This window comes from Talpa europaea (genome assembly GCF_964194135.1).
Source record: "Talpa europaea genome assembly, chromosome: 3".
Lineage (NCBI taxonomy): Eukaryota > Metazoa > Chordata > Mammalia > Eulipotyphla > Talpidae > Talpa > Talpa europaea.
In genome coordinates, this window is record NC_140069.1 from 106,272,468 (window position 1) to 106,416,646 (window position 144,179).

General features: G+C 37.2%; 1 protein-coding gene across 1 annotated transcript; it reads left to right on the forward strand.

Moving 5' to 3' along the window:
• Nucleotides 1-38,228: 38,228 nt before the first annotated feature.
• SEPTIN7 (septin 7) lies at nt 38,229-118,601 on the forward strand (the record flags this gene model as incomplete). The annotated part of the gene is given in 14 exon segments (XM_084229908.1): nt 38,229-38,287; nt 38,289; nt 59,453-59,555; nt 79,924-80,030; nt 93,909-94,009; nt 94,904-95,038; nt 98,874-98,991; nt 100,398-100,490; nt 101,482-101,578; nt 102,954-103,005; nt 105,748-105,873; nt 113,371-113,506; nt 117,127-117,266; nt 118,562-118,601. Coding segments are annotated over 14 exon segments (1,308 nt in total).
• Nucleotides 118,602-144,179: the final 25,578 nt, after the last annotated feature.

Consider the following 144,179-nt stretch of genomic DNA (forward strand, 5'->3'; position numbering starts at 1 on the left):
TTTTTGTCATTTAGAATGATTTCTCATTCACCTGCCAGTTAACAGGAAGGGGGTCTCACCTGCTCAGTGAAAACTGAGGAGTGAGCTTTGTAAAAGGCAGAGAAAAGTTGCAGGAGACAGCTGCAGATTTATATAAGTTTCTGGAGTCCTACCGATGTGCTTTGTGGCTATATGAAAGTGGAAATCTACCACTGAGAAAAAATAAAATGTTATTGAAATAAATTTGGTTCTCACCAGTAAAAGCAAAGGGCTGCCATTTTGTCTGGAATCCTGATCAGGTGTATTTGGTGTCTATTATTAGCCATTTCTCCTGGGAAAGAAAGAGAGGCAAAAGAGAGGGCCTCCTTAGCTTGAAATACATTATTTTAGCTCAGGAATCTTTAAATATTTTGCACACATAAACCCCAAAAGATTGTTTTAACTATTTAAGTCAAGTATCCAGACCATGTAAAAATTTGTCACATGCCCTCCCCTAGCCCAAAGGCCATTTATGGCTGATTTGTCCATTCTAGGATCTATCTAATTCTGGGCCATACACTGCATGTGGTTGTCATATCCTTTATATCTCTTTTGACTAGAACATGCATTCCTAATGGGGTAATATTGTTTCCAAGAAGTGAAAATTGTTTCTTTGGGATCATAAAAATCTTACTATTTTTATATACAAAGCACAGATACACCAAGTATATAAACATATACATGGTATACCTGTGATGTTACATTTTAATAGGAGGGAGCAGTAATAACTAAAAAGTTTCCTGAGATGGGGTAGGGAGACAGATGTGCAATAAAAGAAAAAAGTTGAGAAATATCGATGAAGAGTAATTTCTCATTCATGACACTGATGGAATTATGAGGTCCTCCAATCAATATTTCAATGTATTCCCTTATTTGCTTCCTAAGCAAGTTTTTCACAGCCCAGAGCAATGCTCATTATAAGACTTAGGATGAGAGGGATGAAGACTTCAAATGTGCTGCCCAGCTGTGAAGAGTGTGGTTAGCTAAGTTTCCTCTAGGTCTCCCTTCAGCTTTCCAGCACAGTTCACACACTTCGCAAAATGCTTCTTACCAATGAGTAAGTGAGACTGGGGTGCAAGAGTCTGGCAATTTCCATCCAACATAAGGACTTGTAAGGGGACACCTTGGCTCTGGGCTCCCACAAGAGCTGATCATGTCAAATGACTACAACTGCCCGACACTGCCTTCTCCCTTTTCATGTCTGTCACTCCCTACACTTTTTCAGCATCTTTCTCCTGAAAAACCAAACTGAGCTATTCTTCAGAGATCATATTTAAGGACGGGTAAGCAAGGCCTCCATGGTGACGCAAGGGGTTAAGCACAGCTCTATGAAGCTATTGGCAGCCACTGCAGCACAAGTTTGATCCCTAGGCAGGGAAGTGACTCACATGGCACAGCAGACCTCTCCTGTCTTGCCGCTGCTCCCCTTAGCAGTGTATTTCAGTAGATCTGCCTGTTCTGCTCCCCACTCTGTGTCTGGTGAATCTTCTCACCCCCTGCATCTCTGGCCTGAACCCTAGCTCTTGTATGCATAAATAAATCCTTAAAAAAAAATAGGTAGGCAGGGAAATGATTGCCTTAGAACTATTTGTAACCTCTAAGTCTTCATTACATAGGTGGAAGGAACCAATCAGGGTTGAATTTGAGAAGCAGAATACCAGGAAATATATATTTAATGAAGAATATGTTATAGGGATTTGGTTGTACTCAACTGGAGGAGCTGGTTGCACCCCTATGTGAGGCTCTTGCTTCTTTACTATGTTTGGTGCTAAAGCCTGAAATTCTCAGAGAAGGTACTTGGGAACAAAATATTGTTATAAGACAGATGGGGTCTAGGCATGGGTGGTTTGGTGAAGGGAAAAAAAATTTTAAATATGTTTTTAAAAGTATTAAAAATATATGTATAAAAGGAAAACTTCACTTGCATTAATGCAAGATGTAAAAATAAAGCTGCTTTGTTTACATTAGTAAAAAAACAAATAAACAAAAATACTGGCTGTGAAGGGGGGAGCTAAGGAGCAAATTGGAGCCCACCAGGATGGATTGGGATCTATAATATCTTACTGCTCTAAGCCCCCAGTTTCAATGGTACAGTTATCTGTAGGAGAAGCTGGTATCCTTTCAGCATAGCTAAACACATATCTGGTTCAGAGTCAGAGAGATTGGAGAAAAAGGAGACCCAGCCTCTGTTCTACTCACAGCAATATGAGTCAGCAGTAAACATCAATATTGATGAATTACGATAGCATCTGTATCCTGCACCAATCTTCCAAGTGCAAAGAGAATAAAGTTGCCACTTTACTGTTTTGCTTTTCTCTTCCAATCTTGCACAAAATGCTTCTTGAAACCAGAGTTACGCAGACAAGGTAATTCTGGGTGCTGTAGTTTCCACTTAACTGAGCTGATATACAAGTCCACCCAGTAGGGGTCTTCATACCCAGTTTAAGATCCACTGATTTAACCAAGGACAAACCAGGCCAGAGAATATTTTTATAAGTTGTACTTGGGAGTTTAGAATTATATTTTGAGCCTTGATACATATCCTAAGAGTAAACATGTTCAACCTAAATTCTGAAATTCAGCCATGAAGCAGGGAGTAGAGTATGTGTGAGAGCCGGGGGAGGTGAGGGGAAGGCATAGGAGAAGCATTTGGTCTTACAGGTCTGGGGTTGAGGAATGACTATTGGCTTTTAATCTCCTTGAATTCAATTTCATCATTTGTAAAAGGGACTGATAATACATAATTGCAAGGTTCAGCAAAAACTGCATTCCACAGGCCTCCCTGGTGGCACAGGCGGTTGAGCGCAGCCTCTGCAGTGCCGGTTCGAACCCCACCGGCCAAGGAGATACCCACATGGCGGGACAGACCTCTCTTGTCTCGCCTGCTGCTCCCCTCAGCAGTGTATTTCAGTCAATCTGCCTGTTCTGTTCCCTGTCTGTCTCTGGTGAATCCTCTCACCCTCCCGCACATCTGACCTATACCCCGGTTCTTGTATAAATAAACAAATCTTAAAAAAAAAAAAAAAACTACATTACACAAATAGATAATGCACACAGAGCCCAAAGGAAGAATGCCAGGATATAGAAAGTGCTTAATAAATGGCATCTGTGATTTTAAGGATGTTTTATAGCTTCCAGATTAATACAAGCATGTTGAGATCTTAGATATGCTGAATCTTTGGAGGATCACACAAGGCAAAGACTGTTTATGCCAGAGTTTAGGCCTCAAAGAACAATCAATTCATGTCCCCTAAAAACAGTTCTCCATGTCCTTGACTTGCAAGAATAGAAGGAAAAAACCTGATGGTCCCTATTGGTTAGCTTCCTATTGTCATCCACAGCCGCAGCAGATAGCAGTCACTAGGAAACCATGTTCCAGGTTACTATTGCAATTCAGTGTTTCCTGGAGGCAGTTGCCTCCTTCATGCCTCAGAGAGTTGGAATCGATTTGGGAATCATGCAGGCAAATAAAGTTGTGAAGGATGGGGAAAAGGTCACCCCTGTCCTGTCATAATTGGAATCTCTCCATCCCTGGTTCTCTCTCTCTCTCATTTTTAAGATGTATTTATTTATGCATACAAGAACTGGAATGTATGCAGTTCTTGAGGTGCAGGGGTGTGGGGGGAGTGATAGGATTCACCAGAGAGAGTGGGGAGCAGAACAGGCAGATCTACTGAAATACACTGCTGAGTGGAGCAGCAGGCAAGATAGGAAAGGTCTGCTGCACCACTGGGTCAGCTCCCTGGCCTGGCGGCTAGGGATTGCACTCATGCTGCAGTGGCTGGTGATAGCTTGATAGCTCTGTCTTTAACCCCTGCACCACCAGGGAGGCCCTTGATCTCTGGTTCTCTTACACCAATAAATAACTTAGAGACACACACAAATATTTGGTTAGAATGTACTTAGTCCTGAATTAGTCAAGACTCTGTGATTGCAAGAAACAGAAGCCCAAGTCAAACCAGCTATAAACAAATAAACAAGTAAACAAGGATGAAGAAAGTAAGGGGGGAGCATGGAGTAAGGTTGTTGCCTATTGGTTTATTGTTTATTTGGCTATTGCAATGGGAGATAGGCCTCAGGATTCCAGGGATTTAACAATGAGGTTAAATATCTAGCTACTTCTTTATCTCTATCTCTGTTCTATTTCTATGCTGCCTTCTTTACTACTATAGGTGGGCTAGCTCTACCTTAGAGTGGAAAAGAAATAAACATGATTCAGACAATTCCTGGTTATTTCATCTCAATCTAGTGACACAGCTTCCTTCTCCCATAGTCCATATATAAAATCCCAGGGAAAGGCTCTGATTGGCTTATTTTCATCCATAAACACATTTCTAAACAATCACTGCGACCAAGTGATTGGATGAATCTATGGAGACTATAGTTGGCCAAGTCTGGATCTAATGTTCATCTTGATTGTGAAGACTGGTTTGGCAGCCTACTGAAGCCACAAAGAGAAGAAGTGAATCATTTCCCCCAGATGAAATAGTATTGTACCAGAAGAGTTTCTGAACAGACACAACTGACAGGTATCCATTAAAGATCTTTATTGTATTAAGGTCTTGTTTTGTATTCTAGCAAATGTCTCTGAAAACAGAAAGGAATGGAAAAACTCTGTGTTGGCAGGAAGAGGAAAAAGTATACAGAAGATTGGAGCTAACTGAATATGATTGTCATTAAAATTCTTTTGGAGGTATTTAATCTCTGCAAATGTGATTCTCATGTTTACTTCTACTAGCATCTTATCCTCAGGGGATGAGAGTAGCACCTACCAAACAAAGCTTCCATGAGGATTACATGAGCTAATGCAGGCAGTATAAAGGTTGATGCACAGAAATCTATTTTTATAAATAACCTGCGTAGTTTCACTTAGCATCCATATCCCCAACATACACAGTGGGGGCTCTTTACTGCAAATACCTATGACTTTCTGCCTAAGGTTATTTTTCTGACCAGGGAAACTCATTCAGAGAGTTAATGCCCTCAACTGACAGGAGTTAGTGAATAAACAATACAGTTCCTCATCTCTCAGTGAGGCAACTGAGCTCCCCAGTATGACAGGTTCTAATTGACTCATTTGAGAACATGCCTTTTGGGGGAAATTTCTTTCCTGTCTGCCTTACTACTCCCACTCCCCAACCAGTATTTCCTGAAATAACCTCATAAATAAACTACTTGCTCTTGAATCCTTGACTCAGGATCTGCCTTTGGGAACCTAAAGTAAGACAATAAGTTTGTAAAGAAAATATGTGGGAGAATATGCACTGGAATGTTCACCATTGTTACTCTACAACTGGGGCGATTATAAATGATTTTATTTTTTTAATCTATATTTAAATATTTTCCACAAATAGGAACATGAATAGCAATCAATTGATTATTCAAGCAGTGTAAAATTGTAGACCTGGTTTTTAGACTCTGCAGGGCCTGAGCACCTTTCTCTGCTGCCTGCTTCTAACTCTATGTACCTAGGAAACAAGTCTTGTTACTTCTGCACACACTAAATCCATTCCTAGCACCACACCTTCATTTAGACCTAAGTCAGCACTTTCTAGTAATCCAACTTCATCCATAAGGCCTCGCATGATTCATTCAGCCCATGATGATTTTATGTCCTTTTCTCCTAAAAATTTTTTGCTATTATCAGTCTCCTATGCCCTACATCATTTTAAAGAAATGAGTAAAATATTACTTTGGTATGTGTCTCTCAACTTTCTAGAAAATTTGGATCAGTAGCAGAACTTCTTACAATACAAAAAATGGTGGTGGGTCAATTCAAGATAAACTACTGTCCCTAACCCCTAGTTTTTTAAGATAATATTTGAGCTGTATCTGCTGTTTTAGTCTTTAACAAAAGATCTCTTTCACAGGATAGTAGCAATGGGGGAAGAAAAGGAAAGAAACAGAAGCTGACTCTGATGCACTCATTCCACCATCCATAAATGATCTTTTCATGAGGACACAGCAGATAAGGAGGGAAGGAAGACAAAAGGCATTCTTGACTTGGGAATAAAATAGCAGCTTCCCCCCCTGTGTCTGATTCAGTTACTCAGAATGGCTTTCTTATGGCTGTGACTCTTGTGAATTATGTGTATCTCTCTTTCTCTTTGCCCCAGGCTTCATACTAAAGACAAGACGCAGCTGCCAGGGCCTCCAGGGATTTCCCAGCAGTCTACTATGGTGAAATAAAATACCATGTTATGCTGGAAAACTAGCTGGTCCTTTCTTCACATGGGCTGTGCTATCTCATGACCAGGATAAAGGATCCCAGACTTGGACATAAGTGCTTCTTCTAAGATTTGTGGCATGGTCTTCCAGACAGTACTGTCCTCTTCCCTGCATGATATTGATAATCATCTTCTAAAAGAATCATATATGTTTATATAATACATGTATACACCACCTTCTTGAAATACTGTCCAGCAGGAGGGTATTTGGTTACCATTAAAGTAACTATTATACTTCCAAGGAAAGAGAGAGTCTGTGGCCCTGTTGCCACAGATGACTTGGGACTTTGACAGGGTTGTGATCCTCCCTGTTTGCATCTCTGGTGTCATTACTACCAGAAGGATCGCATTATATAAATGGGCTGAGGTTTATACATAATGATTGGTTGAACTGTATCTGATGTTGCAATCTCAGCTTTATCTGCTCCAAAGGAAAATGGAGCCAGCTAAAATAGATCTATAGCCCTGCAGAGAAACTTGGAGCATACTGGTGTAATGTTGGAAAGGTATCAAACTGGAGGCACTCTGAAGGTAAACAGACTAAATCTTATTAGAGACTGAGGCTGAAGCTAAACATCATGTCTCATCTTTAGAACCTGATTTCAGTCTTTACATAATATTCTAGGCTTCAAAGCCCAGTGAAGGGTTGGGTGAGCCTATAGTACAGAAGAGGGAATCATCTAAGAAATTACTGAGTTGTTCTTCTGATGACATAGTTCTCCAAGTGTTGACAGACAGCCCTCCTTACACATTCCTTCTTTCTTCTCCCATTTCACCCCTATTAGCCAGCTGAAAGAATAAATAAAGGTCCCCCTTCTTGTTGGTTATAGTATGTATTCTGCTCTTTATTAGACTAAATTCATCAGATGCTAAGATTCTAATTTCTTTCTGATCTCTCTGTGGGGTGTATATTAGAGAATAGGTAAGGATCAAATTGGTGACACAAATGTTAATTTATATACAATCAAAAAAATAGGTCCTTCTGGGAGCACACAAGTAAAATTTGAAAGTAGTTCAATTTACAAGTGAGGGGCAAAGGTGAAGTTATTTATTTTTTTTGTAATAGGTGTGCACAGTAGAGTTTTTTGTAATAGGTGCACAATAATGCAGGGATAGGTGCTGCATTATTTTTTTTTGTTTTTTTTTAATTATAAATTTTATTTTTATATTCCCCATACAATTGCGACCCCCTTATTTTGACCCCAATCCCCCCCCTCCCCGCCCCCCACCCCCCATAGTTTCTCTGGTTCATAGTTGTTTGTTGATTTTGATTTTTTCTTTCTTATAGTTATTCTTTTTCCTGGTCCCTTATTTAGGTTTTCTAGATTCCTGCTATGAGTGAGACCATCCGGTATTTTCCTTTTTCTTTCTGGCTTATTTCGCTGAGCATGATCCCTTCCAGCGCCGTCCATGTTGCTGCAAATTGTATGTGTTTATCTTTTTTGAATGCTAAGTAATATGCCATGGTGTATATGTACCATATCTTCTTGATCCAGTCATCTATTTTTGAGCATTTGGGTTGTTTCCAAAGCTTAGCTAGTGTAAACAGTGCTGCTATAAACATAGGGGTGCAGGTGCTCTTTGGAATTGATGTTTCTGTGTCCTTTAGGTAAATACCTAGTAGTGGAATTGCTGGATCAGATGGAAGCTCTATGTTTAGTAGGTTCAGAAATCTCCACACAGCTCTCCATAGTGGTTGGACCAGTTTGCACTCCCACCAACAGTGCAGGAGAGTTCCTTTTTCTCCACAACCTCGCAGGTGCTGCATTATTAAATTGAAAACATCCATGTCCATGTTGAAGGACATAATAGAAAGGAAATTACCAAATACAGCAAACATATAAACTATACCTTGTTACATAAACTATACTCATTGTTCAATTGTGACGTTAAAATGCTTTCCAAGTATTTTAATTTTTTAAGATTTCCAAATATAGTTAATGTTTGCAAGTTATATCAGTCCCCAAAAGAAGGGAAGTGAGAATAACCATCTTTTCATTTTATAGATGTGAAAACTAAAACTAAAAACACCCAACCCAACATGAGTCAGCTGGACTGATCAGAATAGAATGATGTAAAGTTGGACTAGAGGGAACAGAAATAGTACCCAGAAATCTGCTTTTTATATATCCTTGACCCCTCTGACTATATAACATCTTAGGAAGCCCTGGTATTATCCCCTGATACAACAGGAGAAATTTTTCCCTGCCCATCAGAGGAGAAGACAAAGAAGAGACAAATCACTTGTCTTGGTTAAAGCAGGGACTCTGTTTTGTCCCCACTATGTGTATGCCCACCTTACCCTGCATGCTCTATGCCTACCTAACTCGGTACTTGACTTGGCTGTACTGAACTCTGAAAGAAAGAAAAAAAGCAAAGAAGGAGAGAGGAAGAGAGAGAGGGAGGGAAGATTTTGTGACTCCCATTTTGGCTTTGGAACCATTAAATCAATATTTCATCAAATGGTAGTGTCAGCCCCTTCAGAAGAGAAAAAAATAAACAAACAAAAACCAAACCAACCAAACAAACAAAACCTTAGCAACAACAATCTGTAATTGTCCCTGAATAAAACAGCAATAATCTTAGTCTCTCCAGATTGACCAGGGACCATATGCATTTGTTTCTAGTAAAGTCCCTTTCTAATACCTAGGTAAATAAATAAACAAGCAAACACAGGTATCATATATGAGCAAGGGTCTTCAACTACAATGAACAGAGAAAGTAAAACAGCACATCCACTGGGCTACATGTTCTTAAAGGCATTGTTTCATTTGATCCTCGCTAAAACTCTGAGGTGAGTGTTGTTTTTTGTTCCCTTTTATATAGATAAGGAAACTGAGATTATAGATATGGAAACTGAGAGGTTAAGTAACTTGTCTAGGATCACAGTTTGCAAATGAGAATTTTAAACCAAGTCTGTTTGAATTCAGCTCCTTGAACGTCACGGCCTCTCTGTGTGTGATTCCTGTTCCCACTCTGATTTTTGACTCCTTTCCCCCTTTTCCTTCTCTTTTCTCTCAATTTCTGTATAGACAGTCCCAAATGATAATGATTCGATTTACAATGTGGGGCTTTAACTATAGTGGAAAGTAGTATGGATTCAGTAGAAGCTGTGCTTCAAATTTGGAATTCGGGCATTCTACTTTTCCATTTCAGTATTGTATTCAAAAAATTACATGAGATAATTAGTACTTCATTATAAAACAAATGTTATTTTCAATGATTTTGCCCAACTGTAGATTAATATAAGTATTCCGATCAGGTGTAAAGTGAACTAGGTTAAGCTTTGCTGTTTGGTAGGTTAGGTGTATTAAATGCATTTCAACTTACCATATTATCAATTTACAATGTGTTCATTGGTACGTAATCCCATCGTGTGTCAACCCTCTGCTTCTTCTTTCCTCTCTCTCTCCCTTTCCTCCCTCTTCACATGTTTTATCTATGCACCTCTTTCTTCACATGCTCCAAGGGGGCCCATGATTTAGAACAATTTATCCTCAGAGAGCCTTGCCAATCCCAAATTCAAAGGCCAGGCAGGTATCCGACATCCCAGTCACCTAGTTACTGCCCAAAGTCACCACCTAATTGCTGAGCACATTACAGACTCACAGATTCTTCTGAGGCTGGGGCCATCCATGCATTTTGTCACATGGATTTCAAAACAGCAATTATTAATTTAAAAACCAGTGTTTAATAAAGGGTGCCTTTTAGATTTCATTAATTATTTTGTATAAATATGTGCTATCAATATACATAATTCACATGGGTTTTTCTATGGAAATACTCTGGCCATCAAGATAATCCAGGCAGTAGTTGCACTTCCTCAATCCAGCAAGTATAGACATACTTCTAATAACTAACACTTTAATAATGACTCTGTGCAAACATGTATTCAGTGGTTTACATACATTATCTTATTTAACCAAGGCTTATAAGGGTTAAATAATAACCTAGTTGTTACTTACTAGTAGGTGGCAGGGCCAGGCCTTCAATACAGGTGTGTTCAGTCATGAGGGCCTAAGTTCTCAACCCTTCTTCTCTCAGTGGCAAGCTTTGAGTCATCCCTGCAGAAGACAAATATGAAAACAGCCCAGTAAGGATTTGGAACCCAGTAGCAAAGATTTTGTAAATATTCACAAATATAATAATAAAGGGCAGAATACAACCTAATAATATTACTCTTTTGGCCCATCCAAAAAGGAGTAGTAATGATTTATTTTAAAGAGCAAACTTTTAATTTGTGTGTGATTTAAAAAAAAAAAAAACAAAAAAACTTGGAGGAAAGAAGAAACCACAGAGCATATTCTGAAGTGGGCAGCCTTCCAAACATCACAATTACTTCTGTGGAAAAGCAGAGCTAAGCCTGAAAGGGTAAAAGTCCAGAATGGCAATGGCTGGGTGTGGGTTTAAAACATGTCTTGTGCTTCTAGAGAAAAAGGAGCCAGAGGGCCAAGGAAAGACTAGGGTTAATGACCCACAAGGTAGTGAACCCCTTGATACCAGAAAGGGCAGCTGTTATGTAGAGACAGCAGAAATTGTAGGCCTAAGTGAAGTGTTCATGGAAGATTCGTGAGAGAGAAAGGCAAACATATACCAAGTAGATACTTCTCATAAGGACATGCTTTGTAATTTGAGCATTTTTGAGCCAGCAAAGACTCTGAGAATTTAAGAGTTAACCAATAACAGTGGAAGGCCGAGACCTTTCTTGGTTTATTTGCTTTTTCTATAAATCATTTACTTAATACATTGTAGTTCTTAGGATAGTACAGGCTGTATTTATTTATGATCATTAGTGGATTGAGAGAGAAAACACAAGTTTATATACAAAAAGAAAAAAAATCCTCCCAAATCATCTTCTTTAGATACATGATGACGTGTGGGAAATCAATGCCAAGACTCATTTTTTAAGGATTGTCTAAACTCCAAAAGTTTTTAAATGACTCCAAACCCCACCAGAAATCTACATTTCATAAATGTGTATCCATCTGTACTTTTAAAAAAGTGTTCAAAAGTCTTGGAAGCATGCAGAACTAGGGAATTCTGTAGCTTGGTGGGAGAGCCATAAGAATTTGACTCTTTTCAAAATACATTCATCAAAGACCATTTTTTCAAAATGAGGATATTTTCTGCCAATTCATTTTCTGTCTGCAATCTTATCTCATAGTGTAAATGGAAAAAATACTATAGTACAAACATTTCTCAGAACAAGAAGTTTATTCATACTATATGTGCCCCTTTAGGGTTAACTGATTGCAATTATGCTTCTCAAAAAAATCTTGCTAGAACTTGCAAAGTTCTACCAGAAATTGGTGTGGAGTAGTCAGGCAAAGGCAAGTGAAATCAACGAATGCTGATTTTGATAACTATTTACATAGATTCCAGCACATTCGATACAAAGAATAAACTTAGGAAAAGTCATTCCATGCCCAAATTAAATCTTGGAAACTGGGACCTAGGTAAAAGAAATATGTTATGTTACTACTATATGTAGAGACAGCAGAAATTGTAGGCCTAAGTGAAGTTTCATGGAAGATTCGTGAGAGAGAAAGGCAAACATACACCAAGTAGATACTTCTCATAAGGACATGCTTTGCACTTTGAGCATTTTTGAGCTTGCAATGGAATTTTAAAGCCATCCAGAAACAACAGATGTTTGAACCCAAATGATCCAACTTCTTGATGCCAAAATTAGGACTCTGAAGAGGAACGTTAGAGTTGTAACATATGAAGAACAACGTCAGGAACTCCTCCCCAGGGGAACAGTTGAAAGAGATTTATTCTGTGACTGGCTGACCTATCCTTTTATTCATGCCCATTTATATTCTGAGTGATAAAAATTTCTGTCAAGTGGAAATATTAATAACTAAAATGCAATTCTCTTTTCTAGGCCTGACTTTAATCTCCTCTCCCTTTGAGCACTCTATCTCGAAAATTCAATTATGATACCAGGAGCAGGACCCTTCTGAACATTATTTATTCCCAAACTTTCACATATGAACACCAGTCATAGATTATGGTTGTACCTACACAGCACAGAATTATCAGTTCATTTAAATGTTGTAAGCAGCTAAGTCAGATATTTCAAGCAAGCAAATAAAAACCAGCCATTACCAACTCCCTCTAACAATAAGTAAGCAAACTCCACTTTGCAGACTACAGTTTTTCTAGATTAGATGGGTAACAGATAAAAGCCACCTCTCTGTCTTACCTGGTTTAGAAGATATGGCAAGGTTGTTGTTTAATTCTAAAACAAGGTGGTGGTTTTTTAACTAGCTTGTTGGATTAACTCCTACTCCCAACCCCTATGCCTTCACCTTCACCCTAACCTTGTCTCTGTTAAAGAAATGAATGCAACTTAGATGTCAAATCACTTCATTCAGTTTTCAAAGAAAATTCTTGTACATCTCATTTACCAAATGAACTTCCCACCCAGCAAGGTAGCAAGACTTCTTGGTTCTCGGGAGAATGTTAGCATAAAGATGTTTCTTATTTCAGTCACAAAAGACAGCAAAATAGCACTGGGTGAGAAAAAGTGACAGTATGGTCATGGTTCTCAAAGGGAGCCAGGAACTCAAAGTGTAACTGCATTTTAAAAATAGCACAGCAACTATGATTTTAATTTAGCTCCACAGCATGTAAGCGTGGTATGAACAGGAAAGGGGAGTACATCTTCTGCGTCTGATAAGATTCTCTAATGTAAGACATATGCTCGGTTTCTTTACTGGAGAGGTAGACCTAGCCAGAAAGAAGAAAAGCCTATATGTTTATTTTTAATCCAAAGATCAAATTAAGGGATTAAGTCAAGAAATACTCAGCGTAGGTTCAACTGTGAAAAGAATACCTTTATTAGAAATAAAGAGATTTGAAGAAATTTTCAGAAAAGAATCAATTAAGTGAACTATGCACTGCAAACCTGTGTTACCTCAGGGCCATCTTCACAGGGCAGAGCAGCCCCTTTGAGAAATCAGTGCTGATCAAGGGGACATGCCTGACAAAAGAATCTTCATTATCTATAAAAGACCAAAGTTGAATTCACTAGGGATCACATGTCTTAAGAACATTAAGAATTCGGGCCTCCCCTGGTGGCGCAGCGGTTGAGCGCTGGGCTGCGAAGCTGCCCACAGCCTCTGCAGCGCCCGTTTGATCCCCAGCCACCGGCAAGGGTCCCACATGATGCGACAGACCTCTCCTGTCTCTCCCGCTGCTCCCCTCAGCAGTGTATTTCGTCGATCTGCCTGTTCTGTTCCCTATTCTGTCTCTGGTGAATTCTCTCACCCTCCCGCACTTCTGACTATACCCAGTGCTTGTATAAATAAATAAATCAATCTTTTAAAAAATTAAGAATTATTCATAATATAATTATTCATAATTCATATTCTCATGACAAATCAAAATGTGACACAACGCCCTTGAGATTACTTTTATATTCTGGGAGAAAAAAGCTGCTCCTAGACCTTGCTTACCCAACCTTCCTGTTATTGAGCCTGCAGGCTGATTGGAATTCCACAAAACTCTGAGCAGTCACCAGTGAGAAACGGACCTTCCGCCTTTCAGAGGCTTCCTAATTTCAGACAAAGTTCCAGAACCAGCTGAAACCTGATGACCGCATAGACGAAGGTGGCAGAAGATATGACCTAAAAGTGATCAAGGGCTCATTAGCACATTAAATTGTGTGATCCCCAACAAGTGTTCTTCCCTTGAAATCTATTATTAGCTTAGGTCTTCAAAATCTGTGGGGGCTTAATTTGTAGAAGCCAGACAAAGACCCATCAGAATGTGTAACATTCCAGATTAGTGTGTTAGAGAAAAAAGGAGACTAACGTGACTCAGCAATGGAATTATGACAGTACATCAGAGTAGACAGACTCACATTACCCAGTATTGTGGTCCACATGAGGGGCAATGAGAAAGAGCTGATACTAGTGTTTATCATCAAAATACAAATTGGATTTATTATCCTTTGACATGGATCATAGCAAAGAAAATTTCTAACATCTGGAAAAGAAACCAGAAAAGTAGTTAGGTTTCTAGGCTTTAGTCCTCTACAAACAAACAGAGCGCTAGGGAGATTTTTCTGGTTATTCAGAATATGAATAAATTCATTCATTCAACAAATACTTATTAAGTGCCTCCTATGCATGTGGTGCTGTTGTAATTGCCAAACATAGGGCAGTAGGAAAGAGACAAGGAACTTACATCCTGGTAAGAGAAAGTTAGTCAGTAAATACATAAGCAAGAGAACTTCATCGGTAATTAGTGCTATTAAGGGAAAAAAAGGGGGATGAGTAGAGAAAAACAGAATAGGAGGGATTATTTTAATAAGCTGTGCAAGAAAAGTCTTGCTTGACTTGAGATCTCAATAATGAGAAGATGAATGGTTAAACAGAAGAAGTTCTAGGGGTAGAGGTAAGAGTTACAGCAAAGGTCCTGAGATTGAAACAAGTTTGACTTCTTCAAAGAACAGAAAAAAAGTCAGTGAAATCAGAACATGGTAACAGATGGAGAGAAAGAAAGATGATATTAGAGAGACAAGGAGAGTCCAGATCACACAAGACCTTAATCATGCTTGATCACACAGGAAAGTACCTCAGTAAGAGGTTTGGAATTTTTTTAAGAGCAATAGGAAATCACTGGAGAATTTTATGTGACTTTGACTTGATTCATAGGTTTCTTTAAGTATAAAATATTTCAGGCATTCAAAAACTACAGATAATGAAAGAATACCACAAGAAATTAGATTCAATTGAAATCCTGTGATACTCTTCTCAATCCTATTTCCTTCTCTAATTTAATGGTAGAATTTTCTAAATTTTATGCTTATATTCTTATGCATATTTTTTGCTTGTACCACACATACACACAATACATATCTATCAAATATATATATACACACACATATATAGCATGTTTTACATATTTTGAAACTTTATACAAATAGTACCATACTGTACATATCTCTCTACAGCTTGCCTTTATTCTCTCTTGAATATTTTGAAGCTGAGTGACGGGCATAGAAGGTACACTTTCGTGAGTGTTTGAAAATTTCCATGATAAACAGCTTAAAAAGAGATAAGAAAAAAATGTAGCTCTCTTCCCATCAAGAAAATTGCCCCCATATGTCTCTTCAAATAAACATCCAAATAATAACCACTCCAAGTAAGTAGCTTGTCAGAGAATTCAGGAAATTCAGCCAAAGTTCTTAAACCTCCTGGGGTTTGCAAACTCCTTAGAAAATCCAATGAAACATATGGGCACATTTCCCAGATAAAATGCACATATATCCAATTTTGAAAAAATTTATCAGGGTGCTTTTAATCCTTTTTAAAGCTGGTACCATAGAGCAGGTTAATAAATCCAGTTAGGGTCAGTTAAAGACCTTGTTGAAGTTCTGACATTAGTACTAAAAGTTCCCAGGTAATTTGTTAACATAGGTTTTTGTCAATTCATTTTTTTGATATTCTGCTCCCTACAGTTACTTCTCCCATTCCTATCTAGAATTTGCAAGAAGGTGATTGGTGTTTGATGCTTGTATTTGTCATTTTTAAACTATGTCATCTTGGAAGTTACTTAACCCTTCTAAGCCTAAGCTTCCTTATCTGTAAGTTTGAAATAGTAATACATCAAGTGCTATTAGTGATAAAAATGAGTTCATATAATTGAAAGCTCTGTGTAAGATTTAAAGATCACTACAAATTGGTAGTAAAATTTTATATTACGTGCTAAGCACTCTTCTGAACTTTTTTAAAAGATTTATTTATTTATTTATACAAGAACCAGGGTACAGTCAGAAGCGCGGGAGGGTAAGAGAATTCACCAGAGCCAGAGCAGGGAACAGAACAGACAGACCGACGAAATACACTGCTGAGGGGAGCAGCGGGCGCAGCAGGAGAGGTCTCCGTGCCTCTTCTGAACTTTTAAGTACCAGTAATCTCATTTATACACATGAAGAAACTGAAGCACAGAGAAGTTAAGTAACTTGCCTAATGTCTCACAGCTAGTAAGTGGTTGAGTTAGAATCTGAGCCTACCCAATCTGTTTCGAGAGTGTAGGTTCTTAATTTTTATGCTTAAATGGTATTTTTATTCACTGCTCCATAAAACTATGTTGTGATCACTTAATGAATACTATCAACCTATCTGAAAGGAAAACTATAATTCAAGAGCCAAATTCCAAGGAAAAAAGTACACCACCTTCATCTATGTTCAACCTTGTCTTATTTTTTCAATTTTTTTCAATTGCCTATGTTTAATATTTATTTATGCTCTAAGATTTTATTTTGTTTCAATTCCTTTTGGAGAAGCCACTAACTCTGAGGCTGGGTGAGGAAAATATAAGGTGAGTCTGGCACATCTTGTGACTCTAAAAAAGTAAGGAAGTGTTCAATAAATGATGGCAGCACATGAAAAAGATACAGGGGCAGCCAGAAAAAAGAACTCTCCCGTGGCCAGAGTTGGACCAATTTGAGCAAGAAATAACAATGCCCCAAATTATAAGTAGGTATCCATGAATCACACTGATGTTAACAAATAGTTGAATTTTTAAAATAAATGGGGGAGAAGAAAGATCTCTTACACAAAATTCCAGTTAATGTGGAAGAAATTCCAGTTAATGTGGAAGAAATTAGGAAATAGAAAATTGAAACAGAACATCACAGTAATATTCGTTGCAGACAAGATCCACCAATGGATGCTAAAATCAGTGGAATAGAAACTGGATATTTTCATAATTTCAAAGTGTCTCCCCCAAGAAATTTAATCATTATAGAGGTAAAAACAGCAACTGTATAGTGGAGAAACCTGGTAAATAGCACCTCAACCAAGAAGTGAAAGTACACATCACTAGTAATGACATCAACGTCATGAACTCCTGGAGTATGAGGTCCAGAAGGGCACATCACTTCTGTATGTTCTGGTAAAAAACAAAAACAAAAAACACAAAAACTCAATTAATCATGAGGAAATAGCAGATATAGGATAACTAAGGCACAATCTATAATAAACTGAACAGTCCTTTTCAAAAGTGCCAAAGTTATAAAAGACAAAGAGACTGAGGAATGGCCTAAGTTGTGAGAGACAAGGCAACCTGACAACTAAATGCAGTGTGAACTCCTGAATAGAATCAGAGAAAAGGAAAATGATGTTAGGAAAACAGGGTAAACCAAATAAAGTCTGTGGGTTAGCTAATAATAGTAATGTACCAATGTTAATTTCTTAGTTTTGATCATTATATTACAAACTTACAATGCTGATGTTAAGGGTAGCTGGGTGAAGGGTACTCAGGAACTCTCATTCTATTTTTGTGGTTTTCCTTTATATTTAAAATTATTTCAAAATAGAAAGTTAAAAACAAAGTGTAAGCCCGGCATCCCTACATTGTTTTAAACAATCATTCAAATGATCTACTCCAAAATTTTCCCAGACTTAGTCATTGAATATCAACTTGAGGAATTTTTTTTTGCTGATTTAATCAACATTTACTGATTTCTCACACTATTTCACAATGGAGGAAAATGAGACAGTTATAACCATGGCATTTAGGAATAATGCACTCAACAAGTGCATACAAGACCTAAGAGGGAGAGAAATGGCAAGCATCTCAGTGATAAGGAACTGAAATAACATCTACTTTATGAAATTATTAAATAGAAATCAATAACTTCCACATACCTAAAAAAACATGCAGGAAATGTATTGGAAAAACAATCTAATCAAAATAATTGGGTTATTCATGAAAAACTAATAATTTGAAGAGTAAAATTCATTTTGTTTTATTTCAAAGGAATATTAGAAACACACTTCAAATGGAAGGGCATTTAATTTTAAGAGTTTCACAAAAGCATTATTTTCAAATCAGGCCCACCTCCTAACATTTGAGAGGGTCCAGGTCAAAAGTGCATGTGGGAGTCAATGTCCCGTGTATATATAAATATTTTAAAGTTATAAATCAAGCTAAGCAATTGTTAAACATTTAAATCCTTATACACTGACATCTTCAGAGAAACCTAAAAGATTATGTTTGAATTTAGAATTCTCAGATATTTAGAGTTCATACCAGAAAATAGCAGGAAGGCAGAGGAGAGCTGGTCACTAGCCCCAAGTCCTTGGCCTATACATCTTTGTGAGGACAGAGATGGGGAAGAAGACATTTAAGATCCTTGGACCATGTGAGCTAGGAATCCTCTGTCCAGATTACCCCAAATGTGGCCTAATAGAGGGCACACAGACGTTCAGTGGGTATGTCCTTCTGTCCACACACCACCCCCTCATCTCATGGTTGGGGGCAGGACAAAAGAGGGCAGGATTGGGGCCCTCAAGTGTTTGGGGCCCAGGGTCACAAAACTTTTTCAATATATTTAAGGGTAATACTGCTTCAGTGGCTTTTGATGATCAATCCCAGATGAGGAAATAGAGAGTAAAACTTCCATTCTTGTGGGTCCTTTGGAATATCACTTTGAAACTGAGATTTTTTTTTTTATTACAATGGTATTAATTGAATGGTTGAGAAAAAGTAAAAAGATGTAATGATTTGTCTTTAGGTATCATGCAACATAGGGATTTTCAGAAATTCAGGGTCACATAGTAAAAAAAGTAGAGTTAGCTGACTATTGTTATTTAGTACAGTTTTTATCTAGTGTGTGATTCCAAAGACAATCTTGAGGAAGAAAGAATGTGGGTAGAAAGAGTGGAGAAGAATTTTACTGTTCAGTTGATACTATTCTTGACTTGATTTTTAATTTTGATCATGTAGATATATTGCACTTCCATTAAATTTTTTAAAAATTAAAGATCTTCCAACAGTCCTTTCAGCAAATATAGAAGTAAAGAAGTCTGAATGTTGAATTTAATTATCAGGAATAGGTCTTTTAGTTTCCAGATGAAGCACTGCCAACACAACATATTAGGTAATGTGATAAATACAGAAATTCTATTTTTTCTTAATGGCAACATTCACATTTGAAGCAAGCTGTCAGTAGCAAACAGCTTTGCTTGAGTTGCCTGGTTTAGCAGATGTCTTTGTTGGGAATGTGACAATTATCACCATTATTTATTTCACTGAATATCAAGTGGTACAAGGGAAGCCAAGTCATCATCAATAGTGCACGTGGTTAATTACATCATGTTATCTCCTCACATGCATTATTATTCTTTGTTACTTGCTTTTGAAATTATCATAAAAGACATATCTTTGACTTAATAAATAACTGACTACAGCTCAAAATTAATATCAGCTGCCACACACAATTAAGCAGATTACATAGGGAAAAGGAAATTATTTTTTTAGCTGCTTTATTTGCTGAGTAATAGTAATAGTTATAAACACTACCAAATAATGAGTAAGCACTTTACATACATTATTTCTTTTAATTATATTAGAAACTCCCCTGATATTTGCATATATTCTTAAACCTGTACTTACTTTTGTCATGCTATTTTTAAATTAGACCGTGAATTACTTTGATATGATGAATATCATGAATTTTTGTTCATTAAATAATTCCTATTATAAAAGTTCTATTGTTAATAGAAAATTTATAAAACAGTAAAGACCAAATATCGAGGAAAACAACATAAAAATTTTGCTTTCCCAAGTAAACAAATTTTTATTCTTAATTCTTTAAAATAAATCATATGGAACTTAATAATTCAATGAGCAATGAAGTAAATCCTATGGGAGCGCTTCACTTTCACTAGGTTGGATACAAAAATGAATTAGATGGCCTCTCTCTTCCAAGTGTATGGTCTAACGGAGAAGAGGAACAAATAATTTGATGCCAAGACAGATTGTGGAGAATTCTGTTTGTTGCATTATAAACCAAGTATTGAATAATATGAGGAGGTTCTTGCTCTGACCTTGATGATAGTGCATGAACTTTTTGGAGAAGAATGACTTGAGTTAGGCTTTGAAGGCTAACTCACAAACACTAATCTTGAAAGAAGAGCACCTGTCAGAGACAAGAGTTTAAGAAAAGGCAACTGAATATAAAGCCTTTTGAGGAGAATTTGTTACAGACCAGGCCACAAGCATGAATAGAAGATAAGACTAGAATGATGGATTTGAACAAAATCATGGAGGATTTTGACTCTAGAAGGCAATGGGTAGAAAAGGAGAGTCTGAGTTTGAAGTGATATGCTCAGATCTGAACCTTTGGAAGAGGACTTCAGCAGTAATACCAAGTGAATATTCAAGATATTGGTGAAGAAAGACAATTAAATGAGTCAAAGAATGGGGAAAGGGTGTTTTTTTTAATGCTAAAGCATTTCACATGTGAATAGTATGATTGATTTGCTATTATTTTACTAAATGGAGGGAAAAATATACTGAAAGCAGGAAGAACATTTCAAGGGTCCAGGGAAGAGTGAGTTTCTGAAGAAGGGCAATGAACAAGAGAGACCCCATTGATTGATTACTCAAGCTCAAAGACACAGCGGTAAAAAGTGATGAGGAAAATTGAAATGAGACTTCAAGGTGTCTGCAGTACGTCAGTGTGGGATGCTCAATACACAGTTCAGAATAGTTTTGACTAGAGGAATATAGATGAGGGCTAGAGAGACAGAGCTGGGAGTGTTTCTATAAAGGGGACAGCTAGATAGATTGAGTCATAAGATAGAATGAGACTACCAAGGGGCTGTCAAGAGTTCAAACAAAGAGGACTTAGCACTGACTCTTCAGAAAGCTTATATTTAAAGGGTATGTTTTAAGGGTGTGAGTGGGTGGAGAGGAAACCTAGAAGGAAACTAGACAGAAGCAGTTCATGAGGCAGGAGAGAGAGAAGAAGAAAACAAAGAGAGTATGGTCAGTGTTGTCAAATTTCTGCAGAGAACAGAGTTGGATCACAAAGCATAAGATGAAAATTTTGGCTTTAGAATTTTCCATAGGCTGTTGGTGTTGAAGATCAAGGGGGGGGGGGTGGAGAATCCAAGTCAAATGAAGCTTGTAAGTGATGATGAAGGAAACAGAAATACCATGAACAGAAATTTAGAATCAAGGGAGAGTCTTTAGCTGGGAGAAGAAAGGTTTGTAGGTAACAAGGGAGGGATGAAAAGGGAGAAAGACCCAGAAAATACTCAGGGAGTAGATGACTGACAACAGAGAAAATAAAGAAAGATATGAGAGGGAAAGAAAGGGTAGATGGAAACACTGGCATGAGAAGAAAATCAAGAAAATCCCTGAAAGACCAGAGAGAAGATAAAAGGAAAGTATGGCAAAGTGGACAAAATGAAATTTATGTATTATATTCAGAGCAGATGACCTACAGTTTCTCATGAAGTAGATAGCAAAAGAGTGTGGAGGTAGGTGTAGAAATCGAATGAGACTGCAGAGGGCTGAAACAACAGCTGTGTGTATTTTAAGAGTGAACTGATGAGAGGTGAGAAAAAGAATTCCCAGTGTTGTTGAATTCCCAGACAAATTGGAAGGAATATCTTTCAGAACATCCAATTAACCTGGTTATCCTTTCTCCAGAAATGTTCAGCTGACTAAAAAAGGAAAAAAAGAAACAGATGGTTGCCTTAACCAGAGCTGAAGTTTAGCAGGATAGCTGCAACAGTGAGATAAGTGTCATTAGGATGCAGATGTGAGCAGAGTGGGAACAATTAGTGATTTGGGATGTCCTGAAAGCCCAGGAAGGGTGGCAGATTGGAAAAGAACAAATGGACTGGGCCTACACACGTGAAGAGTGTGTAGGTCAGGAGTGGGATAACAGGAAAGACAGACAGATAGTGATCAAAGGAAACTTAAAAGTTGGAGACATCGATAGTGGTGAAAACTAAGATGTGGCTATGGAAAGGAGACTCTGAGGCACAATGACATGGAAGTTGCAGAGATCAAGATAGGGAATTGATAGGCCAGATAGTTAGAAAGATTATCAACATTGATTTTTGAATCCTGAAAAACACATTGGTTATAGCCACAATTTTTTATATTACCAAAGTTACAATAATATATGGTATTAAAACATTTGGGCAGCTAGAAATGTATTTTGAAGGATATTCAAATTTGTTCATTCAACAAATATATATCAAGCCATGTGTTTAACATATAACTATAAATTTATTTAATAAGCATGCTATGGTAAATTCCCCTGAAACAGTGGCTTTATTAACATTAACATTTCCTTTACTTAGCTTAGCACCCAATAACTTTGTACTAAAAGTAGAAAATACAGGCTGATTACACTGAAGGAAAAAACATTATAGGAAGTCTAAACCTAGTAATTGGGAAACATCACCATATACTTATATAAATGGCTAGGCCAAGTAAATAATAGTGATTCCCAAGAAATTGCTTATATTAAACATGAAACTACTAATCATCCCCTAATGTTTTGCCTTGGAGTACAAACTTTCACACCCAGAGTCTCATTCTACAATCTGTCAATGGACCCTGAGCTGTAGCCTGTCCCCTCAAATCTCTTGGATTGTCATGAGACTAGCTTGGTGGTGGCACATCTGGAGTCATCAAATGCAACTACAGCAAACTGGGCTCACTGGTCCTTTGTACCCCAGATGGGGACACAGCCACAATTTTCTAAAGTTCTAAAAATAAATACGTTGTTTTTTTAGCGACAAGTACACTGACTCCATTATGTACACTCATTAGGCGATTGCAGAGTTTGGGATGTTGTAATCCAACTCAAAGAAGAATTGTTAGCCAGATGTTGAAAATATATGCAAATGGGCTCTGGAAGAACATGCTATCTCTAAATCTTCCCAAAGAATGTTGACCTAGTTCTAGAGTATGTATTTATATGTTCTTTTAAAACAATCTTTAAGCTCAGAAACCCTATTTTGCATCACTCAGGTCAGTCCAATATAGATAACATTGGTAATTGTTAAAGCTATGTGATGAACATAGAGGAATATATGAGGGTTTATTTCTCTCTTAGTCCTACTTTTATATATATATTTGAATTTTTAATAGTAAAAAGTAAAAAACGGGGAAAAAAGAAAAGGTAAATTTCTTCATTGTGCGAGGACTGCTGGAAGTAATGAGACCCTTGCTTCTGTTTCAGACACAATGTCACCTTTGGAGAAGTTGCTTGCCACAGTTCCTTTTCTCCAGAACAAAATGAATCTATTAACACTAAGATCTGGATGGTAAACATCATTATGATTCCACATATTCCTTCCCACCTTTAAAAACTCTTCCACGTGCTGTCATTTCATTCACTTCTATGGAACTTATGTGCTCACTGGTCTCCTCCCAAAAAGTTGTCCTCCCAAAATCCATCCAAAAGAAAACAGACCGAACAGACTTTAATCATTCACATACCAATCTTTATTGAACAACCAGCATGTGTTTTTTTAAACACTATTTTAAAATTTGCATTTAAATATCTATACAATAACACCTAACAGAAAGTCTTTACTCAATAAATATTATGTACCTACTACCTGTAAAATAGTTGCCCAGGTCTTGCCACAGAGGTTATAAACAACTGCATGGACAGAAGAATGGGTGCAGATGAAGGTCCCTGCAATGGGGAGAGGGGAGCTTTTTTCAAAATGCAGATTCCAACTCTATGCACAGAGGAATTTAGGACTGGGGTGGTTCCAGGGAATATTGAAAACCACTGTCTAAATTACCAAGTCTAAGGGGGGACCAGCAGACTCCAGTCTGACTGAAGCTGGAGTTGCCATCATAGTGGTCGGTGGGTTTTAAAACAAGCAGGATATGGTATTTGAAGCTGTATCCTGATGCTGGAAGGAATACAAAAAACAGGGTACAAACCTAAAGAAAGCATTTAGCAAGATTTGGGCAAGTGGTCAGGATTTAGTGGCTTAGTTAGGTTCAAGACTGGGTTTTGGTCCTGGTGAAGTTCTCACATGGATCCAGAAAGGATTGAATATATATAAGGTTCCTTTGGTGGAGCAGACACCGTGCAGAGCTCTGTGCTTATGTAGTCTCATCTGTCCTCATGATAGCCCTGTGAGATACATTGATTTACACAAAGTCACATGGCCAGTAAGTGATGAGCTACATTTGAATGTGACTCTTTTTGCTGCAAAGCCTATGCCCTTTTTTGCCCCTACATGGTGCCTGCAGAGGGGCACAGGGCAGAAGCCTATCAGGTTCACCCAGGGATGATACCTAGGGGGACCATTTGAGCATAAGGGGCTGTGCTCACAAGAGGCATCAGAGGACTATTTCCACACCTCACTCCATGAGTTAAATAAACTCCCAGTGACTTCTAACAGGGTTCTCATCATTTTCACTGTAATGTCCTAGGCAACATATAAAATTGTTTGTCTTTGTGGCCCCTAGTCTCCCTGGTATTGCTTGTTTCTTCTCGAACCCCTGAGGATGGTCTTCACCTCCATTCACACAAAGTAATATGTGTCTAGGGACCTCCTTGGTAGTGCAGGGGGTAAAATCTCAGGGCTATTAAGCTATTCCCAGCCACTGTGGCATGAATTTGATCCCTGGCCAGGGAGCTAACCCACATGGAGCAGCAGACATCTCCTGTCTCACCTGCTGCTCCCCTCAGCAGTGTATTTCAGTCAGTCGACCTGTTCTGCTCCCCCCTCAGTTTCTGCACTTCTGGCCTATAATCCAGTTCTTGTATGCATAAATAAAAATAAATCTTAAAAAAAAGTAACACATATCTAAAGCTGTCATGAAAGCATTGTGCTTTGGGAACCTACTGCTTTTGAACAAATAGCAGCTACTTAGAGGAATGAAGCTGATATGAGAAGCAGGAGCCAGGAAGAAGTTGGAAGACAGGCTGAATTCCCTGACATCACATTTGTAGACAGGCCACACATTCACACTGATCCCATGGCTATCTGAAGAGAGATGATAAAAATTTCAGGAGATGGGATGATCAAGAGTCCTGCTGCTTCAGCAATTCCCTTGGAGTGCTTTCCACACCATGTAGAAGCCTGTCTGTACAAAGCCTTCATTTTCACAGAAACCAATATGTATGTGTGAGCCTCTCACAGATAGTAATCAGTGGGCACAATCTATCAAGGCCTCTCTCTTTTGATAACTGAAATTATAGGCTCAGACATTGCTTTTTTAGTATTCCAAATACTAGTACCACCCCACCCTATAATAAACAGAGTAAACAATAATGGTTCTCCTAGAAATCCCCCTCCCCTATCCCCAATCATTATTCAATGAGAGCATAACATCATGGAATTTTCCTTTACTAACCCAAATCCCTTGTTAATTCAAAATCATTCTGGCAAAAATTTCGATTAGTGGCTATAAAATATGTATGTATGTATGTATGTATGTGTGCATATGTATGTAAAGATGTATGGATGGACAGATAGATTCAGACATGTTTTATTTGCTGTGAGAATAATGACCTGCAAATATGAGTCTAAGATAGATACCTTTTGGTACATATGCCAGTTATTTTCCTCAGATAAAGTTTTCTACAAGAGGAATTGCCAAGCAAAGGGTATACACATTAGACACTAGCAATTTTCAGAGAAAGTATTGTAAATAGAATTGTGTCTCCATGAAATTTATGTTAGAGCCCAAACTTTTATTTATTTATTTTTTAAAGATTCATTTATGCATATAAGAACTGGGGTACAGGCCAGAGGTGTGGGGGGTGGGAGGATTCACCAGAGACAGAGTGGGGAAGAGAACGGGTAGACTGACTCAAATACACTGCTGAGGGGAACAACAGGCGAGACAGGAGAGGTCTGCTGTGCCATGTGGATAGCTCCCTGGCTGGCAGGGGAGAGGCTGCAAATAGCTTCATAGAGCTGTGCTTAGCCCCTTGTGCCACCTGGGAGGCCCATAAAGCCCGAACTTTTAGCATCTCAGAATGTGATAATATTTATAGAGAGAACCGGATCGGGGCCTCCCTGTTGCGCAAGGGGTTAAGCACCGCACTAGGAAGCAATCTGCAGCCTCTGCAGCCGGCCGGGGTTGATCCTCATATGTAAGGACATATGACAAGGCAGTCATCTGAAAAGCAAGGAGAGAGATCTGAGAAGAAACCAAGCCTGCCGAAACTTTGATTTTGGATTGCTAGCTTCAGAACTGTGGGAAAATAAATTTCTGTTGTTTAAGCTACACAGACTATGGCATTGTTATGGCAGTCCCAGCAAACTATTACAGAGGGGTTATTCTCAAAGCTGATGGCCCTTCTGCTTTGAGCTGAGGTCCATGTGGTGTGGGTAAGCTATTTGAGCTGATTGCTCTCCTTTGCTGCTCCCATGCTCTCTGCCCCATCAATGTCCTTATCTTCCTTGCTTGTTGCCGCTTATTAAATTAGGGGTGTTTATTTGAACCTTGAGGGAATTCCAACGATTTTTTGATGTTTGTAAACAATTTGATTTCTTTAAGTACCTCATTCTGACATGGCATTAAGATAAAAGGAAGAAGTTGCTAAGGTACTTTCCCAACAAAGTATCCTTTATTTTCACTATATGAATTATGAAACAAGAAGAAAATCTTTCCCACATAAGTTCTCACACATTTCTTCCACTGATTGGAGGGAATAAGTAGCTCATCCCTGAAGATTATTTTAAATTTATTAGATAAATATTTAGATTATGATAATTAAATCACCCTAAATCAACCTAGAGGTTAGGTAGAGTTAATGTACCTCTTGAAACTTCATTTTAAATCCGCCTTCATTATATTTGGTGTTGTGTTTCTGTGAGAAAGAGATAGGAAGGAAACTTGAAATTGCTTGGGAATCTAATTTCTGCTCTGTGGCCATCCTCAGTAACCACATATTTGACATTCTTTCAATTTCCTAAAGAAGAGTGACTCACACAGAATTACATAGCACAATAGTTGGGATAGTTGATCTTAAGGACTCCTAATATTTTTTTCTTCCTTCAGCAATTTCTTGTACATATAAAGTGAAAGAATGTTTTGTTGGAGACTACTACTTGATGACAAAAGAAAAAGAAGAGTAAGAATATCTGCTACTGAATGAAAAGAGGGTTTTACTTTTCTGATCTGCTTCTTCTCTTTTCTTTTCAGACTTCATTTTGATTACTTAAGCACCGCGGATCTGGGAAAGCTTGTGCTTACTTTCCCCAAACAGGTTAAGAGTTGGGCATGTCTCATTTTGAATTGATCAGGAGGGGAAAAGGGGAGAAGCAGCTGTACTGGAAAGAGAAGTGAAGGTGGACCAATCTGACCAATGGTGGTCCACTGAGTCATTTGCCTGTGAAGAGGATGCTAAAAGAGATGGAGAGGAAAAGGGAGAGGGATCAGGATAGGGAGGCAGCCAGAGAGGTGGGGAGAGATCTTATGGAGATATTTAAAAATAACCCCAGAAACCCCAGCCATTTGAAATCCGCGGAGAAATTATGTAGGAGGGTTTTTTTCCCCCTGACTTTTTTTTCTCAGTGTGTTTGTGTGTAATGGCAGTTGAGAATAAATTAAGGTATAAATAGGACGGTAATCACCTCTTCCTATTTACAGTACTTAAGTTCCATTAATTTCTACCCCTTTTTTGGTATTGCTTTTTTAAAACTCTATCCAATTTCCTAAGTTACATATGAACCCTAAAAGCATATGCAGCTATTTCCAGTTAACATTTGTTTGGGGCCTACTATGTGCAAAGCATTATGCTGCTTGCCTGAGATGAAGAGACTGCTAAACTTTAGTCTATCCTCAGGGTCTACAATCAGATAGAAAGTAATTCACGGTCATAACATGTTAAATTTTACAAGAAAAAATATTTTAGAGGTCTAGTGTTCACTGATAGCATCTAAATATCACAGACACTTAGCTCAAACCAAAAACATTTTGAAATACTAAGCAAGTGGTGATAACATAGTGTGATAACACTATGTGCCATAATGTGCATTGTATGATAAACGTGCTCATGTTGGTGTGAGCCTACATCCCTAAAACATATAAGTGGTGTATTTCAACATTACCTCAATAAACATAATTGAAAAAAAATTAAAGGGAGAAAGCAAGAAGGAAATAATAAGCAATTAAAAGAACATTTCTATGAGAAATAAGGATTTCAGAAGTTTATTCATTTGTGTATCATAAATTGGAAAGAGAAAACTGCACTCAAGCCATATGTGAACCATAGGGATATAGAGTGATATAATCTCATCTGCAATATGTCTTTCATTTAAATTTGAATTTATATACATCACAAGAAAAATATTTGAGGATGTTATTGAATTTGTTAGGTAAGCTGGTTTAGAGTTAAAAGGTCTGTTCCAACCCTTAAGATATTAGATTTTTGTTAGGACACAAATGCAACCGTCTGAGACAATAACTCTAAGGGGAAATGTCTATAGTTCAACATCAGTGTTTTCATGCTGTATTGTTACAATTTTGGATAATAAAGATGGCTGTTATTTTGGCTTCATAAAAATCTGTTTTAATTTTCAGAGTGGTTGATTGGCACAATGTTATAATTTATTGCCAAATCTCTGGAAGCAAATCCAGGAAAAAAAGACTATCAACTGAAAACCAAAAATAAATCTTAATCATAATTCTTTCCATGAAATCTATAACATCAAGGATAACATTCACAACACCATTATTTGCTTTTATTTTTTATGATATATTTAAGTACCTCCTTAAAATAGGATCTAATCACTGTCAAATGATTAGAGGCACATTAAAAGGAGTCTGTGTGTTGTTGGGAGCCTCACAAAGTGACTGTGTAATGACAGACTATTTTAACTATTACTAAGTACTTGTCCTCTTGTCAGTCAGTCCCCATGGTAATTCCATGCAATTGAATAAAGCAAGCACATTAATCTGGCACAGGCACTTATTTCCTCTCTGAATTTCCTGTTTTCCTGGATATGAGGTCTTTGAGGTGTGCCTTCAGGAAATAGTCACTCATCATAGGTCTGCTAAGAAAAGTGATTTGGAGAGGGTAGTTTCCATTGTTTTCTAAAATGACAGTCTTGTTCTAACCTACTATGGGCCATCTACATAAACTTAGTTCAGTTCAATTCAGTTCAGTTCACTTTCACTAGCCTCTTAAATAGCAGGAGACATTCAGTCATTGCCAAAGTCAATATATTAAGTCTGTTTGTTGAAGACAGCTGGTTTCCTACAGCACCACGTGTCCCTATTTCCTATTTCAGTCAATTTCTGATTCAGGGGAAGAAAATGCCAAAGGGAGTTGGCAACAATGGCCTTTTCCACTTATTTTATGTACTTTGGATTTTTCTCCAGTATTGTGCTCAAGTGGTATTTCTATTGTATAATCAGACTGGATGGCTCTATGAACAAGGTGCTTATTGGCAAGAGAACCCTGAGGTAAAGGGCTTCCTCTCTTCCCTCCGTCCAGAGGCTACTGTGCTCAGTCTATTACCAGGGACACGGAGTCTTCAAAGGGAAATGGGGGTTCTCATCTGCATTAGAGCTAAGTTTCCAGGAGAGTCCTGGAATTTGAAAATTCCTTGAGTCTCCAGTGATAAGTTGAGATAAATCTGGCTTACGGGGGTTGTCTGGATCCAGACATCCTATTTCTGCACTGCTTTCTCCCCCACGCCCTCCCTGGCTGGTGGGAAAAAGAAAAAACCCTCCTTCTAAGGCAAAGAATGTAAGGATGGGAGTTATTTGCTGTTTCAACAGCCAATTTGCTGTTTGTTTAAATCTCTGGGCTTCAAGTTCCATGCTTTCAAAAAAATTTTTTTTAATTACTTCTATGTCTTTTGGCTTCTCTTCCTTTGTGGGGTGAATTTTGACCTTTACAAAGGAAGAGGAAGTACAAGGCTCTATTTTTTTCTAAGTTTTGTTGATTAGCAGTCTAAACTTGAAAGTGTTACTTGACTTCCTGTACCATATAGGTTCTTAACCGATAAAAGGGCATGGCAATATCTATGCAACATTACCACTGTCAATTATTTTACACTTTTGATCTCAATAGAACTTTCTTCTTCTAATAACTATGTTAATCATGAATTTAATAATAGAATACACTATTAGTTTTTAAATATTTAGAAATTAAATATAAAAAAATTTAAAATATTCTTATCTTGACCCCCCTGTGCTTTATTTCATGGCACTTAAAAAAGATTTTGTAAATAGTAGAATACGACTCTTTAGGAATATCTTGAATTATGAGGCTTCATATTCTAAATTTACTTTGAATAAAATATACTTTTGTGTTCAGTAATATGGAACTAAACTAGTTTCTGCTTTTGTGAATAAAGTTATATGACTTTATTTTCACAAGAAAAAAGTTTTAGTTGGCAAATGGCTCTTGATTTTTTTCATATCATTTCTTACTCCTACTATTCTTCAAAGGAGGAATAAAAAGCACTCAAGCCCTTTTTTTTATATTTAGATATTACTATTAACAGGTATATATTGCAGATTGCCTAATATCTTCATAAAATACACTTCTGAAATCATAAGCTCCACCCCCCCCCACTACCAATCTAACCAGAATGCTAAATTTTGGTAATGTACAAAACAGGACAGACTTGTTCTATGAGGAGTACTATCTATTTATACTGTCACATTCCAAGTTTGCCCTCAAGGAAAACCTTCACATAGACCTAATACCAGTTACATGTCTGTCTTCTTGCACTAAAGGAAGAAGTACCTGAAAATTGTAACAATCTTCTTACCCTTTATCAGAGTAAATGTCAAACAAGTGAGGATAAGATTCATTACAACAGAGGAAAATATCTCTTCACCTGACATCTCTGAAACTTGTCTCAGGCTCTTACTAATTCTGGTACCTTGAGTAAGTCACTCCCTTTCTCTGAACATTGTTTTTTTCATTTAAAATATGAGAATAATATCTATTTTACAAAATTGGTATATGAGTTAAGTTAGATTGAGGTGAAATGGCTGGTTATAAAAATTATTACCTTTAAGTCAACTATAGTCTGGGTTCCACTATCAAAGCTAGAATGTTGGTCCACATTTACCATAATTACCAAAAAAAACAGTATTTGTAAAACATTCCATAGCTAACTGTAGGGTAAGTGAAAGAGTGTCAGGCTTTCCTGCCCTCCCACCATTAGGATTGATGATGAATCCCTGTGGTCCTGAATACATGCTTGATGGCGGGCCCCTGGAGTGGGGTGTGGGCATGCGTAAGTGGATACACCTGGGCTGAGAGACTGAGCTTATTATAAGGGCAGCGTCACAGGGATGCCAGAAGAATGAACAGAGCAGAACCATGAGAAAGAACCATGAGAGAAGCAGAGAGAACACAAGAGAACATGGGAGAGCCCAGAAAGAGTGAAGACTTGCTGGGGGGTGGGAGGCCTGGTAAATCCCAATAAAAGCCTGAAAAGCCACTGAGGACTCTCTCTTCTCCTTACCCCATCTGCTCTGATCATAGAGATCCTGCTCAGTGCCCATTCCTGCCCCCTACACTAACAAAGCACATTCACATAAAAAATACTTTCACTTTTGCTTATTCAGATACTATACCTGGATATTTTTTTTCAATTCAGGTATTAATTCTGGGCATTTTTGGCAGCGGTTTTGATTAAGAAATGTTCAGCAGTTGTGTGCCAGCATTTTTATTTAATACATACATCTACACTGAACACACATAATATGGGATAGTGCAGCCATTCTCAAACTTTTGGACTCAGAATGCCTTACATTCTTACAACTTATTGAGAGCCCCAAAAAGTTTTTATGTGGGCTATGTAAATTGATAATTACTATACTAGAAATTAAAACTGAAGTCAAAATGTTACTTATTCATAAAAACCAATGACTCCATTCTATGTTAAATATACATAACATTTTTATGAAAAATAACCATATATCTTAAACAAAAGAAGTTTTACATTCTGCATATCCCCTTAATGTCTTAGTATTAGTAGACTATGTTTTTTGCATTCAATTGATGTCAGTGATCATACTTCATGTAGTCTCTGGAAAACTCCACTATTTGCTCATAAGAGAATGACAATGAAAAGGTGTAAAATAAAGTCTGAGTATGTGCTTAATTTTGACTTTATGGATTTCCAAAATTTCAGAGACTCCCCTCCAAGGATTCCCAATATCACACATTAACCATTAGCTACTTGCCTACTACCTAGTTATGATTAGGAAATACTTGCCAAATGAAATAATGAATACCATACCCTGTGCTAGGTGCTGGGATACACAGGTGAATAAGATGAGTCCCTTCCCTTAAGGAGCTTATACTACAATAGAATAGACAAGTATTTGCTACTAGCACCATCATTGACTACAATATGCGTGTGTGTGTGTGTGTGTATAACATGGACTATTAGACCTCTCATGGAGAAAGTTTCATAGGATATTATGATCTCATTACCTTTAACTCTCCATGTAATTTTCAATGGAAAGGAGTGAAGATATTATTGTGTTGGGTGGAGTTTATAAGGTCAGCATGAACAAATCTCTAGAAAAAACATGTTCTATTAGTACCATCATGGAAGTAAGAGGACACCTTGCTCAATCTGGGGAGATCAAGAAGGTTTTTAGAAACAAAGAGACACCCCACCGACTGGGAGAACATTTTTGCACACAACACTAATGATAAAGGACTGATCACAAAAATCTACAAAGAGCTGATGAGACTCAACAATAACAAAGAAAATAATCCTGTCAAAAAATGGGCAGTAGAGCTAAAAAGAAACTTCTCTGAAGAGGAAATGCAAATGGCCAACAGGCATATGAAAAAATGTTCAACATCAGGCCTCCCCGGTGGCGCAGCGGTCGAGCGCTGGGTTGGGAAGCTGCCCGCAGCCTCTACAGTACCAGTTCGATCCCCGGCTGCTCCCCGGCCACCAGAGGAGGGTCCCACATGGTGCGCAGACTTCTCCTGCCACCCACTGCTCCCCTCAGCAGTGTGCTTCCGTCCTTCTGCCTGCTCTGCTCCCGGCTCTGGCTCTGGTGAATTCTCTCACCTCCCGTGCTTCTGACTGTACCCAGTGCTTGTATAAATAAATAAATAAATAAATAAATCTTAAAAAAAAATGTTCAACATCACTTGTAATCAGGGAAATGCAAATCAAAACTACCATGAGATACCATCTTACACCAGTGAGAATGGCACATATTAAAAAAACTAGCAACAACAAATGTTGGCGAAGGTGTGGAGAAAAAGGAACTCTGCACTGTTGGTGGGAGTGCAAACTGGTCCAACCACTATGGAGAACTGTGTGGAGATTTCTTGACCTACTAAACATAGAGCTTCCATATGATCCAGCAATTCCATTACTAGGTATTTACCCAAAGGACACAGAAACATCCACTCCAAAGAGCACCTGCACCCCTATGTTTATAGCAGTACTATTTATAATAGCAAGCTTTGGAAACAACCCAAATGCCAAAAAATAGATGACTGGATCAAGAAGATGTGGTACACATACACCATGGAATATTACTCAGCATTCAAAAAAGATAAACATATGCAATTTGCAGCAACATGGATGGAGCTGGAAGGGATCATGCTCAGCGAAATAAGCCAGAAAGAAAAAGAAAAATACTGGATGGTCTCACTCATAGCAGGAACCTAGAAAACTTAAATAAGGGGCCAGGAAAAAGAATAACTATAATAAAGAAAAAATCAAAATCAACAAACAACTATGAACCAGAGACACTCTATGGAGGGTGGGGGGATGGGAAAGGAGGGATGGGGTCAAAATAAGGGGGTTGTAATTATATGGGGAATATAAAAATAAAATTTAAATTAAAAAAAGAAGGTTTTTAGAGAAAATAATGGCTAATCTGAGAATTAAAAGAAAAAGCAAGGTAAGGAATGCAAATGTAAAAAGCAAGTGAAAGTGTTTTAGACAGAGGGAGCAACAAGGCTATTAGAGTTTAGAGAGAACAAGTTATGGCATATTAACAGAAAATGAAGAATAGTTATGCTAAGTTTCTTGAAAAGTTAGAAGACTTTAAATAGGGAACTGAGGGCCTCTCTGGTGGCTCAAAGGGCTAAGTTTCAGCACTATGTAGCAATAGGCAGCCACTGCAACAGTCACTGCAGCATGAATTCGAAACCCAGCCAGGCAGCTAACTCACATGGCCCAGCAGACCTCTCTTGTCTCACCTGCTGCTCCCCTCAGCAGTGTATTTCAGTCAGTCTGCCTGTTCTGCTTCCCACTCTGTCTCTGGTGAATCCTCTCAACTCCTGCACCCCTGGCCTGCACCCCAGCTCTTGTATGTATAAATAAAATAAATTAAAAAAAATAAATAGGGAACTGACATAGTCAAAGTTTAGAAAGATTATTCTGGGTACAATTGAAGAACGAGTTAGAGTAGAATTAGTAGCAGGTAGAAAGCCTACTGAAAAGAATGGAAACAAGAGATAATATTGACCTAACTAGAATAGTAGTAGTGGGGATGGAGAGAAATGGAGATTTGAGATATATGAAAAACAAAATTGACAGGAGTTTTTGATGGTTGTGTGAGGAAAGGAGTTTTTAATGGCTGTGAAGAAAATACCCATAATTCTGGTTTAGGCAACTAAGTTGATGATAATACCATCTAGAGACTGGCAACATAAAAGCAAGTACTATGAAAATGAATTTAATTTGGGATATATTATTTTGAGCATCTAGGCATATAAGGACATGTTTTGAATCAGCCAGGTATGCAGATTTATAGTGAGGAAAGAGAACTGAAATGGAAATTTATATTTAGGAGTCATAAGCATATATATATATATATATATATATATATATATATATATGGAAAGTGAATTCATGGAAATGAATGAAATCATTAAAGGAGAGAATAAAAAGTGAGATGGGAATAAAATGTAGGATGCAACTCTGGGATATGTGGACTGGCAGAAGTTAGTGACTGGCAGAAGTTAGAGGTCCCGGCAGGTAGAATAAAGAAGCCAGAGATCTAGGAAGTAAACCAGGAAAGTGACATTTCTTAATCAAGGCATATAAACACAGATGGCCATGGTGGCTAGTATCCAAAGCAGCAGAGAGGTCAAGTAAAATGAGAAGTCAAGTAAAATGTGACTTTGTGGAGAACTGCAGCACAGTAGGGATAGAACCCAGAAGTTTATTGAATAATTTATTGTATGTAGTTCCTGTGAAGGCAAGAGAAAGACTCCAGAGAACAGGTACAAAGAGGTGGCATTCAGAGAATATGTAGAAATATGTGTTTCATCTGGGAGAGGGGATATTGTGGTATTTGAAAGGATGGGTAGGCTTATGAGTGTGGGGGCAAGAATTTGTTGGAGTTCCTCTCTGATGTGCTCCATTTTTTGCTGAGAATAAGTGGTTTGAAAACAGTGGAGAAAATCTGAAGTGGCTCTTGTAGAAAATAGAAAAGAGGACTAACTAGGGAAACAAGTATTGCTTAACAAAGTTGAAGACCCACTTGAAGTTGGACACTGTAAATATGTAGTGGAAACAATTTACATGGTCAATCTAGAATTTCAGATTAGATTTTAAAAAATTCTGTTTCTGAATCAGACAGAAGGTTAAGGTCTAGGTCATATTTTATTAATAAGTGTCATTTAGCAGACAGCACAGTAGAGATCATAAAGGTAATACAATAATTCCACTCTATTCCAAAATGTGTGTGTGCACACTCAAATATATATTTGACTGTATTCCTCCTATGGAGGAAGTTCTATAGGATAGCAACATTTCTTTGCCTGTACCCTTCCATGGAATTTTCAATGAAAAGGAGTGAAGTTATAATTGTGTGTCGTAGTTTGTAAGGGCAGCATAAACAACTTTCATAGAAATTTAGACTATATTATGAATTTATCCATTTTCCATATACAAAATCCACCTCTTCATGGCCTCTATTCACTAATATTCATACCCAACTATATTAAGAGATCCCCTTCAAAGAAGTAATATCAATAGAGATGATAGGCAAAGGTTTTTTTCCTTATAAACTATTATATAATATTAAACATTGATAGTATTGGGGACAACTTATTATTTTAAGGTATCTTATACGCAGGTAACAATTATTAAGCACTTATGGACTGGCACAATCCAATTTAACAATCACAAAACACCATTAAATTTTATTCCCACTTATAAATGAGGAAAGTGAATCACAAAAACTCAAGTAACTTGTCCTTGCATATATGGCTAATAAATGGCAAATGGGATTGGAACCCAGGCAGTCTGATTCGCATGGTACACATTTAAACTCCCTGCTACACTGTTTCTTTCAAAGCAGAAGTTTAATTAAAATTTCTCCAAGTGAAATGCTCATTTGGAGTTTCAAAAATCTAACAAAATGGTTGGATGGGCAGATGATTGATCTGATAGACTTTATGAACAATTCTGTATAAAGGGAGACTTAGGAAACAGTCAAGACACAAATCAAAACACAAAATAAAGTGCTTTCTTAAATAAAATTTCCTTCATTAAAAAGCATTTACTTGCACACATTTCAGGTATATAGAAGATAATAATTTTACATCCATGAACCCCCTGTCTAGCTTAAGATTTTGTCACATTTTCTGCACTCTAATTTTGGTAGAAAATAAAACATTATAGATACTAGTGAACCCTCCCTATTACATTCTCTTCTCTTCCCCTTTGGAAGTAACCACTACTGGGAATTTAGATGTCTTATTTCCTTGTATGAATTTTACACTTTGATCTGTTTTTTATTTTTAAACTTTTCATTTATGGTATACTACAAAACTATCTCTGCAACTTGCTTTTTCTTTCTTTCAATATTGTCAATTAACTCTAAATTAATACCAGTAGCTTTAGTTCATTAATTTCCTTGTTTAATATTCTGTGTGTGTCACTTTGTAGAATAATGTAACTTATTCATCCATTCTGTAAATGGACATTTGTTTCACTAATATAAACAACACTGCTATAAACATTCTTACACAGGCTCACCGTAATTTTATGTATATTCCTTAACATGCAGATTAACAGGAAAGAAAGCACGTGTGCTTTAATTATACAACGAAGAGGGCGATCTGTATTCAAGAAAGATACAAAAGGCCATGGGCTCTTCTGAGCAAAATGAGGTGCTTTCACTAGGAAGCATTTGGAAAAGGCTCCAAAGACCCAGCCACAAGCACTGCTCCAGTAAGAGAACACCCACAATTTTAGCCCTAATTACTCTTTAACTGTTACCCAATAGTTTTACGTGCGTCTATTCATTTTCTCAACTAGGGTGTGAACTCCACGAGCAATGAAACTGGCACCAACAAGGTGAGCCAACACGGTGTCACCGTGGAGAGCCCGCAGTGGAAGCCGCAGCAGCCTACCTCTCCGGTGTGCCAAGCCACCAGAAAATGACAGCGCCAGGCAGATAGATTAGGGCACCCAGGTCTTAACCTCACTTCCACCCCGAGAGTCAAGAAGGCTGAGGAGGAAACGGGGTGGTTGGGGGCATAGACACCTGCCTCGATCTGTCTCCACTTTCACTCACAAAGCCACCAGGTCAGGAGCGAGGAGCTTAGGCGTGAGCGCGGTCCCCGCCCAGAGAGCAGCTTCCCAGTCCGGCTCTTCCAGCGGTGCCTCTTAGCCTTACGCCAATTACGTAAAGAGGCGCTAAAGCCAACTCCGCGGCACCCAAACTGCAAAACCTGACGTGAAATTGCGCGGGGCGGCACCGACGGCGGCCATACTTAATTCGGGCAAAGCCCCACCCTCGCACTCCATCGGCCACTCCCTCTCTGCGTCCCAGGCTTTACACCGATAAACTTAAAAGATTTAACATTAGAGGCAGTGTTGAAGAAACATGCAAAGAGGCCTGGCTATTCATGACCCCGGAGGTGCCAAATCCCGTCAATTCAAACATGGCGGCTAAACCCTAGCAGTAAAAGAGCGCTGACGCCAATGAAGTCATGTTCCAAATGGAGCGGGGCGGAGGGCAGGCGGAGAGTAATCTCGCGAGATTGAACCAGCGTTCGCTAGGCCCGGAAGCCTCGTCTGAGGAGGCGGGGGGCGGAGGAGGGAGCGGGAGTTCGGAGGGAGCCAGTGGAGGAGTCCGCCTGCAGTCGCCTGCGTAAGCGGGGCTGCGACGCCAGGCGGCTACGCCGCGGAATCGGCGTAGGCGGCTTTGGAGAATCGGCGGGCTGCGCAGCTCCCGGGCTGGTCGCCGAGGGGGGAGGGGATGTCGGTCAGTGCGAGATCCGCTGCTGCTGAGGAGAGGAGCGTCAACAGCAGCACCATGGGTGAGTCTCAGCTTTGGGTCGCCGCGGCTCGGGCCGGCGGCACCGGACGCAGAGGTGCCCTGCAACTGCCGGACGGGGCTCGGGGAACGCGCTGAGGCGAGGCGGGGGCAGCGGCGTGGGACTCGGGAGGGGGCCGAGGCGGGCCCGGGGCGCGGCGCGACGGGCTCGGGGGGAGGGGAGGCGGCGGCGGTGACAGTTTGAATTGAATGCGAGCGGAGCGGCGGCGGCGGTATTTCCTGTGCGGCGGCGGGCGGGCCTGGGGAGCGGGGGGCCGTGAGCCTCGGCCTCCGCTGCCCGACCGGAGCCGCACGAGCGGGGTCGCCTCTGCCCGGCCCCGGGCTTCCCCCGTCCTCTCGTCTTCCCGCATCCTGCCCCGGGCCCGCGGGTGGCAGTGCCCGCGGCGGAGCCCCTCGTGGGGGGTGGGCCTGGCGGCGAGGGCGGGGATGCGCGCGCCGGGGTGAGGTGCTGGGTGGGCCGGCCCCCGAGGGCGGCCGCGGGCGCGGAGGAGGGAGGATGCCCCGGGCTCTGGCCGCGGCGGGGACTGCGCCCCTCCGGCCGCGGCGTCGCCGCCGGTTCCTCTCTCGGGGCCTTTCCCCAGGCGCGGCCCGGAAGGCCGGTGGAGGGCGGGCGAGGCTTGAGAGTGGAGGATACGGAGTCTGCTTTGGGCTTAAATTTAGGAAAAATGGGAAAGAGAAGGTCTGGGAAGGGCGCCCTCCAGAGGAGTGGGAAGGGCGGAGTGGAGTGGTCGCTGGTAAAGGGAGGGAGTTGGAGAGCCAGACCGGTGAAGTTGAAGGAAATTAATTTTTGGAAATTGATCAGTATTTTCAGAAGCACTTTCATTTCCTTTCCTCCCCTACGTGTTGGAAAAAGAACAAGGTCATTTAATTCACATTTTCCACTCCGAGTTCCATTTCATACTGTGTGGATAGTAGGAAAATAAGTGAAATTTTTGTTTCTTCTAACACTTTTCCATTTGCTAAGTTACATTTTGAGAGCACACTGTTTGAAATGTGCGTTTTCGTAGTGTAGGGAAAGATTTTGTGATGTCCAGGTGTTCGCTCGCTCAGTGACGGAAATGATTTTTGCAAGTTTATTGTTATTGTTCAGCTGTAAGAATTATTTCTTTCGGTTTTGTTACTTTGATGAAATGGGAGAGTATCTTCCTGACTGCCCTTGAGAATCACACTGAAAAGTTCTTTGCTTGTTTTACATATTTATATACACACATGCTGGTGATGAGAATAGTCAGCCCTCCTCGCTCCTCTTCATAGTTATAATTAGGTTATAAGGTACGGATGAAATTTGTGGACTCCTGATAGATTGAAGTGCCTTAGCTGAAAAGAAACACTCACTAAACCAGTTAGTGCTGCTTGGATCCCTTATTTCTCCAAATAGCAAGGGAAGGAGCAAAGAGGGGAGGGCAGGAAACAGTCTTTCATCCCACCCAGCTGTTCAGTGGGTGGAGATAGGGTAGTGGAAGGAACTATGAAATAAATGTGGAAACTACATAGATGATTGTATGGTAGCATTTTGTCACTCTGATGGGATAACATGATGGAACCAGGATCTTTTAATACAGTTAACAAAAATATATACCATTTTAGGCTTACAGGATTGAACTTCAAAACTAACATAGACATTTATTTTGTGTTTAAGTCGATTTTAATTTACAGAAACGATACCTATTTCTAATTTGGTTAAAAATTTTGGTTTCTGGTTTTGATTTGTAGACAAGGTATTTGAACCCAACTACATCAAATGAATTGTTATCAATAGATCATGTTTCAGAAGTTTGTTACAAAATTGTTTGTTTGGATTTGTACATTTTCCTGTAGCAGTCACCCTCAGTAAGTTCTTGTCAGTACTTCTGAGCTAATGAGACAAGGTAGAACTCCTGACTGACCTTAGAGTAATTGTAGAGGGTTAACAATGACAATACACTCATACACACACCCCCAAAAATAGAATTGTGGTTTCTTAGGTCTTGATAATGGGGTGTAGTCTGAAGATGAGACCAGTCAGAGTGAACATAGTGGTAGAGCAGGTTGGCTTCACACTATTTATAATTCAATGGTTTTACTATGGAGTGTATTCTGGGGTTTGCAAATAGTGTTGTTACCTGACTAGATTACCAGTTGAGAACCATGTTTCCACATTTTGCACTAAAAAGCTATCTTCAGTTTTTTATTAGAATTTAAAAAATTTTAGCTTGAGCATTGATGCATTTTACTCAGTTTTGAGACAAAACAATTTTTGGTTTGCTTTTCCCCCCTTACTAAATTTGGACTGTAGATGACATAAGATTAATTGTACAATGGAAACTGGTGAAGAGTGTTTTCAAGAGTGGAATTTTAACATGGCATGATTATGAGTATGGCTTATCAGATGAGAGCATACTCAAATGTAGATTGTTGGTCTCTATAGCCATGTTTTGCAGACTGCAAGTTGATTTAAAAATCAATTTTGTGGATTTCTACTAATAGTTTTTTTTAAATACGCAAGAAATAGAAAATAGCATATGTTGGACTTAATACAAATTTTTGGGGGGGAGGGAATTTTCATTTTTAAATGTTGTGTCTTAGGATGGGATCTGACATTTCTTTTTTATTACGGAATTACAAAAAACATTTCTAAAAATACTTGGAGGATATGAAAGGTATGACTAAGGTAAGACTTCATCAAGGCCAATTCATTAAACCTTATGGTAAAGTTTGGAGGTCTTGGTGTGAGGAAAAGAATACTTTAACTGCTATTAAGTCCATATCGCTTTTTTCTTATTTTGAATTCATGTATTCTGTACTTCCTAAAGTTAGGGTGATTAGAGAGCTTGGAGACCTATTCCTGCTTGAGAGGAGGTCATCTCCTAAAGTCAGATAGAAACCAGGGTGGGTCCCAAAAATATATAGTTATCAGTCATTCATTCTGCCCTAGACTTGGGGATTTTTTTTTTTTTTTTTGGTCTTGGCCTTTTGCATCAGCAGAGATCAAGAGAGCCAAGTTTTGAGCGGGAACCTGGTGGAAGGAGGCAAAAGGGCCAAGGAGGCAGGTTGGCTTGCTTTCAGTGTTGAAGGTCATAGATCAGACACACAAAAAGTCGTTGTGGTTTGTACCTGGTGTCATCAAGCTTTCCAGAGATAAGAGATTTTACACATAGGGGCTTGAGATCAAAGTCTTAATAACAACAGATGTATAATAAATGTATAATAAATGTATAATAAATAAGATGTATAATAAATAAGAATATGGGCTTTGGTGTTAGACATGGGTTCACATTCTTACTTTGTCGCTTATTAGATGTGTCAGTTTGGATAGGTTAAGTTTTTGCTTCTCTAACTGATAAAGGACCTTTTCTTTTTAAAAATGTTTACTCCAGTTCATTGTTGGCTGATACCATTGTAACTTGCTAAGTGTTTTGCATTGTAAAGTGCAAAATTTTAAAAAATGAAGATGAAATAAAAAAGCAACATACAAGCCCTAATAGACCCAATAGATATAAAATTACACCACTATAAAAATTTCCATTTCTAATGCTCTCAATTTCTATACTTCTCTAATATAAACTGGTGAATAATTCAGATTGGCTCACCAGTCCACAGACTATACTTTGAATTGTACTGGGGTTGACCCTGGTACTGTACAGAAATCTTAGTGAAAGTAGCTAAAGATGAGGTCTTGCCAAACATACTAAAATTTCTGTACTTTATAGCTGCAAGTGTTTCTTAACTTCAAAACTACTTTGGAGGTAGAGAAGAGTGAATAAATATCCTGCCAACATTATTTTCAACCTTTTTTTTTTTTTTTGGATAAGATATTCACATGACATGCATTTTATCTATATTGTCTGCATTATAAACAATACAAAGATGATCCCTTTCTCCTTTCTCAGCAATCTGTAAGTTAAACCAACTCTCCCAAAGATGTAATTTGTTAATTCTGTTGTTTTGTTTAGTTCTGGGGCCACATCTGAGTACTTTGGTAATTTCGTTTGAGAGGTGAGGCTGGAGGTGAGGGTTTCTTATTCTTGGCATCTTTTCAGTTCGGAGCTTTATATAGTTCCTTGAGGGACTGTCCTGTGCAGGTAGCATGTTTTCCAGCATCCTTGGCTTCTACCTGCTAGGTACCAGCAGCATTTCCCTCCCAAGTTGTCTTAATGAAAAAAATGTCTGCAGACATTGCCAAATGTCTTGTTGGGGCAAAACTGCCCCAGATTGATAACCACTGCGCTACATGTTGGGGGCTATTGAATTTCAGGAGATGGAAAAAATTTTCTTTTCTTTTTTTTTCCTTATTTATTTATGCATACAAGTACTGGGGTACAGGCCACAGGTGTGTGTGTGGGGGGGGGTGAGAGGATTCACCAGAGACAGAGTGGGGAACAGAACAATCAGAATGACTGAAATACACTGCTGAGTGGAGCTGCGGGCGAGTCAGGAGAGGTTTGCTGCGCCATGTGGGTTGCTCCCTGGCTGGGGATCGAACTCATGCTTCAGTGGCTGCGGACAGCTCCATAGGTTGTGTCTTCACCCCTTGCGCCACCAGGGAGGCCCAGGAAAAGTTTTCCTTCCCGATTTAGTCCGTAATTCTTCCTCTTAGAACTCCTGCTACTTAATAATGTTTACCAAACTTGGGAATCACAATTATGTAGGCAGCTTTTTTTGTTGTTATAAATTTGATTTATGTGCTTTTGAAGTTAAATAAGTACATTTGATTAATGTATTTTTGTAAACATATAATTAGTAATTACTAGACATACATTATGCCAGGACAGTATTTTTCAGAGCATAATTGATGAACTTAATGCATGAATATCAACCTAGGTCTCTTGTTAAAAGTGCTGAATAGTTGATTCACACCATATTCAATTTCTGGGAGGGGAGGGACCTAGGAATCTGTTTCCAGGTGCCTTCCAAGTTAAATAACTGTATTTAGGTATAGCTGATATACAATAAAATGCACAGATTTTAATTTAGTTCACTTAATTTTGGCAAAATATAAACCTTGTAGCTTTTATTCCCATAAAAATACAGAACAATTCTATAACACTCTCTTGTTATTTCCCCTGTTGTTCTGGGTAAGCACTAATCTGATTTGTAAATATCCATAGATTTGTTGTTGTTTTTTTAAATACACTAATAGAAATAGAATTCACACACAGTTGACTCATTTAAAGTTTTTTTTCTGGGTTGCTTTTTAAATTCTTTTTTCTATATTTATTATGAAATATTTGAAATGTGAAGAAAATATGAAAGAATAGTTAAGTGATTATCTTGGTGTTTTTAAAAGAATACAGATTCTAGTAGTTTCTCAGGGACTACTAGATAAACAGTAGTTCTGGGATATGTCCCTGTTTTTTTGTTGTTGTTTTTTTTTTTTAACAAAACCATTTCTTACAGTTTTACTTTCTTTCTAAAGTATGTTTAATTTAAAATGTCTCTGCCATGATAATTTGAGATTTTTGTAAACTTTATTGATGTAACAAATATTTGACTGCAACAAATGTCAGACACTGCAAAGTAGTAGCAATCAAGAAAGCTATAGCTGTTGCCCTATGCACTTATGAAAGTGCTTTATGCTTATTTTGGGGGATGTAGTTCAAAATTCAAAAGGTTTCAAAGAGGTTATGTAGTAAAATCTCTTTAGTCACTCATTTTCCTACTTTTCAGGCAAGGTAATGTTAACAGATTCTTACCATGTTCTTCTGAGGATAATTTTTGCATGTACAGACAAAAAATATATCTGTTGTGTCCCACTCATGGTGGCGTCATATATCTACATATATTTATATATCTCTCCTTCCTCACCTTAACTCCACACCCACTTAATGTATCATATTATTCCATCTCTGTGTGAGGATTCTTTCACACAGCTTTATAATATGGTTAGTCTGATTTGTTTAATCAGTCGCTTTAACTGATAGCAGTTTAAACTGTCACTTTATAATAGATGTTTATTTCCAATATTTTGCTATTATAAACTATGACATGATCAGTAATTTGGGACAGTGATCATTTTACATGTGTATCTAAGTGCTTTTGAACTCTTTAACACAAGACAGTATCAGTTAAAACGATAGTATAAATGTTAAGTCATTACTAGCTTATGACTTCAACACTCAGGTTCATTCATTTAACAAAACATGTTTTTCTTGCCTACTGTATGTTGGGTACATGGGAAACTGAGTTAAATGCTGTGACAGTAGAGAGGCATGGCTGATTAAGAGATTAAGTTCTGAAGTTACGCCTGGTTTCACATACCAAGTCTAAAGCTTAACTGAACCTTGGGCAGATAATCAAAATTTTTCAGTTTCCTCCTCTGCAAAGTGGGAATCATGAAGCTATTTATTAGACAATTAAATGAAATAATATGTGACAGATCTCTAGTGTGATTTGTACTCTATGCCTAAGTTTGTACTCCTTTTGCCTAAGTACTCTAACAAGCACTCAGATAATAGCTTTTTTAAATTGTCAGACTGTAAGACAATTGACTGTTTACTTATCTGCGTCAGTTGTAAGTTTCATAAAGTCAAGGACTGTTTTCACTTTTGTGTTTCTGATCTGGCATTTGTTCAGGAAGTCATCTGTGGTTTGATTTAAAGGTATATATACTGTGTGAGTACAGAACAGTTTATTCAAACTGGGAAGGGCAAATCTTTAAATATGGCTAGGAATGATTATTCAGAGGAGGAGAAAGAGGAAGGATACTTATTCTAGGCTAAGAAATCATACTAGTATCTGGATATGAGGCTAGAGAAGTAAGCAGAGATCGTGATGTGCTGCTTTAGAGGTCAAAAAAAAAATCTTTTTTTTTTTAGAGATTTATTTATTTATTATATTTATATATTTATTTAGAGATCTATTTATTTATTTATTTAGATTTATACAAGAGCTGGGGTATAGGCCAGAGATGCGGGGGGTGAGAGGATTCACCAGAGACAGAATGGGGAACAGAACAGGCAGACTGACTGAAATACACTGCTGAGGGGAGCAGCGGTCAAGTCAGGAGAGGTCTGCTGTGCCATGTGTGTTGCTCCCTGGCCAGCTGGGGTTTGAACTTGTGCTGCAGAGGCTGGGGATTGCTTCATAGTATGGTACTTAACCCCTTGCACCACCAGGTAGCCCCCTAAAAAAATCTTTATTGAAAGATTTTTAAAAGAAGGGTGGTAACCATGAGAATTGTGCATTTATAATTCTAGTAAGACTAGATAGAAGCACCAAGGAGGGTTCAGTGAGTTTAGGGAGGTTGATGTAGCAGTATTAGGATTTACAGATGAAAGACAGAACTAGGGCAATGACAGTTTTGGCCTAAAATATAGGGAATGGTTGTAAGATATGTATGAGTGGGTATGTGAGAACATATTGATGGTGAGTAGTGAATCCAGAGTTTCTGACCTTACTGAGTTCAAGATGTTGAGTAAATGGATAATGAATAGGAGTCATTCCTTGAAATAGATATTTTAAAACATGAAATTGAGAGGACTGGAGGACATCTTTGAGGGCATGTCTGGTAGAATCTCAATATTAGAAGGTACATCTAATAATAGAAGCATTTTAAGATTATTGTAAATTTATTATTTGTGCTTTGAATTTTTATGGGTTTTTAAATCTGAATTTCTATGTTCAGTAAGTGAATCTGCTATATTGAACAAAAACTATATACTGTAGCGTGGTCAGTAAATTTGTTGGTACTGTAAGACTTGATATTTGTGGTTTGGTGAGCAGAATTGAAGGAAATTTGAATAAAATTTCCACATCCCCTAAAGTTAGATTGAGGTCACCAATTTCTTGAGTAGTATTGAAATGTTTGCTTATTTTAAATTTCTGGTGGTACATTTCACAGCAGTAGCTATTTCAAACCAAGGGTTGTGCTAGTGTTTCTTTACAGGAATGACATTTTGTATCCTTAGTCCAATTGACCATTCCCTTGTAATCTGAGAGCTTTCTTTTTGAGGAAGAGTGTGGTGTATATTGTCAATCAATTTTAAAGAGTACAGTAAATATCTTGAGTGAGGTCATTATTTGTGTAAGATATGGTGTCCTTATAGTAATTTTATCTTTTTGCTTTCTGTTTATGCTATTATTATAATAACCAGTATGCCACCTCATTTGTTACATGTAGCTTTCTGTAATGTGAGGTGATCTATACAAGTAAAATTTTTTCAGTAACTAATATACCTTCCAGCATTAACATTTTAAACCATTTTTAATTTTTAAAAGTTTAATAGATATTCTTAATTCCTTTTGTTTAAGCAAATTAACAGGGAAGAAAAAATATTTCAATATGTGCAGTTTAATCTGTATTCTTCCTTAATTACACATATTTTTTCCTGGTTGTAATTAGTGGCATATTAGTGGTTAGTGGTTCTTAATCCTGGTCAAGCATTGAAAACACTTACAAAGTTTAACACACTTAGAGACTCATTAATTCAGTTAAGTGCCAGGTGGGACTCAAATTTGCATTTTAAGTATTTTTTGGTAATTCTGGTGACCACCCAAGGTTGAGTGAGAACCTCCAGTGTGAATTATATATTGTGAGGTAGTATATGTCAAGGTACTTTGTACACTCTTAAAAGTAAGATATTATTCGTTTAGTTAAATGTGGTTTTTGGTATATAAATTTATATGCAAGTTATTTTAAGTATGTATTTTTGTGATCAGTGTTGATGCCATAAATTACCTATTTTATTATTTTGAGATAGTTCTTAATTTCAGTATTTCAGAATTATAAATAGGAAATTAAAGAATATATTTAATAAACTTTTCTGTTTTCACCACTTATTTTCCTAGAGTATTTGTTAACCTGGTATCTTAAACTTGTTTTTGTTTGCATTTCTTTTATTATTGAAGAGAGATACTTGTTATATATACTTTCACTAATATATGGTATACTGAAAGATTTTAAAAGAAGGGGACTAGATAAAATCATCCTCAAAAATACTTGGTTTTGTATTGTGACAAATAATGTGATTTGAGGGTTGCTTTTGTTTTTCAACTATAGTTTTCATTATTTTCTGCTCTCATGGATGCACCTATCATCTGTCCTTGATGTTTGTAGCTGTCCAGTTTGCTGTTACAAATCTTCGTTTTAGTTGCTATTTTTTTAATTTTCCTGGTTCATTTCTTTCTTGAAGGCCTGCATTTTAAAGTTAAGTATTGAGTTAGATTTCCATATCTGGTTTCAAGCTATATTTTGTGTAGTTGATATACTGAATGAAAAGGGAATAAATATAAATAGAAATGATTCCTGTTGTATGACTGTATAAAATAATGTGCAAATAGAAAAGAGCTCCCAAACAAAATATGTCCTCATTGAGCAGAGAACACCTTGTCTATTTACTGTTTGCTGAGAAGGGTAAATCAAGAAATTAACAAATTCTAGCCTAAGTTTGAAAACATGAGAACTTGTCATCAAAGGATGAAAGTGGTGATCCTAGATAGTCCTGTCTTGGGTCTTGTACTAGAATATAAAAGTTGATCTAATACAGAACATCTAGGAGTTGTGATGATTAATTCAGTTGTGAACAAAAAGGTAACTTTTTGTTACCTTTGGCAACAAAGGACCCACCAAAAATACTATTTCATAATGTTGTGCAGTTAGAAATAGAACTACATTGATGTCCCTTTTTTTCTTTTTTGAAATTTTGAAATGTTCTTGGACTTGCTGAAACACTGCACCCTTATTCTTTTGAACGTTAAATATTTGGTCAGTATGGGGGAAAAGCCTAGATAATACTACAAACATACAAATACAGCATGTTACATGAAATAAATGCACTATCAACATTAGTACTGGCCAGCATTAAAAGGATAGGAGTTTTTGCTTAATGGAAACATGTGTTATTTGAATCTGTATTGAAGATTTTGGGTAGCTTTGGGAGGTCCCATTGCTTTTTAAATTGAAGGATGGGTATTCTAAGTAAAGTTGGTTGTGAGTGAACTCCATTTAACAGATTAGAATCTAACCGCAAAGTACAAAGGAAGTGGTGCAAGGGTTTAAGCACAGTGCTGTGAAGCTGTCCGCAGCCTCTGCAGCAGGAATTTGATCCCCGGCCATACAGGGAGCTACCCACATGGCGCAGCAGACTGCTCCTGTCTCCCCAGCTGCTCCCCTCAGCAGTGTACTTCAGTCTGCCTGCCTGTTCTGCTCCCTGCTCTGTATCGGGTGAATCCTCTCATCTCCCACATCTCTGGCCTGTACCCTAGTTCTTGTATGCATAAATAAATAAATCTTTAAAAAAATAAGTAAAATATCTTTCTATTTTATAGTATAGGCTGATAAGGTTCATATTACATTTCCTGGGTCCTATCTCAAGAGTTTACTTCCCTACTTCTTGACTGGAGCCTAGATATTTCCCTTTATCGAGCTTCCCAGATGCTTCTGATCCTAGCCAGGTTCGAGAATAATTTATCTGCACTAACAAAGCCCAGATTTCTTAATAATAGCTGTCATTTATTGCACAGCCACAAATACTGACTGTATTTGAAGTACCAGATATTTCGTATATACCTTACAAAAACCTCATAAAGATGTTATCCTAAAAGCTACGGCTCTAAATTACAGCAGAATCCAGATTTCTAATTATACTTATACTGCCTTATGATTTTTTTTATATTTCATTAAAAATAATATATGCAGTTATTTTAGGGACTCTTTGATTTGCCTTTTTCCCTCTGTTCAGATTGAAGCATGCTTTGTATTTTTGCTTCCACTTCTGCCCTTCCTCCTTAACATGAAGTCTCTTCCATCAACTAAGAAAAGCCTGGCCCACAACTGCTCATTCTGGGGAAACTTGCCAATTATCTGAGTTCTTGATTCCGTTTCTCAACTTGTGTCTATCTTTAAGAGTGCACTACTCTTTACTCTTTAAGTCTTTTAAGACTATTCCTTTAGTAGATGACAAGCACTGTCAGGTTTTTGTTGTTGTTGTTTTATGATGTCAGTTACTGTTTATGTTTAGTATAGATATTACAAATATTTTTGGCGCGGTGGTATTTCTGTGTGTGGCATGCTTTTCTCATTCCACTGCTGATTTCTAGCTTTATTGTAATTAGTACTTATCTCGAGTAGAGTGCTGTTTTTATAATGAAATATAAATATATATTGAAGACCTTGGCTGTGGATAAAATTAGAACTTTAAGGTATCAAATTGTTTTGGTTACTTGAATAGCTAGGCAAGGTAGCTTTTCAAATCTTTGGTTATAGAGTAAGTTTATAAGCATGCAGGAACATTTATAATTTATTAAGAACTTCAACAGTAATATAATTTGAATTGTAATATATATTTTTAAAAGTTGTGCTTTCTCAGGAACTATTTTAATCTACAAGGGCTGCCATAACAGAATACCACAGATTGGGTGGCTAAAACAATAGACATTTATTTTCTCACAGTTCTGGAGACTAGAAGCCCAAAATCAAGGATGCCAACACGTTTGGTTTCTGGTGAGGGCTCTTACTGGCTTGTAGTCATCCACCTTCTCACTGTGTCCTCATATGGCCTTTGAGCTTTGGAATAAGGATAAAGCAGAGGATTTGAAGAGCCTTTGAGAAAAATATAAAATACCTGGTTAATTTGACATTAGTTGCATGTTGAAATAATATTTTGGATATATTGAATTAAAGAAATTATGATTAAATTTACTTCTTTTAGCTTTTTTAAATGTGGGTAATAGAAAACTTAAAATTACATGTATGGCTTGTGTTAATTTCTAATGAACAGCGCTCAGATCTTTGAATCTTTTGTAGAGAATTTTAGTTGTTTCAATTCCTTTAACAATGTTTACATGGCAGGGGATGATATCCCTCTAGCCATTCTTTTTACTTCCTTTGAGCTTGTTACATATCCCTGATGACACCAGGAACTGAAGATCCTGTTACCTTAAAATTACAGATCAGAATAAGTCTATCTTTTGTCATCTTACATGCAATATGTCTGTTAGGTCTGAAGTTACCTTTGAGGGCCACTTAATTTTCTTAATGATGTGTATTGTTAACTAATTTTTTATTGTTTCTTAATAACATACATTGTTAACTAATATAATTAATAATTTCTTAACCCTTTCTTCCTGTGCAGCTATTGTTGTACCTGGTTATTCAGCACTTAAAAAATATTAGAATAGCTCGTTCACTGGGTGAAATAAAATGTTCTCTCTCTCACTTCTGACTTTCGGATTCAGTTTTAAGGTTGGGGGAAAAGCATGTGATTTGGATCCACATTTCCACATTAAATTTCATTTGGTTTCCCAGTGTGCCGTATAAAATACTTGTTGCCTTTCTCAGCTTTTATCATCCTCAGGTTTGACAAGCATCTCTTTTATGTTTTTATTAATTATTAAAGAATGTTACCTATGCCTAATTAAGAATGAATCCTTATGGTGTATTTTTGCTGAAGTTGACATACAATTAACCAGCTACTCCTTTTGTTAGTATTCTAGCTTTTATTTCTGGAAATCTCTTTTTTTTAAAAGATTTATTTATTTATACATACAAGAATTAGGGTACAGGCCAAAGTTGGGGGGGGGAGAGGATTCACCAGAGACAGACTGGAGACCAGAACAGGCGGATTGACTGAAATACACTGCTGAGGGGTACAGCAGGTGAATCAGGAGAGGTCTGCTACTCCACGTGGGTCAGCTCCCTGGCCGGGGATCAAACTCATGCTGTAATGGGTGTGGATAGCTTCATAGGTTGCATCTTAACCCCTTGCGCCACCAGGGAGGCCCTATTTCTGGAAATCTTGACAGATTTTCCTCTATAATTTTCCTTTACAGTCTAATGAATTTGTCAGAAATTGTTAGCTAATCTTGTGATTTTAATTTACATTTTTCTTAATGACTTGTGATGTCGAGGATCTTATGTGCTTATTTGCCACCTCTGAGGCTATTGTTAGCATGCAGTTGTTTGTAGGTTTCCTTATAATCTTTATGTTTCTCTAAGTTTACCCCTCTTTCAATCCTGAGTGTAGTTTGCTTCCTCTTTCGTTCCTGAATTTTAGTATTCTAGTTTTTGTTGGTCATTTAAGCCAAGGCTTTTCAAATTTTTTGATCTCTCTCGTAAAGAGCCTTATGGTTTGTTAATTTTTCTTATTTTGCGTTATGTATTTATTTCTAGTCTAATTTTTATTATTCCCATATATTTATTTGCTTTGTATTTAAGTTGCTCTTTTTTGTGGTAAAGTTAGGTAATTGGTTTGAGACATCTTTCCTTTCTTTTTAACATAGGCATTATAGCTATAATTTTACTTCTAAGCACTGGGTTAGCTGCATGCATTGTATTTTGGTGTTGTGTTTTACTTTTCATTCATCTCACGTATATTCTGCTTTCCTTTGTGATTTCTTCTTTTGCTCATTGGTGAAAAGTGTAGTGTTTAACTTTCACAGATGTGTGAAATTTCCAAATTTCTGTCATTCATTTCTAATTTAAAAATTTGATGGATGAAGAACATCTATAATGGATGACTGCTTTCAGCCCTTTAAAATGAGACTTATTTTGTGGTCTAACATGATCTGTCATGGAGAACATGCCATTTGCATTTGAGAAGAGTATATTTTGCTGTTTTTAGGTGGAGTGTTTTATAAATAATGAGTCTAATTGATACACGATTTATCTTTCCTCAGCCTCTTGTCTAATTTTCTGTTAGCATTTAAACAAGTGTAAGTATTGCCTTTAAAATTTTTTTTTCACTCTTTGACCTTGGTTATCCTTTAAATGCTATCTTACTGCTCTTTTTACAGATAAGTATTTAAAAAGAGTTGTTTGCCTTGCAGCCTGTAGTTATTTACTGCTTATGTACTTGAGTACATGATTACTCCAGAGCATTTGTTATAGTTGACAACTTTTTGAAGGACACCACTACAGTTCACCTCCTTGAACTGATTTTATGAACTACTCTTTTTCATTCTTCTCTTTTACCTATTCCTAATTTTGTGTTAATTGTGGTGGGATGTTGATGTTCATTCTAACCTTCTTACTACTTGATATACTGTATTTGGATTCAAACCCATGGCCTTGATACCATTTAAATGTTGATGACCTAAAAATGTTAATAATCTGCCTAACCTAGATGTTTCTAGAACTTGTCTTTTATATATACAGCTGTCTACTGGGCATATGTCTCCTTAAAGTTCAGTTAGCATCTTAAACTCATATTATTTCTGTATTTAACAATTGACACCACCATTAATCCAGTTGCTCAAGTGAAAATTCAGGAATATGATTCTTAATCATATCTAACTCATTAATATCTAACTCCACATTGTCCAGTAGAAATCAGTGCAAGCCATGTAAGTAACTTAGATTAAGCATATTAGAAACCACATAAAAATTGAAATTAATTTTAGTATTATATTTTAAATATATATAAAATTTTATTTCAACATGCAGTCTATATAATAAAGATTTTTTTTTCTTTTTTTCCATAAGTCTTCATATTTGGCATGTATTTTACACTCCCAGCACATCTCAATTCAGACTAGCTACATTTCAAGTGTTCAGTAGCCACATATAGCTTAGTTGCTAAGTAAATGGACAGTAGCATGTTAACATTTTTCATCACTATTACTTCTATCTTTATTTAGTTAGGTTCTAAATTCTCCCTGGGCTGTTATCACCAGTTCCAATCTCTCCTCTAGTTTATCCTCAATATTCTTGTTATTGGTAATTTTGTAAAATATGAATGACTTTACACGTAAATTAATGTGGTTGTGCATTCTCCTTCAAATTTTTTAATGCTCTCCATAACCTAACAGATGAAGTCTAATCAGAGTTTCTTAACTTGGCCAAAAAAGTTCTTTGTGATATTTTTCCTAACTTTCCTACATTGTGGCTCCAAGATATTGAAAACTGAATTATATCGAACTATTTGCAGTTTCCACTAAGAATCATAATCTCCTCATGTTTTGGGACCTGTCACCAGCTACACTGCTTGAGACCCATATTCTCCAGCACCTATCCACATTTCTAATTAGATGCCTACTAGTCTTTTAGGATATGATTTCAGGATGGAACGAAACATTCCTTTTTTGTTCTGACAGCCATCCTTCTATGATTGCCCACATTATAGCACTTATTACTGTGTTGTTATAATTGTGGGGGTTTTTTTTTTTTAGATTTATTTATTTATTCCTATAAGAACCAGGGTGTAGGCCAGATGTGCAGGAGGGTGAGAGGATTCACCACAGACAGAGTGGGGAACAGAACAGGCAGACTGACGAAATATACTGCTGAGGGGAGCAGCTGGCGTGACGGGAGAGGTCCCTCACCGGCTGGCCGGGATCGAACCAGCACTGCAGAGGCTGCGGACAGCTTCACAGCGCGGTGTTCAACCACCTGCGCCACCAGGGTAGGCCCTATAATTGTTCTAACTTAGCTGACCTGACGTAGATTTTTAATTTCATAAGCAACAACCTTCATTTTTAGTAGCCTTACATCCTTAATCGCTAGTATTCGTGCATTTTTAAAGCTCCAGTAACTATGTTGAATGAATGATAGTATGGTCAGTAATTCTGGGAAACATCTAAATTCCAAGTTCAGGTGAAAGAAAAAAAACTATTTGAATTTTAAACTATCTGATTCTTACGTGTGTTCATAAAGTATTAAAATTGTTTGAATAGTTTAACCAAGAATCCAGAAGAGGATTAAGAAAACAAAAATTGTTCCAGTTGCTTATCTTAATTAAAAAGGGGGAAGCTGGAGACATGCAAAGTAAAACATGAAACTTAAAAGAAAATGGGTGAGGAACATCAAAGCCAGCATTTAGGACATGCCTATATAATCTTGTAACATCTAAGTGTTATTATTTTATTAAATTTGGAATCTGAGTTATTTTAGAGCAGTTATATTTAAATTAAAACATTTAAATGGTGAAATTTTACTTAAACCTTTTTTCTTGGGTTATGTAAGTGACAGTAGAATTTGACTAAGGAAGTGCTAGCAGTTGTATTTATGTGTGTAATGTAAGGCTTTTGTTAGGAATACTAAGGAATAGACAAGCAAATTTATGTATCAGCATGTTTTCCATTTTTGTAATCTAGAGTTGTTTTATATGTTTAGAACTACTTAAACTTTAAGTGAATGAAATTTTTTTTGTTAGTGTGTAAAACAATATACAATATACCTGTGTTCTGATAGCCAAAGGGGAGGCAGATTGATCTTGAAGTTAAGGAAAAACTAAATGTTTATCTTTAAATTTTGAAGTTTCTAATGTAAACACTGAGGGGAGAAATAGAGTTCTCTTCATAGTAAGGTAATTTGAACTGAACATCTCATTTTGTAAAGATTGAGAGTTGAACTTTCCTTTCAGGAACATGTTTTAACTTTCTTCAGATTCTAGTTTCCATTTTCTTACAACTCCCCTTGATCAATTAGTTGTTGTCACTAAAAAGCATATTTTAGCAGTTTTCAAGACAAGTTCCTGCTTTTCGATATTGGAAAATTTGTTGAAACAGATACCAGTATTCAAACCTTGAAAGTGATAATGGGATTTGAGGTGCAAGATTTTGGTGATTCTTTAGAACAGGAACAAAGGGTAAGCAAGGTAGTATAAAGAATTCTTAAAGGTTAAAAAAAAAAAAAGAATTCTTAAGGATTCCAATAATCTATCTGTTGGAGCCTGTTTGGAACCTCTTATTCTTTGAACAGAATTGATGTCTAGAAATAAGGTTAAGTTCAACACTGAAATTACTGGATAGTATATTCAAGTTGATGTTCCCATAAACAGTGAACATCAGGCAGTAGAATTGTTGCAGTTTGATTTTCTTAAATATGAATGTCGACACGATTATTGAACAATTTTCTTATGTAACTGAAGCTTGAAATTAATACTCTTAAGACCTAATGGTATTTTGGTAGAAATGTGACTAACTATACTTTTATCTGTATCCACAAGGTTATAAGTATCACAGAGATTATGTAGAGATTATGTTTCACATTGGCACTGTGAACATTTACTTGTGCAGGAAAAGAATCAGTGGGTGATTATATGTTCACAATTAAAGACTAGTTGATTTTAGGATTTGGGTTAAAAAAAAAGAGTCATAAGAAATGTGAAGTCTGTATGTTATCTTATTAGATATTCCCTAAGTTTGTTTTTGTCTTTGGATATGATTACTTTCTGAGAAGAAATTTTCCTGAAAGTGTGTTTTAGTCATTCAGCTTTTTTGAATATCTTCTAGGAATATAGATAGAAATATTAGTGTGCTAGGAATAAAGATAATACAGATGACATGATTCTTTCCCTCTAGGAAATCAGTCATATTGGTAGACTGACAACGTTTTTGTTTGTTATATGCAAAGAATGAATTCTTAATCTAGTTACTCTTCCTTTTTTACATTAGTGAGATGGCTCTTATCCAAAGTTATCAGTAACCTCATTTTCAAGTTAAGTGAGTTAAGCCAGTCCTGATTTTCCTTCCTCCTCACCGGCAGATCTTTCTCACTCTTTTCAGTAACCTTTAAGTAATGGCATGCTCCAGGGCTCTGTCTTGTTCCCCTCTTACCTATACTTTCTTTGAGAATCTAGTCCTCTTCCAGTACAATCCATATGCTTATGATTCCTCAATCTTTGGCACTAGCCAACCCCAGGAACTCTGGATTCCTGTATTTAACCACTGAACATCTTTTCTTGAATAGCTAATAGTTACCTCAAGCTCAACATGTTTAAAGCTGTTTTTGATTTTTGATATGGCCCTCATCACCCAATTTTTTCCCCACCATTGTTCTCTGTTTCCCTAGCCATTGAATTGCTCAAGTCAGAAACCTAGGAGTTATTTTTGGTCTCTTTCTTTCTCACATCACATCACATCCAGTCTATCAGCAGTGTCCTTCAAAGCATATTCTGAATTTTTATCTGTCACTGTCCGTACCATCTAAATTCAGTATTTTCTTTCTTTTCATGGGCTCTTGTAGTATCTCTTTACTAGTTTTCTTATTTTCACTCCTCTTAGCAGTAAGAGCTATCTTTAAAACACAAATCAGGTCAGGTCACTTGCCTGTGTAAAAACCCTCCAGTGGCTTCCCATCATGCCTAAAATAACATCCAAACTTCTTACTTTGGCTGGGTCCCACATGATCTGGCCCCTGCCTGCCTCCCTGACCTGGTTTCTATCACTCATTCCCTGGTCCACTACCTCATTTCATTGTAGTTCACATACCTTCTTTTTGTTCCTGCGACTAACCAAGTTCATCTCTATTTTAGGGCCTACCCCTTTGCCTAGAATTTATACCCTCAACATACCACATGCCAAAGACTGTTCTAAGAATTGAGGATAAAGCAATGAATAAGACACAAGGACAGACTCTGAGGCATTTTTCTTATTTTTATATCTACTTTTTATATCTACTGAGTTTCTTGAATATGTTCCCTAAAATACTTTCTCTGAAACATCTTTATTTCCTCTTTTTTGATGTCACAGTTTACATAATTCATCTAATTTCTACCTTGAAGAAGTTGAATTCTAGTTGAAGGTTTGGTGGAGTGAAGATTGCAACAAGATGAGTAAAATGTATGTTAGATACTAATAAGTGCTAAGGAGAAAACAAAGCAGTGAAACACTGAGGTTTAGGACTAGGGCTATAATTTCAGGGTAGGGTATTCAGGACAGACCTCTGGGAAGGTGACATTTGAATAATCATTATCATCATCATCTTGTGTTCCAGGAAGAGAAAGCCACAAATACAAAAGTCATGAGGTGAGAGCATGTTTGGAGAGTAGTTAATGGTCCAGTGTGGATGGAAGAGAAGTAAATAGGGAAGGATGAAAGATGAGGACTCTCTAAACTTCTGAGTGATAGTGAAGTCAGATCTCTTTAAGCCTTGTATAAAAGTTAGTGGTTCTCAGCTTGACCGTATGTTGGAATGACCTGAAGAGCTTTAAAAAATACTGATATGTGCATCAGTGACACTCCCAGAGATTGACTGAATCTGGGATATAAGGTATGCTATAAAAACTCCCCATCTGACTCTAAGATGCTTCTAATGTTGAGAACTAGTTCTTTGTTAGGATCTTTGTCTTTTTCTTTGTTGGGGGCGGGTGGCAGGAGAAATCATTGGAGTGTTTTGTCATATAAAATACATAATTTTGTGTTTAATTAGCTTTAAAAACTGAATTTTCATCAACTAAATCTAAGTATGACAACTGTAAGACTACAGTAATGCTCTAGTCTCAAATTACTTGAAGTAGGTTGTGCTGTAACTCATGTATTTGTGTCGACATAGAATAAAGATGGACACTTTTTATAGCTTCCTTCCTTTTTCTGTATCCATAAATCTGTATTTCTTCTGATTCTGAGCTTTTAGTTTAATAGAGCTTGAAATACAGTGCTGTATGAAGATTTTAGCTAAAATGTTTGCATTTGTCTGTCTAAACCTAGTGACTGACAAAGCAAAATTGTATGTAATTTTATTTTTCTTTTTGGGATGTAAAATGTCCCTTTATATCTTCTTGAAACATTGTAATTTACATTTTTTTTTTACCAATTTCTTGTAAGACTTCAAGTGCTATGCATAGTAATTGGCCTTTATTATAAGACAGGAGGAGTTTTGTTCTATATTTTGTCAGAAGATCTGTTGAAAATGGACTAAAACTCATTGAGCATAAATCCCACTGAAGAGATTTCTTTGACATGTGTAGAAAAATGTCTTTAATTTATTTGTAATTTGCCTTTAATTTGTTGAGGTACGTTTAAGTAACTTGTGTTTTTCCCTCTTTTTTTTTTTTTTTTGCTGCGTTCCAATGGATTTGGCTCTCCTGTTTGGACTGAATGTGTAATGTACAATTCTTGGAATTCCTCGATTACTGTTCCTCTGTGGATCTGTTCTGTTGGAATCTGGAACACTGGAATGATGGAAATGTGTTCTTTACAAAGTAGCTGTGAGTATACTAGTTAATTTATACAGAAACATTTTTTCAGTCCAAGTTAACATAACTTTAACTTAACAGTTGGATGAAATATGAACCAAGGAAGCCTTACATTTAATATGTAGATTTTTTAGCTCTACAAATAGTAAGGCTTTCAAATATTTGATTTTAAAATAGTATATTCTGATTAGTATCCTAATTAGTATTTTTAAAATTAGCTTTTCAATTTAATTGGCTTGCTTAATTTTTCAACATTTGGCCTAAAAATTAGTTTACATGAAGGAGAACAAAGGGTGAAAGGTTATGGATAGAATATTTAGTTACATATATAATACTAGTGAGGAATATAAACTTCTGTTTTTTGTTAAATCCAAATGTGTTGAACTGATGCTTTGATCTCATATGAGTTTTTTAATAATAATTTAAATGTGGCAAAAACTTATAAAAGAAATGTGTACCTCAGGAATATTTTGCCATTATAATGATGAATAAGACCCACTTCTAAGTAAAATTAACCAATAAGACTCTACTCACTCAGATGGTCTGAACTATGGACAGTTTTTCTCACCAATGGGTAAGTTAAAAATCAGACTTTTTACTACACCAATTTAGAAGTAAGTTTCTTTAAATTACTCATGAAACTACAGCTGAGGTTATTAAAGAATCTAAAACCAAACAGAAAACTGAATTAAAATATGTTTTAAAACCTGGATAAATCTGATGTCCCCAGTGACAAGAGCAGCAGGATCTTATGAAACATTAAAATGACATAAATTGAACCTTGTACAACAACTTGAAAGATAGTGTTTACTAATTGATGTTGATTATAAGACTATTCAAGAATTTATGAAAAAATTGCATTAATAAACTTAGCATTTTGACTTCATAAAATGAAGACAAATTTTAAGATACTCACCTGTGGTAACTAGTGTGAGCAAAGAGATCAATTAGAAAGCATTCTTAATAATTTAGGGGGATTTAAAATTTTTTTATTGTGAAAAATCATTTGTTTTTCTTAGTTGGTGGGTTAGAATGTTAGTGCTATTAACTTATGTAAATTAAAATCTTTGCTCTGAGACTGGTGTCTTTAATTTTTGTTTTATTCCCTTGGTTTTTTGTAATAGGCCGTTATGCTGTTGACTCATGCTCATTTCAATACTTTAAAATACTTTAAATTATTGGTAATATTATAAAAGTAGTTTGATTTGTCATGAATTATATAGTTTTCTGAAATAGATTAATGAAGAGAATTTGAAATGTGTCAGAGAAGTTTTGTTGATAAGTGAGTAATTTGGCTCTTTTTATTTTTCTCAGCAACAGAAGAACCTTGAAGGCTATGTGGGATTTGCAAATCTCCCAAATCAAGTATACAGAAAATCAGTGAAGAGAGGGTTTGAATTCACACTTATGGTTGTGGGTAAGATGTGATTTCTCACTAAAATTGAATGTGTTCTAAGTTTTAAGCTGTTAACTCAATGAATTTATGACAACAGTAGTCAAATAATGGCAATGATCAGTTGTCATATTTTCTCTTACTATATGAATAAATTTTAAAATTTAACTTGGCATAATGAGGTTTATATATGTTATTTTTTTATTTGTTTGTTTTTTAATGGTTGCATAGTTTTGGAAACTAAGTAAAAATTGAAAGCGGTGAAGGACAGGGGCAGAATAGGCATAGAGTTCTCTTCAATTGATAATGGTACAAAAGGAAATAGCATCTGGTGGTTACTTATTACTCCCATGTGTATTCTCTGGTTTATGTATTGTAGTGAATTCCAATCACATGATGGGATAGAGAATCATAATCATATAAATGATTACCATGGACATTCAGTCACTGGGTGTAAGCCCTGGAGTGAGTGAAATATAGTTCTTGTTCTCTAGTGTGTTTGATCCTGTGAACATCTTACCCTGCTTATTGTTGATGTTAAGAGATTTTCAAGAGTTATTTTGATTGTAGGTTGGTAACATTATTATGTATGAAGAAGCACTATATATAAAATGGTTATCTTCTAAATTATAATCTTAAGTGGTTATTATATTTTTATTTCTTATTGCTGACCTTAGAATCTAAATCCTGAGTATGATGCAACTTTATTGTAATTTTTACTGTTTCTCTGTAAGGTGAAAAGCAGGATAGTGAGCTGGCTATCCTTGACAAAGAAAATTGATTTGATGTTTGGGTTTTTGCATTGTTGCATTGCTGTACCCAATTCTAGTGGGTATCGAGGCTTTCCCACACCAACAAACAGTTCTTGGACTCCAGCAGGGTGTCCAAGAATTCTGTAATGACATTATCTATATACCTGGAGATAGCATCAAGTTATATAGTTCAGGGCTCACTCAGTTTCCCAAGGTTGCCATCTGTTTCAAGTGCTGGTATCAAACCCAGGCTGTTACCTGTGTTTCTGACCAGTCACTGGCTGTGATGTGGGGGTTCTCATAAACCCCACCTCAGACTTCAGGTATTCATCATGAGCCTAAATTATTATCTGTACTTCTTACCTATCGCTATTAACCAGAACATCCCAAGATACCTTCCTCAGATTTCTCTTAATTTGATAAAATGACACACAGAATTTAGGAAATAAAGTCACTACATCATCAATTCTTGTACAAAGGATACTACAGGATATGAATCAACAGCCTGATAAAGAGAAACAAACATAGCGTGGGGTCCCAGAACAAAGGAGCTACTTTTCTCATGAACTTGGGATATGGCAGAGCAGCACCTGGAAGCACTCTGAATCCAAACCTGGAAGCTCTTTGAAGCCTCTTCTTATTGTGCTTTTATGGTACTTCATTACTTAGGAATTCTTGATTAGATCATTGGCCATTGGTCATTGAGCTCCACCTCTAGCCTCTTTTCCATCCCAGAAAGCCATAGAAATCTTCTAGACATGTTTGTTTTCTAGCAGCCAGCCCCAATTTTTGTTTTCCAAAAGTCACCTTTGTTAATACAGACTTCTACAAATAATAAGATACCCATCTAAACTTTATAGCTGTAAGGGCAGGACAGGACACAGTGCAGGTTTCCTGATCCCATGCAGACTGGGTAAAGGAGGAGTCAGAGTCCTCAGTGGCTTTTTGCAGGTCTTTTATTGGGGTTCACCAGGCATATGGCAGGCAAGGGTGCTGGGGGCCCGGGAGGCTGGCAGGTCTCCCAGCCCCCAGCAAATCCTCACTCTATCTGGGCTCTCTGGTATCTCGGCTTCTCTTCGGCTTCTGCTGCTGCTTTCTCGGCTTCTCTTTCGGCTTCTTCTCAGCTTCATTCTGGCATCCCGGTGACGCCGCCCTTAAAAAGCACAGTCTTAGCTCAGCTGAATCCTATCTACCTATGCCCACACCCTATTCCAGGTGCCCGCCATCAGGCATGCATTCAGGACAAAGATCCATCATCTATCCTGATGGCGGAAGGGCAGAAAAGCCTGACATTTTCTTTACCCTACAATAGCTCTGAAACTTTCTCTGGAACTGAGGACAAGGTTCCAAATATTATGACAAAAGATTTTCAGCCCTTACCACTCAGGAAATTCCAAGGGTTTTGGTGTGCTGTGAGACTGGGAATGTGGAATTATTGCAACTTTTATGTAGTTATTAATGTTTGCTAATTACATTCAACTGAATTTTTAATTTTAGTGTTGTATTGGTTTAGCTATGAAGTACTCCTTAATCAAAGGGAGGACTATTTTATTAGTTGACCAGAATATTTTTACCTCAGTGAGTTTGTGGTTGTTTGAAAGTAAGTATCCTCACTGTAATAGTTCACATAGTTAATATATGGCAGAAAGTCCACAAAGTTAATACCTGGTAGGTTTGGTTATTTGTCTGTTTATAGTTGGGTAGGTATATACCTAACCTGCAAATCCCTGCTCTAGAGATGAAGTGGGGTTGGATTGATAGATAAAGCATGCATAACTTACCTTTTCTTCTGTAGGTTGGTAACTTCATCACTATATGTGAAGGCGTGCTACGTCTTATCTGTATGTATATAGTAGTGATCTTAAATGACATTGTAGACATAGAACATCATTTTTTTTTTTTAAATAAATTTTATTGTTATATTCCCCATACAATTGCAGCCCCCCCATTCTGACCCAAATCCCTCCCCTCCCGCCCCCCTAAAAGTGTCTCTGGTTCATAGTTTTTTGTTGATTTTGATTTTCACTATCTTATAGTTATTCATTTTCCTGGTCCCTTATTTAAGTTTTCTAGATTCCTGCTATGAGTGAGACCATCCGGTATTTTTCTTTTTCTTTTTGGCTTATTTCGCTGAGCATGATCCCTTCCAGCGCCATCCATGTTGCTGCAAATTGCATGTGTTTATCTTTTTTGAATGCTGAGTAATATTCCATGGTATATATGTACCACATCTTCTTGATCCAGTCATCTATTTTTGGGCATTTGGGTTGTTTCCAAAGCTTAGCTATTGTAAACAGTGCTGCTATAAACATAGGGGTGCAGGTGTTCTTTGGAATTGATGTTTCTGTGTTCTTTGGGTAAATACCTAGGAGTGGAATTGCTGGATCATATGGAAGCTCTATGTTTAGTAGGTCCAGAAATCTCCACACAGCTTTCCACAGTGGTTGGACCAGTTTGCACTCCCACCAACAGTGCAGAAGAGTTCCTTTTTCTCCACACCCTCGCCAACATTTGTTGTTGCTAGTTTTTTTAATATGTGCCATTCTCACTGGTGTAAGATGGTATCTCATGGTAGTTTTGATTTGCATTTCCCTGATGACAAGTGATGTTGAACATTTTTTCATATGCCTGTTGGCCATTTGCATTTCCTCTTCAGAGAAGTTTCTTTTAAGCTCTTCTGCCCATTTTTTGACTGGATTATTTTCTTTGTTGTTGTTGAGTCTCATCAGCTCTTTGCAGATTTTTGTGATCAGTCCTTTATCATTAGTGTTGGGTGCAAAAATGTTCTCCCAGTTGGTGGGGTTTCTCTTTGTTTTTGTTATTGTCTCTTTTGCTGTGCAAAAGCTCTTTAATTTGATGTAGTCCCAGCTGTTTATCTTTGCCTTCACTATCACTGCTTTGGGTGATGTGTCTGTAAAGATGTCTTTGATGTGCAAATCACGTAGTGTTTCGCCTATATTTCCTTCTATATATTTTATGGTTTCAGGTCTTATGTCTAGTTCTTTAATCCATTTTGAGTTGATTTTTGTGTATGGTGTGAGGTGGTGGTCAAGCTTCATTCTTTTGCATGTAGCGACCCAGTTTTCCCAGCACCATTTATTGAACAAACTTTCTTTGCTCCAATGCATATTCTTTGCTCCTTTGTCAAAGATTAGTTGACCATAAATCTGTGGGTTTATTTCTGGATTTTCTATTCGATTCCATTGGTCTGTATGTCTGTTCTTGTTCCAATACCATGCGGTTTTGATGATTATGGCTTTGTAGTATAGTTTGAAGTCTGGGAGTCTGATGCCTCCATTCCCTTCTTTTTTTTTCAGGAGAGCTTTGGCTATTCGGGGTTTTTTGTGATTCCATATGAATTTCATCAATAATTGTTCTATTTCTTTGAAGAATGACATTGAAATTTTGATTGGAATAGCATTGAATCTGTATATTGCTTTTGGAAGGATGGCCATTTTAATAATGTTTATTCTTCCAATCCATGAGCAGGGGATGTCTCTCCATTTCTTTGTGTCTTCTTCTATTTCTTTTAACAGTGTTTTATAGTTTTCTTTGTATAGGTCCTTTACCTCTTTTGTTAGATTTATTCCCAAATATTTGATTTTTTTTGTTTCAATAACAAAAGGGATGGTCTTTTTGATTTCTTCTTCTTCAGATTTATTGTTTGTGTATAGGAAGGCTACTGACTTTTGCGTGTTGATTTTGTATCCTGCCACTTTACTGAACTGATTGATGAGTTGAATTAGCTTTTCTGTGGAGTTTTTGGGGTTCTCTATATATAATATCATATCGTCTGCAAATAGTGATAGTTTGACTTCTTCTTTTCCTATTTGGATTCCTTGGATGTCTTTCTCTTGTCTTATTGCCCTGGCTAGGACTTCCAGTATTATATTGAAAAGCAATGGTGAGAGTGGACATCCTTGTCTTGTTCCAGATCTTAATGGAATTGCTTTCAGCTTTTCACCATTGAGAATGATACTGGCTGTTGGCTTGTCATAGATGGCCTTTATGATGTTGAGGTATGTTCCTTGTATCCCAAGAATTTCAAGGGCTTTTATCATGAATGGGTGTTGCACTTTGTCGAAAGCTTTCTCAGCATCTATTGATATTATCATATGGTTTTTATATTTCTTTTTGTTGATGTGTTGGATAACGTTGATTGATTTTCGGATGTTAAACCATCCTTGTGCCCCTGGAATGAATCCAACTTGGTCGTGGTGAATTATCTTATGGATACATTGTTGGATTCTGATAGCTAAAATTTTATTGAGGATTTTTGCATCAGTGTTCATTAGGGAGATTGGCCTGTAGTTTTCCTTTTTTGTGTTGTCCTTGTTCGGTTTTGGTATTAGTGTAATGTTGGCTTCAGATAAAACAGATTTCAAACTCAAAAAGATAAAAAGAGACCCCAAGGGTCACTACATTATGATCAAGGGGACAATACTTCAAGAAGAAATAACACTCATTAACATATACTCACCAAACGAAGGAGCACCAAAATATATCAGACAACTGTTGTCCTCTCTGAAAACAGACATCAGAGAAAACACATACGTAGTGGGAGACTTCAACACACCACTATCAACAATGGATAGATCAACAAGACAAAAAATAAGTAAAGAAACTAAAGCTCTAAATAAGGACCTAGAGCAATTGGGCTTAACAGACATCTATAGAACACTAAACCCCAAAAAAACGGAGTACACATTTTTCTCAAGCGCACACGGATCATTCTCCAGGATCGATCACATACTGGGGCACAAGACAAACATCAACAGATACACCAAGATTGAAATCATATCAACCATCTTTTCTGACCATGAAGGCATCAAACTAGAAATAAACCATAAAAAGAAGGCAAGGAACTTTCCTACCTCATGGAGATTAAAAACCACACTACTGGAAGACCATTGGACTAATGAGGAGATCAAAGAAGAAATTAAAAAATTTTTTGAATTGAACGACAAGGAGGACACCAATATCCTAAATGTATGGGATGCAGCAAAAGCAGTAATAAGAGGAAAATATATAGCAATAGAAGCTCACATCAAGAAACAAGAAAGAACGCAAAGAAACAACCTAATCTCGAAGCTCAAAGATCTAGAAAAAGAACAACAAAAAAACCCCAAAACCAGTAGAAGAAAAGAAATAATAAAAACCAAAGCAGAAATAAATGAAATTGAAACTAAAAAAACAATCCAAAAGATCAATGAAACCAAGAGCTGGTTCTTTGAAAAAATCAATAAAATAGACAAACCCCTAGCCAGACTCACAAAGGAAAAAAGGGAGAAAGCACAAATAAACAGGATCATCAATGAAAGAGGAGAAATCACAACGGACACAGCAGAAATCAAAAGAATAATCAGTAACTACTATGAACAGTTATATGGAAACAAGTTCAACAATCTAGAGGAGATGGACAAATTCCTACAACTCTACAATCACCCAAAGCTAGATAAAGAAGAAATAGAACACCTAAACAGACCAATTACAATTAGCGAAATTGAAATGGTAATAAAAAACCTCCCCAAAAACAAAAGCCCAGGACCTGATGGATTTACAAATGAATTCTACCAAACATTCAGAGACGAATTAGTGCCTATCCTTCACAAACTCTTCCAAAAAATTGAGAAGGAAGGGACAATACCAAACACGTTTTAAGAACATCATTTTTTAATTTATAAGAAAGGTCCATTAGAAGAACTATAATGATTAAAAAATCTTTTTTAAATAATTTGTATGTATATGCAATGGTTTTTGTGTGAAGTGTTCTAAAGAGATGTCCATTAAGCCTGTTTGGTCTAGCCCCTCTGTAGGGTAAGTGAAAAAGTATCAGGCTTTTCTGCCCTCCCGCCATTAGGATTGATGATGGATCCCTGTGGTCCTGAATGCATGCCTGATGGTGGGCACCTGGAGTAGGGTGTGGGCATGCATAAGTGGGTACACCTGGTCTAAGACTGGGCCTATAAGGGCGGCGTCATGGGGATGCCAGAAGAGCAGAGAAGCAGAGCAGAGAGCAGAAGAGAACGAAAGAGCAAAAGGAGTAGAGAAAAAAAGGCTATGAGAAAACGCTGGCGAGTCTAGATAGAGTGAAGACTGGCTAGGGGCTTCCAGCCCCTCAGTACCCCTTCCTGCTATGTACCTGGTAAATCTTAATAAAAGCCTGCAAAAGCCACTGAGGGCTCCAGGACTCCTTTACCCTGTCTGCTCGGATCATGGAAAACCTGCTCTGGCCCTGTGTCATCCTGCCCCTTACACCGTCATTTAAGGCTCTCTCTTTTTTATTCACAATTTTGTTGGTCTGTCCATAGTTAAAAGTGGAGGCCTTTTATAGTTCCTTTGTATATAAGGCACATTGAAGATTGTTTACCTGTTTCCACTGAACCTCAGCTGGGGTCATTTGAATGATTGGGTGTGGTTGGAACAGCCAAAAGCAAAACAAAAAACAACTGGCATTTTAATAATCAGATCTTGATTTTTAGAAGAAATGTGCATTCACAGAATGTATCTTGAATTCTTACTAGTTTTTGTGGTCAGTCTGTGAACTGCAGCTTTTGTTTTTTTCCTTGTTAAGATTCATTTGAGGATAAAGGAGAATGGGTGTTTATATCCTCACTGTGTTTATATCCTCACTGTTTCCCCCACTGTGCTTTGAATATTAGTTTAATTAGCTATGTTTGTATAGACTTGCTGAAGGCAGGGATTAAATCTTTTCACCTATATAGTTGCAGTATTTGATGCAGTCATTTTTGAAGTACTTGTCTCATGCATTGATGTTTTTCAGTCTTTAGGCTGAGTCTTTAGAGTATTGCTTATGAAACAGAAAGCTAAAACTACTCCTGATGAGCCAAGTCCTCATTTTTGAAATTTAAGCTCAGACTAATGTTGACTCTTATGACAATTCTTGGTTCAAGACATGAATTGCTAGAAACTGAGAATCTATATTTAATGTTTGATTTCTTTATGAAATCCTTTGTCCTTTGCTGGAAAGCCTTTATCCTTTATCCAATAACCTTGCTTCATAAGCAGTATTTTTTGAGTACTTGAGTGAGAACGTCAAAAACCACGTACTGATGTATTCCCTTATTTTCTTAAAGGAGTTTATATGACAAAATAAAATATATATAAGAAGATATGTGACATTTTCAGGAAGTAAAAAGAAGTCAGTAGAGTCATATAGAAATTAAGAACCATAGAAGTTTAAGAGTATGGGAGAGGTTGTCTCTGGTTGTAGATTATTATTACCTGATTTGAAGAAGAGGTATAGGGCAGCCTTTTGAAGAGGAGAACTGGGATAAACATTGAGGGGGTAGTCTAATTGGGAAAATAGCCAACAACTCTGTAACTTATGAGGGAACTTGACTACCTTCTGTGTATCATAATGTGTTTTTGAATAAGACTTTAGGAGAAAGTTTAGGAGGTTTTTAGTGATATTCAGATGACTGTTAAAGTTGTCATCCCTCTCATTTTCTTGTTGGGGTTTGAATTGCTGTAATAACATCCAGTTACTTGAAGAAATTGCAAGGTAATAGCTGCTCATTTTGTATATAAGCTATCATGCATTTAGTGGTATTATATTTAATTATGAAGTTAAGTTGGATACTTGAAATGCTTCAAGTAATATTTTAAAATTTTCGCCCCTGCCTCTTAAATAAAAATAATTAAACTAATGAAGATTGCACAAATTTCTGAATATAGAAACCACTGAATCATACACTTTAAAATGGTGAAATTTATGTTATGTGCATTTTATCTTTTTTTTAAGATTTATTTATTTTTGCAAGAACCGGAGTACAGGCCAGATGTGTGGGAGGGTGAGAGGATTCACCAGAGCAGGGAACAGAACAGGCTGACTGACAAAATACGCTGCCGAGGGGAGCAGCGGGCACGACAGGAGGGGTCTGCAGCGCCATGTGGAACCCTCGCCAGCTGGCCGGGATCGAACCGGCATTGCAGAGGCTGCGGGCAGCTTCGCAACCCAGCTCTCAACCACTCAACCACTGAGTGACCGGGGAGGCCCTGCTTCTCTTTTACTCTCTTTTTTCGCTCTCGTTCTCTCTGCTTCTCTGCTCTTGTTCTTCTGGCGTCCCTGTGACGCCGCCCTTATAAGCTCAGTCTCTCAGCCCAGGTGTACCCACTTACTCACGCCCACACCCCACTTCAGGTGCCTGCCATGAGGCATGCATTCAGGACTGTAGGGATCCATCATCAATCCTAATGGCGGGAGGGTATAGTATAGTATAGTATAGTATCAGGAGAAAAGCCTGATACTTTTTATTTACCCTACACCACTATTTCAATTTCTGTATTCCTTTTAGGCTTTTCATAGTCATTAAAAAGCAAGTGCTTTAGTGTAGTGATAAAGTTAATATGTTTTATTGTAGAAATTAGATGAGAAAGAAAAATTCAGTGGCAGTTTTTCAGCGTAGAAACAATTCTTGTTTGTATCTATAATGTTCTGCTACTGCTTTTTTAAATTTAGCAATAAATTGTGTTTATCTTTTGATGGTACTCTGATGATATAGCTATGATCCAATCTTAGATTTTAATGCTTGTGTAGATTGGATATATCATAATTTATTTTGTTGTTCAACATCAGAATAGTTAACAATAAACATAGTAATAATTATAACTTCTTGCATATTTTAATGGGATAAAAATGTGGAAGTTTGAATTGCTTTTTTTTTAAGGTTTATGCTTTTTTTAAGAAAATATTTATGTATAAAAGAACTGGGACACAGGCCAGAGGTGTGGGGGGGTGAGAGGATTCACCACAGACAGAGTGGGGAACAGAACAGGCAGATTGACTGAAATACACTGCTGAGAGGAGCAGCAGGCAAGTCAGGAGAGGTCTGCTTGCACCAGGTGGGTAGCTCCCTGGCCGGGGATCGAACTTGTGCTTCAGTGGCTGCGGATAGCGTCATAGGTTGCATCTTAACCCCTTGCACCACTTGGGATGCCTGGTCTGTGCATTGTTTTAAGGATTTTTAATGCATAATACTGAATTTCCCTAAAGGAGATTGTATACCATTTTGCACACCCATCAATTATTGACAATCCCCTTTTCTTTGCACATTGTCAATAATACAGGATATTAAAGTCTTTCTTTGCCAATTTAATGCCTAAAAATTGGTATGTTATTTTCATCTGTATTTTATAGTTGTTGGTTAACTACTTTTATGTTTTAAATGGTTGTAAGTCTTCCAAAACCATTTATTATAAGCTAAATTTTTAAAAAAAATCTATGTGCTTACTTGATTTTTCTTTCCCAATCTTTTGTTCAGTTCATATTATAATTCTTCATATATAAATACTGCTTTATTACAATTATAAATTATAGTAATTATGTTGTTACTTGTGTAGGAAGATTACTGGAGTTTGTTAATTTAGGGAGGTAGGCAAATAAAACTATATAAAGTACTTACAGATTGTGTTATTTTCTGAGAAGGAAATAAACATGGTGGAATCTATTTGAAATCATCAGGGAAGACTTGTCTGAAAAGGAAACTTTTTCATAGTCATACCTGAAGTACATGAAAATTAAGAAATACAAAAAAAGGTAAAGAAAAATAAAAATGGCATAGCAGCAAGAGATAATTATCATTAACATTTTACTGTATTCTCAATTTTTCACTTTGATAGATGCATAATACTTCCATCTGTGGGTATCTCAAATTTTAGCCATTGCTTTCACAGTTGATATTTGAATGATTTGCTTTGTTTGATTTCATAATACTGCAGTAAAATTTTTGCAAAATGTTTGGTCAACATTTGAACTATGATGTTTAATGGTTCCATAGTTCTCATATGTGACTGTGAATGACCATAATAATGTATTTCCCCACTAATGAACATTAAATTTATATTTACCCCTACCCTTGTTATAGACAACATGGCAATGAAGATCTTTAGATACACAGGCCATATGTTTTTTGTGTTGGGGAGCAGAAGGCAATATCATTATCATTTATTTGGTTATAGTCCCTGAAGTCGAATTACTATAGCAGAGAGTTTGAACAATTTTGGTTCTTGACACATACTGACAGATTGTTTTTTAAAATGTTTCTGCTATTAAATATTATACTTGTAAGAAAAAGAAAATACTTTTCCCTGAATTTGACATTTATGGTATATTTGAAGATAAGGGTATTCATTCCGTGAATGCCTTAACTGTTTAGATGCTTGAGGGAAGAATGTAATGTAAGGACAATATAAGGAAATAATCGAGGAGGTAAAAAATGTGAATAACTACACCATGAATCATTATGGTGATAAGTAGCATAAGAAAATGGAGAAAACACATGCTTGTGGAATTTAGAGAAACAAGACTTTATAGCTAAGATGCATACTACTATATTAAATCATACACTATAATTCCTGGAGAAATCGTGTTAGATTTTTCCTTGAAGTAGTGCATGCTTTTTTCAGTATATTCATGTTTTATACACTTAATTCTTTATTTAATTTCAGTCATTCATGAAACAATTTAATTCAAATATTTCCAACTTTTTTTCCTGATACATTTCAGATGCATGCCCCTTCCCCCATCCATGCTCCCTAAATACTTGTATATTTCCCATCCTCAAGGATATTCTCCTACATAACCATAAGGTAACATCAGAATCAGAAATTACAAATATATACATACAAACATACAGACATACATATACACTTACCTCTATGTTACATCTGTATCTATCTATATATATTAAAACCTGTTAAGTTTCAACTGAAGTTTATCTCCAGTTTCAGTTTACCACAGGGGTCATTTTACTTTTCATCTTTTTTATAGTTGTAACGCTCTGTAAAAAATGATTATCCTTAATATGTTTATTTGATCAATTCCCTTATATGTAACTAATGTGCCATATCCCCTCCCTCCCATCTGTAATGCTGTGGTGCTGCTCCCAAGTGTTTGGACATCCCTCTTCCAGGCCACTTTTCTCATGCAAATGTCTTATCTCCAATCCCCACAGTTTGAACTCCCATGCCCCTAGACTTCCTTAACTTGTGTGCTCTGGAAGGCAGCTCTGGACCGCTGTGGTTCTCCCTGCAGAATGGACACTTGCCTTTCTCAACCCCAGATAATGATTTTGGCACTGAATTTTCAGGAAGGAAATTGGAAGTGAAAGAGTTGTAATAATTTTGAAGGGTTTAAAAACTTGTAACTATTTACTGTATTAAGAGAAGAATTTTGTTTTGATGCTTATGTAAAAAAAGCAATTTTGTGATTTTGGGCTACTGTAGAAAAAGTGACTAATGGTAATATATCTGGAAATTTTTATTTTGGAAATTAAAGTTATTTGCATGTATTTCAGATGTTTCATTGGTTTGTTACTACAACAAACAGTTTGGAGAACTCAAAGATGCCCTCAAAATTACTAAAAATTGAGACAAAATGTTAGTATTTAGTAAGAAAAAAGTTTTAGCTTTTGGGGCTACTATTCTTGCATTGATTAGAAGGCATAAGTAAACATGATAAATACAAGGTAATTTTGCAGCATGATTGTGGTTCATTCTAAAGTTTTTATGACAGAAGACTATAAATTGTTTATTATGTTACAGGTGTTCGTAATTACAGTAATAACAAAGGAGGAGATTTTCCATAGCATTTTTGCCAATGTTCCTGAGAATAAATTTTAATTAGAATCAGTAATTCAGCTAACATATGCCCATCAGCAGTAAAGTGCTAGAAATTAGAACTAAGCTGAGGGTATAAAAATTAAAACTGGCACTTCAGACCAAAAAGGAATTTCCAGGGAAAGTCATATTACTAATTACAATTTGATAAATGCTTTAGTAGTATGCATTAAAGGTGCCAGGTAAAGAGGTAGGGCACTTAGTGTTTGGACTTAATGGAGATAACAACTTATTTGTCTGATAGGGTAGCCCTGACACTATTATATCTAACTTTCAGATTTCAGATTTATTTTGTCAGTTTTGCAAAAGAGCATAGTCATATTTTTTTTTAATTTATTTTTGGCATACCTTGAAAATCAGTCCTCTATTTTTATACAAGAACCAGGGTACAGGCCAGATGTGTGGGAGGGTGAGAGGATTTGCCGGAGACAGAGTGGGGAACAAAACAGGCAGACTAAAGAAATATGCTGCTGAGGGGAGCAGTGGGCGCAACAGGAGAGGTCTGCCTTGCCATGTGGGATTCTCGCCTGCTGGCAGGGATCGAACCCTCGCTGCAGAGGCTGTGGACAGCTTCACAGTTCAGCACTCAACCGCCTGCGCCACCAGGGAGGTCCTAGTCCTCTATATTTAAACTAACTTAAATCTGCCTTGTAATACTAAGTGCAGCAGCAGTTACAGTAAAAATCAACCAAGCACATAGATTTTTTAAAAAGTTTAGCTTATAGGGCCTTCCTGGTAGCACAAAGGGTTAAGCACCGCACTATGAAGCAATCTGCAGCCTCTGCAGCACACGTTCAATCCCCTGCCCCCTGCCTGCCAGAGAGAAACCCACATGGCGAAGCAGACCTCTCTTGTCTCGCCCGCTGCTCCCCTTAGCAATGTATTTTGTCAGTCTGCCTGTTCTGTTCCCCACTCTGTCTCTGGTGAATCCTCTCACCCCCCGCATCTCTGGCCTGTACTCCAGCTCTTGTCAGCATAAATAAATAAATCTTTAAAAAACAATTTAGCTTATAATAGTTTTGGAAGACATTCTTATAACCATTAAAAACATAAAAGTAGTTAACCAACAACTATAAAATACAGGTGAAAATAAGATACCAATTCTTAGACATTAAATTGGCAGATTAGCCTAGGTTGAAACTCTTAATTTTCTGCAAAAGTGAGCTTTATGACCTTGGACAGATCATTTTGAATCTGAATTTCCTTATCACAACAAACATTTACCTAGTCTTTCTAATTTCCCTAGCCAGGCACTGCATTGAGATTTAAAAAAAAAAAAAAAAAGCCACACCTGTTACGAATCTGAGTGTGGATTGTGGTGGATAGAGACACTTAAGACAGAAAAACTGCACTGTTAACTACCCCTACCTTAGTCTGGACTTGAGATAATTGTGCAGGAGTATACCTTGTATATGAACTGTTTATAAAATAATGTGACTAGTAATCTGTAAACTAAAGATGTTAAAACATATCTAGGGCCTCCCATGGTGGCGCAGGCGGTTGTGAAGCTGAGCTGTCCGCAGCCTCTGCAGCCTGGGTTTTATCCCTGCCGACCCGGCAAGGGTCCCACATGGTGCGGCAGAACTCTCCTGTCGGGCCTGCTGCTCCCCTCAGCAGTGTATTTCGTCAGTCCGCCTGTTCTGTTCCCCGCTCTGTCTCTGGTGAATCTCTCACCCTCCCTCACATCTGGCCTGTACCCCGGTTCTTGTGTAAATGAATAAATCTTTAAAAATAAATAAATAAATAAAATGTATCTATTAGTACATTTTTATGACTTGGTTTTGAGATTCAAATACCAGGAATGAAGAAGATAGAAAGATCAGGGATGGTTATGAATATGATATTACAGCATGTGCATATGCAAATTTAAGTTCTTGATTAATCTTTACGTTGAACTATTTGATTGAATTCCTTTATGATTATAAACATTCTGGGCATACATGTTTTGTTTTGTTTTTTAAAGATTTATTTATTCATATATACAAGAACCGGGACACAGGTCAGATGCACGGGAGGTTGAGAGGATTCACCAGAGACAGAGCGGGGAACAGAACAGGCAGACTGAGTGAAATACACTATTGAAGGGAGCAGCGGGCGAGACAGGAGAGGTCTGCCACGCCATGTGGGATTCTTGCCCGGGCGGCTGGGATCGAACCCGCGCTGCAGAGGCTGCGGACAGCTTCACAGCACTGCGCTCAACCGCCTGCACCACCAGGGGAGGCCCCAGGGCAAACATGTTATCCTCTTTTCAGTTCAGTATAGGTTGCTGGGCAAAACTTTTCTGGTGAAAATCAGATTTAACTAATTTGAAAGAAGCTTGAGAATTTCTTTTCCCATTATAAACAAGTTTTAGCTGGTAGTTGGTGTTTTGTTGAAAACTGAGTTTTATATTCTGTGCATTTCTAAGAAAGATGAAATTTAAGTATTTTGCCCAAGTTACTTTTTTGACATTACTAGTTAGTTTTAAGGGTATGCGTGCTTTGTAGTTTATACAATATTAATACTGTCCCTTGCAAACATTTTGAGTATCTTATTTTCCCTTGAGTAATGTCAGGTACTTAGTATTAGTGATACACGGAACCTTAGAAATAGTTTTTATTAAAGACTGACAGTAAGATTTTAATTTTGAGTCTGAAATTATTCATTTAGGTTGGTGTTTGCTTTTGTTGTTGAATCATGTTTTAATAAAGTCAGAATTAATGTAATTTTATCGTTCACAGTAGTATTTCTTGGGTCAAACTATCATTATAGGTAATTTTGGTCTTAAAAAGAAACTTCATCAAATTTTAGCCATCTGAAAGTCCAAATAGGGCCTCCCCGGTGGCGCAGCGGTTGAGCGCCAGGTTGTGAAGCTGCCCGCAGCCTCTGCAGCGCCGGTTTGATCCCCGGCTGCTCCCCCCCCCACCACCACAGGAGGGTCCCACATGGTGCGCAGACCTCTCCTGCCGCCCGCTGCTCCCCTCAGCAGTGTACTTAGTCAGTCTGCCTGCTCTGCTCCCTGCTCTGGCTCTGGTGAATTCTCTCATCCTCCCGCGCTTCTGACTGTACCCAGTGCATGTATAAACAAAACAAATAAATAAATAAAACATGCCTCTATAAAAAAAAAACCTATTAAAAGTCCAAATAAGCAAAGAAATTAAGTGAACTACATTTAGATTAATGTAAGTCATTGTTTCTTTGACATCTTTAATCAAAATCTCCTGGACTCCCTCTTGGAGATACTCATTCCCGGCAATGTGGGACTCTGCATTTTGACAAGAACTTACTCTCTATTCTGAAGTTTAAGAACAATACTCTATGCTTTAATGTTCAGAGAAAGGAATCAATTATATGTTTTTTGAAATGTTGTTACATTTTTGTTAACATGCTTTGTGATATGACAAAGATAATTAAGATATATAGTTTTAAGATATTCTTCCTGTAAAATCTTTTTGTTACAAAATGGCTTCCTTTAAATGTTATAAAGAAACACAATACAGGATATTTTTAAGAAAAGAGAGATACCCCCATTGTATAAATATTTTTATTTTCTGTGTCCCATAAATAGCTATAATACCATATTCAATTTTACATACTTCCACTAGTGCCATGGCAAACATTTTCCTATGTGAAATGGGTTTTTTAAAACTAATTTTCAGTGATTAATATTATTTTCATGAGTATATCATAGTATATTTAGTCTATCTCCATTGTAATGCCTGAAGGGTTACCCCCAACTCCTCATTATTTAACTGTTAAAAGTAATATTGCAGTGCTTTTCTCTGTTTGATTCCCAGAAGTAGAAGACAGTGGTAAAAACTGTGAACTGAAAATGTTATATACCAGTTTGTACAGTTACCACAGATGTGTACATGCCCTATGTTTATCTCACCCTTGATATTGTTGAGTAGAAATCTACTTAAAATGCCAAATTAACTTAAATGATGTTGCTAAGTTAGTATTATAGGTTCCACATTTTAATTTGTATGCCTTTGATTACTGATTAAATTTTTTTTTAGCTTTTAACTAAGCAAGCCCACACCACTAATGACAACTTTTTTGTTGTTTTATGCATTTTGAATGTTATGACCGTATACTCATGTTTTTTGTTTTTTTAATCATGGGACAGATTCATAGCCACCACTATGATTCATATAACCCCTTGCTGCTCCTTAATGTTAAATTATAAATTTCCAGAACTTGTAAGGCTCTGTAAACCATCTAGTCCAAATAGTATGTCTACTTTGACTTTGAAAGCACCACCTTGTAGAATGTGCTCCCTGCTAGAGAATAAATTGATGCTTTGCTTTCTCTGTTCTATCCACTAGATAATTTGAGTAAAATAATCTCTTTCACATGGTCCTCCTGTTACCTCTTTTATTTACCCCTTAGTGTGGCGATTGGCCTTAAACTACCTTGGCCTCTAGTTTCATTGGGCCTTCTACTCTGATATTTCCACAAAATCTTTACTTTTTCTGATTCACACATTCTAAAACTAGCCCCATTTCACTCCACGTGAAAACCCTTATTTCCTCAGTGAATGTTGGTCACAACTAGAAATTAGAAAGTCTTTTTCCCCTCAAGCTATGAAAGACTAATAGGATTCGCAAGAATATTTTAAGAGGAAGTGTTAATTGAATAATCAGACTTTCAGACTATAATTTGAGAATTTAAAGGAAATATTGAGATAAACACTATTTGACTATTAATTTCAGCACTTTTTCACTTTAGAAGAAGAATTTACAGAAACTTGATGTACAATTTAGGAATGGTTGCAGACACTAGCCAAAATGAGGCAATACATTTTATTTTTTAATTTTTTTTCTAGAAAAGAAAACTACTGGATGGTCTCACTTATAGGAGGAATGTAGCGGATCCAAATAAGGGATCAGGGAAAAAAAAAGTAGCTATAATAAAGTAAGAATCAAAATCAATAGACAACTATAAACGAGAGACATTCTGCAAGTGGTGAGAAGGGAGTAGGATCAAAACAGGGGTGGAGGGCCTCCCTGGTGGCCCAGGCGGTTGAGCGCAGCACTGTAAAACTGTCTGCAGCCTCTGCAGCCTGGGTTTGATCCCGGCCATCCCGGGAGATACCCACATGGTGCAGCAGACCTCTCCTGTCTCACCCACTGCTCCCCTCAGCAATGTATTTCAGTTGATTTGCCTGTTCTGTTCCCCACTGTGTCTCTGGTGAATTCTCTCACTCTCCTGCACATCTGGCCTGTACCCCGGTCCTTGTACACATGAATAAATAAATCTTTTTTAAAAAAAAAAAAAAGTGGGTGGGAAGAGCACAAGGGACCGTGGTGATGATTCACGGGTGAATGGGCGGTGGGCATTTCATGGGGACTGTAACCGAGATAAAAATGCATACATTGTACAAAATATATAAAATAATAATTTAAAAAAGGAGACAATACATTTTAAACACAAAATTTGGTAATCCATTTTTGAATAATTAGTCATGAAAAAAATTTCAAGTAGGCTTTTTGGTTTTTCTTGTAACATGAGAATTAAAAACAAACAAAAAAAAATGTAGTTACCTACTTTAACTGGGCTTTTCTTTGCTAAAGCTAGAAATACAAACATCCTCTTTACAGCCTCCCAGCTTTACATAAATAGCAAGTGAAAGCTTTTTGACTTGGTGAATGAGGTAATTATTGAGTGGTTGGTTGGAATGTTTGCTATTAGCTGCACAGAATTATTACTTAACTACTTAGTCCTGGTGGTTAATTACTGTAATTACAATAAGTAAACCTTGTTTAGATAATTGCTGAACCTGTTTTGCTTGCATTTTAGGATTAGCATGTGTATCAGTTTGTAAGTCAAAGGACCTTATTAGATTTTGAGGAGGTTGAAATAGTGTTATAGCAAATCCCAGATTACATGTATGGAATACCTTGGAAACAAACTATAATCTATACTGTTGTCGATAGATTAAAATTTTGACTTATTAATGTGAACTGCTTTTATTAAAGTCCAGTACAATGCCATCTAGTCCCTTGGTAACTTTTTTATAACCTCTTATTTGATATTGTTGATCAGTTTTTCCCTGAAATTCTTTCTCATTTTTTGGGCTATTGCCTCCTGGTTTATCTGGTTGTTTAGGATCCTTTCCTATTGGTCATCTTTAAATGTTGGTGTAATATGGCATTTACCCTATCTCATTTTCTACTTATCTAGAGTTTCTTAATTTCATCTGCCTTTCAAATCATTTTGGGAAGAGTCTTCAAAATATATTTGGATATATTTTCAAAGCCTCATTGAAATGTGATCTTTCCAGGCTGGTGTGATTTCTCAGTTCTTCGAAATACTGATGCTCTTGGATATCTCTCTCATAATCCTGATCATATTCTGCATTGTATTAATGGTTATTTGTATTTCTTGCCTTTCCTACCATACTTAAGTTTTTGAGAGCAAGCACTGCACTTTATCTTTGCATTCCCATTAATTTTTTAGTACAAAATGATCATCTGCAGACTCTCAGATACTATTCTAATCCCTGAAAATCTAGCTATGAACAAAGTATGGTCCCTGCCATTTACTAATACCACTCAAGAATACTTTTTAAATTATGAAAATAATACAGGCTTAGTGAAGGAAATTTATAGCAGTCGGGGATGTGAAAATCTAGGGGAAAAAACTTAACTACAGCTCTCCTATTCCATAGTAGGCATTATTAACATTTTAATGGGTTGCTTTTCAGAATTTGTTTTTTTATCACAAAACTTTTATTTTGTCCTGTTTCCTCCTCCTCCCACACCCCTCACCAACACCATACAAAAGGAGAAAAATTTAAGTTATCAAATAAGGTATAAACTTAAGTTTGTTAGTATAGTGTTAATTTTTGAATATGATTATACTTTTACACTTAACATTCAAAAAAGTTTCATAAGTATCCAAATTTTCCACTGAAGCATCTAAGTGAAAATATTGTAGATGCTTCTGATTATGCCCATATGTTTGGGTTTTATTCTAGTCCCCCCACCCCTTTTTTGAAGGCATAAAGTTAAAGCAGAAGGAGGTAGGTATGGAGGACCTATAACTTATTTTCCTGAGACTTAGAAATTTCTGGAGTTTTTACATCTAGAAAAAAGTGCTATCCCCCCACTCAAAGGGAGTAGGCCATACTATCTGGAATAGATCTTACCATTCTTGAAAGCCAATATAAAAAGAATTCAGCCTAATATAGAAATAGTAAGGTTAATGCTGTGACATCAGCTATTTGGACTTAAGATGCCTATTAAACTAATTGAATTATTAATAACTGAATTCTTTAACCCTGTACCATATTAATTGATATAACTTGTAGTTTATTTTAATCTTGCATTATGTATACATTGGGACTGTTTGTAGTTTGGTTAAAAATAACTATATGTTAGGTATGGTATACTAGATTCAGCACGAAGAGTGAAAGAAGAGTACGTGATATTAGAAACTGTCTTAGCTTCCTCAAGCAGAGTACTGTAAAAAATAGTTACTTGTAATTTTTTTGTGTCTGGTTTATGAAATGGTACCCTTCTACTTAGAATGATTGGTGTATGGGTGAATAAATTGTTAGGTATTTTTGGGGGGGCTTAGCCTTATACTAAAATACATGATGATTAATATTTCTTTGTGTCAGTGAATTTCTACATTTTACAGCTGCATGATTTACTGCTTTGTCATTAATTATGTGTTATAAATGCTTATACTTATTTTACATTTTACTGAAACAGCAATATATAATCTAACTTTGGTCTTTCGTAATATATTACTATATTGTCAGATATATTACTTATAAAAAATGTAGAATTACAAAACTCAAAAAAGAACCCTTGCTAATAATGAGTCTAATTTATTAAGAGCATGAGGAACATGTTCTAACAGGGACAACTAAGTTTTAAAAGAACTGATTTCTTCATACTGTATTTCCTGTCACTTCCATGAAGCAGGTTTGATTATAGCATTGTTTGAATATTTAAGGTCAATAAAATGACTGAGTTTAACATATCTTTTCTGTCCTTATTTTCTTTCAGGTGAATCTGGACTGGGAAAGTCAACATTAATCAACTCATTATTCCTCACAGATTTGTATTCTCCAGAGTATCCAGGTCCTTCCCATAGAATAAAAAAGACTGTACAGGTATGTATATTAATATTGCTATTTGATAAGCTGGAGTAATGTTGACACATGTAAAACATATGCTCTAATTTATTGTATTTGCCTTGAAGTAGGCTTGAAATTTGACTTTAGCAAATATAAAGTGGTAAACATTTTTAATAAAATAAAAATAGAGAAATGTATAGATAAATTATCTTTATTAGAATTTTCTAAGTTTGTCCTCAGCAACTGTCCAGTGATTACACTATGATATAGTAAATAATACCCATAAAATTATGATGTCCATTATGGTAGCTACTAACACATATGTGACTGTTTAAGTTTGAGTGAAATTAGAAGAAAAAATTAAAAATTCACAGTCTTGGTTAAATATTACAAATGCTCCATTGCCACGTGTGGCAAGTCACTGTCATTTTGGTAGCACTGATGTATTTCTGCTATTGAAGAAAGTACTATTAGACATAGAGAAAACATGATTTGCAGAAAAGCCTTTATTATTTAAATATAGTGTTCTATATTAGTGGCATAATACCACATGATATTTGAATGTCAATAGCAGTTTGTTAAGCCTCCCAAACTTATGTTGGGGTCTAATTCAGTGCTTCTTGATATTTAAGGTGCATTCAAATCATCTAGGGATCTTGACAGATTTAGTTTTTGTTCTTTTAAGACCGATTCCACTTTTTTTTTTTAAGATTTATTTATTTATTTTATACAAGCACTGGGTACAGTCAGAAGTGCGGAAGGGTCAGAGAATTCACCAGAGCCATAGCGGGGAACAGAACAGGCAGACTGACGAAATACACTGCTGAGGGGAGCAGCAGGCACGGCAGGAGAGGTCTGTTGCACCATGTGGGACCCTGGCTGGCGGTTGGGGATCGAACCGGCGCTGCAGAGGCTGCAGGCAGCTTCGCAGCCCAGTGCTCAACCGCTGCGCCACTAGGGGAGGTCCCCGATTCCACATTTTTAACAAAATCCCAGATGATGCCATTGCTGCTGACTGACTCTTGGATAACCACACTTTATTTTATAAAATGCTGGATACACTCTAGATTTGCATTGTCCAATATAGTAGCCAGACATGGCTATTGAACTCTTAAAAATACATGGGTAGTCCAAATGGAGATGTTAACGCAGGTTTAAAATGTACCAAGGATTTTAAAGACTTACCATGTTTTTTAAAAAAAAGTGAAGTATCTCATTAATAAGTTTTTGTATTGATTACCTTTTATAGTGCTATTTTGGTGATACTTTAAATATTAATTTTACCTGTTTGTTACTACTTTTCAATGTGGCACTGAAAAATTTCAAATTTACTTACATGGCTTACATTGTTTTTTTCAGTCAGCACTGCTCTAAACTCTTTTTTTTTAAAAAAGATTTATTTATTTATTTATGCATACAAGAGCTGGGGTACAGGCCAGAGATGCAGGAGGTTAGAGGATTCACCAGAGACAGAGTGGGGAACAGAACAGGTAGATTGACTGAAGTACACTGCTGAGGGGAGCAGCGGACAAGTCAGGAGAGGTCTGCTGCGCCATGTGGGTTGCCTCCCTGGCTGGCTGGGGATTGAACTCATGCTGCAGAGGCTGCGGATAACCCCTTGCGCCAGTGCTGTCCTTAACCCCTTGCGCCACCAGAGGGGCCCAGCACTGCTCTAAACTCTTAATTGAAAAGAATTTTTCGTGGATTGATGCAGTAACACTTAGCACACACTCAGTGAATAGATGAGTTAGTAGTTCTCGCTAGAACAGATTTTATTGAGACAATGATGCTAGAGCTGCATTGAAAGGATTGGTACTAGGGCCTTCCCGATGGCGCAGCAGTTGAGCTTTGGGTTGCGAAGCTGCCCGCAGCCTCTGCAGCGCCAGTTTGATCCCCAGCCGCCGGCGAGGGTCCTACATGGCACGCAGACCTCTCCTGCCGTCCGCTGCTCCCCTCTTCAGTGTACTTCGGTCCTTCTGCCTGTTCTGTTTCCCGCTGTGGCTCTGGTGAATTCTCTCATTCTCTGTACCCAGTGCTTGTATAAGTAAATAAATCTTTAAAAAAAAAAAAAAAAAGAGACCTTCCGGTATTTTTCTTTTTCTTTTTGGCTTATTTCGCTGAGCATGATCCCTTCCAGCGCCATCCATGTTGCAGCAAATTGCATGTGTTTATCTTTTTTGAATGCTGAGTAATATTCCATGGTATATATGTACCACATCTTCTTGATCCAGTCATCTATTTTTGGGCATTTGGGTTGTTTCCAAAGCTTAGCTATTGTAAACAGTGCTGCTATAAACATAGGGGTGCAGGTGTTCTTTGGAATTGATGTTTCTGTGTCCTTTGGGTAAATACCTAGGAGTGGAATTGCTGGGTCATATGGAAGCTCTATGTTTAGTAGGTCCAGAAATCTCCACACAGCTTTCCACAGTGGTTGGACCAGTTTGCACTCCCACCAACAGTGCAGAAGAGTTCCTTTTTCTCCACACCCTCGCCAACATTTGTTGTTGCTAGTTTTTTTAATATGTGCCATTCTCACTGGTGTAAGATGGTATCTCATACCGGAAGGTCTCACTCATAGCAGGAATCTAGAAAACTTAAATAAGGGACCAGGAAAATGAATAACTATAAGAAAGTGAAAATCAAAATCAACAAAAAACTATGAACCAGAGACACTTTTAGGGGGGCGGGGGCGGGAGGGGAGGGATTGGGGTCAGAATGGGGGGCTGCAATTGTATGGGGAATATAACAATAAAATTTATAAAAAAAAAAAAAATAAAAAATAAAAAATAAAAAAAAAAAAAAGAAAATGTAATGGTTTTCAGAATCTTTTTTTCAAAGCTAATTTCAATTATCACAGGACCATGGCCCCTGATTTGAATGAATATGCGGGTTATATGATCCTAAGACAGTCATATGCTGCTATCAGCTGGAAAGTTGTTACAGTGAAAACTGGAAAAATCTTGAGATTTTTCACAAACTAAGAAAACTGCTAAAAAGAGATTATCAAAATATCACTATAAAATATGTTTTACTATGAATAAATGTTTAGCACTTTTAGTATGAATGAACTTGAAATAGGACTGAATATCTTCACAGAATGAGATAATATAAATATGAACAATGACAGCCCCACGTCTACCATGTCAACTGTAAACTCCCCTTCAGGTAATCTGCAGGCAGCTGTTGCTGTGGTTAACTTCTTCTGTAGACCTCCACTGTGTAGAAAAATTCAAATAATATAATAATGATAATAATAGGACAAATATTTATAGAACATCTATCATATGCAGATACCCTATTAGAAATGTTGATGCATACTGTTTAAATAATATATTAATTATATTTTGAACTATCAAAAAAAAAAAAGAGTATAAAAAAAAAATAAAGGATTGGTACTAATTATACCAGTGCACAAGATGGAAGGATCATTTGAAAATTCTGGACAGAAATTCATTTATATCAAACTGCAACATGAAGTTTAGTCATTAGATCGCTTAAGTCATTTTATGACTTACATATTTTATCCATATCTAATTATCATCACTGATTCTCTAAACTATAAGACTGAATATTTTTCCTTTTTACTATACTAATTTTTTTACAGCTTATATTTTATAATTAAAAATACCTTTCAATAAAGAATTATAATAGGAAAGAATAAAGTAGCTACAGAGTCATAGTAAGAATTGGTTCTAGATGTTTAATAAAACCTATTTCTATAAAGTCCTAATTCCAAAAATAAATTTGTCAAACAAATTTACCTAGTATTGATAGACCATCTTGGTTTGCCTACCCCCTAAACCTCCCTGCACGTTTTCCTATCTAAATGGCACTCAGTTACTCAGAAACTTGGAGCTATACTTAAATACTTTATCTCTTACGCCACATGTAGTACACCAACAAATTCCATTAGCTCTACTTTCACAATGTTATCTAGAATCTACCACTTGCCTAGTACCACTCATATCTAGGTCATCATCTTTCTTCATCCTGGATTATAGTAGCCTCCTCATTAGACTCCTTGATTTGATCACTACCTCTTGGCCACCATCTCTCTCATTTTGAAAACTAAGCAAATATAAGTCTGTGAGTAAGATCATGTTGCACCTCTGTTCAAAACTTTTCAGTGGCTTCCCATTTCAAAACAATTTAAAAATTGTGAGAAGTAGTGTATTAGTTTAGTTGGGATATTTTAAATTTTAAGTGTATTTTGGGGGTTTGTTGCTCTTTTCTTGGTCTGTAAAGTCCTATAAATAAGTAAATTAAGTGGAGTGATTTTAAATAATTTTTAAATTTAGTAATCAATTTTGAAATTTAGTTGATTATTTTCATTTTGTCTTGAGCAGCATTTTATTAAATTTAATTTTATTTACTATATAGATTGTATACTGAAAGGACACAGATTCAACTTTAGAGTGTGATGAATTTTTACATGTGTATTCACAGATTTTGATAAAGTACATTTCCAGCAACCCAGAAGGCTCCTTATGCCTTCTTAATTTTGCTATCCTTGAATTTCATTTGGATACGCTCTTGTGTCTGATTTCTTTCACTAAGGATTGCCTGTGGTATTTGTATATGTTGTATAGTTGCAGTTCCTTTTCATTGCTGTCATTTTTCCACTGTATGATATAGTCATGTATTTAGTAACAATGGGGATATGTTCTGAGAAATGTGTTATTAGGCAATATATATTTTTTGTCATTGTGTGAACTTCATAGCGTATAATTACATAAGCTTAGATGATTTAACCTGTTACACACCTAGACTACAGGGTGTAGCCTATTGGGACCACCATCCTATAGGCAATATTTCATGCTTTCAGTTTATTTTCTTTGATTTTTTTTTTTATGATGTTGAACATATATTCATTAACTGTTCAGATTTCATTAAAATGTTTTTTTCCTTGTTAATGTTTCCTATTTTTTCCTGTTAATTTGGAGGATTTCCTTATGTAGGTAATGGTTCCTTACATTTCAGATATTGCAGATGTCTTCTTCCAGGCTATTCTTTGTTAAAGATGTGAGAGGTTCTCAATTTGTTATAATTCTTTTTACATTGGCCTATTTGCAAAATGATCCTATCTAAATTCATTTTACCTTTTACATTTCAAAAGTGTCTTCTTCCATTGTGAATGTCTTTTGACTCTCCATGCCTTAAGAGCAAAGGAATAATTTATGTCCTAGAGTCATAACTCCTTAGTAAGATTTTTTTAAGCCAAAGAAGGATCTTTGTACCACTGTTAATCCTTCCTTTTTAAGCCAAAAGTAATACCTATAACTTCTGAGACCTGATTGACCCTGTGAGTCCCACAGAATTTCTTTCTTCATATTTCCATGTTACTTTTAAGTCTTACACTATAAAGGGAACAGTGAGGAACAACCTAAATCTAAACTCTTTTCTGCATTTACCCACTAGATAACATAACACATTATGGGCAGAACTAGAGTTATTCAGTGTAGTACAGAGTTGAATGTAATTATCTTTAATATTTGACTGGCTCTTCAGGAGGCTCAGTAATGAAGCAGATGATCTGCTCTTGAATGCTCACAAATTTTCTCCATGGAAAGTGGTTAGAAGTGTTGCACCTCAGCCCAGACATTTTAGACCAGGAAAAGTACACTCCAGAGTTTCAAAAGGCAAATTTCTGCAATTTCCCTAAACTGAAAGCTTTCTTGAATACTTCCAACTGTTAAAAAAGAAGAAAAGAATGAGCCTCCCCTGGTGGTGCAGCGGTTGAGCGCTGGGCTGCGAAGTTGTCCGCAGCTCTGCAGCACCGGTTCCATCCCCGGCCACAGGTGAGGGTCCCACATGGTGTGCAGACCTCTCCTGCCGCGCCTGCTGCTCCCCTCAGCAGTGTCCTCCGTCTGTCTGCCTGTTCTGCTACCCGCTCTGGCTCTGGTGAGTTCTCTCACCCTCCCGCGCTTGTAACTGTACCCAGTGCTTGTATAAATAAATAAATTAAAAGAAAAGAAAATTCTTCTCCTGTGATGTGACCAGGGGGGAGTGAAAACATCACAGTATCATAATCTCCATTAGCATTATTTATTTACAAAAGACTTACGTCTTAATGAAGAAATTGCTTTCTATTCATAGTCTTGGAAGGAAGGAGAAGCTGTCTCCAGTAAATAGATGCTTATAAACTTTCCTGTATATCAGTGGTTCTGATGTAGTGAGGTTTTCCATATTAGATAGAAGTGTTCTAAGATTCATTCTTAACTTCCCGTGCTAGGCCTGAGGACCCTGAGGCTTTGCAGTTTTAAATGTGAGCTGACGTGTGTTTCAGAGTTCTTTGTACTAGCGTTTCTCAAATTTGAGTATGTAACACAATCATTTCTAAAAGGGATTGCAGAGTCCCTTCCCCAGCGTTTGCTGTTTAGTAGGTTTACAGCAGGACCCAGATAATTTGTATTTCTAGTAAGTTTCCAGACTATGCTGCTGCATGTCTGAGTGGTTGGTATACTTTGGTGTTTTGGCTTGCTGCAAGCTGGTTTCATGCTTTTTCTCTGGGGAGAAAATAAGAGGAAGAACTGTTTTTCTTAGTTCTTTTAGAATATTTTAGAAATAGAAAACTTATTTTTATTTTTTCCAATAGACTGATTAAAATGAAAGAATGAAAAGAATGAACACTTGCATTCTACTTCATGTTCCAGTCTTAAATATGGATCCCCAGATTCACAAAAAAATTTAAGAAAAATATTACAATGTGATATATGGTAACAATTTTTTTACAGCTTTTTTATATTTGAAAATTTTTTAATCGTATTTGTCAAAGAAAGTTTGCCAACTATGTTTTTGGGAAACACCCCTTTATTCAAATCCATTTCAATTCCTTTTGTGAAATGAGAGTGTTCACTTTTTTGTTGTGTTTTTAGGTGCCATCCCCTTTACAGCTAATTTTCTTGGCCTGTGATGTTCTGTAAATCACTTTTGTAGATTAAATAGGTTCAAAAATTTTGAAGGTAAGAAAAGGTAAAAGCAATGAATCCTGTTCCTAGGATAATTTGTTATAAACTCTTTGAACTAATTTTTAATAATTTCATAATGTTTGAACCAGTCATTGATACAATAGACATCTGAATGCTTTTCTCATGCTAGTTTGGGAGCTACAGTGATAATGGGGTACAATCAGCGTTCTTAAGGATCTCACAATCAGGTGAAGAATATAATAATTATGATTTATGAGAAAGATGTTGCTATAAAGGTGCTCTCAAGAGACATACTAGAGATGTAATAGGAATGGAGGGCAAATGGTAGTAGGATAAGTGAGTGGTAACTGAGGCAGTGAGTGAAGATGTATAGCTATGAAGGAAGGACTGAGGCGGGGGATACTGAAAGTATTGAGACTTAGAGATAGTTTTGGTCTTTATTCCCCAAAAAAGACCTGAGAATGTTTATATGCTATGAGGGAGTCAATTCCTAAAAGAGAAGAAGTTGAAAATATAAAGGAAATTGTCTATACAGTTTCAAGATAATTTTAAAATTGAAAGTGGTCATTTCTCCAGCATAAATTGAGAAATTAACCTTAGGGAGAAAGGTTCTATTCTTCTAAACAGGAGGGAAGACTCAGTGTTGTTTCAAACTGGATGGGGATGCTTTCCTAGTAGAGATGAGGTACTTTGCTGAACATGGTGGGAGAGATAGCATGGAACTTGGGAATAACATTACTGGAAATAGGAGAGGTATTATTAAGGGGCTTACCCAGCAGAAAATGGCATAACTGGGTTTAAGTCCTCACCTGTGTACTTAGGAATATAAGATCAAGACCTGTAAAAAGATACAGAGAGAAACAAGAAAAAATGATTTAACTTCACGTGGAATGAGCAAAAAAGGGAGACCTGAGAGAGAAAAGAAAATGTATTCACTGACACCTGGTCAGATGCTACCCCTGTCTGTCCTACCCCTAGATAGCATCCAGGATGCAATAGGAAGTCAGCCAAACAAAAGAGACTCCCATCTCCATCTTTTAGAAATTGACCTGGTGGCTCTACTCCATTCCTAGTTCCCAACGGCCCCTGCTCAGGAAGTCAGGGAGGTGGAGTCCAGAAGGCTCCAAAGCCTGAGTTGACTGTTACCCACTGACTTACATGTTGTTCCTTACATTATGAGACTAAGAAGCATATAAATAGATTAGCAGAGGGCCTCCCTGGTGGTGCAAAGGATTAAGATACAACCTATGAAACTATTTGCAGCCACTGCAGCACAAGTTCGATCTCCGGCCAGGGAGCTAACCCACGTGACACAGCAGACCTCTCCTGACTGACCTGCTGCTCCCCTCAGCAGTGTATTTCAGTCAGTCTGCCTGTTCTGTTCCCCACTCTGTTTCTGGTGAGTCCTCTCACCCCCCTGCATCTCTGGCCTGTACCCCAGTTCTTGTATGCATAAATAAATAAACCTTTAAAAATATAGATTAGGGGCCTCCCCGGTGGCGCAGCGGTTGAGCACTGGGTTGTGAAGCTGCCCGTGGCCTCTGTGGCACCTGTTCGATCCCCGGTTGCTCCCTGGCCTCCGGAGGAGGGTCCCACATGGCGCGCAGACCTCTCCTGCGTAGGAGCGCCGGGTTCAATCCCCGGTTGCTCCCTGGCCTGCGGAGGGACGCGCGCAGACCTCTCCTGCAGAGGAGAGTCCCACAGGGCGTGCAGACCTCTCCTGCCGCCCGCTGCTCCCCTCAGCAGTGTGCTTTGGTCCCTCTGTCTGCTCTGTTCCCTGCTCTGGTGAATTCTCTCACCCTCCCGCGCTTCTGACTGTACCCAGTGCTTGCATAAACAAACAAATGAACAAATAAATAAAAAAAAAATGCCTCTAAAAAAAAAAATATATATATATATATATATAGATTAGCAGAAAACAGGGAAATTCCTGTTGAGGTTACAGGTCTTGAATTTTACAGAACAGAAAGGTAACTGAGCTGGAACATTTTCATTAATAGAAAATGAAAGGAGTGAGGGACTTAAGATCTCAGTGTAAAGAAAAGAGAATGAAGTGTAGTAGTTCAGAGAAGAAGGTAGAGTTAGAATCTTTGGGTCAGCTTTCTTCTCAATAAACTAATTCTGGGTCTTAATGAGAAGGAAGTAATCTTAGAGGCATTACCTAATCTATTGTTGGTCATTACCTCTTAGTTTCTTGTGGATAATGATGAAACATTTAAGGTTATGTTTGTCTCTTGACCCAATAAATAAAATAGATTTTATGTTTGAGCTAAGTGGAGTATCTCAGGCTGTTTAAAGTCTCTTGTAGAGGTTTGACTATATGTAGGTAAACAAATGTAGGTAAACTATTGACAGAATTTTAATCCTCGCATCAAAATTTAATGTGACACATTTTATTTACCTTAATAAATAGATATTAACCCTTTGCACTCCGAACCATTTTACGATATTTTTATTTAATTTCTTGTGCCATTTCAAGATAAAACTTCAGCGAAACATGCATGTCTCAAAAAGTTGCGTTGAAATAACCTCAATTCCCTGTAATCACTAATAAATTGCAATGTCCCCTGAGAGGGGACATCCTAGTGATATGCTAGAATTCTGATGTCCCCTGAGAGGGGACAGCGGAGTGCAAAGGGTTAAACAGTGTAAGGGCAGGAACAGGGCACTGAGCAGGTTTTCTGATCCAGCAGACCTGGTAAGGAGGAGTCAGAGTCCTCAGTGGCTTTTGCAGGTATTTTGTTTAGATTTTCCAGGCACATGGCAGGCAAGGGTGCTGGGGGGCCAGGCGGCTGGCAGGCCTCCCAGCCCCCAGCAAATCCTCACTTTATCTGGGCTCTCTGGCATTCTCTCTGCTTCTCTTCTTCTTCTCTCGGCTTCGTTTGTTCTTGGCTTCTGCTGGCATCCCCGTGACGCCGCCCTTATAAACTCAGTCTCTCAGCCCAGGTGTACCCACTTCAGGTGCCCGCCATCAGGTATGCATTCGGGACCACAGGGTTCCCTCATCTATCCTAATGGGGGGGGGGGGCGCAGCCTGATACTTTTACCTTATCCTACAGCAGTCTTTCAAAATGAAAGATATGAAGCTGTATAATAAATATTGAAGGTTTAATTTTTTTTTTTTTTCCAGACTGAAAAGTGTTTTGCAAGGTGTACAGGTCAGGAAGACCACAGGGCAGGTTTTCTAGGATCCAGCAGACTGGGTAAAGGAGGAGTCAGAGTCCTCAGTGGTTTTTTGCAGGTCTTTTATTGGGATTACCAGGTACACAGCAGGCAGGGGTGCTGGGGGGCCGGGAGGCTGGCAGGCCTCCCAGCCCCCAGCAAATCTTCACTCTATCTGGGCTCTCCGGCGTTCTCTGCTTCTCTCTCAGCTTCTGTTCGTTCTCGGCTTCTTGGCTTCTGCTGGCGTCCCCATGACGCTGCCCTTAAAAGCAGTCTTAGCCCAGGGGAATCCCATCTACCTATGCCCACACCCTATTCCAGGTGCCCGCCATCAGGCATGCATTCAGGACCGCAAGGATCCATCATCTATCCTGATGGCGGGAGGGCAGAAAAGCCTGACATTTTTCCTTACCCTACACAAGGTTTCCGAAATCTAGGATTCCAAAAGAGGCCTCAATAAATTAATTATACATAAACAATATAATGGCTTTAGTTTTAGTTTTCAGAAACAGAGTTGAAAATGTCCTTGATTCATTCCTTTAATATTAATTTAATCTTAGAGAACTCTGAGTGATGCTATAAAATATGCTGTGACCTGCTTTAGTAAAGTGCATGGGAAAGTGGCCATTTGGAATAGATTTGTTAAGAAAAGTTTGAAATTCTTGGACTTGAACTAATTTGTTTTCCATGGATCCCATGAGAATACTTGTAAAACCAGATGATAGGATACAGTTGGATCCTGTGAATGGCACTAGTTTACAGTTATGTTTTTTGGATATTTTCCATATGTTGCTGCTTTCTTTGTATTTGACCATGTATAGTAGATACACAGAATTTCATGCTCCAGATAAGAAAAACAACTTGTTGAACAGGCTCTTTAGAAGCATGTAAAACACGCATCTTAAATTTTCTTATGTCAAAAAGCAATTAAGTTATTAAAGTGATTTTTTTTTAAATAAGAAAACAAAATATCTTAAGATTTAAGCTGTTGAGGTATGTGATTAGTATACAACCTATTACTGGAGGTAGAAATAGATTGTGTGTAGCAGTAAGAGATCCAAAAATAGTTTGGAGTAAAATTGGGAGAGGGTTCATGTGGAGCAATATATGTCATTTAAAAGAGTTATTAGGTAAAGTGGTGGTATGATTGCTTTGGGTATTTCTGGTTCATTGACAGTAATTATAAATGACCTGTATTTAGGAAGAGGATGGGAGGGAAGATCAAGATAAACTGAGTCATCAGATTTGACCAAATTGTCTCCCTGCCCCTTTTTAAAACCTGTATTGAGTTATAATTGACATACAACCATTGTCCTTTGACTAGAAGACCACAGAATGAAATGTGAACTTCCTAAGCCACATAAGATAATACCACCTAATTTAATTTAATATCTTTTTAGTTTTGAAAATCTTAACACTGATAAGTCTGATTTCCTTAGTTATCTACCTCATAAGAATAACCTGGTGGGCCTCCCTGGTGGCTCAAGGGGTTAAACACCGCACTACGAAGCAATCCGCAGCCTCTACAGCATGAATTTGATCCCTGGCTGGCCAGGGAGCAACCTACATGGCACAGCAGACCTCTCCAGTCTCCCCCGCTGCTCCCCTCAGCAGTGTACTTCGGTCAATCTGCCTGTTCTGTTCCCCACTATGTCTCTGGTGAATCCTCTCACCCTCTGCATCTCTGGCCTGTACCCCAGCTCTTGCATGCATAAATAAATCGTTAAAGAAAAAAAATAAATAACCTGGTATCAGATATGATTTGTTATCTTAGCTATGTGGTGTGAAACAGCTGTCTCTGAGGCAGTGTGCATCCATTATTGATGCTGAAGATTACCAGAAAGTATTAGAACCTTAATTTATTGATGTTTACTTTTTTAATCTACAGAGAAATAAATGTTCATTAATATATAATGTTCAGGTGCAGATTGTACACATTTGCTATATTATTGTGCCTGTATTTGTGATACTCATAATTTTCACTGATTGGCTCAGAGCCTTTTTTTTTTTTTAATTAAGTTTCTATTTTTATTTTTTTAAAGATTATTTATGCATAAAAGAACGGGTACAGGCCAGAGGTGTGGGGGGTGAGAGGACCCACCAGAGACAGAGTAGGGAACAGAACAGGCAGACTGACTGAAACACACTGCTGAGGGGAGCAGTGGGCGAGTCAGGAGAGGTCTGCTGCACCATGTGGGTCCCCTCCATGGCCAAGGATCGAACTCGTGCTTCATTGGCTGCGGACAGAGCCACAGGCTGTGTCCCAACCCCTTGTGCCACCAGGGAGGCCCTGCTTAGAGCTCTTGTATATGTCTAAAAGAATGGAACCCATTCCATGGACATGAATGTTAAATCTAAGGCCATGCTTTCAATTTTAATAAATTTTTCTCTTTGATAATATGCTTTTAACAGAAAAAAACCCTTTGATTGCTATAGACCTCCGCACAGTCCGTTTTAGTAAGCATTAGTGACATGTGAATGTTTAATACAAATTAAGTGGAAGTGAACATTCATCTCCTCATAGTATGACAGTCACATTTCAATGTCGAAGTAATCACGTGGGCAAGTGACTACCATATTGGACTTGCAGATATTCATGTCAGAAAGTTCTGATAGTGCTGCTGTAGACTTTCTCACTTAGTGATTTTAGTTTCAGTCTTTTCATGCCTTTTCTTTAAAAAAAAAAAAGATGCCCAAAGCAAATAGACAACATCATTTCTGTAATCTCTACGGGTGTGCCAAACTTTTTCTACTCAAATGTAATTCACTTTTCCAAATTTTGTTAATATAAGTAGTTGAAGTTGCTTTTTACCCATCCATTATTACATTTTCCCCTTACATCTGGTAGTACTCCATTGGCACTGTCTTCTGGCATGCAAACTTTTGAATATGAGCCTCTTATGTTACCCTATTAGCATATCTGCCTGGCGCCTCTTGGGTTAAGAAACACTTGATATAAATGTGTATTGAATGAAAGCCTACCTTTTTTTCTGGGGAAATTATTCACATTTTCTGTTTGAAACAGTGTTTTATCTAGCAGCAGCCTAAACCCAAGGTGAATGATTTATATGTTCTGATACAGAGCTTTAAGGTTATAGAAAGTCTTAAATTGTAGGAGGAACTATTACTGTTTCAGTCTAAAACCCTTTCTCAAATAGAACATTTTCATAATTCTGAAAGAGAACTGGAGATTGTAATCACAGTAGGGTTTCAACCTACAAGAATATATTTTTAAATACATGGACCTTTGCTGATTGCTTTGACCTAAATGTGCAGTGTCACATTTGAGAAGAGAATTGGATCTTAGCCATGACATAAACACAAGTGTAAATAATTAAAGCTGTGCTGAGAAAGACTGGAAGAATGGTAAGATGGTTGCTTGTAAAGTTGGTTTGGACCAAATTAGATGCCGATAGCCCAGGAAAACATTTACTGTAAATAGTAGATTAGATGTATTTGTCTGATGAATCGAATTTGATCTCTGAATTACTGAACCATTCAGGTACATTGTATTATTAGATGTGCATTTAGGTTATAGAAGTATAATACTTTGGTATTATAGTAATTTTTAACTATTAGTTTTTGTTTTCTTTATGCCATGAGCTCACCAGTTACATACTTGCTTTTCTTTCAAGTAATTAGGACTTATAATATTTATAGTAGTTGATTCTAAAGAAAATGAGGGGTAGCATGGGTAGATTTAGTTTGGAGAAAGCTTATCGATTAGTTTGATCAGCCCTCATATCCCTATCTTTTATGCCTTGTAGGAAACATGCATATGTGTAATGTATGGTGTTACTCTCTGCATCAATGATTCTTACAGGTGGAACAATCCAAAGTTTTAATCAAAGAAGGTGGTGTTCAGTTGCTGCTCACAATAGTTGATACCCCAGGATTTGGAGATGCAGTGGATAATAGTAATTGGTAAGAAGCCTTTGTCATCATTGCTTTTCGTTATATTTGGGCTGTTGGGGTGATTAGACTTTTCTGTGCTTATACATTTTAAAAGTTTTCATCTTAGCAAAGGTATTGAACTTTAAGTGATATGACTTGGATTCACATACCAACTTTAAAACCACTTGATAATGTTGCATAAGTTCTTTGAACTGATTTTCTATAAATGTTGCTTAAGTTCTTTTTTCTATAAATTTTTTCTATAAATGTTGCATAAGTTCTTTGAACTGATTTTCTATAAAATGGAAATAACACCTATCATAATTATTTTGAAGACAATGTCTGAAACAATTTGGATACAAGGATTCTTAATTGTAAAAATTTTCATTTAAAATTTAAATATTAAACCTGATTTTAGACTTTAAGTTTTTTCATAAGTATAAGTGAAGAAAATATCTATGACATTATAGTCAGAAATAGCATCTTAGTATATTATAAGCATTATTTACATTTCCTTGAACTCACTGGTTTTGAAGTAACTTTCTGTCAACCTTTAAAACACCTACGCAACTTCATCATAAGGATTTTGAATTGTTTAAAGTTGTTTTTTGCTTGAAAGTACTACTTGGATATGATTTTCACATTTTGTTAGTGTAGATATCTTATCAATGCAAATAACAATTTAGTTGTGTTTTGACTCCAAATTTTTTTTTTCATTTGGAAAGGTTAGAAATAAGGAATCAATATTTTTCAATATTAATTCATACCTGAAATTGAATCACTATATGTAGAATAATTTGAGATATCTTCCAGTGGTTAAGATTGGTTTGTCTGTTTAATAATATTATTACCCTTGACAGTCATCAGTTTTATATTATACGTATATTTGCAACTTAATTTTTTTTTTTAATCTTTGTTCTATAGCTGGCAACCTGTTATTGACTACATTGATAGTAAATTTGAAGACTACCTAAATGCAGAATCTCGAGTGAACAGACGTCAGATGCCTGATAACAGGGTGCAGTGTTGTTTATACTTCATTGCTCCTTCAGGACATGGGTCAGTACCATGATGCTTTTGATAACTCTGTTGTTTATTATTACTCAACTTTGGGAACATAGTTTAGTTAGTAATCTTTAATCTCTGTGGAGTACATTTTGACTATACCAATTGTAAAGATTTCCAAATTCCGTGTAAAAATGATTTATAAAATGCTTTTTAAGACCTAGTTAAGATAAATCATAATAATGCTTCTTAGTTTCATATGCATAGGAAGCGGTGTTTCCACCATGGTTTGATGTCTCATTGTGACTACTTCAGTTTACTTTTTTGACCACTCTGTCATTAATTAAATAAGGAAAAACAGCCCTAACAATTCGCTTAGGCATAATCTTAGAAACTACAAAGATGTCATTTACTGTAAATCTGATAGAGAATATCTTAAGTGCTAAAGTTTTCATGTGTCATTTCTTTCTTCACTGAATTGATTTGGCTTCTGTTTCACTCTATCATAGTCACATCATTTAAACTACTTATTAGGAGTAAAGTAAACACACACAGACACACACACCACACATACACCCCCCACCACCACCACCTGTTACAACCAGCCTGTAACTGCCTTTTTTACTGTTTGTGCTTTATGATTTTGAATAGTTGTATATCACTGTCAGCTGCAGCTATTTGTAATTCCTCTTCCCTCTTTGTTTGGGTAAATGACTTAGCATAACTCAGCCACCTGATGATTATAAATGTACTATCATTCCACAAAAGGGAGCTGGACTATTGCATAGCATCAGACTAAAGAGCATTGTCATCTAACACCCAGATTATAGTAGTGTGAACCAATTCCATCATAAAAATACCTTTCTGATCTATTTTCTACTTCTGTCCAACTTTTTGCTAGAAGGCCTAGCACTCATTATCATTGTTTTGGTTGAGCAGAAAACCTTAATATATATCTATTTTTCTTTCTGTCAGGCTGTAGTGGTGAAAATTTTTTTTTTATTTCTAATATCCTTCTACGGTATTTTCAGAAATTTACATATTTAAAGCTCAGGATTGACTCAAATTGACTTGTTGACTTAAAAAGCTCAGGAAAAGTAAACTCAAAAATATAATATATTGTATAGCTTTTTATGAGTCATTGTGTAGCTTCTTCCTGAATTGATATTTTGTTATCATTCTAGTATAACTTGTTAGGGTTTTTTCCTGTAAACCAGCTGAGTAAAATCTTAATCTATTGTTAAGCCAGTAGAAATCTGTCAGTTTATATTCAGTTTTGTTATTTTAGATCTTTTGGACTTCCTCCAAGATTTAGTCATTCTCATGAAATCACATTCCCCCTGTTTCTCTGGGGGAAAATAGTCTTTAAAATTGCCTGAGAAATAATTTTTTTAAAAGGAAAAATTTTTGATATGATTAAAATGATATGTAATGACCATTCTTGTTTGTCACAGAGGTAGAAGTTCAAATGATTTCCTATGTACAAAAATGTGCTTTTGAATAGTTTCTCATTTTAATAATTATTTTTAGAAATGGAACAAAGGTTTTGTCCATAGGTTTGTGCTACTGTGGATTAAGTTAAAGAATATGACACTGAATTTTATCTAGCATTCCAAATACCCTGCTCAATACAGACTGAAATTCCAGGCAGTCTAATAAATGGTCAGGGATTTTCTGTCTTACTAGGTAGTCCCTGGATTCCCTTTTCAGAGGGATCCTGTTTTTGTAGTAATTAAAATTGGTCCAACATTGTATTTTCAGCACCCCACCCCCACCCCAGCCCATCTCACCTTAGCCCACCAAGTGTCATCTCTGAGCATAGAGCAAAAAGTCTTTATTTCAGCTATTTTTACTTTAGTTTCTTTGTTCAGTGATTGGTAATTGCTATTAAAGTTAAAAACTGTCTTGGAACTTGAATCTTCAAATGTTGTTTTTATCCTTTTGAATATTGATTGCCACTTAAAAAAAATCAGTTTTATATATGGGTTTTTTTTCCTTAGTAACATGGGTTATAAATATTTGTTGATTTTTCTGTAGGTTTGAGGTTAACTAGCCTTTCCCTCTAATGTGGGTTTATCTTCTAGAAATTCAATGAAGGACTTTCTGTTATTTGAAACAACATGTAAAAAAGTAAGATTTATTGGAAAAGAACATGAAATAAAACTAAATGGACAGAGGAAACATTTCCAACAGAGTATAATCTACTTGCAAACTAAATGTTTTCTGCTGTTGACATTTGTCAGCCTCTGAAATTTCTATTCTGATTTAAAAGGGCAAAGGTGGTTTTTCAGGTTTTTTTAAAGTTTTAACTTTTTTGTCTAAATTTTAATTTTTGAACTGATATAAATATTTATTGATCCAGTTGTTTTATATTTAGGAAATTGACTTCTGTGATTTTCCTGTCATGGTTATTTTTAATTTTCTTTCTTTTTGAAAGATGATATAGCCTAATAAATATTTAGCAAGTGTTATTCTACTTTTAAATATAAAATCTTGCTAATTTTAATTTTAATAAGTTACATTAAATGCTTTTAAGATTTAATGTAGTAAGTTACATTAAATGCTTTTAGACTGATTCTTATCTGTATATAATTACTGATGAAAAGAAGCAAAACATCTTTTTCAAGGATGGATAGTTTTTTTCAGTTAGCACTATAGAGGAGCCAAGGACATTGTTTACAGATAACACAGTGTTATTCCAGCTATACTCTTCTTTTCTATAATGGTTCCTATTTTCTAAATACCAGTATCAAATTGCAAAGAATTAAAAATAAGGAAAATTATTATAGTATCTGTTTTTACTTTCCTTACTCCTCCCATCTTTTTGCCAGTCAGTGTCACAAAGCTGTAATGTTATTTGTTAGCAAAGAGTATAGTTAGTAAAGAGCAATAATATTATTTGTTAGTAAAGAGTAATACCTCAGTCACTGAGTCACAGTTGCCATAGCTTTATATATACACTATGGTACTCTTAAGAGAACCCTAATAAGAACTTTGTTTTAAAATATATGTCAGTAAAATTCATAGCAAAATGAGAATTTTAGTCCATTTTCTCCAGGTTTTATAATGTTAGGAAATACTACTTTCAAATGGTATTTCTGTGCAGAATATTCCCAGCATCTTTTTTTGTGTGGAACATTAAGTTTATAATAAATTCCTAGGTGTTAGGAATTTATTTTGTTTTCCTTTAGAGTAATTCATGCATGTAAGAAAAAATGACAGCAGCTTACTTTTGTCATCAGCAGATATTTGGACACCTTCTCAAATTTTATACCTGTTCTAGGAGTTGGAGATATAGTTGAATGCTACAAAGCACTTGCTTTGGAAGATCTTTGAGTGAGAAGATGGGAAAAAATAAACAAGTCGGCAGTCACTGTATTGTAAATTACAAAGATGCGTAGTCTTAAGTTTGAGAAGGATTCCTATAGGAAATTAAAATTGTAGGCCAGGTTCTAAAGGATGACTAGGAATTTGGCAGGCCAAATAGAAAGGTGATGGGAATGGAGCATGAGGCAAGGCAAGGCAGAGTGGTTACCTTGTGGTGCTTTCAGAGGACCATGAGAAGTTCCAGACTTAATGTTTATCCATGTTGCTGTGAATGGCATGAGTTCCATTGTGTGTATATACCACCTCTTCTTGATCCAGTCATCTGTTTGGGGGCATTTAGGTTGTTTCCATATTTTAGCTATTGTAAATAATGCTGCCATAAACATAGGACCACTCCAGTATTTCTTGAAGAGCTCTTCTACTTAACTATCACTGACCTAATTTATCTTCAGAGGGTGTTTCTGATAAGTAAAGTAGTTGTAATATACTTAATTTAGCATTGGGGATGTGAAGATTCTTCTAAATTAATCACTTCAGTCATTTTAAATATTGTTTATTTCAGACTTAAACCTTTGGATATTGAGTTTATGAAACGTTTGCATGAAAAAGTGAACATCATCCCACTTATTGCCAAAGCAGACACACTCACACCGGAGGAGTGCCAACAGTTTAAAAAACAGGTGACCACAATGAGCTTTGAAACTTAGGTTTTTCATACCATTCATGATTTTTTAGTATAGTATGTTGGAATGTATTTTTCTTGCTACTTCACTGTATTGTCATTTATACTGTATTAAAAATAGCGCTTGAAAATAAGCTCTGCCTTTTCTCTCCCAGTTCCTTGTCCATTTAAAATTTTAAGGCTATTTTAGATATTTTTGTATAGCCTCTACCAAGACCTCTATCCACACCACCTGCGATTATTTTGTTAGACTGAATTCCCCAGGAGAGGACTACTTTTTGAAAGGATCTCATTATTTTATGGTTCTCCTCCCCGCCCCCCGCTCTTTGTCATGGAGTTCTTCCAATAAAATAACCAAATTCCTTCTATAATAGGTATGTTTGTTTCAGTGACTTGACATCATTGTCCTTTTTTTTTTTTTGGACTTTTATTAAAGACAGAGGTTTATTTTTTCCTTATCTTTTTAAATATATTTTTACATCTTCTAAAATATTTGGTCAGTTTTTGTTTAGGGACTCTTCACTGCTTCTGGGACCCTTGCAGTGAGAGTAGGCCTGAACCATCCAGTACAGTTAGGAAGGTAGTTCTTTGGCATATTAGCTATTTATTATGAGTTTGAATAGGGTAGGTAGTGGAACGTTATTTGGATGTCTATATTCTGTTTAGAATGTGGGTTAATTTTGGACAAGATTAATTTGAAGTAGGTCATTTCTGATGTTATTAATAAATTGTCTTTTCTCCCCAGCACCCCACTCCCCCACATTCTCCCTTATAATGTCTTAATTTCTTAATTTATAGGGTGTACTTTCTCCTGTATGCTTGCCAGGTCTTGTATCTGTTGCTCCTTAATTTGTTTGTATGCACATATATGTACAAGAATATTTTCTAATCAGTATGCACATTTTTCCCCTGGAACAAATGCTATACTTAGTTTTACTGGCTTTTGCTAAATTCTACTAAAACTTTTAGGTGAGCTTAAGCTCTGTTGATTTAGTTGAATAAAATAGTTGGGTAGAATTTTACCTAGAAGAAGAATCTCAGTCATTATAAATAAATGAATGACCTAAAGCCATGATAGTAGAAATCAACTAGAGAATTCCCTTCTGGAAATTTACATCATTTGTATAATTCTTGATATTACAACTATATGATTTTGACACTTGTGAAATAATTGGATTTTGTCAATGGTATTTATATAACAACAATCTTTAGTTAAAAATAAAAACAACCAGAATAGTATTTTGATTTTTGTTTACAGCTTTATATCACTGAAATATTTAGTGAAGAATCTAGAGCTGAGGAGTTATGAGAATTTAAATAGAGAATTATAAAAGTAAAGCTAATGTTAAGAAAAAAAGCTAATATACTGATTATGGTGTGGCACTCTTCTTGCTGTCATTTTAGATAATGAAAGAAATCCAAGAACATAAAATTAAAATATATGAATTTCCAGAAACAGATGATGAAGAAGAAAATAAGCTTGTTAAAAAGATAAAGGTAGGTTCATTCTCATACATATACTGAAATGCTTTGGGACCTTAAAAGCCATTACAAAATCAATTGGAGAGACCACAGATATCATTAGCTGGTTTACAAGGGAGATTATTCAGTGTTGAATTCAATTTGCAATTAACTTTTTCATAAGTCATTTATGGAATAGTAGGATGACATAATTCCCTCATATGGTTTTTGATAACTGATTTCATGTTATGTAATTTTCCCCCTTAAAAAATGGCTAATGAAAAGGGAGAACATTCATTATTAGGCTGTATTATGGTTAATGTTTGTTTTTAAGACCCACACAAACGAATGATGTTTTGTCCTTTTAGAAGAACCAAGCAAAAGTTTATGCTATCCTAATTTTATGTGTATTTGACTTATAAGAACCTGGAACCCAATAATGGTATCTTGATTGATGGTGTTAGGTAGACAAACACTTATCTGGAAATAATGAGCTGTTTGTGACTGAGTAATGAAGAATTTCTGAGATATTATAATGTAGTCATATATTTTATTCTTAATAGATTTCTGGAAGCTACAAGAATTTTGAAAGGTACTCAGTTAGCTTGGATGAATACAAATCTAATCCTCTCAAGTGGTTTCTATCAAAGGTAGAATTAGCAAGCATAATATTCTCTGTTTCTAGGGTTTGTGATTTGGTAGCCAGCGTAGTCACAAGCTTCATTTTTTCCTGCTAACAGCCAATATATTTTTCACCTTTAAAAATTTTTCCAGTCTAAAAAATTTTTTCCCAATACAGAACAGCATTTTTTTTGGTATGATTTTTTTTAAACAAATAATTTGATCAGCATATGTCTTTAGTATTCTTAAGGTTTCAGAGAAAATGAAGTTTTATTCATTATTTACATTGGTGATAATGCATTGTAATAGCAGGTTACTAAATGGAAAGTTGTGGTCTATGTAACTTCTTTATTCTTGAAGTTTTGAGGACTGAGATATATTTGAACAAGAATACTTTGTTTTATAGGACCGTTTACCTCTTGCTGTGGTAGGTAGTAATACTATCATTGAAGTTAATGGCAAAAGGGTCAGAGGAAGGCAGTATCCCTGGGGTGTTGCTGAAGGTAAGATTTTCTTCAGTGAATGGCTTTTTGTAAGATGTCACAAGTGTCAAAATCTTTGCATTCATAGTAAATAGTATAACATGTATACTGCATTGATTTAGGCTAGATTTTCAAAGATTTCAATTGTTTGATATAGTCTCATTTCCTTGTAAGTATGTTCCATTTTCTCAGATTCTGTGTCCTCCTAAGTCAAGCAAGTATGTGTTAAATTCTAATGTAATACTTTAGTAGTCACATTGTCCTCTATCCTCCCAGCACTGCCCCATCATTAAGTCTGTTCTTGTTATCTTTACCTTGGGTCCAAAGATTGCTTCCAGAGAATCTAATGAAGCTTCTGGAATTGCAAAAAATGTTGGAAAAAAGGCCTTTCACTTTTATCTGAGTCTCAGATGGGTCTGGAACCCTCAAAAATGATTGAGAACAACTTTCAGAAGCCCAATCAAAGGAATCACAGTCTCCTTTTCTTTGTATCGCATCTTTAGATTAAAACAATTTCGTTATTAGGAGATCCTCTTCTAATTTTGTAAAGTATTGTAAACATCAATAAAATATTAGTTGCAGCATCAAATCTTAAATAGATGTGTATATTTTATAGTGGCTTTACATACTATTTAATCTGTGCTATAAGTTACTTGGAACCAAGATTGAGCCATGATTGTTTTATCTGTTTGTCAATATTGCTTCAGAAAATTCTATCAGTTTTAGTTACTATTGTGTACTATTCTAAGTTACTGTTCTTATCATTGACTTTCCCCACTAATAACCTTACATTCATTACTAGCTCTCTTTCATCGTCAAGTAACCTTCAGTTGCTGAGCTCAGGTTTTAGAACTTTTACAGCCCTTAGAAATAATGCATTGAAAAATTCATTCATATTTCTAGTTTTTTTTTGTCTTCCTCCCCTGTCCTCCCTCCCCCACCAAGAACATTCCTGTTTGTGCTAACATTTTAAAAAGAAAAAGAACCTGGAAGTTCTTAACTTTTCATTTTGATTACCTTAAGCAGATTTTTCTAAAGTGATTCCCCCTGCACTCTCAACACTAAATTTTTTTAATGTATTTTACTATGGAATAAGTAAATATTGTCTACCAATATAGAGAAATACATGATCTCCCCCACTCAAAATTTCAAAATTGTTCACTTTCAGATTACTCATTTGTTAGGTTTACATATTTTATCACTGAGAATTAGACTACAGTAAAGTAATATAATTTACTTCTCTTACACTCACAATGCTATGTAAACCTTGATTTAAAAAAAATTGAACTAAGCTATTTTGAATATTTTCTCATTGTTACCACCAACTCCCCATTATAATTCCTTTAAAATGCTAGGTTTAATGAAACTAATGTGCGTTGTCTTTATTTTTTTATAGTTGAGAATGGTGAACATTGTGATTTTACAATTCTAAGAAATATGTTGATAAGGTAAGTGTGATCAGTAAAGAAAATGCCAGTTTTGTCTTTCCTTAGAATTGGACAGATGTATTTTTTTATCTTCTATAAATATTGCTAATTTAAATTGGTATTTTCATTCTGGCATTGAAGTAAACACTGTGTAGAGACAACTTGGTACTTTAGAGTTGTAAACAAAAATGCAGAAGAAGCTGTTTGTGGCTAGGGATATATAGGAAAATGAGTGTCTTTATTATTATATTTTGTGTTGGGCTTATACTAAAAGAAGTCTGGAAAGTAGAAAGAAAAAAACACTTGTTCTTCTATATGAAAAGCTTGGGAAAACTGGAAGGGAAGGCTAGGTTTTGAATCAAAAGCTAGACTTTGAATGTTAAAAGGTACCTAACCTGGTAACTGGTGAGTGGGGTACTTTTTGTACTGGAACACAGTGAACAGAACCAATCTTCCTCCCAGGCCAGAAAACATTACTCCTATAATGTACCTTGTGCACCTGATGAAAGAGAAGAAAAGCCTGTGAGAGCAGAACATTGAGGTAATCTTGACTGGAGGACCAGGGCTTGAATTAGAAAAGCAGCAGCAGAGAAGAAGCATAAAGAAGGAATTTAATACAACTGGAGATGTTAGTGGACAGGGAACAGAAAGGGCTCACAATGATCAGTGTTTTCATGTTGAGACTGAGTCCTTCCTTTTGCCACCTCATACCCTTTCCCCACTTCTCTATCTTCTTGATTACTTCTCCAGACTCTCACTTTGTATTCTCCTCAACCTCCAGTTTTGAGTTACCATCTAAAATTTAATGTCTATTCATTTTCATACTACTCTCTACTTTCCCAAGAATCTCTTTAGCTATGTGGAAGTAGCAACATACATATTAATGATATTTAGAAATCATGGAAGAACTACAGGGTCATTCTTAAAGTGAAGGGATAAATTTGAGTCAAATGACTACCTCAAGATAGACTAGAGATGAGAGTGAATTGTGAAACCAGAGATTGCCATATAAGTGGTTTTGCGTTTTCAGTAATGAAGTACATGATTTGGATTGATTTAGCAGTTGGGGTTGCCATGCCTCACACAGTGGGACAAGAGTGATTACATATGAAAGGGTTTTTTGAGAATACAATGCCTTTAAGTTGTATTACAAATTGCTTTTAGTTCCAAAGGTGTGACTTCAAAACCAACTGAAATGTGTTATTTTATGATATTATATATGTTGGGAATGTTTCACAAATATTAATTACTCTTGCACTCCCTCAGATTATATTCTTTTCCTAAATTTTGAATCTGTTACTTGCCAAGTGCTTAATACACTGGTATTCTAAAACTTCATATTATGTATTTTTTTTAAATATGCAAGCAGTTACCTTCATACCTAAAATACTATAGAAGTAGAGGCTAGTTATGAGTCATAAACTAGTACATAGATACCTACTATGTACTACCTATGGTGAGAATACGAAAGATGATGGCATGTTTCTTGTAAAGGAGTTTTATGATACAAGTGGAAAAGTTATATATGATGTCACTTAAAACATATAACAGTACCAAAAATTGAATGACAACGAAGAAGATTGTCATAGGGTAGAGAAGCTTGACTTCAAGTCTGGGAAGAGAGCTCCTAGAGCAGTGAAAGTCTTTAAATTTGGAGAGCCAGTGACAAATTTGCATGAGTTTTTCAATCCCAGCCAGTCCTGGACATGCTAGGACTAAGGAACTCCCTGCCTGACTGAATTGGAGACTGGTAGAGCTTTAGGTGTAACGGTAGTGATCATAGAAAGGATAAATTCATCAAGAGACAGAGTATAGAGAGATGAGATTTACACAAAACCCAGACTTAGGACTAGAAGGAGTAAAATACCATAGCATCGCATGGAAATGTTAGATAGTAGGAGAGGAATTGAACATGACATTCTGTTCACAAAGAGGAAAGTAGGAATAAATCTTTTGCAGAGATCAGGAAGAATAAAAAAAAGTACATGGTTATTTTTGTCACCAGAAGAGAGTTATGGTAAAATGGTAGACATAGAAGATGGCAGATGGAAAGAATGATGAGGGAGTATCAAGTGATACAGAGCACTACCATGTCATGTGTATCAAAGAATATGGTATTGATAAAGAATATCCATAGAGCAGCTCAGAGTGTCTTTAGTGTCTTGAACCATAAAGGAGAGGTAAAATTACCTCTCATATATTGTATAGTTTATCTCATTTGTATTGACTTTATATATGATAAAAATGCTATGAGCAAAAATTATTATACAAAATACTAAATTAGCTGGACTGTTTGAATAAACTGAACAGTACTCTTAATTTAAAAATTCTGTAGTTTGGTTCTAACGTCATAGGTGGTCACAGTTACCCTCAAGTTTAGTAAAAACCCAAATATTGATAATATGCTAAAAGAAAAGCAATTTTTTTAGGTTTTTTAGGTTTTCAGTGGGAGCTAAACATTTTCCCTAGTAAAAGAGATATATATACTGTAAGAATGAGTACTTTTCTTCACAAATGTCATCTTTCAGTAACTGTGTTGAGTGTATTTAATGGCTCTCAAATTCGCATTTGGAAACTAAATTTCCACTGGGTTACGCTGGCTTATTGTATCTTGCTGTGCCATGAGTGTAAATGAAAACTGACAAATGCCATTTTAAGATTAGTCTTATTGCTTAAGTCTGAAATTTTTGTTTTGATATAACTTGATGCTTATATCAAAATTTTTTGAAATGGAAGCACATTCTTGATATTTATTTATGACAGGACACACATGCAAGACTTGAAAGATGTCACTAATAATGTACACTATGAGAACTACAGAAGCAGAAAACTGGCAGCTGTGACTTACAATGGAGTTGATAATAACAAGAATAAAGGGCAGCTTACTAAGTAAGTATCCATCATTTCCTCAGAAAAGGCGTTATGTATGTACTAAATTTTTATCATACTTCTGGCTACTCAAGAGAAAACTGAAGAGGAATTCATATTGTTAAGCTTTGTTTTAGCAGTTTTATTTTTTACTATATAATTATTGGAGAAAGTGTTACCTTGTTTCTAAGCGAAAGAGCCGTGTGTTCTTGTCATTTGCCATCATCTTTATAATCTTTAATCTCACATTTAATCATTTGCAATTAGAAACCAAGCAATTCCTCTAGCAGATAGTTTTTTTTAAGAGAACAGTTAATACTAAGATCTCTTAACCCATTTTACTTTTAACACAACATTTCATAATCTCTTTAAGGAGACTAAACATAGAACTTCTACCTCTTTGTACATCTTTTTAAAATCTTTTGATAGCAGAGTGCTCACTAACAGATTATACAGAAACAGGGAACAGGACTAAATAAACCGAATATTGACACAAATGTTCTCTGGGTACTCTGTGAATTAGCTATACTTTAAATTTCTTCTGTTGATTGACAGGATGGTGTATGTCTTTCAAGTATGAAGCTTCATTTTAACCTAGTGTGTCAAGCTATGATTTTATGAAAGGATAGGTATTAGCTGATACAGTTCTTGGTAATAGTGTCTTTGTCCTATTTTACCTTAATTTGAGATTGTTGAAGGTAAGAATGAAAACTTTTAACAATGTGTACACATGTATAGATTGATGTTATTTACCATTAGAGAGTAATTCTGAAGGAACATCTATATTAATAAGAAAGGTTAAGTTCTGAAAGTAGCAGTACAATATAGTGGTCAACATTCCTTATAATGGGAAAGAAATGTATTCCTCTTTTTTTTTTCTAGTTATGTCTTCACAGTGTCCCTAAATTCCAGAAGAAAGTTTACAAAGCATTAACAGTCATTGGCAAAGTCACAAGCAGTACTGATCTTAATTCTGTTTCTTTTCTTGCATATTTCCCAAATGGTACTTGGTTTATAACCCCTACTTTATATTTTTAACTTTGATTTCTGCTTATGTTAATAGCATACTTACTTGAGGTTTTTATCAATCAATTCTTAAGTTTTCTGTTTTCAAGGATTTCTGAGTGTTTGATAAAAAGGTTTTAGCAAAAGATCCTGATTGATTAAATATGGGTTTGTATTTTCATAAGTACCCTAGATAGTTCTAATATGAGTGATTAGTAATGCATGCTTTATAAAACATTGACCTCTAGAAACTTATTACTGTTGTTTTAAAAATTAATCTAGTTAATTGTTGAATATTTTTTATAATTAAAATAAAAGATTCTATTTTGAGTTAAGGCTTTGTATTGTTAAAAAGAAATTGTCCCTGGTTAGTAATTATTTTTTTGTCAGTGGTAAGTAGAAAAATATTTTTAAAGATTGAACCAATTGGGAATGACTTTAATTGAAATTGATATTGATAGGATTTATTAAATTGGATTTTTACTACTTTATTGGATAACACATGGTGAATCTAAATGAGGTCACTTGGAAGTTTTATCCTTTGATTGTAAATGTCTTGAAAATGTTGGCAATATCAAAACATTCTAGCTGAATTGAAAAAAAAAAATCAGTATCCACAACTAATGGTGCTTTTATTTGAGGTACTTTTATTTGTAGCTAAGGAGCTATTCATGAATAACTGAAAAGAATAGCTAATATTCAAATATGTGAAGTAAGCAAATGTGAATTTGGTCTTCTTATTGATCTATTTTTATTGCTGTGAAGGGATTCTTCCCTCCACAGCACTACATCCTTTGATAATGGTGTCAGGGAGAAATCGAATTTGCAGGGATCCTGAAGTGAAAGAGTCAAAGTCATTAAGCACAAATTGCCAGTACTCTAGCTACCTCACACTGCTCAGAGTATCCCCACATAATTCCAAATAACATGTTTCTAATATGTAACACCATACTTTGCTCTTAATAGAAACATGTTTAGTACTGGGAAATACAGATCATCTGTGAGTTTATGTTTTAGTGCTGTTTGTCATCTGGAGGTTTCAAACCTTCACCTACAACTGGAACAGTATAGCCTCGGTAAGGAAAAGGTAAGAGGTTGTAAGAGGTCTTTCTTCTTGTAAAGTAAGAGATTAATTATCTGTAATGAAAATTTTCAGGCAGGTCACTTTAGGCAGGATTTTGTATGGAAGTTGAGAATCTGGAAATTCTCTTAAAACTGCCCATGCTCAGGTAACTCTTGGAAGACTTCATATAGAGACCCCAGTTTGAATGCCAATGAAATAGGCCGTTTCTTTGGTCTTTTTGTCTTGCTTCATATGATCTCTAAATAGCATATGTAGGTATTTTGAGAAAAAAATAAAATTAACTGTGTCATTATTCATCTGCTGATTGCTGATGAACCTGTGTTTTTTCATTGCCCTTACACGGTGAATCTAGTCAAAATTTAGTCAAAAATATATATATATTAACTATATATATATTTAAAACTATATAAATGTAAAAAAATTATATATATGTGCACACACATATATATAGTTACATATATGCACAAACATATATAGTTAACTTTTGTATAACAGTGCGTACTCCACAAAGCACTAATAATACTTTGGTTTTAGAATAGAGATAGTTGGGGGTTTTTTTGGTTTGTTTTAACATTAGGAATTTAATAGTAGATTAGTCAATCTTATATTTAGTTTTCTGAGGGAATTTTGAATAAACTTTTGAGTGTACTGAACTGTGGGTTAAAAATAAAAGTATTTTTTGTCTGAAAATGTGCCTTTTTATTATGTTAGTGATCCTAGAACAATTATATTTTGGAAAAACTTAAAATGAGACTTAGACATCATATTGTACACCTTAAACTTGCACGATTTTGTATGTCAGTTATATCTTATTAAAGTTGGGTGGAGGGGACTCCAAGATAGATGGTTAAAATCTAAAAAAATAGTAAAATTTGTCTCATCAAATACTAATTTATCTTGAGTCAGAGACTGAAAAAATAGAAATTATTGTTAGCAACTATTCAGATATTTATTACCTGAGTCTGGCAAAGAAAATGACAAGTTATCTGTCTAAAGTATATCTTAAATCCTCAGGTAAAAGAGTGTACTTTATCTACCCCAATCTGAAGGGTAGTAGGTAGTTGGAAGTAATCAAAAGGAACATCAGTTTGCAGATCAAAGAAGATTCAACAGGGATTGTAAAGGAAAGGGGAAAGGAATTAGCTCTATCAATATTGTAAGTCCCTGAAAGAAGGAAACTAATTCCCAATAAGCGGAGAGCAAATCTTTTTTGTTCAACCTATATCCCCTTCCTCAGTCTTCCTTGTACTTTTTACTTAAAATTACATTTGGTTGATGATTCTTTCTTGGACTGTTTATCATTTGCAACAATTATGATCTTGCTTTAAGTTTTAAGTTATGATCTTCCTTTTAAGTTTGCTCCCTGTTACCTATTTTCCCATATGTTTATTTTTCTGTTTTCTGTAACTATCTGTAGTCTTGGGGAAGCTTTATGGGTAACTGAATCAATGGAAATGACTAAAAATATGTATCCAGAGACTGATCCTTAGAACTCTTTTGGTACGTGACAATTTTTATTGATCTAAAGGCAATTTCAAAAAGTTCCCCCCAAATTCAACTTATTTAGTTATATCCTTTCCCCTGCTCAAAGGTCCTTTCATAAAAATATGATAGTAGTTGGAGCATTGATTTGTTTATGTTTGGTTTTAATGCTCTTACTTGGCAAAATAAAATGTTTTGCAACTGTTTCCCAAAATTGTTGGAATTCTGTATTGTTCTTTGAAGTCCTTTTTAATGAAATGCCTTTGGAAAATGTTGTATGGAAACTGCTACATGTCTTGTATACATTATAGCCTATCAACCATTGAAGCAAAAGTATGTGCATGTATTCACATAACATGTTCTTCAGGATGGACCACACATAATTTAAATAAACTGTGGTTCCATTACACTAAAAATGTGGGTTGTGTAACAACCTTGTGTGGTCCTTGGTATAATTGTTATTGATCATATGAAAGGGTAAGTCTCTGGTGGCAAAAAGGAGCTATAACCCTTTAAAGAGAACTCTAGAAGGAGTTAAGTTATATGTTTGGAAAAATAGTATGATTTCAGCTTATGTTATAGTCTTTTTTCCTTTTTAAATTTTTACCAGGATTTTTCATGTCTTTAAGTTGCTTTAAATTTCTCAGACAAGTTTATGAACTGTAGCATATCTGTGTGTGGGCGGAAGAGTTTGCAATTAAAAAGCAGGCAGGCAATGATGTAACTTAAATGGTTTTTCCAGTCAGTAAGATCTTATGGGAAAAAATAAATATAAAAAATAATTTTAAAAGTGACCTTTTGTCCTACATTTTCTACATTGTGAGCACAATTTTGTATTACAGTTTTCTAAGTATTACTTTAATAAAGATGACTAGAAGTGGGATACTAATTAAATAAAAATTAAAGAGATTTGAAAGATCATTTCAAGAGGCTTCAAAAAAATCCATTTTAGTTATGTGTGAACATTTTCTTACAACAGTAGAATGTTAGTATATTTGGTCCAGGCAATAAGTATTACAAGACCAGAAAACTTAGAGTATCTCAAATGTAAAATATTACAGATTTCTTTTGATGATATATAAATTTAAGTTTAAAGATTTGGATATTCTCTCAGAAGAAAATTTAACATTTTTGTAACAATTCAGTATATATTTAAAGTGATTTCATTGTGTGAACACATTAAAACTGGCCTTTATATAGGCGATGATAAACAAAACAACATGAGATTAAATCAAACATAAGAGGATAATGAAGCTTTCAAAACACAAGCAGCAAGTACAAGGTGTATGAATCTGCTGTGGGCATAAAATGTTAAGGGTGACTATGATGTCACTAGACAAGGAATTTTGGGATCACTGTTAAATGTGGTCCACTGTTGACTGAAAAGTCATTCTGTGGCCCACAACTTCAGTGATATTACAAACAATTCTGGAAAGAAACTACGTAGCTTTAACAAATTTTGTCATAAATTTATTTATGGCATATACCTTAATTATTTGTGAAATCTGTGAGTTTGCCTTTAATTGCTGCTTTTAGTGTGGTTTACATTAAGTGTACTTAAACACACAGTTGACATGTCGTCAGGGTAATCATTCACTAGGTGTAAGGCTTCCAAATTTAAAACATCTTCCCTGAAGATGAGAAGGATCACATTGGCATTGAGTGAAATAATAATATTTACACTTAAAAATTTGTTATTTCAGTTGACCTTACTTTTTGAATGCAGGTTATTGTTAGTTTTGATAGTTTCATTTTCAGAACTTCTAATTAATTGCTTGTTAACATATATTGCAGGTTTGTGAGTTTTCTTTTGGTAAAGAAATACCCTGTACTATATATACCATGGAATATTACTCAGCATTCAAAAAAGATAAACACATGCAATTTGCAGCAACATGGATGGCGCTGGAAGGGATCATGCTCAGCGAAATAAGCCAGAAAGAAAAAGAAAAATACCGGATGGTCTCACTCATAGCAGGAATCTAGAAAACTTAAATAAGGGACCAGGAAAATTAATAACTATAAGAAAGTGAAAATCAAAATCAACAAAAATCTATGAGCCAGAAACACTTTTGGGGGGGTGGATGGAGGGAGGGGAGGGATTGGGGTCAAAATGGGGGGGTTGAAATTGTATGGGGAATATAAAAATAAAATTTATTATAAAAAAAAGAGAGAAATACCCTGTACTTAAATTTGATCACAGCAGTACAACTCATCTTTGTCCTTCCTTTTTGCTAAGAAAAATTGGTAGCTAGTGTTGCTGTCCTTTAGCTTTTATTTACTATTTCCATCAAGTTCTCTTGCCCTCTTAGAAAGAAAGGTGCTGTAATGATTAAAAATAACCTAATAAAAAGAGAAGTCACTATCATCTGTGTGTCAAATCAGGGTTAAAATGATAGCCTTTGAAGTTCATTAACAGAGTCAAAAAAGGAGCCTGCTTCTTTTTAAGTTGTGTTGAGTAGTTTTCAGAGATTCTCAAAGCCAGTTCATTTTTCCTTCCTTCCTGGGGCAGTAGTAGCTACTAATACTTTAGCATTCGCTAATGTCTTTAAGTACAGTAACCTTAACATGACTCATTTGTAATATTTTCAACATTTTCAAAATTTGTTAAAATGAAAATGAACTACCTTTAGGGTCTGCTTGTGTTTACTTTCTGGTGTTTCAAAAATAATTGCCAAAACATTTATCTGTTTCTGATTCTTGTTCATATATATATATATATATGAACTCACTAAACTTCTTTAAAAATTAAAACAGTAAAATATTTAAGAGGTGTGAATTTTCAAGAGTGGTGAAACTACCATAAGTAGCCAAGAAATATTTTGTATACCTAAATGAAGAGTGTTCTAGATATTGACTGATATTCATTTCTAGCATATCAGTTCAGTTACCTAAATAAGTTTGATTTATTGATAGTATAATTGTAATTTATTTATTCTCCTAAATAGATTGTCCTATAAGTTGTCCTAAAAGGAGAAAATATAATTTGGAATTTTTATCAAACTAAAGATAGTCTACTGAGAAAATTTATTGACTTTAACAATTTATCAGTTTAGCAGCATCCCATCTAGCAGATAGAAAGGAGCTCTGCAGAGCTGTTCAAAATGAAAGACTATTATAATTATAGGCAGAAGGGTGGATACAACAGGAAATTATACTAGCAAATAACATTATTTGTGGCAAGGCCACCTTCCTTCAGGGAATGGTAGGGGTCTATCAAGGCAAATTACCTTTCTAGTACTAGCCAGGTAATTCCACATTGACTAGTTTAAGATTTCTTCTTAAACTTGAAAAGTCTGACATTAAGAAGTCAAAACTGATTAAATTAGGTATTAAAGCTCAGTTTGGTGGGACTCAATTTGGACCTTAGCACAAATGATTCCAGTTTGGGCTTTTGTCTCTTTTTCCTTAACAGCATTTATATTAACTTTGTTCCTTCTCCCCCCCCCCCCATTAAATTTTGTTGAAAGTGCAAAATTGAGTAAATTTCTATTTTTACACTTTATGAATATATTTTGGGAATGTTTCATTCTATTTTCCTTCTATCGTTTATTGTATGTGTTTTCTTTAGATTTGATATGCATTAAGTTTAGAGAAACATCCTGCTACTGATTGCCTTTGTTATTTAGTCTGTTTTCATAATATTCACTAGAAATTTAAGTGTAGATTTGAAACTTCATAGAAGTTTTGATTATAAATATTTATAAATTTTGAAGTAACTAATTATATAAAAATGTGTATAATGTGTAATTATATAAATGTTTATAGAATAAAATGTCAAATTTGTTTTGTCATCTAAGATGGTAGCCAAATAATTAAATCATTTCGAAAAATATTTTCAAAAAAAAAGCAGAGAATTTAATAATAACATGTAGCATCTCATTTTCATCATGTTTTAAGAGTTTTGTATAATAGATGGCTAATGATGTCCTTAATGTTCACACCAGGAGCCCTCTTGCACAAATGGAAGAAGAAAGAAGAGAGCATGTGGCTAAGATGAAGAAGATGGAAATGGAAATGGAGCAGGTGTTTGAGATGAAGGTCAAAGAAAAAGTTCAGAAACTGAAGGACTCTGAAGCTGAGGTAAATCAACTTAAGAGTTCTACCTCAAATAGACACAATGTTCCTTTTTGAAATGATAAAGATCTTTAATAAGATCATAAATGATACTACCTCTTACTCATTTTTTCTAATATAATACACTTATAAAATGGATAAATAAAAGCAAGTGCTTGTTTATAATAAAGTGATGTGTACTTCAATATGTAAATGTTTGTACACAGGTATACTTGGTAGGAAGACATAATAGCTCGAATATTTATAATAAATTACTACTTTTGATGAGCAAGTTAAGAAAAATAGAATCATAAGTTCTTGCATATATAGTGTATAAGAAAAGTAATGATCAGAACTTGGATGGATTAAGAGTAAAGACTGGTGGGTGCTAGTATAGTAATAGGTCAGAATTATTTGAATATGAATGAGAAAGAACATTTAATTGAACTAAGGACATGCTAGGATAAATAGGCAGTCAAAGGGGGAGAAAATGAATTGGTCTTATTTGCAATATAGTGTCAAGTAATTCTCAATATTACAGCATTGGATAGGATAATGAAAAAGCATCCCAATAATATGAAATATTTTATAGTAAATATTTTATATTATATATTTTATATTAAAAGAATATCTTAAATATTTTATATTAAAACAATGTTTAAAGATAAAATTGAGTGAGATCTGTGTTATGTGGCTCCCCATATAAAAATATTTGTATCTAAATAAAGTGAGATTCAGATGTTTGTTAATTCTCATTTGAGCTCACTGCTTTTGTAATTACTACATAAAATACTGAAACCCTCTTTAACCAGAAGTATTTATGTAACCACAAGTATTCTAATCATTGAGTTGCTAGAATATATGGAGAGAGTAAACTAGTCAGTAATTTTGAGGAAATTTTTCTATTTCCATATTTCTATTCCATATTTTTTAATTACTTAGCTTTTCATATAGTCTCTTACAAAAAAAAAAATGAGAGCTATACTGTTTTATTTGTGATATGCTTAATTCAGCAGGGTATGAAATTATCCTCCTGGTTTGAGATTGCCAAGCAGGACTAGTATTCCATTTGGAGATTTAATTTAGTCTTTTTTTACTATTAGCATGTTATTAAATCTGTCTATTTGCATCTGTACCCCTTCCCTAATTAATAAATAATCTGGAAGATACAGATCAGAAGGGAAATTAAAAACATGATTAATCAAGGCTCTGCATTATCTCCATACTTACATTCCATTGAAAATCTAAAAGTTGAATTTATATTGGGTATAGACATATCCATGCTCCTAAGAGTAAATGATATAACAAATAATTATGAACCTATAGCCAAAGAATTCTTTAAGCGTTTTTATGATTATTGGGAGTCGTGAAAACAGAATTTTGAGTAACTTAATTAACCCTTTGAAAGGTGGAATTTTTCTTACCATTGAAGGAACTATAAAGGGCACTAAGTTTCCTCTTTTATAAGCCATGTAACTATATCGGTGAAAAACCTATTTGGTCTTTTTTAATAGTTTTTTCCCAAATTAATTTGTGTTATTAATATTTGTATGAGGAAGAGCTGCTAATATCAAGCTGCACAGTACATCAGTCACCGTGCTAAGTAAGCTTCTTTCACATATTGCTATTTAATTCACACTGCAGCCCGTGAGGTAGTTGTTTTTGGCTGTCCCTTTTTCACATGAGATGAAAAATAAATTGGATCTGGTCAATAGGTAGACACTCCTAATTGAACTCATTTAACTCTTTGTTTGCTCTTAAGTTATCACACAGGTCCACAATCATGTATCCACAATTTCAAATACTAAAAAGCTCTGAAAACTGAAAACTTGTACATGAACTAATAGCGTTTGGCCCACATGAGGTGAACATGTTACTGCAAAAAATAGTAATGTGTTTAATTATAAATGCCAGCTAGATAGCTCAAAAGATATTTTGTAAAGATATTCTATAAACCTTTCTATGCAGTATCACCCTTCTAAAATACAAAGAATTCTGAACTGCAAGAGGTTTTTGAGAGCTAAGGATTGTGACCTGTATTTTTTACTGCATACAATTAATGTAAAAAATACATGTGTAAAAAATTATGACCACCTGTCAACCTACTGCCCACCTTAAATAAAACTTCTTCAGTTCAACTGAGGCTCCTGTATGCTTTTGCCCTGTTGTATCCTCTCCTGTTACGTATGATTACCTGGCTTTTTTTTTTTTTTTTAAGATTTATTTATTTATACAAGAACTGGGGCACAGGCCAGAGGCGTAGGAAGGCAAGAGAATTTACCAGGGACAAAGTGGGGTGCCGAATAGGCAGACAAACTGAAAACGCCGCTGAGGGGAGCAGCGGGCGAGACAGGAGAGGTCTGCCGTGCTGTGTAGGTTTCTCCCTGGCTGGCCGGAACCCGTGCTGCAGAGGCTGTGGACAGCTCCACAGTGCTGCACTCAACCTGCTGCAGCTCAACCTGCTGCGCCACCGGGGAGGCCCTCGCATTTTTTTTTTAATAGCACATTTTTCTGTGCTTCTATTTTTTAATTTTTTAAAGTAGCTTTTGTGCTACCAGGAATTTGTCTCAAATTTGACTCATGTTTTCTTATGTTTGTCTTAGATTGCTTCATTTTGTAGGAATTGCACGAAATATTTGCAATAAGAATGAATATAAAGTCACTTTTTTGTGATTTTATGGAACTAGTGAGAAAACATTGTATGCAAAAGTATTATTACAGTCCAAATTCAAGATGTAATATGATCTTTAATAGAACTAATTCCTGGTCACTTGAAGATTTTCAATAGTTCTTAGATATTTAATGTAGTGAGGTTTAATCTGATTATTTTTAATTTGTAAGACTGTTTTCTTCAGAAATAGATTGACTAGTGCCTAAATGAAATTATTCAATGAGTCATTAAATAAGCTCTTTGTTTCTGTGTTACTTTGCATGAGTGTTTTCCCACCTCTCAGCCAGCATTTTATACAGCATGGTCACTATGTGAGAAGAGCCACCTGCATTAGAATCACTGTGCTTGTTGAAAATGCAGTTTCTAGACTTACCACTTAAAAATTGTAATTCAGCATGTCTGGGTGAAGTGAAAGATTCTGTATTCCTAACAAACATTTCAAGTGATTTGTATGAAAATTAATCTTTGAGAACCACTGTTTTATAAAAACAGGAGTCCTTACTTTGATCCTGGAACTCTTTAGGTCCTTATCTTCCTGCTTTCTTTCCACTTGTCTCAGCTCTCTGAAGTTGAAATTAGGAGACAAGTTCAAATCCCTGGTTCTGCCACTTTCTGGCTAATCATCTCTACAACTGTTTCTTCTATACAGAGAGAGCAGTGGTTCCTCCCCACCCACACACACACCCCCACCAGCTTCCTACATGGCTGCTTGTGAATAAAGAAAAAAGATAAGTTAAGAAATGTCCATTATAAAGTGCTATACAACTGTAAGCTTGTACTTTTTCTTCCTATTTCCCAAGATTATCTCTTGGGAACTTACTCTCACTGATCTCTCAGGTAGCAGTTCCTATAAAAGGAGGAATCCTATGTGGTGCTTTCCAGGTTATGCTGTTAAAAATTAGGATTCCTGGATCAAATGTACTTCTGCTTCTGATTACTTAAACAGTTTTATTTTATATATTATGCTGTGACTTAGCTCCAGCGGCGCCATGAGCAAATGAAAAAGAATTTGGAAGCACAACACAAAGAATTAGAAGAAAAACGCCGTCAGTTTGAAGATGAGAAAGCAAACTGGGAAGCTCAACAACGTATTTTAGAACAACAGAACTCTTCAAGGTAATATCAGACTCCAAAAAATGTGCATATATAAGTATAAATAATTTCAAGATTTATTTTCCTACTTTAAAAACATTAAAGTGGCATTGTAGAGGACACTACTTATAAGACACAGAAACAATCTGAGTACCCACTGATGGGTATTAGATTCAGAAGATGTGGAATCCATACAATGAAATACTAGTCATCGGGAAAGACAAAACATTGCCATTTACAACAGCAAAAAAAAGGAGTTTGAGGGAATCTTGTGTAGTAAAACAAATCAGAATAACAAACTTATATTGGGTATTTACAAAGCAGACAATTCAACAAAGTAAAATACTTATAAAAAATAGAAGATGCAATAAATGAAGTGAGGCTTCTGAGGTAAAAAAGAAGGGAGAAAAGAGAAAGGTCAAAGAGGATTAAGAAATGGTGGTAGAAAAAATGGGAAAAGGTATAAGTGCAATAATATCCATGAAACTAAATAAATAGAGTAAAGATACCACCATTTTCAAGTATCTCAATTATTTTCATGGATGAAAATTTTTATATTGATAGATATGGTCTAACTGTAACAGTATTTTTTGCTACAAACATTTTCCATGAAATAACAATCTTCATAATTATATAGTGTTAACAGTTTCATTACATTGTCCCAGTGGATTTCGTTTCTTATCCTCTTTATGTTGTACATATTGGTTGTGTTCAATTTTTAGTAAGCATATAAAGCACTACTTACAAAGATTTTTTTAATACATTTAGAACTATGTTTTAATTGTCTTGGATTTATTTATTTGCAATAAAATTTTGGATATCTAATCCCTAATACAGCTGGTAGGTTTCTTAATTTTTACAAGACTCAGTAATATTTGCACCTTGGTTTTCTTTTCTCCCATTTAAATAAGAAAAGTTGAATCCCTACAAGAATTCTACACTTTCAAGATTAGACATTTGTTCTGTAACATTTCCTTCCAATAACTTTTTCCTTATGTAGGAGGAAAATATATTTCTAAAAAAAAAAATGAAATGCGTTGCAGAATGCAAATGTTCATAGGAGAAAAGGCTACTCTGGTTGATATCAGTTGATCATTTTTATTTTGCACTGTTTCATTTGGGAAGAATTATTCTTATATGTCAAATAATAGGTTTTTGTCATAGTTTTTACTTCTTATCCTGGAATTTTGTCAGATATTCAGTATTTTAAATGAAACTGTGTAGCGTTTGAAAATCAAACACAGTTGTAGTTGAGTTAGCTGTTGCTGTCATTTGTTGTTTATAATGTCATTTTGATTATTTTCCCTTTAATCATTTAGAACCTTGGAGAAGAACAAGAAGAAAGGGAAGATCTTTTAAACCCTCTAGTGACCACCAGTTACGTATTAGTTGCCAATATGCCAGCCTGGACATCAGTGTTTGTTGGATCCGTTTGACCAATTTGCACCAGTTTTATCCATAATGATGGATTTAACATTAACAGCATGACAAAATTTTTTTGTTGTTGTTCTTGATGGAAATTAAGATGCCTTTAATTGTATAGGGTGTTGTGTACTTAGAAACTAACAGCTCTAAGTACCTTTCCTACATTTTTCTTTTTTTTATTAAACAGATGTCTTCAATTTAATGCAAGAAAACATTTTACTGTTGTACAATCATGTTCTGGTGGTTTGATTGTTTACAGGATATTCCAAAATAAAAGGACTCTGGAAGGTTTTCATTGAGGATAAATTGCCATAATATGATGCAAAACTATGCTTCTCTCTGATAATTATAATACAAAGGTTCCATTCAATGCAGCGTATACAATAATGTAATTTAGTCTAACACAGTTGACCCTATTTTTTGACACTTCCATTGTTTAAAAATACACATGGAAAAAAAAACCTATATGCTTACAGTGCACCTAGAGCTTTTTTATAACAACCTTTTTTGTTTGTTTGTTTCAGATTCTTTAAACTTATATTATTCTCATTTAGTGCCCTCTTTAGCCAGAATCTCATTACTGCTTCATTTTTGTGATAACATTTAATTTAGGTATTTTCCATATATTGGCCCTGCTAAAATAGAATATAGCATCTTTCATATGGTAGGAACCAACAAAGAAACTTTTCTTTAATTCCCTTTTTACATTTTATGGTAAGTAGCAGGGGGAAAAATGCATTTATAGGTCATTTCTAGGCAAAATTGTGAAGCTAACGACCAACCTGTTTCTACCTATGTGCAGTCTCTTTATTTTACTAGAAACGGGAATCATGGCCTCTTAAAAAGAAAAAAAGTCACCATTCTGCATTTAGCTGTATTCATATATTGCATTTCTGTATTTTTTTGTTTGTATTGTAAAAAATTCACATAATAAACAATGTTGTGATGTAACGGAGTGTGGGGTCTTAAATATCTAAGTTGATATACAAGACTAGAATATATATTTGGGAAGAAACTTTTTAGCTAAATTTTCCTTCTCCGTGATTTAATTCTTTTCTCTTGTATGTCTGTTTCATTTAGAATGCTTATATGCACATTTTCTAATGTATAATTATTGCAGCCCAGTTCATCACTTCAAAGTTTCACCATGTCATCTTAAAGAAATGATCCAAGCAGAAAGGAAGTAAATAATCATTACAGTTAGCCAATGTTTTTGTTTACTTCTATGGCTCAATGATTTAAAATACATCAGTATGCTTGAAAGATTTATTGCTTCTCAAAAGATACATGAATCTAAAATGTAAAACATATATTAGGAAGATAATTCATATTGTAGAGTCTTGGCTTTACATATAAGTTTACCCCTTTACATATAAGGGTACTAGTTTTAAAGTAGATTTTATGGGACCTTAAAAACATTCACAATACTACAATAAACATTTGTCCTTATTTAATGGCCTTCACTAGTTAAATACTATCTTGGAAAAGTTTTATTAATCCTAAAATACTGGGCCTCCCCATTGGCGCAAGGGGTTAAGACACAGCTTATGAAGCTATCAGCAGCCACTGCAGCACAAGTTTGATCCCTACCCACGTGGCCCAGCAGACCTCTCCTGACTCGCCCGCCGCTCCCCTCGGCAGTGTATTTCAGTCAGTCTGCCTGTTCTGTTCCCCACTCTATCTCTGGTGAATCCTCTCACCCCCCACACCTCTGGCCTGTACCCCAGTTCTTGTATGCATAAATAAATCTTTTTTAAAAATCCTAAAATACCTTCTGCTATTGGAGAGCATAACAAGCTGTGAATTGCTTTTTAAAAAGCAGTTGGCTTTATTCTAAGATCTAGAATCAAATGATCAGTAATAGCTATAAGCAGGTATGTAGGGGCGAGTGGGAAGTGATGTTTTACTTCTTGCATTGAGAGATTGGATTAACAACTCTTTTAACCAGAAAAGTTTGACTTTAGGGAATTAAGAACAACCTACTGAATTTGAAGAATGCAAAATGAAAATGTTTTTGTAGGCCCCTTGGCTAAATGGTGAAGTACTACTGATTCTAGAAACGGTTCTCATAGCTACCATTTAAAATTTCTATGTATTATGATTTTTTTTTTAAAAAGATTTACTTATTTATACAAGCACTAGGTACAGTCAGAAGCGCGGGAGGGTGAGAGAATTCACCAGAGCCAGAGCGGGAAACAGAACAGACAGAGTGACAAAATACACTGCTGAGGGGAGCAGCGGGCGCGGCAGGAGAGGTCTGTCATGCCATGTGGGACCTTTGCCAGCGACCGGGGATCGAACTGGTGCTGCAGAGGCTGCAGGCAGCTTCGCAGCCCAGCGCTCAACTGCTGCGCCACCAGGGGAGGCCCACCAACTATTATGATTTTTGAGCCACCTTTATTCTTACACCCTAGTGAAAACTTTGTCTTTATCTGTGTCAGGCCCAGGTTTTTACCTGAATGTGATACAGGATCTGTACAACTTTACTGGATCCTTTGAGTGTTGACTCCAGACTTGTCAAGCATGCTGACGGTTACTTTTGCTACATGACCTGTGGATTGCATGTGATCATTTTTTTATGTGGTCATTCACATTATATGTAACATTCTGGAAGATTTAAGAAAAGGTAAGCTTGTTAAAAGCAAAATGGGCATTACCTAGTCTCCATTATCAGAGGCATTGTATAATGAAAGTAACTCTTTAATCACTTCTAATTAAGCAAGGTTGACCAAGTAAACACTAATCTCAGAAAAGGTATTTGGGCGATCCATGATAAAGTTTTACCGCCACCTAGTGGAATGAGATCTAATTGTTTATAAAGTTCACAAGTAACAGGAAGTGGATGGTGAATGGCACATAAGGTTAATTTCTGTATAGTTCAGGCTATATAATCTTAAGGGCTGAGCGAGTCCTGCTTCTTAGACTCATTAACTGTGCTCACACTACCACCTGCACATTGACACCCGTATCTTTCATGCCTTTTATCCTCTTCAAGAAACTGACCTAGGAATAGAGGTTGGGGTATATAGTAGGTAAGAAAGAAAAAAGTATAAGGTGCTCTGATAATGTAACAGAGCAAAATGTTTATTGAATTAGCAAGTCATCTAGATCACCCACTCTAAACCTGATCACATTTCCTTATTAAAATATGTTTGAACATGTATCCCTAATTATCAAATAAATTATATAATTAACAACTGTTAATATTGAAACACAATTTTAAAGAGGAAAGAAAGGTTTAGCACTCTTCCCAGGCCATTTAACCCATTCTACTTTGGATGCCAGTGATCTAGTAGTATGTAGATGATTAATACTCGGTTATTCTTGAGGGCCCAAGGAAGTTTTAGTGAAGACTGCCACTCTAGTAAATTGGGACCTTTTTATAGTAAAAAGCTTGCAAATGTAAGCATCTACCCCAACGTATTTCCCCTGACCCTTTAAAATAGTAATTCATGTTTTAAATAGTTACATTATAAGCAGTAAGCGAATTAGTAAACATTATCCACACTTACTCATAGGTAGCAGTATTAATCCTTTCATATATGTGGAAATAGGTTTGGAGATGTTTAGTGACTTACACAGTAGATTGGTGGTAACTGGAAGAACTATAGTGTGAGCCCATTTTGGTGACACCTGAGCCTGTGTGCCTCAATCTTATGCTATGTGACCCCCTGGTGTGTACTACCACACTTGCAAAGTGTTGTCACCACGCAGCCTGGAGAAGGAAACAGTGAACACACCATTTACGTTCAAATACCAGAGTCTGTGAATTGAGGATGTTACTTTTCCTTTCAGAATGTTTTTTTCAGCTCTAAAATAGGGCCCATCCTTATTTTGTGGTGAGGATTACACTGACTGTAATGTGTGACTGTGCATATGAAAGTGCCTGGTCCTGAGGAGATTGTCCTTGAATGTTGGTGGCAGTAGTGATGCCAGGGCCATGACTGACCAAGAGTATTGATTTTCCTCAGTTTTCAGTGGTGGTTCATTTGCAGTGTCTTTGTGCTCTGATAGGACCCTACACCTGCTTCTTAGTACCCAGAGATGACCTTTTGGAGTTAGAAAATGCAGTATGTGTCAATAGTACAGCACACCGTGGAAATAAGCTAGTTTTGGTGAAGAGAATTTTTAATGGGAGTTGTAAAATACATAATTCTTTGCAAGTAATGTTGAAATGGTCTATCAGAGTGATCACATCTTTGGTGAAAGCATTGCTGCTTTTCAAGCAAACTTGGTTCCCATGATTTGGGATTAATCCATAGAATGTTCAAAGTTTAGTGTCAGCTGTTTTCAGCAGAAAATGGGGTCTGACAATTTCCTGTGTTCTTTAGAAGTCTTTCAAAGCTTCACAGGAAGAATGAAGACTATTCTTGCCCTGAATGTTTGCCCCATGGGGTGCTGGGTCCAGCCAAGCAGCCTTGTATTTGCAAAGGAGAGTCAAGTGAAAAGGAGACCTTGTTCTGTGCCAGACTCTCAAAGGGTAGCCTGAGACCCCATGGGCCACACAGAACCACTGTTTTAGAGGCAGTGTTTGTGGATCTGCTGAAATTTAATGCCGCATAGGCTTTCTGAATTCCTCTGGGATTGGGAGAGGGCGTAGTCAACACCTCTGAGAGCAGAAATCTGTGGAAATGTGGCATCAGATGGGGAAATATAAGGAGAATGGTAAGGCATTGCCAGCAAATGCCTTGTTTTTTTTTTGTTCTCTCTTCATAGTGGAGCCCAGCTTTTCCTGGCCTCCAGGCATGTTGCAAGGAACAGCATTTTCAACCTGAATAGTTACAAGGTAATAGCAGGCCACAGAATCCCCATGGGTGAGAGACTGGCTCTCACTCAAGTATGGATGACTGATCTAACTTGATCTAACAAGTGTTTACAACTTTTCTTCCTCTTACTCCTTTGTGTTTAAATTTCACCGGTCTCTGTCATATTTAAATATATGCTTTGCTCAGTTCCAGGCACAGAAAAGTTTCTGTACTTTGGGTAACCAGTAATTCAAGCAACTTGGTGAAGATCCTTGTCAGAATGGGAGCCATGACACAGATCCAGGTGTTAATGTGAGCTCTTCCCCCTGTATTTCGGAAGTTAAAGAACATATGTTTTGTCTGATTGAAAGTGGGGGAAGCTGCCAATTTGTTCCCTAGGGATAAATCTCATAATCTTGTGGCTATGCAAATCTATGGCTTAACTTGGTTTACTTTAAAGAAAAAAACCTAATGTAATATTTCAGGAACACAGTTCTTTGACTCAGATATTAAAATCCTCCTTAGACGTGGTTGCTAAGTAGAGATACTAGGAGCTCAAATTGTTATTTCTGGAACTTCTACTTCATCAGTGCCTAATTAGATCCTATCCCTCAGTCAGGTGCCTGGAATGTGCAGTAGAGGCCACTGATGCAAGTTCACCTTCTGTGATCTCTTCAGATGGGACTGGCCTGGTTACACCTCAAGTCCTGAAATGAAGTTATTTTTTTTCTCCAACTTGTACTAGGAGAACTGATAAACTCATTCTACCAAATGTGAATATTCAGCAGTATTCAAACGGGGAAGACTGTTTATCAAGGGAGAGAACTCACTTGAAAATCTGAGGGGGGGGACTCTTAGCGGAGAAAGTGCAGCAACCATCTGAGAGCTTTACTAGGGCTGGGGGACCTGATTCCAAGATCTGTCACTCAGATCACCTGCACGTTGCTGCCTGAGACCTCAGTCCCTCCCTTGCCCCATGGACCTTTCCACTGGGCTGCTTCAGTGTCCTGATAACCATGGCTGGCCTCCCAGAACCAGTGACCCAAGAGAGAGCAAGGCGCAAGCCATAATGCATTTTATGACCTAACTTTGGGTGTCACACAATGTGATTTTTTTGCAACATGCTATTTATTCCTGATATAGCTCAATCCTGGTCAGCAAGGGAGACTGCTGTACAGGAGCTGTAGTACTGAACACTGCTACCACATTTTATTTATTTTCTGGTCAATGGTTTTTCCATTTTACAAATAATGCTGCAGTACATATTTTGGTATGTATCTTTTTGTCCAGACATATAAAGCTCATGCAGATTTGTGTATCAATATGGAACAAAACCAGCAAACCTGTGATTTTTAGCTGTCAAGGAGTCAGGGAGCCATCATGCAAAATGTCTTATCCCTCCCCACTTCCTACTCAGACCAGATGTCCCCACAGCCTCATACATGGCCTCAGTTAACTCTAGACTTATGTCTTTACAGTGTCATGGTCAGAGAAGAGAGCAGGATCTCTCTCCTTGGAGTTTGAAAAACCTCAGGGAAGAATTGCAACAGGCCCAGTGTGGTGAGTGGTATAGGCATAGCTACTGAGAGAGCCATTGTGAGCTAGACAACAGTCCTGCTCCCCTGCAAAACTGCACCCTAGGGATTGTGTGTATATGTACCAATTCTACAGCCAAATTGGACTATTGAAAGATTTCAGTTTATTATCACCCACACTCACTACTGTGGTCCTAAAGGTGGACCATCCCAGGGCTTAGCCTGTGTTGGCTATTGTAAAGCTTTGCCAGGCCTGCAGCCCTCTTCTCCACATCCCAAGAGCCCTTGAGCCTTTTTCTACCCCTTTCCCTCCTTCCTTGCTGCCTACCTTGGATGTGAGTTGACACTGGTCCCTACTCCATGGGTCATGACAGATGTGAAGCTCATACAATGCCAGCATCACCAACCCAGAGCTGTCATCCCACTGATAGCCCCAATAGATTGTCATGCTCACTCTCCATTTGTAGATTTCTAATAATCTTTTTTCTTCTGACTTTCAATTCTGACATAAATTAAAATGTTTAAAAGGTTGCCCAAAATGTATTCTTTTCTGAATCATTTTTGAGTCATTTGCTCCCCTCTTCCCTTAACATTAAGTACTTAGATGTGTCCTACAAACAAGAAAATTATCATATAATAACAGTACAGTAATCAAAAATTGATGAAATTAAATGAAACAGTAATAAAACTTAAAAACATTACAGATTTTTATTACCTTCAACTATATGGTTATGAATTAGTATTTATATACATTGCATTTTGCATTATGGCCCAAAATCCCCAATTCAGGCTGTTGTGCCTTAATTTTCTTCAAATATATTTAAAAGAAATCATCTTAGAATCCCTGGGCATGAATCCCTTCAATACCAATAAATCTTGTGAGTCGATTGGATTGAATCAGTGGCAGTGTTGATGCCAGTCTAGTGTCCAGGTGCCCTGTTCATCTTTCTCCTTTGTAGGGCAGACTCATTCTTTGCCACTAATTTGTTGAGTCATTCATTTATTCATTCATTCAATCTGACCACCTTTGAGCACCGGTCTCATCCACAGAACAGCGGGAGGGAGTTGTGGTGTGGGAGCTGGTTACACGTGTCAGGTCTGTGCAGGCCACATGCCTCAGAGAAACTACCCCAAAGCGTCCTAAGGGGACACTTGGTGCAGGGCCACAGTCGGAAAATTGGGTGTGGTCAACGTACTCTAGTTTGAGGGTGCATACTGAATGATGCATCAAGTTGCCCTCTCCTGTGTCCCAGTGCCACTAGGCCCTCCTTGTCCCTAGGGTGTCAACTGCTGCCCACAGAAACTCCGGCTAGCTGATGGGTGAGACCAGAATCCCGCTGTTAACCCCCAGGGTTCTGAGGGGTAAATTTGCTGGAGGAAGTGGCCCCAGGCCAGCCCACGTCTGTGCAGATATAGGGGGCTCCCCTGCTCCCCTTGGTGATCAGAGTCCAGCTGCCCACACGACTCTGCACTCATCCATCCCCATCCTCTTGGGGTCAAGTGTGACTGGAATCTGCGGGACATCTGCCTTACTCCCAGGGGACCACCTCTCCAGCATTTTGGGTACTGGAGGAAGGTGGCAGCATCCCCTCTATAGGCAGGTACCCGACCAGGGGACTTCCCCCGGGTAGGCTGCCCACGGGTTCCAGCCCAGCAATAGTAAGATTTTATTTTGTTGAGAAATGCTTCAGGGCCTATTCTTTTTATTTAGGAAGAGTTTTAAAAATATTACAGAAGTCACTTTAAACTGGAAACAGCATCACAACCAAACATGAAAGCATTTACAGTTTGGCAGTTTCTCAAAAGGATAAGCATAGAATTACCATATGACCTAGCAATTCCACTTCTGGCATTTCCCCAAAAGTAGTGAAAGAAGGAACTTAAACAGATATTTGCACACCATGTTCATTTTGTCACTATTCACAGAGTCAAAAGGTAAAGGCACCCCAAGTTCCATTGAGAGGATGAAAGGATAAAATATTCTGTATCCATGCAAGAGGAAATTATTCAGCCTTAAAAAGGGAGGACATCTGACACATACTAAGTGTAAAGTTAGACACAAAGGACAGATGTGTTATAATTTATATGAAATATCTGGAATAGGCACATAGAGACAGGAGATTAAAGGTGACCAAGGTCTAGGAGGGGAAACAGGCAGTTGTTATTTAATGATTGCAGAGTTTCTGTTTGGGATGTTGAAAATTTTTGAAAGTAGATAATGTTGATGGCGGCACTATTGTATGAATGTAATTAATGTTACATTAATTGTACACTTAAAATGGTTAAAACAGCAACTTTTATGCTATATACATTTTATATTTTTTAAAATAGTAAAAAAGAAGAATGAAAAAAGGAAAAGAAAACATTGAGTCTACCTCTCTAGCCACCCAGTTCCCTGAGGCCAGGGGCAGTCAGCAACTTAACTGGAGTCTGGCATCATGGGAAAGCTTGAGTCCTCAATGTTGTACTTACAGTTTTAAATTTGAATTACAGGCTGGGGAGTTCATCTCCAGCCTCTTCAAATCTTTATCTCACCCTGCCCGGCCTACCTGGTGACTGGTTTTCTCCCAGCAATTCCCACTCCCTCTTTGGAAGCCTGCCCATCAAGGAGAGAAGGTTCCCAGGAAGGGCCAGGAAAGAGGGAGGAAGGAAACTTCAACTTGCAACATGCAATTAGCTGTCGGGGTGAACGGCAGGCAGCCAGAGAGCCCAGTGGAACACTTAAGAGGGAGAGGCTGGCCTGGGAGGAGCGGAGTCTGCCTACAGGGAAGGATGGTCATTCAAGCAGTGCCCATTTTGCAATGATCAAGGACATCAGCTCCCTGGTGCTATGGACAAGGAAACAGGCCTCTCCTTGGAGAGGTGAAAAGTGAGGCAGTGACCACACGACATCCTCTATGGATGGGGGAACCTCTCTGGAAAAAGGGTTTGACAGGCATGCGTGTGTGCCTCCTGGAGTGGTGCCAGCCAGCACAGGGTGGGCCTTCATGGGCTGATTTTGGCCACTTAAAAACCTATTCACATTTCCTGGCAGGTGGGCTTCCCCATCCTGATGTCCCTGATCACCTCTCTGAAGAGGATCAAGTGGAAGGGGGCAAGTGTGGGCCAGGACCCCGCCTTGTGAGAGCTGGGAGCACAACTCCCAGTGGGCACCAGAGGGCAGCACTGCCCCAGAGTCAGGCTCTTTCCAGAGGATCCCTTGCTGATTTCAGCAACTGTGGTGGCAGTAAGTTCCTGGAGCTATAATAACAGATTTTGTTTTGTTTTTTAATTTTAAAAAGTAAAATGTGTTTTAAGGGCTATGAACTTGGCAAAGGATCTTATAGCAGCAAGTGGAAAAACTTGGTCTGAGGAAAATGCATGAAAACAGGTTTTGCATTCCAGCTCTCTAAAGAGAAAAAGTCTTTCAGCTTCTCTTTGCCTCAGTTTCTCCATATGTCAGGCTGGAACAATCTTTTTCCCACCTTGAGCTCGAGGAATTCTTGTGCTAAAAGGGTCAATTGATGTGAAACACATTCCCCAAGTTCAAGGCAGTTGACCAAGAGTCATGGGGACATTCCTGCAATGAAGAAAGGTGCTAGTGTTGTCCCTTTAACAAATGGACTCCGAGTCTGCGGCATTAATGTGTTACACAAGGAAACAGCAGATGACTGATGCTTTCTGCTTCTGAAAGGGACCACGGATGAGCCAGAAGAGCAACAAACTAATTTGGTCTGACACATTCAGAACTGGCCTATCGAAGACCTCACAGCATCTGGAGGTCTCTCTTAGTGTGTGTGGCAGGGGCAGTCTTTGGTGTCCATTGTTGGATGCCAATTCCAGGACCTTCCCTCTGCTAGCCAATCCTATCACTACAGAGCAACAATTCCCTGAAAGCAAGAGGAGGAAGAAGTAGTGGCTGAATTTCCTGCCCCCCTTTTCTGAAGGAGCAAGGCTCTGGTCATCTCCAGGAAAACAGAGAGACCAGTGAAAGACAAGATTCCACAAGATGAATTTCAGGAGCTTTGGCAGAACCAGTTTTGAACAAATCTCCTGGAGGGACAGGCAGAATGTGCAAGAATAATCCAGCAAGACCAAGTTTGCTTGCTTAGCTTTAAGCAAAGGAAGGTGTTACAGATGGTATGTGGTTCTCTAAAAGGCAGTCGGTTATAAGTCTTCAGCCCAAATCTCATGTGCCAGTTCTGCCTCTACCACTTGACTTTGAGCAAGTTTTCTTCCTTTCTTCTTTTTGAAACTTGACATATTAATGGTGAAGTTCAAATTGTCTTAGTTTTAAAATATTAAACTGATGCTAAAGTTCATGTGTAAAAATAAACAGATAAAAGATATTATACTAAGTGCTAATAGTATTCTATCTAGCAGGCTCCAAAGTAGCTTGGTCCTAATACAAATAGGTAACTAGGATACTATAGAGTCCAGAACTAGGTCCAAATTGAACATATGATAAATGTGACATTTCTTTTGGGGGTTGGGGGGAGGAATAAATGTTTTGTTAGTGTGAACTTTCTTTTTCCTCATGGGCACTGGAATTAGCAAAGTCGTATGAAGTTGCCAAGATGTTTGTTATCTGCCAGTGTTTCTGACTTGGGGATTGGCCCAATAGTTTTCTACCTCTTGGGTAAATGCTGTAAAGGTGGTAAAAGGCTTCCTTCATTTATGAGTCAGGCGCTTTTCAGACCAGTGTTGATGTGCTGGGTCCCTGGGTGACTGTGTGCCGGTCCTTTAAGGGCAAGCTTAAGGACCGGTAGTTCTTTAGATTCCCCTGGATGCCCCCCACACCCCGCAATATCGGGACTCTGGGGACTTGTCTCTATGTACAGAATCATTGAAAGCTGTGTGCCTGACCCAGGGCAGTGTTCTTCCCTGCTCCCCGGGGAAAAGTTTTGCTCCTTCAGAATCTTTCCCAGCTGTAAATCCCCATACCTGGCTCCTCCTCAAAGAGAGCTTATCACTGTCTTCCCTGCTCTTCTTTGGGCTGTCCTTTTATCCTTTGTTGTGAGATCTGTTTGTTCAGTTTTCATGTCTTCTTCCTTATAAATTATACCATATGTAGTTTAGATTTGTAGAGTCCATGAGGGGAGGTAAGTTTGGGTTCCTCCTATTCTGTTGTCTGAAACTCATTCCCCCACCTTTCCTTCACAGTCGCAGTCCTCAATGGGAGAATGGAGACAGTTCTCTCACAGCTTCATTATGAAGGCTAAATGAGATTGCTTCTGTCAAGTGCCTAGCAGAGCATCTAGAATGCAGTAAGACCTCAATATCAGTGTAGCGGATCTTAAGATGCATTATCCAGGTGTGTCAAATGTAACCATAAGGATCCTTATAAGTGAAAGAGGGAGGCAGGAGAGTCAGGGCCAGAAAAAGAAATATGATGATGAAAACAGAAGTCAGTGTTGAGGAGCCATAGGTCAAAGAATGGAGTCACCTTCCAGAAACTGGAGCAGACAAGGAAACAGAAGGAAAGTGACCCTGCAACACCAGGGTCTGGATTTTAACCCAGAGTTGCAGTCCTGACATAATCTTCAGAACTGTAACTTGTGCTATTTTAAGCTACCAATTTTTTTATGTTGTTATTTGTTATAGCAGCAAAAGGAAATTAATACAGGTAGTGAATATAGATTTGCCTGTAAAGTTAGTATTTTTCCTGTTGCAATTTTAAATACATGTGGAAAGATACTTTCAGACCATGCACATATTCTATTTCTTATACTTCTGCTCACTAAATGTAGCCATCTATTGATGATTTTTGCCAGCACCAATTATTATTATGTTGTTTGCCACATAGTGATTTTCTATTGTCATCATTCTGCCTATATTTATTAATTGGAATTCTACTAAAGTATCTGAAAGACTCATTTAAAAAAATAGTACTCTTATTATTACTCTTATTATTACTCTTATTACTCTTATTATAGCTAAAAAATTAAAACTAATTTCTTCATGACATGAAATCCCAGTGTTCAAATCTGTGTATTGTTCTGATAAATTTTTTTGTTTGAAGGTTTGTTTTAATAGGTCTTATATAGATAAGGCTGATACACTTCACTTGATTAATATGACTCTTAATTCCTTTAATCAATAGGTTTATTCTTTTTCCCTTTGCTCTTTATTTGTTGAGGAATTAAGATATGTTCTATAGAAGTTCTCACATCCATCCCATGGTAGTGTTTGACTTGTTCCTAGTTCCCTAGTATCTAAGGATTCAGTCAGATACCAGTTCAATTTTTGGCAAAAATTCTTCATAAACAGTGTCGCATGGTCACAATTACATCATACCCATTGCAAATAATTGTCTAATGTTGCTCTCTTTGTGATAATAAGTATGATCAGGGGGTTCGGGTGTTTTCAGCTTGACCCTTCTATAAAATTCTACTATCTACATTTGCTCAGTGGCTTTACTAGCCTTTGAGACTCATTGACTAAATTCTTTTGCAACAGAATGATTTTATTTATTTAATTATTTTTAGAAGAGCATGTGTATCAATAAGTGAATCAGTCAGAAAACTAATGGAGAGATTTAAACAAATAAAAGATGAATTTTTTTCACTCAATAGTTTTCACTCAATTTTGGAGAGAGCTAAGTAGGTAACCTTATGTAGGTAGCCTAAGGACCATAGATTATGAAGACTCATCACAGTTTTTGGTCCAGAGACCAACTTGCCTAAGGCAGGGTTGTATGGACTGGACTTAGTGGACTGAGGGGTGGATAGGGGCAGTGGCATCCTGAGAGAGAGGCCAGTCAAGACAAGGCTGGGACTGTCCACACAGAACAATTTAGACCAAGGATATTTGCTATATGAATATTAAAAACAAGCATTTATATTTGTTTTACAAAAAGGTAAGGTAACAAGTTATAAAGTCTAGCAATTCTTTGCTGTTATTATTTTAAATACATGAATCAATTAAGAATAGTATGTGTTCTTGCATAATAATATGAATATGCTTAATACCACTGAACTATTTAAAATGATTATGCAGGTCCTGCCTTGCTCAGGACACTTCTATGTGTTCCATGGAATCTGTTCAGGGATTGCATCCTGCACAGAACCATGATTCCTGGAACATGCTTCCTTCCCAGCCCCAAGGCCCTGGCTCATACCATCCATCTGCCTGGAAAATTCCCATCTCCTTCCACCATGTCCAACTACAGAATCCCAATTTTAAGACCCAATTTCAATGTCAACTTGTCACTCAAACTCTTTTATTTAATAATGTCAACTAGAAAAATATAATACAATAAAATAATTGAATAAAAAGATTATGATGGTAAATTATATATGTTTTGTCGCAATTAAAAATAATTTTAAAATAGGGTTAAAAAAAACTCAGAAAGAAATTTATAATTAGACAAAGGGTCAGGGTACCAGGGGAAAAAAGAGGTACAATATCTGACAAGGGACATATTTAGACCCCTTTTGAGACAACAGCAAATCAAAGAAAGGGCCATTGAAATAGCCCTGACCTTTCACATACAAGACTAAGATCTAAATCATGATTTTGCATTTAATCTGTGAACTTAAACTAATTACCGTAACCTTTATAACCTTTAGTAACCTCCTCTAGAAAGGAAATAATAGGACCAGCTTTGCCTGCTTTGCAGGGATGATGCAAAGACCAAACCAGAACATAAAATCAAATAAATAATAAGCTCTGAATTTTCCCCATTTGGTAAGCTTTACAGTCCTAAAAGCCAAGCAGGTTCACTGTGCTGCTAAATTAAGCTCTGGCTTATGAGCTTGAAAACATTAAGTCCCAGCTCTGATCCAAACTGTGCTGTGGGATTTCATCTTGGACACAGGCATTTTATATCAAACCATGGGGGGAGAGATGCAGCATGCAAGAAACAGCATCTGTCTACCTATTTCCTTTTTTCTCCACTTCCAAGTATACAACAAAGCCATTGCCACACACTATCTCATTCTATTATAGGAGGTCATGTCAGCAGTTGCTGCTCCACAGTACATTTGATAAATTGATATTTAATAGTTTTTCATTTCTTTTAAGGGTCTTATAATGGAAAAACTAGATAAAGGTAGAAGAGATTGCAAGTTTGGTTCCAGACCACCTCAAAAAAATGAAAAGTACAGTAAAGTGAGTCACATAGGTTTTTTTTGTTTGTTTGTTTCCCTATGCATATAAAAATGACGCTTAAACTACATGGTAGTCTAAGCAACAAGTATGCAATAGCATTATGTCTACAAAAAGGAATTGTACATACTCTAATAAAATGTGATACAAAGACACAAAGTGAACACATGCTGTAGAAGAGACTTGCTTAATAAAAAGTTGGCATAAACCTTGAATTTGTAAAAAACACAATATCTGCCAGGTACAATAAAGTAAAGCACAGCAAAGCAAGGTATGCCTGTATGTGTACCAAAAAGGAAGGAAGAGAAAGGGAAGGGAAGGGGAGGGGAGGGGGGGAGAGGAGGGGAGGAGGGGAGGGGAGGGAGGAGGGGAGGGGAGGGGAGGGGTAGGGGAGGGGTGTGTGTCTCTTTTGGATTTGCAGTTCAAGAACGTGAGCTCCACTGCCACCAGGCCTGATATCAAGGATTCCATACTCAAATCATGGCATGTAACTTCAAACATGATGAACTCTCTTGACCCTACACAGGACAGATGATAACTGGTTACTTGGCAGTTAGTCATCTGTTTAGGGATGATTACTTTTCTGCCCTCCTTCCATCTCCTTTGTTCAGCCAGTTCTCTCAGATAACATCTATTAAAGTGGAGAAAGGGAGAAAAGACGAAAAATCATGTAAATGTTACAAGTGTTATCTCCAGCAAGGGTTAGATAAGAGAATTGAAATCACTGGATACTATCTGCAAATGTCAATTACATATATTATTCAGATTCCCCATTATGACAGAAAATGCTGCATTAGCTCCAGTCTTTAATCTTGGCAACCTAGAAGGATAATGTTTCTCACAGCATGGCCAGGGATGGTTAATGGTCTAGGGGCATGAGCCAGGAGTTTGTCTATTGCAATATTTATGATTATGCCTTAGTTTTGTTTTGGTTTCAAATTAATAATTCATTCACTCCTCATTGCTTGACTGGACATGGCCAATTTTCCACTGCTCAGCTCACACACAAGTGTCTGTTCCAGAGGGCTTCCAGGGCTGCTTCTGCACAGTCAGTGGTTCCCAGGAGACTCAAAGACTCCCAGACCCATGCTCTGCCCTTGGATATCTGGTTTGAGGCTTAGCTTCAGTGACTGGTTTGGATTTTCTGTAATTTATGGATGTATTATTTGGTTCTTTGGGCTTGGCACTGTGTATTTTTATGGTTTCTACAATGGGAGTTGTGAAATTTTTCTCCATCCTCCTGGTTCCACGGGTTCCTTACATACTCAACCAAATTTCCACCTCATCCGCTTTCCCCACCAGCTGGTGGGCAGGGGTTCATGATGTATTTATGAGAAAACAGATGTCATCTCACTAGTACCTCGTGAGGAACTGTGTCTGGCAGCTCCTCATTGGTAGGATGTGGTATGTTTATTCCCTATAGTATTACCCAGATAATAACTGGTGTCTCGAATCTCTTGAGATATAGATAAGCTTGATTCCTATCTGTTCCCATTAACTGTAGAAATCAAAAGACTTGGCAAGATTCTTCTGAATTCCAATGGGATTTTTCATCATCAATTTCCGACTGATGATGAAAGTTTTTGCCAAGTTTTCTTCGGTTCCAGCATCTTGTAACTGTCCTTCATTTCTGCTGTCCCTCTGAACCAAACCAGGGATAGCACTTTCTCCTATTTCCTCATAAAATGGCACACATTAGAGTCCTGCTAACATAATGGTGGACAAAGGGTCATAGGTAGTAGACCTTCTGCTGTAGCCATTTGAAATCTGCAGCGCCCCAGCACACTGGCCTGTATTGTCTTGCTGACTCCTTACTCTTCACAGTTCTTTCCTCTTTTTAGCAAAAAAGCAATCCTCCTCCCTTGCAGGGACAAATGGCCAACACTTACAATAGCTTTACACACGTAAAAAAATACTTTCCACATATATCTGTAGATCCTCACTTTCTGACCCCAACAGAAACAGCTTTTCAGTGAGGAAGCTGAGTACTTAACAAGCCCAACTGCTTTGGAAAATGTAAATCTGATCATGTTCCCCTCCTCCTTCTCCTACCCCATCTAAAGCACCTCACAAGCTCCCACCCCACAGTATAATGTCTGCATCTCCAGCACGCCAGTTCTTGGCCTCCTTCCCAGCCTGCCTTCTCCCACTGCTTCAGGGTGTCCTGGGCTCCAACCATAGTGAACCCCTTGCAGTTACCCAAACATTCTCTGAGTCTCTGCAGAGATGCAGTTCTCCCCTTTCTCTACATGGTAAATTTCCATTTTACCTTCAGTACTCCTCTGCAGCCTCCCTTCCCTTTGATGTCTTCGTCCACTCAGGTAGAAAGAACTAGGTGACTGTGGACAAGTTACACTCTGGATATATGGGGTTGCTCTTCAGTAAGATGAGAATAACTGAGTTACCTTGAGAAAATTATGTGTGCAAAGCACAGAGTGACCCACTCTCTGGGTTAGTTATTCTTTTTGTAGTTTGTATAACCAACCTGTCATTCAAACACCATTGCTGGAAGAATCCGCCTTCTTCCCACACTTGCGAAATGCCACCTGTTCAGAGCCATTCATTAGGTTCCCAAGTGCACTGTGTTTGCTTCTGGACTCACTCTTGCAGGAGTCTGTTGTAGGCCAGCTCCTTGTCACTATACCTGAGCTTTGCTCACTTCTGCCTGGGAAGTCTCCTGCCCCTCCAACACAGAGAAATCTGGCCCTAGTAACTCCCTCTCTCTACCTTAAGTCTCCTCCAGTGCCCACAGCACAGTCAACATAGCCACCTTCTGTCTCACACCCATTCATAAGTTTTCTTGAGAAGGCGGGATCTTTTGTACAGTTCAAACTTTAAATTAAAACAGACTGCACTTCTGTCTCAGTTCTGCCGTCTACGAATTCGTTTTCATACCCTCTCTGAGGCCTGGTTCCCATCTGTAAAACAGAAACAGCGATGATTGTTACCGGGGCCCAGAGGAGAGGCATGTATACTCTGGCAGACTGCCTAACTCGTAGGAACGCCTACATTCATAAGAGCTCAACGCCCACGCCACGAAGCCTGCCTGTCAGAACTTCTGGTTCCAGATTCATGGCAGGCTTGCCCTCCCCAAATAAGATTTGTTGGAAAAACTGGACTATGCCACAAGGAAGTCTTCAGATCTCCAGTCTCATTGAGGCCCTTCTCTAGGGAGGGCATCTTCTGCAGGAGGCTCAAACCAGCCAGTAACACGCCCCAACTGAATGCAGCCTTTCTAATTGCTGATGCTAAATATATCGGACACCCTGTACTGTGCAAGTAGCACATCTTCATCACCATGGCGATCAGGCAACTTCTGTCTCCAAACACATTCCTCTGTAGCACATGTCTACCAGGGATAGAAGGGAGTCAGTGACGTGTGAGTCTGGCAAAGGGGAGTGGTCCCATCCCCCAGCCTATGGTGGTTAGGATTGCATGGCCTGTGCTTTGGCCTTTGACAATATAAGGCAGTTTTTGAAACTCCTCCTCATCAACACCAGACTCACATATTTCATCACCTAAAATTGACTTAGTTAAAAAATCACCCAAGAGAAGGAGACTCTGGTAGTGACAGCTGTGGATCTGGGGGAAGTCACAGGATGCAGGATTCTCCAGGGTCATCCAGGAATTGTGAGCTCGGTGGTAATGAAACAAATCCCAGAAACACCCACAGGAATCGCCGGTTGAGGAATGTCCTTTAAAAACAGAATGGAAAAAATCTCAGTGTCTCCAGAGAGCCTCTTCTAAGGAATTTGTAAGGTAAGCAATTTCCCTTCTGGTACCCTAAATATAAGGGCCCTCTGGAGTAGGGGCAGACATAAGGCAGCTTCATGTGGACCACTGGCAGAGGCTGTCTACTTGCAATGACTGTAGCTAATGCCCTCGGTCCATTCTCTTGAGTTTTCCTGCCATTATCACCTTGGCAGTCTCGCTTGCCGCCCCCAGCTTTCATTTGAGTGCCTCTGGAAATGCTGCAAACTTGCTGCTTCCTGCTTTTTACTAAAGCTGCTCCTTCCCAACCCTTCTGATGCTCAAGGTAAAGATACATCACCTGCACCTCACAGCTGTCTTCTGGAGCTGCCTTCCGAGTTTCCATGTGGTTGACTAGGAAACCCGGCTCACAAATTGGAGCTGTTTTCATCCGGCCACCTCGAGGCTCCCATTACTCACAGAGTCAAGGGTTTGAGGATTGCACCTCTTGCCACAGAAGAGTTTCACCTCTTCTTAGGGCACTAGGCTGCTCAAAATGGTGAAAGATAGGGCATCCCCAACACAATTCAAGTGCAGATCTCAATTTTGTCTTATAGGTTTTTAAAAATCCATGTAAGATTTCCTTTGAGAAAAGATTAAAATAATGGGGCAAATCACCACTTTGAGCACACACTATTTTTAAAGAACCAGCTACATGGAGGTATAATTTACAGACAGTACAACTCAACTTTTTTTTTAATGTACATTTCTGAGTTTTGATAATCACATACAGTGACAGAACTAACTTCACAACCAAGAGCCACATTATTCTCTCTTCAGGAAATTTCTCCCTATCCCTTGGTCAACTGCAAGTCAACCTCACCCTACCCCCAGCTCCTCAAACACAGATCTTACATCTGTCCCTATAATTTTGCCTTGTCCACAACATTATGTAAATGATATTCAAATAATAACATAAGTGGCCATTTTTAAAAATTAACTTTTCATTTTGAAATAATTGTAGACCCACATACAAAATAATATACATACAAATCCATACCCACATACAAAAAAAAATAGTGCTGTATTTTTAGTTTCCCACAAACATAACCTTTGTGAAACACCAGCTCAATGTGACAACCCAGGTGTTGACAAGGAAACAGGATGCAGGACATTGCCTCAGCTCCAGGGTCTCCTATTGCCAAGGCAGGCCCCCTTGTCAGTGGCTGGCAAGCACTAATCTTGGTTCCATTTCTGTCTTTTTTTTCACTTCAACAATATTACATAAGTGTAACCATTCAATGTGGAATCTTTATGGTTTGACTTTTTTTTCCCCCTACTCAGTGTAATTCTCTGAATAGTCATCTAGATTGTAGGACCACAACCTCTTTTGTGGCATTCTGTTATAGTGTAGGGTCTATTGTCTAAGTTTTTGTCTTGTGGCTATCCCTTTGCTGGTTCTTTACCTAGAGGGAAAATGTGGCATTTGGGGCTGCATTCATTGCTGTTTCAGATAGCTGCCTTCTTCAGCTTCAAGTCTGGGCTCTATAAGACAAAAAGAAAATTTAGGGACCTTATCACCATGTTATCTGTTGGGTCCCCAGGCAGGTATCCAGTTGGTCTGCCACCTTCTCACCATCTTTCAGAATCTTCTTATGTTTATTTTTTTATGCACTATCTGGGAAGGAATGGAGGAAAGCATCTCTATTCCATCTTCCCAGAGTAGAAGTCCCAGAATGTGGCCTTTTAAGCCTGCTTTCTTTCATTCAGCACACTGCATTTGGATTATAATTAGATGGGTTTTGACAAAGAAAACAGGTGTGAAAACTGTAGCACAATCATGATACAGGACAATTTCATCACCCCAGACAATTCCCTTTTAAGTATCTGGTTTTTGTTTTTTAAAAAATGCAAATCTGATTATGTTCCCTATGAGGCCAACTTCCAAGATGAGTCTGAATGGTCCCTACAGCTTGATATTCTCATTCAGAGAACATCCTCCCCTAGGCGTGAACTGGACTTACTAATCAATGAAGCAGAATTGATGATTTTCACTTCTGAGACTAGGTCATAAAGGACTGTGGCTTCCCCCGTGGGCTCTCTCTCTCTCTGAACACTCATTCTGGGATAAGTCAACCATCACTTCATATGGATGACACTTGGAGAGCCCAGTGAAGAGAGCCAGGAGGCAAGGACCTGAAGACTTCAGGCAATAGCCAAGAGTATGATTCTTCTTGGAAGCAGATCCGTCAGAGCCATCAGGGACAACAGTGCCCATCCACAGCTTGACTGCACCCTAATGAGATTTACTGAGTCGGACTCTCCCAGTTACTGAATCTGAAACCCACTAAGGCCTTTCAGAGACACAAGCTTCACAAATGTGTGACACAATACATTTTTGCTGTTTGAAGCTATTAAGTGAGAGGGTAATTTAGGGGTTAAGTTACAGGTAGATCTTTCTTCAATTCTAAGCACTTATCATAATTGCAATGTAATAAGGAGATGTATATTACCTTGTTTAACATGTCTCTTCCAGGAGGATGTAATATCCCTGAGGGTGAGGACTGTGTTTGCCTTGTTCACAGCTTTGTCCCCAGTGACTTGCACAAGGCCAGGCCCCTTGTGTGTGTGAAGAATAGATGGAGAGAGGCATGAATTTCCTCTCAAGAAAGGTTGTCTGTAGGTCCCAGGAAATTTTCTCATTTCTGAATGGGAAGAAGCAGAGTTCTTTATGAAAAGTGGTAAAATAGGTTTTTGTTTTTTTTTTTTTTAATGTGATAACTATAGGCAGAAGTGGTGACTCTATGCCTCAGTTGTTGTCTTAGTAGTTCTCCATACAGAATACCCAGCAGATCCTGGGAAGCTTTGTCAAGTTATGGCTCTTGGGCTTCTTCTGGGAGAACTGAGTCACAATCCTGGGGTGGAGAAGGGCATCCTCAGTATTTTTTTCAGGTGAGGGTGAAAGGACCTCCAGGTAAGGCACTGAGGATCATTGCATGCTTGAAAGAAGCTGCCAGAATTGGAAGTGTGCTTGGTCTTGAGCCTGGCAGGATCATTTAAGAATATACTCCTGGAATTCAGAAGACCTTCAGGGCAGAGTCCCTGGGAATGACAGGATAGTCAAGATTTGGAGGTAAGGGTGAAGTTCTGGTAAGACGGGTGATAGGTCCTGAGCACCCATTGACCCCTGCCCTGGGCTCTGTGTTTTAAGGGACTCTGATCCCTGACTCTGAACATATACCTTGGTTCTTGCCAAGCCCCCATTACCCAGGAGTCTTCAGGGCTGAAAGCACCTACTTAACTACAGTCTATGAACCTACCCTGAGACCAGACTCCAGTGACCGGGGATTTTGGAATACCCACCCCAAATGCCCTGAGCCTGTGTCCAGCTCTGTGACGGCTCCTCCCTTGGTCTTCTCTACGGAAGACTATACAGACAACCGGAATCCCAGACCCTAGATTTGTACCTGAGAGGTGATGACCAAGGGTGGCTGTCTGCAAGATGGTGTGCAGAAACTGGGCTCAGTCATCCATATAGGTGCAAACTCATAAGGCCATTTATGGTAAGAGATGGGAGGTGGGAGAAGAAGTGATCAAGAGCTAGGGGACTTGATTTTTGTTTTTGCTTCAATCCACAGTTTCTGAGGGCACAGCTGGCATATGCTTCTGATCTGGATTTTCTAGTCTGCTCTACCCTTGTTGTATTAACTGTCTTCTCCATATCACCCACATCACATTGCCTGCCCATGAGTCTATGTACTCTGTACTTTTCCAGTGGTGCCTCTTCTTTGTCTGCTTCCTGCTCCTCCTTCTAGGCGCAGTGGGAATGTCCTCTCCTTAACAAATAGCTCCTGGCCTTCCCAGGTAGAGTCCTTCCCTCTCTACTCCATGTCCCTAAGGCTGTCACTAGTCTGCTGCCCCTGACTTGTCCCCCTCCTTGGCACTTTTCTCTTAGCACTATTGTAGCACTATTTTAAGTACTGTCTTTGGAACTATTTTAGTTATAAATGTTCTTTCCAGATCAATGGCTCTCAGATTCTGCTTCCAAAGGATACTGTTGGGGCACAGGAGAAAAATCTCTCACCCATCTGGATTCTTCTCAGATTGGTTGAGTAATCAAACAGCTTCAGATAGGTTAGCAAAAGAGAAGAACCCATTTAATAATGTGCATGGCAGAGCTACAATGATCATGCAGATCCTGCCACTGTTAAGGAGAAAGGGGTATAAATCTGGAGTTCTGGAGCCTGAGGCACTAAAAGAAGGGAGACTTCACTTGACAAGGAGCAGATGATTTCACCTTTACTCTCAGAATAAAGATGAGATTCTTAGATAAGAAGACATGTTTACAGATAAATCTGCACCTGGATGGTACATTCCAGAGTACATTCTTCTAGGTCATAAAAGGAAGGAGAGCAGCCATTGCTTCCTTGACTAGGGCAAGAGCAAAAGCTTATGGAGTCACAATATCTTCTCAGATGAGGGAAGAAAAAGACTCAGGCAAGGACAAAAGCTTTTTCTCAGCCTCTAGGGCTTTCATTGTTCTAAACTCAAAATAATCCACATGACTGAGCAGGACATCTTGAGAAGACCAGTTCTACAAATCTTGGGGTGATCTGTTTAGGCACATTCAATGCTGATGAAGGAGTCCTAAAGTTCCTTGACTTACTACATGGAGTAATGATGGCTATGCCACATATCACAAGGAAATCATCAGGCAATAGGCAGAATGGACAAAAGCCAAGTTTCTTTTCAAGAAGTTTTATACACCTGGGCCTCCCCAGTGGCGCAGCGGGTTGAGCGCAGTGCTGTGAAGCTGTCTGCAGCCTCTGCAGCATGGGTTTGATCCCAGCCAGCCAGCAAGAATCCCACATGGCACAGCAGACCTCTCCTGTCTCGCCCACTGCTCCCCTCAGCAGTGTGCTTTGGTCAGTCTGCCTGTTCTGTTCCCTGCTCTGTCTCTGGGGAATCCTCTCACCCCCCACACCTCTGATCTGTACCCCAGCTCTTGTATGCATCAATAAATGTTAAAAAAAAAAGTTTTATACACCTGTGGTAGCAGATCCTACCTACTAGCTGGCAGTAAACGAAGCCCCAAATACAGAGCAAATATGAATTTTAAAAACTTTAAGGAAATATTTAATAACGTATTTTTAATAAGGTGAGAATTACTGCATACTGGAACATGGTCACATTTTCATTTGGTAAAATTATTTATAGTTTATGTTGATAGAATTTACCATACCAACAGATCATAGCGCTTCAGAATTGAATTAATATCTAACATTTGTTGAGTTCTGATATGTTCCAGGCTCGTGCTGTTAGGGGGAAGTGATGTCCTGCGTTAATCCCATACAGGCTTTGTGGACTCCACCCCCACTCCAGACTAAAGCCATCAAGACTCTGGGAAAGACAAATCCCATCACCACCAAGGGAGGGTGGCTGGGACCTGAGGGTGGAGTTGGGCAGCCAGGTTGGATATAAAAAACCAAACACGTGGGCCTTGGGCTCTCTCTGGCTCGCGATCGCTCGCCTCCCGGCTTCACCGCTCCTGGCTGGCGGCCAGCTCTCAGAGCGCCATTTTGGGGTTCCAGATCGGCGGATCGGGTAGGACTCATTTAAAACTTTGTCTCCCGCTTTTCTCCCAGAGCTGTACATTTCCTCATTTCCCCTTCCCTTTGTAAATAAACCTTTTATTAACCTTTCACGTGTGCCTGCAGTAGAGCATTGATAAGTCCTTTTAAGCGTGCGGGTGAGGACCCACAGTCAGGCACCCCGTTTTGTATCGGGGTTGCTCTACAACAGTGCTGTTACAGGGCAGCCCTGATACAAAACGGGGTGCCTGACTGTGCGTCCTCACCCACGCGCTTAAAAGGACTTATCAATACTCTACTGCAGGCACACACGAAAGGTTAATAAAAGGTTTATTTACAAGGGAAGGGCAAATGGGGAAATGTACAACTCAGGGAGAAAAGTGGGAGACAAAGTTTTAAATGCATCTTACCTGATCCGCCAATCTGGAAGCCCAAATGGCACTCTGAGAGCTGGCCACAAGCCAGGAGCCGTGAAGCCAGGAGGCGAGCGAGAGAGCGAGCGCCCCAAGGCCCACATGTCTGGTTTTTATACCCAACCTGGCAGCTTAACTCCACCCTCAGGGCCCAGCCACCTTCCCTTTGGTGGTGATGGGATTTGTCTTTCCCAGTGTCTTGATGGCTTGGGTCTGGAATGGGGGTGGGGTCCACAAAGCCTGTATGGAATTAGCTCAGGACATCCTTTCCCCATAACAGTGCTGAAGAAATCATACATATGAGCTATTTTGTCCTTGTAGTGACCCCATAAGATAGGAACTATGGTCACCTCCCTATATGAAAGAGGAAACTAGGGTTTTGGGAAGGGAGAAAACTTACACCAAGTTTCCTCACTTCCAGGAGTCCTGCCACCTAAACTTGTAATTTTAACATGTAAACAAGAAAGACTCATTCTTCCTTGTTTAAGGAACCTTTGTCCCTTATACCACACTTCCACAGAACTACAAAAGTTTCTGAGAGCTGAACTTTGCTTATGAATCTGAAAAAAGACCTCTCCTTTTGTTATAGCTTTTTTTTTTTTCTTTTAAGGAATAAAGTTGGTGAATCTGGAAAAGCTGAGACCACATCATGTTAAATGTGAAGCCTCTGTGGATCGCTCCAAGCTATGGACTCAGCACGCTTTTTGCTGTAATGCTCCTAGATAGAGCTCCTTTTCTTCCAGAATCCCACTATGGTCTGCTGCCTCCATTTCTTAACTTGCCTGTGGAGGGCACTTTGGGATTGCTGTAATCTAGTACAATCCATGCTCAATAAACATTGGTTTTCAGAATGAGTGTGTTAAGTAAAGGAAGCTATGACTCAGCATCACTTCTATCAAATTTGCCAAATTTCCTGGGTATAGATTTCTGGGTGACTGCTAGGAAATTCAATCTCTGTGTTCTCTGGGTGGTTAAAAGTTAGGAGATCAGACTGGTCATGTGATAATTTTCCCCTAGTCCATTGGCCTCATCAAGACCTTGGAAGGTGGGGAAGATAAATTTTGCCCACTAAGCTTGCTCTCCGCTGTCTGGTTTCTTCTCAGTTTTTCACTGCTGTGTGAAGGCAAACCTGCTTCTGTACCACCCTCCACTTACCTTTGTGATGCAACCTGGCATGTCATCCTCCCCAGCAGATATTGTTGGGGTATTATTTAATAAGATTAAAATCTAGGGCCCCACCCCCTTGCTCAGCAGGAAGTTTTGGAAGGCTTAAATAGATAAAAGGGAATTGATAAGGTTGCTATGGGAATCAGGCCTGTGGAACTGATCACCTTGACCCTGAAAGCAGGAAGCAGGGCTGGAACACATTCTGTGACAAAGGCCAATCCCCAAGACCAGACATTCCTGCACTAACTGGCCCGACTTGACTCCCCAGTCATGAAAAGCCTGC